The 114,510-nt window shown below is 44.5% G+C and overlaps 1 protein-coding gene and 1 non-coding gene across 2 annotated transcripts; both read left to right on the top strand.

The window, feature by feature from the left end:
• Positions 1 to 1,432: 1,432 nt before the first annotated feature.
• On the top strand, positions 1,433 to 86,040 carry KCNK13 (potassium two pore domain channel subfamily K member 13). The gene is made up of 2 exons (XM_069465214.1): positions 1,433 to 1,766; positions 85,148 to 86,040. The coding sequence occupies exons 1-2, from the start codon at positions 1,433 to 1,435 to the stop codon at positions 86,038 to 86,040; spliced, it is 1,227 nt and encodes a 408-aa protein (XP_069321315.1).
• A 9,000-nt stretch (positions 86,041 to 95,040) lies between these two features.
• On the top strand, positions 95,041 to 95,144 carry LOC138381081 (U6 spliceosomal RNA). Its single transcript, XR_011233025.1, has one exon. It is a non-coding gene; the product is annotated as a U6 spliceosomal RNA (small nuclear RNA).
• The last annotated feature ends 19,366 nt before the right edge of the window (positions 95,145 to 114,510 follow it).

Genomic DNA, 114,510 nt, shown 5'->3' on the forward strand with positions numbered 1-114,510 from the left:
AGTTCGGCCAGGAGGTGGGCGACAGGGTGGAGTCGCCGTCGCCGTCAGCCTCGCGGCTCCACCTGTTGCAGCGTCGGAGCGCGCCTGCCAGAGAAGGCAGAGCTTGGCGCGGACATTTGGTCCCCACGCCGCTCATCAGGGCAGGGCCTGGGTAGAGGGGACAGTCCCTACGGAACGGTGCACAGGGGGCGCTCCCCCGGAAGGTGAGATCTGAGCGCGGCCGCCAGCGCCCCCTACAAGGTGGGGTCTTGGGCTGGGGCCCCGGCGGTTGCTGGAGAGCTTTGGCGCTGGTCTGCAAGAGGTAGGGGAGAGCATTCTGCGTGGAGCCAGTATCCCTGCAAAAACTTTAGAGCGCACCGAGGCAGCCAAGCCGGGGTGGAAGAGATGGAACTCTCCAGGGTCACGGTCTCCCGGCCAAGGGGCCCTTCCAGCCCCGGGTCCTTGGCCGCCTCTCCGGAAGCTGGGCTGGCTAGCCTCGCGAGCTTGGTCTGAGCCCCGCGGACACGTGGGGGCAGAGGACGCCTTAGCGCAGGACCCAGAGGCCAAGGGCGCTCTGGCGTGGGCAAGGCGAGGGAGGCTGCCCGGGGGAGATGCTAACTTCCTTCACTCCCCCATTCCTACCTCCCTTTCTGGTCTCCTCTCTCCAGCTGGTCCGCCCGCCGGATGCAGTGCAGCGTGGGGGCCGGGCAGGAGGTGGGAGTCGGCAGACGCCGCCCGGCACGGTCCCCTCTCTCTCTGCGCCCGCCCTGGACCCGCCCCAGCCTCTCAGCCCTGGCAGCGGGGTCGGTGACTCGGGAGGCCAGAGGCTCGACGCGACACCGCAACTAGGACACACCACCGTGGATCTATCTGGGGAAGCGCCTCCAAAGCCAGCTGACACCCCGCGTCCTAGCCGTCGGCGCCTTGAGAAGTGATGGTCAAGACCGAGACCCCGGGGATCCGCTTACCCGCTGGTCTCCGGGGCTCCCCGACCTTGGCTTCGGGGGAAATTCAAGTCCATTGGAGTTTGTCCTGAAGATACGCCACGCCCCCTCCCCAATCTGAGCCGGGCAGGGCGCTGGGTGGAAACTCATTGCCCGCATCCACGTACCAAGCAGAAGTGGACACTGCGCCTAGTCACTCGGACCTTCAGCGTTAAGGAGAACTCTAAGGCAAGCGCGGGATTGGGGGGAAGGGAGTGGCGGCGACAAAGCGGATTTGAAACCAGTAGTCAAGGCGGACGTGGCGAGCTGGCACCGCCACAGCGGTCCAGGCGGCGGCTCCGGGAGCCGCGCGGCCTGCGGGAACGCCCGGCGGTCATGGGCAAGCTGGCCCAGGGCCGTCCGGGAGCCGGCTGAGGGCCGGGCCGAGCTGCGACCTCCCTGGGGGCGTGGGCGAGAGTCAGTCGGCGCCCTCGGCAGTGGAGCGAGGGGCTGCCTTCGGGGACCAGGCCATGGCCGGCCGGGGTTGCAGCTGGAGCCTGGGCCACCTGAACGAGGACAACGCGCGCTTCCTGCTGCTCGCGGCGCTCATCGTGCTCTACCTGCTGGGTGGCGCCGCTGTCTTCTCGGCGCTGGAGCTGGCGCACGAGCGCCAGGCCAGGCAGCGCTGGGAGGAGCGCCTGGCCAACTTCAGCCGTGGCCACAACCTGAGCCGCGACGAGCTGCGCGGCTTCCTACGCCACTACGAGGAGGCCACCAGGGCCGGCATCCGAGTGGACAACGTCCGCCCGCGTTGGGACTTCACCGGCGCCTTCTACTTCGTGGGCACCGTCGTGTCCACCATAGGTAAGTGTGCCAGCCGGGCTCACTGGCATCCTCTGGAGCCTCCACTGCCCCCGCTGGTTGCCCGTTGGGCAGAACCGACCCTCTCTGCCTTCGGTTCTTCCAGCTCGGCGCCCAGCTCTGCTCCACCGGTGTGAGCTGTTGCCTGATCAACAGGTGGTATTGCCTCCCTGCTACTCTAAATGTGGTCCGTGGACAGGAAGCATCAGCATCACCGGGAGCTAGTTAGAAATGCAATCTCAGTCCCTCCCCAGACCTCCTGAGTCAGAATCTGCATGTTAGCAAAGTCCCTGGGGCATTTGAATGAGCCTTAAAGTGGAGCCGCTCTGCTCTATATTTTCAATCTAATTAAGGAGATAGGGCTTGAGTTCGTGGAACTTTGGGGAGAAAGCTTACGTGTAGGGACAGGAACCTAAAAACATTCACTGCGTTAGTGCTATGCACAAGCCACTGGTCAGAGGGGAAGTGCAAAGTTAAAGACTTTGCCTTTGACTTCAAACTTAGAAAAAATCGGATAGAATCCCAGATTGGAAGTGAGGAGGCAAAAGTACTAATGAGTCCAAAGGATGGAAAGTGTTGCCTACCGTGAAGAACCAGGGAGGAAGTGACCTGTGGGCTGAACCAGTTAGTGTTAGGCACGATTGGGTTTGGGGATTGAAAGTGCACTGCGCGCTGGAGTAGGAGGGAATTGCAGTCAGGTGCCCCACGAGCCGGCTGGAGTGGAGGAAGGAATGTTAGGGCCGGCTGCTGGCTGATGGGATAGAGGCAGACCTTTACTGCCAGACTAAGGAGCTAGAACTTACCTAGAGGCCATTGGGGGCCGTTGAGAGTTTTTGAGCAAGGGTATGACACGGAAAAAGATTGAGGGTCTTTGCACCACAGCCCTAAAGACTGTTCACCCTTGAAGCATAGTAAGTGATAAGAGGGTTGGGGAAGATGCGGTAGAAATTCTGAGAGGAAAAAAGGAGAGTTGGAGCAGGGAGAGGGGTTGAAAGGCTGGGCAGAGAGAGAGGAAGTGGCATCCAAACTGCTAGAGCACCAGGAGCAGCAGAAAAAGGTCAAAGTGCCAACCGCACAGGGTGCGTGTGCTGGGTGCCCTGCAGTTGTGACCTCTGTGCTCTGTAGAAGAGCTTGCCAGTGATGCAGGGTGACAAGACCCGCCTCCTGGAGGCTCCCACATGTGGTTGTATCACGTAGACGTTGTGCTGGGAGAAGGAGCACAAAGTACAGTTGAGATCAGCCTCAGGCCAGATTAGCCAAGGAAGACTTCCCAAGGCTGGTCCAGGAACCCAGGGCTTCACCTGGCAAGCGGGAGGCGAGGCAGAGGGGACCAGCATGCTCAGGGGCACACAGGCTCCATCCGAAGTGCTTTGTGCTAAACTGCCCAGCTGACAATGCCCAGCCCTTCCCAGGTGGCCCTGCCCCTCAGCAGGCCTTGATGTCACCACAATACTGGGTATCTGGCAAGAAAAGCTCTCACAGCAGCCCGGAACCCGTGCCCTGGGGATGGTGGAGGAGGAATGACACCCACCATGGCTCTCTGCTGGACTTTTTTAGCAGCATTCCATAAGTCCTTCATCCCATCACCTCCCATGTCTCCGAAGATAGTTCTAGAATTTCTATGTGAGGGAGTCTTGGGGTGAACAAAGTGATCAGGAGGTGTCACTTTGGAACTTACCTTGAATCTACTGTGTTTACTTAGCAAATATAGGACTTTTACTTATATTGAATGATTATTTGGGATGCTTTTGATGGGAGATTGGAGGGCTGAACCCTTCCCACCATCATCAAAAAAACCACTTCTTGGCTCACAGTGTGGTGTGTGAGGCGTGAGATGTGGTGGCTCATGCTGGTAATCTCAGCACTTTGGAAGGCCGAGGCGGAAGGATCTCTTGAGGCCAAGAGTTTGAGATCAGCCTGAGCAACATAGTGAGACCCCACCTCTACAAAAAATTTGAAAATTAGCTGGGTGTGGCGATACATGTCTGTATTTCCAGCTACTTGGGAGGCTGAGGCAGGAGGATCACTTGAACCCAGGAGTTTGAGTTTGCAGCGAGCTATGATGAGGCCCTGGCAATAAAGCAAGACACTGTCTCAAAAAAACCAACCAAACAACAACAACAACAACAAAAAAAAAAAACCCGCCTCTTGGCACTCCCCATGTACATGGAGGGAAGGAGCAGAATATGCATGTGGTCTGGTGAACGTGGGTACAGTAGGAACTGGGATTGTCACGGGCAGGTGGGTACCTAGGAACACAGGCTTCTGAGATGCAAATAGGACAATGTAGCATGGTAGAGTAGGAACCTGCATTAAAAGTCAGAGTTGGAGCTTTTGGTCCTGCCTCTGTATCTTGAGCAAGTTTCTTAACCACTGTGAGCCCCACCCTTCTCAGCCAAGGTGTCTGCCCAGTGCCCACCTTGGTGTCTGGTGCATCCTAGTGGTTTAATGAATATTAGAATATTAGTCCTGCTTACTGCCCACTCCCACCCCTCAGACAGAGTTCTTGTGAGGGACAATGACCTCATTTAAGTGAACGCATGTTAGAAAGTAAAAAGCAGGCCGGGCGCGGTGGCTCACGCCTGTAATCCTAGCACTCTGGGAGGCCGAGGTGGGCGGATCCTTTGAGCTCAGGAGTTCGAGACCAGCCTGAGCAAGAGCGAGACCCCACCTCTACTAAAAATAGAAAGAAATTATATGGACAGCTAAAAATATATATAGAAAAAAAAAAAATTAGCCGGGCATGGTGGCGCATGCCTGTAGTCCCAGCTACTCGGGAGGCTGAGACACGGGATCGCTTGAGCTCAGGAGTTTGAGGTTGCTGTGAGCTAGGCTGACGCCATGGCACTCACTCTAGCCTGGGTAACAGAGTGAGACTCTGTCTCAAAAAAAAAAAAAAAAAAGAAAAAGAAAGTAAAAAGCATTATATAACTGTGGGCTTACTTTTACTTCCTCATTTCTCACATTTTCTTTTTAAATGTTTCATTAATTGCTGTTGTAATAACAGCACTTGCTACCCTTGATTAGCCACATTAGACACATATTGTGATGATGTGATTATGATGTGATGGTGATGCAGCTTATTGCTGCATGACGTCTGCACTTGGGTCAACACAACTCCATGAGGCAGGTGTGATTATCCCCATTTCATAGATGAGGAAACTAAAGCTTCATGTTTTTTTACAAAATAAAATATAAAAAAGAAAAAATTAAGCCATCTGCACTAATATCACCCAAATTAACCATTGTTAACATTTTGGTCCATTTCTTTCTAGTCTTTTTTTCTGTAGACACCTATATATTAATGCAAATGTGTTTTTAAAAATGAGAGTCATATTCTAGAAGCTATTATATCTTGCATTTTGTATTGTAATATTATATGATGATGTTATTCTTCTAAAAATTGATCCCACCATGCTCTATTCTGCAAAGACTTTGAGGTAGTAGACAGCAAGAAAGTGTATAGTAAAATAATAATAAAATGAAACTAAAACTTCAGAACTAGGGAGAAGAACAGAAATGTGGAAAGCAAGTGGAGCTATGACATTGGTAGAGAGGAGCTTTGTCTTAGTTCGGATTCCCTTAGAAGCAAATCTTGAGCCAAGAATTTGTGTGCAAGCAGTTTATTGGGAGGTGCAAGGGCTACAGGTAGGTGAAAGAGGAAGTGAATCAAGGAAGGGAATTCAGTCAGTCCAGGGTATGCTATCAAGGCAGGTACCATAGTGGGCAACTGGTACTTAATCCCAAATGGAAGCGTGGAAACAATACAGACCTCAGAATTTTCCCAGGCAAGGAAGCTGGGTTATTTATTAACCCACACGTCTCAGTAATTGGTTTAAAGCTGGCTGGGGAGGGTTGGGGAGGCAGCACAGGTATGTAATTCCCAGGTACTTCTGGTCTCATTTTGAGGACAGCCCAAGGATACCCTCTGACAATGATATACACACTGGCCATTCAAAATCAGGCCAATGTTCCCAGAAGTGGTAAAGGGACCCCAAGGAATGTAGGCAGAGAACCAACAATGACTATTCAACCTTTAAATATGGTTGCAAGCTTCATGGCAGACAGACTCATGACCCATGCTAGAATTCTTTTTTTTTTTTTTTAACTGTTATTTGCATTTATTTTATGTTGCATCTATTCCTGTGCCATAAGTTTTTGTTTCTTCAGTTTCTTCTATGACATCTTTTTCTTCTGTGCGACCTCTTCTTCTGGTTTTGGAATAATTTGTTCCTTTTCAGTGAGGACCATCTCGATATGTGTTAGTCCGACCATGAGCTCTAGGACCATCTCAATATGTGTTAGTCCGACCATGAGCTCTGTAAGTTCGGCGCCGCATTTTGGGTGCTTTGTTCACCAGGATATGCTCAATGACCAGAGAATCTACATCTAGACCCTTAACTTTAGCATTACTCTGTGCATTTTTAAGCATGTGCAGCAAAAATTCAGCACTCTTCTTGGGCCACGCACGCTGTGTCCAGCCCCACTGTTTGGTCTGGGCACACCTACCACCTCCACCATTGTAATGTTGGAATGGTACACATTGTTTCTTAAAGTGAAATCTTTCAGATACTTGGTGGCTTTTCATATATGCGTACCCTTGACGGCCTGGGCAGTTTCACAAGTGTTCTTAAAGTGAACACGAAGATGTGAACCTCTTGATTTGCATGATTTTGTGGCGTTTTCGGGGTCAAGTGAATAGTGAACCATTTTCACAGATCACTTCAGGCCACTTTAGGAAAAGAAACCGTCCTAGAATTCTTAATATGAGAAAGGAGGAAACATAAACCTTTCCCCAGTACCTGATTTTCAAAAATATTTCCCCCTTAGGGTTTTGATTTTATGTAGACGATATTGTAGTTGTATAGGACAACAGGTGATATCTAGAAACAATATTTTCCTGGAAAATGCAATTGAGGGTTTCATGCAACTGTTGTCTAATTGAGACCTATGACTTAAAAGTGAAAGCAGAGTGGAAAACAGTTTGGCAGTTTCTCAGAAGGTTAAACATAGAACTAACATATGACCCAGCAATTCCACTCCTAAGCGTATGTCCCCCCAAAAATGAATGCAGGGATTCAAACAGATATTTGTACACCGATGTTCATCGCTGCATTATTCACAATAGCCAAAAGGTGGAAACAACCCAAGTGTCTATCAACAGATGAGCAGATAAACCAAATGTGGTATACGTGCAATGGAATGTTATTCAGCCATAAAAAGGAATGAAATTTTGATATAAGCTACAACATAGACCTTGAAAACAATTGTACTGAGTGAAACAAGCCAGACACAGGAGAACAAATATTATATGATTCCAATTATATATGAGGTACCTAGAATAGGCAAATTCATAGAGACAAATTAAAATAGAGGTTACCAGCAGATGAGGGAAGGAGAGAAGGGGAAGTTATTGTTTAATGGATAGAATTTCAGTTTAGGATGATGAAAAAGTTTTGCCTAAAGATACTGGTGATGGTTACATAGCGTTATGAATATATTTAATGCTATTGAATTTTACACTTATGAATGGTTAAAATAATAAACATGATGGCTGGGTATGGTGGCTCACGCCTGTAATCCTAGCACTTGGGGAGGCTGAGGCAGGAAAATTGCTTGACAGTAGGACTTTGAGACCAGCCTGAACAAGAGCAAGACCCCATCTCTACAAAAAATAGAAAAATTATCCCAGCATGGTGGCACGTGTCTGTAATCCCAGCTACGCAAGGCTGAGGCAAGAGGATCGCTTGAGCCCAGGAGTTTGAGGTTTCAGTGAGCTGTGATGACACCACTGTACTCAGCCTGGGAAACAGAGAGAGACTCTGTCTCAAAAAAAAAGGTAAATATGTTACATGTACTTTACCACAATAAAAAAAAAAGTCAAAGCAGAATATTAAAACACAGTTCAGCAATGCTGACTCTGAAAGGGCTGGTGATCAGATTTGAAACAAGCATAAATTTAAAGTACTCAGAAAAGTAGATTGATGGTGTATCTTGTAAATGATCTTTTGTAAATATCTCCTCTCTCAAACAGGCTTTTGTTAGGAGTCTGTTGGCCAGTGTACTTAATATCTTAGCTTCTGTTCAAAAAGGTGGTTAGGTAATTTGCATACGATATAGTCAGCATAGGCTTAGGTTATGCTGCAGTAAAAAGCTACCCCCAAAACTCACTAGCTTAATACAACAAACGTTTACTTCCTATTTACACCAAGTCCACCGGGGACCCAGGTGACTCTGCAGGGCAGTTGGCTCCTGTGATGCCTCAGCATGTGTGTCCAGGATTGCCCAGGAAGGGGAAGACAGGACTGAGGAGTTGACACCAGCAATTAAATGGCCGCCACCAGGAAGTGGCACACATCCCCTCCACTCACCTGTCATTGGACAAATCAAGTCACATGGCCACACCCAACCTCAAGAGGTTGGGGAAACAGTCCTCCCACGAGCCCAGCAGTGGATAAGACCAGGCATTGGCAAGCAGCACTGACAGCTACCACACATACACTGCACTGCAGTAGAAATTGATGCTAGCGGATTGGAAACATTGGGGAGGTGTAGGATGGGGAAATTAAGCCACACATTTTAATACACAGAATTATATTTCAAAAGGAACTTCAGAATTGCCAAAAGTGAACCCTGAATTTGGCTCCAAGTTTTCTAGTTGTTGAAATTAAGAGGCAAGAATGGCCAGGCGCAGTGGCTCACGCCTGTAATCCTAGCACTCTGGGAGGCCGAGGCGGGCGGATTGTTTGAGCTCAGGAGTTTGAGACCAGCCTGAGCAAGAGTGAGACCCCATCTCTACTAAAAATAGAAAGAAATTATATGGACAGCTAAAAATATATAGAGAAAAATTAGCCGGGCATGGTGGTGCATGCCTGTAGTCCCAGCTACTCGGGAGGCTGAGGCAGGAGGATCGCTTGAGCCCAGGAATTTGAGGTTACTGTGAGCTAGGCTGACGCCACGGCACTCACTCTAGCCCGGGCAACAGAGTGAGACTCTGTCTCAAAAAAAAAGGGCGGGGTGCAAGGACTACTGTCAAATGGTTCCCTTATCCAAGCGGGCTGCTTGGAAGACACCAGTTCTTGTAGAAATAAACATTTCTCCTGTGGCCTGTCACGAAGGGGACAACATAATGTGTCAAGTAAGCCCTTCCACCACATCTCAGCCATGAATATGAAAGAGAGCTGTGTGCTCCTGCACAGCGTGGCTTCCCTCCGTGCAGGAAGCAATTCAGCAAGAGCCGGAGTCCAAAGCGACCTAGGGCAAGGGCACAGCTCCCAATGCCCTGATCCAAGAAGGACATTTGGAATATTCTGTTGGTGGTTCCCAAGCTTAAGTATCCATAAACACTCACCTGACAGACTGTGGAGTGTGTTAAAATGCGGGTGCTTGGGCCCCACTTTCAGAGATTCTGTTGCGGATGTGCATTTTAAGAAAGTTCTCCAGAGGACTGTGATGTGGGCAGTACAGGGAGCACACTCAGAGGACTCTGCATCTTGAGGCGTGTTGACAGGAGTTGGCGTAGGGTTGAAAACTGAGTCCTTGCTATTCAAAGAGCAGTCCCTGAGTCAGCGGTGTCAGCATCACCTAGAAGCTTGTAAGAAATGCAGAGTCTCAGGCCAACCCCAGACCTACAGAATCAGAGTCTGCCCTTTAACAGAACACTCAGGTGAGTCCTGGGCACATTAAAATTTGAGAAGTCTGGCATCTAGAGGGATGTTAATTTGTACTATTGCTGACTAGGGCAGGCCCCGCTCCACTCTCACCCCTGTGCTTTAGAACACAGAGAAACTGGTGGCCAGGCTGCTATGGTGAGGAGATGTGCGCACCTGTTGCCTTGGGGGACCTCCTCGCTGGCTGGAAGTCAAGTCCGCTGATGGCGAGGTCATCAAGCATCATCCAGATGCAGGGATGCGCTGGGCTCAGGCCGAGACGGTGACCCCGGCTCACGCAGATCAGAGACTGCAGACACAGAGCTGCTTAGCCCCGCCTTGCTGGTGTACTGCTCAGGGATGACTAGATTCTCAACAGTAGTTTGTGTTCATTTTAATTAAACAGAAATAATTCTGCTGGCACCTCTTTAGGTCCTGGATATGGCTTGCGTTTAGCACCGGTGCAGCAGTATCCTACCAGGCTCTCCGGGGTTCCGGAGCCTAGCTGGCAGGGATGCCTTTTGGCCTGGTCAGCGTGTAAATCTATGCGGCACGGAACTGAACATTGTTTCGGGAATCTTGTTTTTCCCCACGTGGGAACAAGGCTGAGGAAAGAGCTTTTGAAATCAAATGATATCAGGGTCAAACAAAAAAGTATTGGGAATCTCTATTTTACAATGTAGAGTTACAAACTAACATCAAAGAAGACAAAAGGGCATTCAGAAAAAATAAAAATATCCCATGAATATGTTAATGGATATCACACGTTAATGAATGGCATGTGTGTGTCAAGATTTAAATCATACACAGAATGGGCACTTTATGTGTTACAAACCTTGAAGACAGACAGGGAAGTTATTATTTATTCCATTTTGCAAATAAGGAAACCGAGGTACAGAGAAGCATGAATATCTTACTTAGGACCACACAGCTATAAAGTGACAGAGTCAGAATTAGAACCGAGTTTTGTTTTGTTCAGTGTCCAGTGATAAATACATATTCATTTTAGACAACTGGAAATATATGGGAAAGTATAAAAAAGTAGAAATCACCCATAATTCTACCATCTAACAAGAACTATTAATATTCTGGTGAATCATATTATATTGAACCCAAAATGCTATTTTGTTAATCTTAGGTGCATCATTATTTTATGTACCAGCCAATTAAATCCTGACGTGCTAGCAGTTGTGAGATGCATTCCAATTTCAGAGATATTAAAATGTTGGGGAATGGTGCATCTTAAAATCACCTAAATGTATCGTATCTCCTGCTTTCTGTATAGCCATCATTACATGAGCATATTGTAATTAGGTAAAAATGAATCACCTTATAATTAAAATTTCTTTGATTTATATGAAAGTTGATTGATCTTAAATATTTATTAACAATACTTATAGTTCATCTTCTCTGGATCAACTAGGTAATTTCCCCCCATTTTTTTGTTGGGCAGAGAGGGATATGTTAATCCATGTGTATGTGGCTTTATATTTTAAGGATTTTAGCCCTGTATCTAAGGGCTGAATGTTTGTGTCATAGCACTCATCCTTTGTTTTCTGTTCAATATCTATTATTTAGATAGAGAAATGTTTTTAATTTCTGTTCAGTTTCATATTCCAGTCTTTTTCTTGTGCTATCTTCCATTGTCTTTTTGTTCAGAAAATCTTTTCCCATCGAGATCCCATAAGAATGAAAGCTTTTGTTCATTACTTTTGCAACTACTCTGTTTCCCATCATAGCAGTAGCTTTTAAAGCACTTGAACGTATTATTTCACGTGAAAAATGGCGAGCGCATTTTAAAATGACAGTGATGCATGGTTGTGGGGAAGAGTGGCTGGTAAGAGTTTGCATTCACCAAGGTAGGGTGAGAGGGCCACATCTCTTGAGATGCGTCTTCTAAAATTTCACAGGGAAGCTCAGCCTGTCCATTCTGAGAATCCTGGATTTGTTCATTGTTTCCTACTTGGAAAATTTCAGTATCTTGAAATCAGAACTATGTTACAGGACACCGCTCGCACTCTGCACATTTAGTACTTGTAGATCCTAATCTCAGCATTAGAAAGTCTGGTTAATATTATGAAATATGAAGACTTCCTTTTTTTTATTTCAGCATATTATAGGGGTACAAATGTTTAGGTTACATGTATTGCCTTTGCCCCACCTGAGTCAGAGCTTTAGCATTTCCATCCCCCACACGGTGCACACCACACCCATTAGGTATGAATATACCCGTCCCCTCCTCCCCCCTCCCACCTGCCCGACACCCAGTGAATGTTACTTACTATATGTGCACATAAGTATTGGACTTCCTTTTCTTTTATCCTGAATTCCATTCTGTTTTCTCTTTCCTTCCATGGCTTTCTCTATGGAGAGATGGGTTTGAGATGATGTAACCCAAATAATTCTTGGACTCCTTGGGGTTTGGTCCAAGGGTTGTGTTCTATTCAAAGAAGCATGGTCTGTTAGCCAAAAGTAATGAAAAAATAAATTCAATCTTTACCTGCATATCTAAAGAACCTTAAAGAGCCTCCAATTGATAACACAAAGGAAATTCCCCTCTTCCCTCCTCTGCAGTCTCTCATATCTCAAAGGAGTTCTGGAGCTTCTTAACCCCAACCCCTCCCAAGTTCTCCTGGCCATCAGCCTCTGTCTGTCTGTTCCCCTGGTCTGCTCTCCCCGTACCTCCCTCTGCTCTCTGTTACCAAGATTGACTTAACCTCTGCAGTGTCGTTTAGCTTTCTCTCCGTTATCCTGAATTCTCCTCAGTAAAGGATAGTCCTGGGAGCTGACCCAGCCGGCAACACTCCTCTCCCCTTAGAAGCAAGGAGAGAAGAGCAGGGGAAGATAGCTGCCAGCACATGAGGAGCATGTCAGCAATTACAGGAGGACATCACCACAACTGTGCTATGACTGTTCAATAATTTACCTGCTCCTCCTACTATAGGACATGTATGTTGTTTCTAATTATTTGCCAGTACAACAGCTCTATAGGACATATTTTTAATGCTAACATTTAAATTTTAAATTGTAAATATATATAGGTACTGCCAAATTTTTGAGAATTTGAAAATTTAAATATTCTCTTAACCAATTTGCAAGAATCTTGTTATTCTCACAGCTAACATGTACTGTATTCTTCCCCTTCCTTGGTACTGTACTCAGCGCTCTACATACATAATCTTTCACCTGTGAAGTAGGACTATTATTTTCCCCCATTCTATAGATGAGAAAACTGAAGCATAGAGATTAAATAGCTTGCCCAAGGTCACATAGCTAGTAAGTGGTAGAACTTTGATTCAAACTTTGTTCAGCCATGATTTAAATTTTGGGTTATGGTGGGGAGGCGGGGGAGTAGCCTCTAAGATGGTCAGAATTTCTAGTGGAACCTGAAATAAAACCAAGGGCCCTTGTTCAGTATTTATTTTGGATGTTTTTGTGTTTCATTTGATGTTACTGAGGGATATTTTTTGCAGGCTTTGTAAAAGGAGGCCATCTCAGTATCTCATGCTGGGTTTGAACAGAGTCTTTTCTCCCTTCTGATGTCCTTAGAACCACACCGAGCACCATATCAGATGTAAAGTTCAGGTTGGTTTAGTCAGAATTGATTGAGTCCCTACTACAGGGCCAACCTGACTACGGCAGTTCTCAACCTGGCCCGTGGGTAGAATTCAGGGTGTCTGTAAATTTGAATGGGAAAATAATTTCATCTTTATGTTTACTAACCTCCAGCTAAGCTCTGACTAATCTCGAGGATTTCCTTCCATAATGAATGCAGGTAACACCCAGAGGTAACATGAACAAGGGCCACGGCTTTGTAACCGACAGGAATCACAGATCTGTTCCCCTCCCCTTACAGTCATGGCGGAGACGGTCATCGTTCACCCTCCCCGCTACCTCAAAATCATGGCAGTTATTAGACCTGATCTTGTTATTTCATGATTTAACAACAAATCACACATATCACACATTTGTTTCATAACTGTGCTTTCATGTGGCTGCTTTTATAATCCTGGGCACTTTATTTCATTCATTACAAAAACAACATTACTCTAAGAAGGGATGAATAGGCTTCCTGAGACTACCACAGGCTCCACGTAACATAAGACAGGAACTGAGAACCAGACCGAGGTTCGTTAGGCAAGTTTTGAATGAAGAGAGAAAGGCAACTTGCCATAGCTGCAGTCATCGCCCCTCCTGACAGGGCGTTAATGCACTTGTAGTGGTTTGGAAATGGACTTGAAAGGCTCTTGTTGCTCAATCACTGTGCATAATCTCATCTTCCCCAGATGATTCAGATGATGTCTCAGGATGTTGCAGTTGTTGACGGTCATCATTGGGAGTGAGCATTAGTCAGCCCCTCAGAGCAGTGGGGAAGAAGCCCACATCCACAGATGTCCTATTTATATAGAGAACCCTTTTTATAGCATAGTAGACTTTGCTGAGTTGCATCCCTATTTCTTTACCTCTGTGTTCTCAGCTAGTGATGATGTCCCTTTGACTCTTAGTCCACTGCCAACCCTGTGGTTTCAGCATCACATGTGCACTTGATGTAAATGCTGATTTTGGAATATATAATGCTGGCTCATACTTCTTGTGTAATGTTTAAATTAGAGAAATTGCTACTGACAGGCCTTGGGCCAAAGGTGACATGCTTTATTTGGCCTACAGATGGTGATGAGTTGGTAAATGTTTAACAACCAGCTCAAAAAAAAAGGCCCTGCTTCATAGCATGTGCCTATTTCTGTGGTGTAAATATTCCCACAATGGCTGACTGCAGGCTATGAACATGAAGCCACTGGAGGAAGGTGGGGTAGAGTAGATGTGCATAATCAGCTCTCAGGAGCCTTTTCCAGCCAACCAGCACACTGCTGTGGACCTCAGAGTGTGTGAGAAAATTTAAATGAGTTGTCAACTTTTAAAAATCAGAGTTCACAATCAAAATCTACAATTTTTATTTCCCTTAGAAAAACAGAAAATCTGGCTATGTCAGGCCCACATTCCTCCAGGCCAGCCACTTGCTGAAGAGGAGCTACATATGCTCCCTGTGGGAAGCTCACTGCGCCCCTGTCCCCACCCCCAGGCTGAGTGTCACCTGCCAGGCGTCTCCGAGTTTGACTTCTTTCCTGTCCCCTGGTTCAAGTGCTAAGGTTCCTTTTGTCTCTGAGATAGAAGAGCCAAGTGATCTTATCCCCTGGGTCTTTATCAAAAACCCAAGAAAGAGTTGCAGAGTAGGGCCCCATGTGATATTAATTGTTAAAAATTGCATCCAGCTTGATCATAGGGCAGTCAAGATTTTCCTGATGGGGTGCACGGAGATTTTTATTCCATTCTTGTTAATTTCCCTCTGGTCAGTCCAAATCAGTAGGCAAAAGAACTTTTCCACTTAGGATATTTAATTAATGAAGACTCAAACCAGAAAAGCATGAACTCCATGGCAGGATAAAGGTTTTCCTATGGGAAATTAAGACCCACTGACTGGAAATGGTGAAAAGTGACAAGTTCAGAGGAAACTCAGTACAGTAATTAAAAATGTATCAAGTTCTGTACAGTAGGCAGTCGACGCAGCACAGTCAAAAAAAAAATAGCATCTCAGAGGTCTTGTTGGAGACTGTCCATGTTGATTTTGGATAATGCCCAAATGTCTGGGGGAAGACTGCTCTTAAACCCGGAATGTAGAACACAGGGGACACCAACCCTGCCAGAGTGTTGTGTCATAAATACCTTGTTATTTATGAGCATTAAGGGATCCTTAAGGGTATCAGACATCCTGAAACCCTGTTCTTGGTGGCATGCAGTGCTTCTGCAGATGATTTAGGAATGTGAGGTTTAGAAAAGGGGGTAAGGGGAGAGTCTTGGAGTTACCAATGCTAACGGAGAGGAGGGAGCCCATCAGAAAAGCAGTGGTAGGTATGTTAAGAGTTGCATTATGAACGTACTCAAACGTTAGCAAGAGTGTTGTTCTTTGACAGTGAAATAATTTTTGGAAGGGAGGGCTCCACTGTTAAAGACACTTTTTCTGAACCTTAACCAGGCAAAACATTTTCAATGACTCCTCAGTAAACACATCCGTGTAGTCTGGGAGGGAGCTAGAAACCCGCTGCTAAGTCATATCATCCACTGAGGCTCTTCTAACAATTGATATTAAATGAAGAGAGGAGAGGGACTTTTTTCTTTTCTTTTCTTTTTTTTTTTTTTTCCTGAGACAGAGTCTTGCTGTGTCTCCCAGGCTGGAGAGCAGTGGTGCAATCATAGCCTACTGTAACCTGGAACTCCTGGGCGCAAGTCATCCTCCCTCCTCAGCCTCCCGAGTAGCTGGGGCTGCAGGTACATGCCCCCACTCCTGGCTGGAGAGGGATTTTAATGGATAAATGTCATTTATTGAACACAGATACAGTAAAGGCACAGTTAAAAAGGAGCTACAATACAGAGGTTTGCAGGCAGGGGATGAGGAAATGTGGGAGACAGAGGTCAAGGGAGCATCTTGAAGTAGCAGAAAGACCCGCTGGTGAGTAAGAAGACAGTTGGGATCCAAAGATACAGAAGACTAGTTTTTCAGGATTGTTTTCATTTCTTTCCCTTCAAAGAAGCTTCATGATACTCAGAAAGGGGCGAGGGAAACTAAACACCCACCATTTATTAGGCCCCTGATTTGCACTGGGTGCTCAGCTTCCTCTGGGCATGGGGCACACACTCCAGACAAGGGCCTCCATGACAGTAATTAAATGTGCTGAGCCAGGCACTGTGCTAAGCTCCGATTCAATTGTGTCACCCTGATGAGTCCTCACTACAGCACTCCAAGGTAGGCAGTGACGTCCTCATAGGTGAGGAAACTGAGACAGCAAATTTGCTCCTCACCACACAGCCAGCAGAAGGGGGTGCAGCCCCACCTGGCTCCAAAGCCCATGCTTTCCCTCAATGCTGCACCGCCTTCATAAGCATCAGGTTGTGTTGTGAACTAATTAATTAGTTGAGCATAGTGCTTCCCAAACACGTGGTGTAGAATTGCGTAATTAATTCACAATAATATCAGTGAGCATGGAGTCAGTTCCATTTCCTCTGGGTTTTATTCTTCCTTGATGGTTTTTTGAATAAAAGCCTATTACTATTGCCATGATTTCTCTTTGCCACTTCTGCATTTTAAAAAAAAATTCTAGGGCGAGTCAGAAAGCGGGATGGATGCTTCTGGTGCTATGTTCCGAGGCAGCCCTGGTCCTTCAAGTGTGCCCAGCCTAAATTAGATGTGGTGGAATGTTGCAAAAGGCAGACAGGGCCTGGGGTCGCTTCAGGTTTCCTGTGAGGATGCCCTGTCTCCCATTCACTTGCAGAGAACACTGTGGCTGTCTCAGTTCCATGGGTGCGGGGGGATCACTCCCATCCCTCTTCCCTGAGGACGCTAAGGTCTCCTCGTCCATGGGTGGATGTGTCAAATCCTCATTCATGGAACTCTGGAATACAGTCCCAGATATTTCTTGATTCTGGGATTGCCTTTGATTCCCTTTGTGCTGAGATCAAGTGGCTGTTTCTAACAGGGGTACACAGCAAGATCTCCTAGGAAACTTTTGCGTAGCTGCCCTGAGTGGAGTTTTGATCCAGTGGGTCTGAGGTGGGGCCTTGGTAGCTCTATTTAAAACAAACACCAAAACATCCTTAAGTGATTCTGATTTTTGCTCTTCTTTGAGAGCCAGTGTTATAGTTAACATATCTTCTGCTGCTGTTAATCAGCTGTCCTATTTTTCTCAGATGTATTTGGGTGAGGACCCAAGAAGGGCTTCTCTCTCCTTTCAACAAGTTGGAGCAATTATTCTCAAGCTTGTTCAGATGGTGAGATACCTGAATTCTTAGTCCTCCTTGCAAAATGCAGTGAAATATTGTGATATATTATTCTCTTGTGAAAACTAGGAATAATTTGGCTTGTCTGAGTGCCGTAGTGTTTACAACTAATTGATCACAACCAGTTACAGATTTCTTTGTTCTTTTTCTACTCCCACTGCTTCACTTCACCAGCCAAATAAAAATAAAAATAAATGTGACTATGTTTTCTGTATTGTCTTAGTCAAGGAAGGCCCTTTTGCTTGTAGACATTAGGAACTCACTTGAATTAGTTCAAGGCAAAATGTGGAATGTATTATAAGGATACAGGGGTACCTCATTTTATTGAACTTCACAGATACCATGTTTTTTACAAATTGAAGGTTCGTGGCAACCCTGCATTGAGCACATCTTTTGGTGCCATTTCTCCAACAGCCTGTGCTCACTTTGTCACATTTTGGTAATTCTCACAATGTTTCAGGCTTTTCCATTATTACTTTATCTGTTATGGTGATCGGTGATCAGTGATCTTTGACGTTATCATTGTAATTGTTTTGGGACACCACAAACAGCACCCATATAAGACAGTGAATTTAATCAATAAATGTTTTATGTGTTCTAACTGTTTCTTCTACTGGCCATTCCCAGCCTCTCTCCCTCTCCTCGGGCCTCCCTATTCTCTGAGACACAACAAAATCGACATTATGCCAGTTAGTAACCCCACAGTGGCCTCTAAGTGTTCAAGTGAAAGGGAGAGTGGCAGGTCTCTCATTTAAAATCAAAAGCTAGAAATGATTAAGCTTAGTGAGGAAGGCATGTTGAAAGCAGAGACAGGCCAAAAACTAGGCCTCTTGTGATAAACAACTAACCAAGTTGTGAATGCAAAAGAAAAGTTCTTGAAGGAAACTAAAAGTGCTACTCCAGTGAACACATGAACGATATGAAGGCCAAACAGCCTTATTGCTGATATGGAAACAGTTTGAGTGGTCTGGATAGAAGATTAAACCAGCCACAACATTCCCGCAAGCCAAAGCCTTATCCAGAGCAAGGCTTTAACTCGCTTCAATTCTGTGAAGGCTGAGAGAAGTGAGGAAGCTGCAGAAGAAAAGTTGGAAGCTAGTAGAGGTTGCTTCCTGAGGTTTAAAGAAAAAAGCCAACTCTATAACATAAAAGTGCCAGGTGAAATGGCAAGTGCTGATGTAGAAGCTGCAGCAAGTTATCTGGAAGATCTAGCTAAGATCATTGATGAAGGTGGCTATGCTCAACAGACTTTCAATGTAGATGAGACAGCCTTCTGTTGGAAGAAGATGCCATCTAGGACCTTCATAGCTAAAGAGGAGAAGTCAGTGCCTGGCTTCAAAGCTTCAAAGGACAGGCTGGTCACAGGGGAAGTAGACACATTCAAAGAGAGAAAACCCAAGGGGCATCCTAGCTTTATAACAACCCACTCTTGGGGAACTAGTCCACTCCCTCAAAAATGAATCCAGTCTCACCAAAGCAAGAACTGCTCACTGCTGCAAGAACTGTACCAAGTCGTTCTTGAGGGATCTGCCCCCATGACTCAAATACCTCCCACTAGGCCTCATCTGTCCACCACATTGGGTATGAAATTTCAAAATGAGCTTTGGTGCAGACTCAAACCATAGCCAAGCTATAGCACCAGCCATAAACCGTATTTCCCATCCCTGATTGGAGAATATTCAAAGTTCCATTGAGCTGCAGCAAGCAGAGGGTCACAGTCCCCAGATACGAATGCCTACGCTGCCATTTGTGGTCTAAGCAATCAGATTAAACCACCCACCACACACCCAGTGTACAGTACTGGAAGGAAAATAAGACAATCACAATAAAAATTCCCCTTTAGAAAAAGGAATGGGGTGTAGGAACCCGCATGTATCTTGTTCAGTTATCACCCGTTGGTAAGGAGCACATACAGCGTCCTGAGGGGCAGAGGAAGGTGAAATGGGACTCTCGACGTAGACCTACTCAAACCGACTTGAGCAAATAAGGGGAATTCATCACAAAGATCATATCTCTTTCTCCTTCTCTCTCTCTCGGGGTCCCAGGGCAGAAACTTCCCTCATGGATGAGGGGGCAACTCAATCTCTCTCTGGGCTTCCTGCCCCTGCTTGATGGTTTTCTCTCTACTGCTCATGTGCCAGGCACTAACCTAGGGGTTCTTCACAGCCTTTCAAATAGGAATTCAGAGGACCTGGACATTTCCATGGCAGGTTTTCCAAGTACCACTGGGGCTACACATAATTTTAGGTTGCTCATGGAAAACATTGTACTTTTCTAATGGCTATTGCATTGGCATTTATTCATGTGTTCATTTAATTATTTTTATTTATTTAAATGGCACACAGAAAAATACTGCGCGATTTCTTGGCTCTCATCACTGGTTGGGATGAAGTTAAAGCTTTAAAGTGCTACAATTTATATAACGATATTAAGTCTCTGGCCACCCAGGCTGCAGGTCCACATGGCCACGTCACAGAGCCGGCCCTGTGTGCAAACCATAAAAACCTCCTCATCCAGATTGCGCTGGGAATGGAATCGTTCTCATTAATTGATTCCTCTTGTTATCAAGGAGCACTAGGATCCTACTCCAAATCTTTAGAAAATAAATTTATATTTAACTTTTGAAATTAACGAATAAAAATCACCCATTATCTCACTAATCAGGGTGACTGCTTACATTTCTGTGTGATTCTTTCCAAACACCGTGTGTATGGTTTTAATGTAGTTGGGATGAAATATTTCTAAAATGTGTTAGTCCACTCTGCTTTCTCAGTAAGTAGAGTTTTCTCAGTGCCATTGAACCTGCCTTTGAGGAATGTTCAGGATTCTGCGTTGCCTCCGACATTGTCACGAATGCTGCAGGGGTAGGGGCCTCAGAAATGGAGCTCTCTCCACCCTCACTCAAGTTACCCACTTGGTGCCTGATGTGGTTCGGATGTTTGACCCCTCCAAATCTCACGTTGAAATTCGATCCCCAGTGTTGAATGTGGGGTCTGGTGGGAAGTGTTTGGGTCATGAGGGTGGATCCCTCGCGAATGTGCCCTTCCTGCGATAATGAGTGGGTTCTGGCTTTATTAGTTCACGTGAGAGCCGATTGTTTAATAGAGCCTGGCACCACCTCCTCCCTCTCTTGCTCCCGCTCTCGTCATGTGACACGCCTGCTCCCCCTGCACCTTCCGCCTTAACTGGAAGCTCCCTGAAGCCCTCACCAGAAGCAGAGGGTGGCACGATGTTTCTTGTACAGCCTGCAGCACTGTGAGCCAAACAAACCTCTTTCCTTTATAAATCACCCAGCCTCAGGCATTTTTTTTATAGCAGCACAAAACAGACTAACACAGTGGCTTTCTAAATGCCCTACATAAATCTCTGTTGCACCTTGTTTCTTGTTATTGGCTTCCTTTTTCTGCAAGTTGGGTATAGGAAAAATTAAAAAAAAAAAAAAAATAGGATGTCCGCTGGTTGGGTTCCAGAAAATCGAGGATTGATTTGTCTGTACAGTGAGTTATTAGAAAGATGTTTCTGGTTCAACAACTGGCTTTGTATGTATCAACACGTTTCCCACTTGGGGAAACCAGGGAGAAAAGTGCTGATTGTTTAGGCAAGTTTTGGGGGCCCTGGATGAAGGTCACTGCTCCTGCAGAGCAAAGGATAACAAACCCTGCATGATCGAAGCAGCAGGGCAGTGGTTGGAGAACCTGACCACACAGCGGATAAATGGACAGTAGGTGGGCGTGATGTTTGCAGAATTCTTCAGAAGGGTTTGGAACATCTGCTTTAGGGAGAAAGCGCCAGAGCCACTTTCTTTCTCCAACCAAACAGGTATAATTTTTCCTTCCAGGGGAGGCAAGCAGTATAAACAATCCAAAGAATGTGCATATTTAGCTTTGACATACATACATCATATACATCTCCTTCCCTGGTGGGTCCACACAACGGACTAACCATGCAGCTCTGGATTTTTCTTGAACTGCTTTTCTACTGGAACATCACCCAAGGCTTGGGTTTCTCCTGCCCTTCCCTTCACGACCCAATATTAAAATTAATTTGCATTTCCAATGTTAGGAAGTACCTAAGAGCCAGAATGAAGTTTCTCTGGAGTTAATCCCACTTTTGCGTTACTAGCATAGATAATCTACACCTAGATAATTAGGAATTGGCCCCAGTGAGAAAACTAAAGGAGTTCAAGGCTGCAGTGAACTATGATGATGCCACTGCGCTCTATCCCAGGCAACAGAGCAAGACTCTGTCTCAAAAAAAAAAAAAAAGGAAGTGAGTCCACCCACCCCAGAAAATCCAAAATATAGCCATGGCTACATTTTTGTGACTTGTTTGTCATTGGCCAATTCTCAAACCTCAGCAATGCTGGCCCTAATTAAATCTAATGTGGAAGTAGATTCTGCATAATGAAATTACAATCAATAAGCCATTTTCTGGCTACTACTGGTGACCTCCAGGACAAAAGGCTTTCTTCTATTCGCTGGAGAGAAAATTGCCTGCCTAATAGAAGACAAAGGCCTAATCAGCCCCAAGGATGTTAGGCAGACCTCAACGTGTGAAGCGGTAAATTGAACACAGGAAAACAGTAATTTCAGCAGATTAGTACTGGTTTTTTTTATAGCTTTGATTTGTCCACCTGAATCATTGGAATGATTTTGAAAAACAGTCTGAAGAACTGCCACTTTTACAATTTTACTTGCATCTTGGCATTCGATATTTGAGTCAAGCAGATACTGCCACGTCTTTGCAACTAAGGGGGCTGCAGCGTACATTATAGATGGCATTGCCCCTTACAAGATGCTTCACTCTCCTGTGCCTCAGTTTCTCCATGTGTAACATGGGGGTGATGATAACACCTCAGAGGGTTGTTCTGAGGAGTAAAGCAGGTGACACAGGCAAGGTGTGCAGGCCCATGCCTGCTTTACACTGGGCGCTAAATACATATTCGTTCCTTTCGTTCACTCTGTCTCTGAAATTGCTTCCACACAAACTGGGCAGGAGACTCCATTTTCCCAAAGTCTTGATCAGAAGTCCCGGCACGTCTCTGCCCTGATACCTTACCCTGGACCGGTGTCTCGTCCGCTTAAGGCAAAATTAATACTTAGACAAGGGGGCGGGGGTGTCACATTCAGTAATCTCCCCACTGAGATGGACTCCTCGGGATGAGCAGGTGCCTCGGTAATTGTTGTTCGGGCAGACACACAGCTGTGGTGCAGCACTGGTACTTGTAACAGGCAACATGCAGAAAGCTCACTGGATGTGAGACTCAGCTGGTAGCGCTCGCATTGAGTGGAGCATCTTCATTATGGACGTGAAAACTGAGGCTTAGAAAGGTCTTGTTAGAATCTCGCGTGTGCTGAAATGCCTGGTGGGAAAGGCAGGGTTCAGTCCTGGGTGGTCGGACTCCAGGATCCATCATCTCAACCCCACCCTATGCAGGAACTTTCAGGACGTTGCCTCCTCTCGGCCCCCTTCCCGGTGACTGGGCATCAGTTCCGTGGACTGTGTAGTCTCTCCCGCGTGGCCCTGCGAAATCCCTCCCGCTATCTCTATGCGGGGGAACTGGAGCTTGTCCACACAGCTTCTGACTCAGCCTGACTGTGCTGTCTCAGACGTTGACAGTAACTTTCTATCTCTCCGTGTGGTTGCTGTTTTCCAGTCGAATTGGAGAGCTTTAGTCTAAGGCATCAGACATTAGATTCGTGGGAACTGTATTTTCGTGAACACTCTGGCGACTTTAAGGGCAATCTGGGATATTTTATCCAGGACCTGTTCCCATGAAAAACGATGCACGTATTTTTGGAGACTGAAAAACACATGAAAACTAGAGCATCCTGTCCACCCCAAAGAGAGGTTTTCTTATCCCTCTTTTGGACCAGAGAGATCTATGAAGCACATCCCCTGCTTCTGAAGACTTCGCCTTTTCTTCTTCTGCTCTGCCGAGCTTAGATGAAGCAGGGACCCTGTCTGGACATTTAAGGGCAGCCTCTCGACTCCCCCGTCTCTGTCTCTTTTTTTAGGCAGGAGCCAGCCTCTCTGGTCTGTGTGGCATCAACTCTTTTTCTCTCCTGCTCTTTCTCCTCTTCTGACAACTCACCTCGCTCCTCTAGCCAACTTTCCTTTGTCATCAATTTTTCTCTCCTTTGCTGATGCTCTTCAAGGACACCTTGGAACAGAAGCCTGGCTTGACCCTGCTGCCTTCTCCTGTGCGTGTCTTTTGCCCCTCCCTGCGTTCTTCTTGGGTGTCAGGAACTGAATCATTTCTGGGCTTTCTCTCTGGGCCTTTTCTCCTTTAAAGCAGAAACATTTATTATTTTTATAGACAACTACTTCAAATCCCTTATTATATAGGCCACTCTTTGATGAGTTTCTGGAAACCTCACTGAAAGCACACATTCTCTGAAGATGTTTTTCTCCCTTGGCACAGCAAGCAACCAGATGGCAATAAGACAAATTGTCCTTGTCACAACATGCATTACCATGTTTGGGGACTCTCCTGGTTTGTTTGATAATTGTATCTTTTTTTCTTTCTTTGAAGTCTTTGTGTGATCATCTGAAGAATTCTGCCAGAATTGTCTCACCAGGGTGATGTGCATTCTCGGTTTCTCTCCCGGCCCACGTGTCCTCAAGGGATGGCCAGCTTGAGCCCAAGCGAGGCTCTGCCCTGCCCAGGTTTGGCAAGGATAGCGGGAGAGCCCCGGGGAGTTCCTTTCCTTGTGAGGTGTCATTGTCTTGAACTTGGGAATCACCCACCTTCCAATTCCTTTTTGCTATTTACAAGTTGGGGGTGGGGTGGGTCCGTCCCTAATCCAAGGCATTCAGAACACCGTTTCTCTCATTCACACTGGTCTCCTCTCAGTTCTTCTAATTCTCCAAGCGCCTTCCTGCTCCAGGCCTTTGGTCTTACGTTTTCTTCTCCAGTCTCTTTATGAAACGGGGTCACCATCTTTAGCCTCACCCGAAGACATGAGATCTTCTCTGACCACCTCTGGTGAAGTAGCCCTCCCCTCATTTATTTCCTCTGTAGCGCTTACCTGAAATTGGGGCTTTTAGAGGTAAAAGGGGTCACTTGATCTTCATATACAGGATAAGGCAAGTGGCAGAACAACGAACATTTGAGCAACACAAGTTCCTATGCCGTTTGTGGGGACACTCTGGGTATGTGAATTTAGCACCTCCCACCCCGTGGCTCTGACCCTGCAGTGCTGTCATTGGGGGTGTTACTGTACTCATGGGTTAGAATCCCAGGCTTTGGGTCTTTAGATACAAAATCCATTACCTGCCAAAAATCAAGGAAGTTATTATTTTTCTTGACTTTTTTCTTGAAGACCCTTGCATCCAATTCTAAACAGACAAGGACAGGCAGCAATTTGCGTCCAGGAACAAGGGCTCCATTTATTTTGTAGTTTGTAATTTCTTCATCTCCAAGAAAAAGATCCTGGGTAAGAAATTATAACTGAGAGGCCAGTGAAGGTTTTGTGCTTCCTCGTAAGGCTGCATGATGTTACAAATCATTGTCCAGGCCTTGGCAGGAGCCTTGGCAAGAGCAGGGCAAAGAAGGAGGTTTTCTGGGGAGATAAGAGCTGCCCAGAGGCCCAGGCGGGATGAGCTAGTAGTGCTGGGGGCAGGAGGCCACGTCCTGGTTGGGGTTGAATTCTTGGGTGTCTGCTGTCCTGGTGCTGGTTACCACGTGACTTCGGGCTCTCCACCTCCCTGGGTTTCAATCCTTTGGTAAATGAGGTGATTCCATCAGAATAGTTCGTCTCAGCTCCCATCATACCTATTCACCCACTTTTTATGTCAAAATTTTTATGATACTGTAATATAAAATTTTATCAACAAAATATTCTTTTACTACCCTGAAATAAACTTTTATAGATAAACTAACTGTACATATAATTTCAGGAAGACAGTATACAACCCTAATTGTAAAAAAGAAACAACAGAAAACATTTTATAGCAAAATACTGTGTATGTTAAAACAAATGCTAGGGTCTGACAATGATGAAGTAGTCAGATGTTCGTACCTACACACAGACCGACACAGGTGTGCTATACCACACACCGCGGCATTACTGTCTGTGCGGAGATTGGCTGAGATGGTGAACAGCTCTTGGTTACACTTAAAATAAATGTTGAATCTTCCCTCAATTTATATGGCAGTTGTCTTCCTGGAAATTTCAGTGTATGTTAAAATTATACAAATGATAAAAAGAAAGAATGTGTTTATTTGTAAAACCAGAATTAGGTTCTGGGCTCAGATAAATGCAGACAGGTTTTCTGTATACATGAATAGCCAGTGAGACATTTGGAAGTTGTACAGGATGCAGGATAATTGTTTAATGTGCTGGACACACAGCATCCCTGGCCCCTGCTCACTGAACGCCATTATGACAGCCAAATCACCTGCCAAGCACAAATTTCCCGAATGCGATTGAAAACTCTGTCTTCAGTGAGCCCGGAGGTGTGCTTCTACAACTTGAATGTGCATGAAATTACCTGGGAGACCTTAATAAAATGCATCTGATTCAAAGCTCTGGCGTGGGACCCAAACTTCCGCATTCCGGGTGATGCCACTGCTGCTGGTCTGAGACCACGCTTTGAGTGGAAGGGACTTACGGGAACCACACAGTCAGTGCGGCTCGAGCTAAGTCTGTGCATTCAGGGCCTGCCTCTCTCCAGTGGGGTGTCTTTGAGAACCACATGCTGTTGAATCTCCCGGGTGCTTGTCAAAAATGCACATCCAAATCAGGAACTCCCCGCCTCTGCATCTTAATACTCAATTCCCTGAGTGTTGCCTTAAAACCACTCAATTAAGAAGCCCCAATACGTTTCTAGATGTCTCTGGATCTTGGGGATCTCTGCCAAACAAAGCTCTATTTCTCCATCCATGTGGGTGATGAGCCCAGGGAAAGGATGAGAGACTTATTATTTGCTACTCGAGCCCAATTAGCTTTTATTTCCCAGCTGTGCCCTTTTGTGTGGATTTCGTTGGTTCTAATCTGGAGGAGGGAGAGGGCAGCGTGGAAGACACAGTGAAATGTTCCCTTTTGTTGTCCTGAGACCACGCAGAGAGATGTTGATCTGCACTTCTTTGGAAAAGGTCACGTGGGGGCATCTGGAGAAGGGGCTGAGTCTTTCCACGTCTGGATGCAGGATGTCCCTCTTGTCCCTCGCTGTGGCATCACTGCCCCAGATGGCTTGGTCACGGCAGTAAAACCACTTTCCCAGTTGGCTACTGCAGGGTATTGTAGCTAAACCTTCTAATGTGAACATTTTCACCTAAATAAATAAAGCTGCAGATTTCTTCAGATGCCTTGACTTCTCTAGTAATTTCCTGGCCCCACCCTTTCCATGCAGCTGTCACGAGGGGGTCACTGAGCCACGCTCCAGCCTCTTCAAAGAGAATCCACGCTTACCTTGGAAGTCTAAGGAGCCTAGGCCAGGGGTGGGGGACCTGCAACTTAAGCCCACATGTGGCCTTCTAGGTCCTTAAGTGTGGCCTTTTGACGGAACCCAAATTTTACAGAACAAATCCTTTTATTTTTATTAATATATTTGTGTTCATCTTTTATGTTTTTATTTTATTTTAAAAATGAATGTATTTAAAATACCAAAGAATAAAATAAGTTTCAATGAAATAATCCTCCCAGATTGACCAGCACAGTTATTAAGAGAACATTAGTAAGCCATCAGGGTTAAATTGACGGCTGCTACACTCATGGTTTGATTCTAACTTCCCCCGCCTGACGGTGCCACTACCGCAGGAGGCTGGTTGTCCACAGTTTATGGGGGTCGAGTACACCAGTCTGTTAACAGCTTTGACAGCAGTGCACTGTGTTTCTGTTTGAAGTGGAATTTGTGAATAGTTGCACAGCTCGACAGTATTTTTTAATTCTGTCTGTTTAACAGCCCATCATGTCAAAGAAGACCAAGAAAACACTGAAGGAAGAAAACAGATTTTTTATTTTTTTTTTTTTTTTTTTTTTTTATTTAATTTTACAGAATCAAAGAGTCTAACAGTATATCTTGTTAGATACAGTATGTCCTCATAATGTATACATTATTTCTTGTACAATGATATGAAATAATATGGGAAATATTCATGATAAATTATTAAGTGAACAGTGCAAGTTAAAAACAATAGTTTCATATTTTTTTCCCCACCCCCCCTTTCCCGAGTCAGCACCTTCAAGTGTTACCACTCCCCAAACGGTGCGCAATGCACTCATTGTGTAGGCATACCCCCATCCCCTCCCCCACCCCCCACCTCAGTCTGATGTCCAATTGGTGTCGTTCCCAGATTTGTATTTAGGTGATGATCAGGGAAACCAATTTTCTGGTGAGTACATGTGATGCTTGTTTTTCCATTCTTGGGATACCAGATTTTTTAAATGTGGATTGGGAATTGCAATATCACCTTATTTCTGCTAAAGATAAGATGATTTGCTTGCTTTGTGATACTGCAATATCAACATTAAAGAAATTTAATGCTCGTCAGCATTATAACACTCATAAGGACCACAAATACTTTAAATTAGAGGGAGAGGCACAAAAGGTTGTGTTGCCAAAATTAAAAGATGACAAGCAAAGACAGTTCTTTCAAGCAGCAATAAGACCTGGAAATAATGCCAGTGAAGCAACTTATAAAGTAGCTGATATACTCGAGAAAAAAGGGAAGCCATTCAGTGATATGGAAATTGTACAAGAATGCATTGTTGAAGTTGTAGGATGATCAGATGCTGGTAACATTTCAAAATACAAACAACTGCCTCTTTCAAGGAGAACCATAACTGATCGGCAGCACGAATTAGCCTTCAACTTAACAGAACAACTTCATGCAATACTTCGCAGGGGAAATATATACTGTTCAGTCACTTTGGATGCATCAACTGATACTACTGACTCGGTTCAGGTTTTACACTTCACTCTAGTGAAAACAGAAGATTTTCTTTGCTACGAAGAGTTACTCACTTTGGGCACTTTTGTGAACAGAACACAGGGAATAGATATCTTCAACAACTTTCAGATAAATATCATGAAGTTGGACTGAATTTGGTAAATTTAGTGAGTGTATGTACAGACAGTGCACCTTTTTTGACAGGAAAACATGAAGGGCTTATTGCACAGATTAAAAAAGTATCAACAGATTCAGCTGTTCTCACTTCTTCTTTTCATTGTCTCTTGCATCAGCAAAATCTCTGTGCTAACACTACTATTTTAAGTGATACTTTTCAATAAGTTATAAGTTTTGTTTTGTTTTGAGACAGAGTCTCACTCTGTTCCCCTGGCTGGAGTGCAGTGGCATCAGCCTAGCTCACAGCAACCTCAAACTCCTGGGCTCAAGCAATCCTTCTGCCTCAGCCTCCCAAGTAGCTGGGTCTGTAGGTATGTGCCACCATGCCCAGCTAATTTTTTCTATTTTTAATAGAGACAGGGTCTCACTCTCACTCAGCCTGGTCTCAAACTCCTGACCTCAAGCAATCCTCCCACCTCAGCCTCCCAAAGTGCTAGGATTACAGGTGTGAGCCACCACACCCAGCCTAAGTATTGTTAACTACAGGGTGTCCCCCATGCTACAACCAAATATTCCAATGCTTTCCAACAAAAAGCAGACACAAGAAAGTCATTAAAAGATTAGTTAACTTTAAAACTAACAAATAGTTTTCATCTTTTGAAATTATTAAGTACATAGTTAATTTTTACAAAATAATGTATACTTTTAAGTATATCTAATTGAAGTTTCTTGAATGTGGCCTTATTTGATTACAGCTAAATTAATGCGGCCTTCCAACATGAAAAGGTTTCCCACCCTTGGCCTGGGCTAGTAGTTCAACAGCAAGTCATCCTTGGAGCTGGCCCCACCCTGACCTTGTATCCCAATTCTAGGAACTAGAGCTTCTTCCCTTTGACCAAGCCTCTGACTTAGCCCTGTTTCTGGTCCTTGTGTCTTTGCTTGGTGTTCAGCACAACATCCTATTCTTGTTCTGCTTTGTTCTTTCCTTTTGTTCACAATCCTGCGTGTTCCTGCGCAACTCCAAGGATGCCACTTGTGTTGTGTTCCACAGGCAAGGCAGTGATACTGGTAAGCAGGCATTCAAAAAAAAAAATTAAGTTTTAAAAGTTTTTAAATGACCACCTGACTCATCATCTGTTCTTGCTCTGCCAGTCTGTGGCGTATGGAGTGAGCACAAACATGCAGAAGAACTAGCTGAGCAATCCAATAGATCAATTCTGGATATGTAGCATTCCTAGAATATCTGAGAGCTGCTCAATTCTTCCCTGGTTCAACTAAAAAAATACAAATCATCAATCTCTTATACAAGTCATTGCGACTATTACTGGTACAAATAACTAGCGCAAAAGGAAACACAACAGTTAACACTGTATGTGATAAAAACTTATTACAAACTAAAGTTGGGAAAAGTGGAACAATTGAACTGGAAAAATTAAACATGATAGAAAAAAATGCACACAAAATAAAAGCAACAGAAGGAAAAATGCACATGGTAAAATTGATTTTTTTGAAATCAGTAGAAGAATCAAATCTTGGCAAAATGTGAATATGTAAACTATGACCCAGGAAAATTGATCTTGGTAGAAATGTGATCAAAGAAGACTCAAATTTTCCAAAGCTATGATGGGCAGTATTCATGTAGACAGAAGATAATTGATAAACTGAATATTTTTGGTAAAATATACAAAAAAATCCTGTTGTAAAGAATTTTTTAAATGGGAAAACATAGTAATAGTTTACCTGCACAGAATGGAAAAATTTTTCAAAGAATTAAAGTGGCCTGTAGGCTGGGTGTGATGGCTCACACCTGTAATCCAGGCAGGAGGATTGCTTGAGCTCAGGAGTTTGAGACCAGCCTTAGCAAGAGCGAGACCCATCTCTGCTAAAAATGGAAACATTAGCCAGGCATGGTGGTGCGCACCTAAAGTCCCAGCTACTCAGGAGACTGAGGCATGAGGATTCCTTGAGCCTAAGAATGTGAGGTTGCAGTGAGCTATGATGACACCACTGCATTCTATCCAGGACAACAGAGCAAGACTCTGTCTCAAAAAAATAAATAAAAATAAAGTGGTTTGTAATGGAATTTACTGAGGAAAATATTGTCCCTATGAAATGTCTTGAAATGAAATTCAGATGAAAATATACATCTTCTTATTCATAAAGACAGAACAAAAAATGTGTTTACATTTAAGGAACCAACTGGGTCAAATAAATATTCATAAATGGTGGGGTGCAAATGAAACATGATGAATAAATACTGGGCACCATCTTCGATTGGGTCTTGGAACAGAAAGAGGATGTTGATGGAGAAATTGGTGAAATCCAAAGAAAGCTTGGAGTTCAGTGAATAGTAACATACTCATGTTGGTTTTTTGAGTTTTGACCAACGTTCATGGTAATGTAAGATGTTAGCATAAGGGAAACTGGGTGAGGGGTATGTAGGAACTTTCTGTATTATCTTCGCAATTTTTCTGTAAGTCTAAAGTTATTCCCCAAAACATGGTGGGGTCCAAAAACCCTGGACCAAAGAAAAAAGCAAACCAGAATCCCATGGCAGCTCTTCCTTGAGTACTTGGCTCACTTCCCAGTGGAGCCACTGGTTGTGCCAATTTATTTCCAGTTTCTTTCTAGAGATCATACCTGTTGCTGCACCTGCCCCTCACCAACCTTTTGTGGAATTCTGTGCACTGCCAGCCACCAGCCTCTCCCTACATCTCTCTACTCATATTCCAGACATCGTCCTGTTGCTCATCCCGGCAACCAGGCCTGCTTGGACTTCCCAGGGTGTAGACAGGGGGCTCAAACTTGGCTGCGCATTGGACTCACCTGAGGAGCTTTAACAAACACTGATGCCTGGTTGCCACCCACAGAGATCCTGATTTAAGTGGTCTGGAGCATGGCCTGGGCTTTGAGAGTTTAAAATCCTTCCCAGGTGATTCTAATGTGCCAAGTTTGAGAAATAGGTGTCAACCTAACTATTAAATGTAAATCCTGTTGGTCCTTGAAAAGCCTATTTAAGCCCTGCCTTAATTACAGCATCCCTTCCCCATTCTCAGAACCATGGAGGCCACCCAAGGTCTGACATAGATACCTGCATGTGTATATTGCACCCATTCTCCTTTCATAAATGTGAGTTGGCACCCTGGAGGGAGGGATTTTGTTCCATGCTTCTTTGTCTCTACCACCAGGAGGTGCACGCTCCTGATTCTCTGGACGTTCTTGTGCGTCAGAGTGAGGATTAGATGTCTGGTTTCATTCCTGGAAACAGATGGCCGTGGCTGTCCTGAGGGAGTTCACTGCTACTGGGGACAGCCAGCGCTCACCGTGTGGCAGCCTCACAGTGTGGGTTTCGTCTCCCTCTAGGTGGCCCTTGTCTCTGCATGCAGTCTGGTTCACCTCACCTGCTTTGCAAAGCAGACTTTCAGGTGCCCTCCACATGTGGCCTGGGCAGAGCCCACTCTCTTGTGTGCACTTCAAGCCAAAGTCAGATCAAAATCACTTGACTTCCACCAACCAGTGCAGATTCTGGTGTCCAGGAGGAATTGCTCCTTTGACTATTGGGGCTGGGACCTGGTCTCATTTCAGTTCTTAAATATAAACCAGAAGAGTTGTTGGGTTTTTTTTTTCCTTTTGTTTGTTTGTTTGTTTGTCTATAACAGCAGTAGATGGACCTGTTAACTTAAAAATCACAAGATCTATAAATTTGGGAAGGAGAGGTTTATTTCTTCTAAAGGGTTACAGCCTGCAGGGTGGCCATGCCAACAGGCTGGGAAGCATCGCTTCTGGCAAAGACCAGAGACAGGCACTTCAAAGGGGGTGGGCGCAGGGATTTATGCTAAATGGTTGGCCAAATGTACATACTCAATAGGTTACAGGAGAAGCTATGACTATTCATGAAGGTGGTTCTGCATGGGTACTAGATAAACATGCATGTTACATACAACCCATGTTCAATTTGGGGTGGAGACTTAACATGTAAATATATTACAATTTGGCCCTATACGTCAAAAAGTCTTTTCAGGACAAAAAAGGGCACAGCCTCTATAAAACCCGCCAGGGCTGGGTGCAGTGGCTCACACACTTCGGGAGGCCGAGGCAGGAGAATGGCTTGAGCCCAGGAGTTGGAGGCTGCAGTGAGTCATGATTGTGCCACTGAATTCCAGCCTGGGTGACAGAGCAAGACCTTGTCTAAGGAAAAAAAAAAAAAAAAAAAAGGCAACAAACAAACAGAAAACAGCCAGAATGGGTCCATGGTCCATGGTGGGTGGTCTTGTATCAGGACAACGTTACTGAAATCAGTCTCTTGTCCAATCAAAGCTGTACTTAGGGCTGTGGAGCAGGGGTGGGGGTCAGCGTCTGGCAGTGAAGCTGCAAATTGTTTCAATATTGCTAATCTCAAGGCCAGGACTTGTTTATCTGGGAGAGAAAAAGAAAAACTTGTGGCAGTTAGAACATAGTTCATTCTTCAAGTGTAGGCATGGATAACTTAACCCTTGCCTGGCATGGCCTGTTGATATTATAATTCGTATCTTACTGTTACAAAGAGTCTGTTCTGTCCATCTTATGAGCTCTATTTTCACATGAATTCTGGTCTGTTGCTGTGTCTAAATCACAAAAGGGAGGGAATATAACGAGATGGGTCTGACCTCCCATCCTGTCATGGCTGGGAACTCAGTTTTTCACATTTCTCTGCGGTCCCCTTGGTCTAGAGGGGTCCATTCATTCCACTGGGGGCTTAGAACTTTATTTTTAGTTTACAGACCCTACCCCAGACCTACTGACTCTTAATCTCTGCAGGGCAATTGCTGGGACTTTGAGTTTTAAAAGTTCCTCAGGTGATTGTGAAGGGGGCAGCCCACTGCTCTGGTCACCACCGGGCTCCCCTGGGAACTGTGTCACCATAAAGCTTCAGGGACACTGGCTCAGAACTGGGGGTGCCTCCAGGAGATCTCCTGTGGGATTTACAGAGAAGTCATGCCTGAGCCCCCTTTCTGGAGAGTTGGAGTCGGAAGGTTCCAGGTGGTATTGAACATTTATTTGTGTGTTTTGTTAACTCCCCAGCTGACTGAGATGTGCCGTGCTGATCTGACGCAGGGCTGGGCAGACTTTTTCTGTAAAGGGCCAGCCGGTAAATATTTCAGGCTTGCAGATCGTATGGTCTCTGTTGCAACTGCTCAACTTTGCCATGGTAGAAAGCAGCTGTGGATTAAACAAACGTGCATGGCGCATGGCTGCGTTCCAACACACTTTAGTTACAAAACAGGCAACGGGCCAGTTTAGCTTGTGGGCTATAGTTTGTCCATCTCTGATAAAACCACCTGGGGAAATATCAAATTTTCTTCCATGCCCAGCCCAGTTAAATCAGAATCTCTGTGGGTGGTGCCCGGGCATTGTTATTTATTAAAAGTTCTTCAGGTGATTTTCAATCAGCCTGGATTAAGAACTATTGCTATAATGCACTATCATTGCACAACTCACTCTAAAGAGCCCTGGCTTGCTCTGCTACAATGTTTAACCTGCTCCTGAAAGTTCTTTCTTTGTTTCCTTGAGTGTTTGTTTGCTTGCTTTTTTTCCATTCAGTGGAGGGATTCTAAATATATTGTTCTATGCCTGCCTTCCAAAAAAATTTTTTATTGAGATATGACACATATACAGTCAAGTGTATAAATGGTTAATGTACAGCTTGATGGATTTGGACTTTTATTGTTCACATTCATCTGCACGTGTATGGTATCCATGTAACCACCGCTCAGATCCAAACCCGGAACACTCAGAGGAACCCTTGTTCCCCTTCCCGGTCAATAGCTTCCTGAAGGTTTTTGAAGCTTGCCTTTAAATCTGTCTTCTCTTTGAATACATGTCACTAAGTCACCAAGTATTTGACAACTTGCTTTGGCATTGCGGGGACAAAAGCAAGCATGGAGTGTGGTTGGAATTTTCTGTTGCACATTTAGTTGCTATGACACACTGCACCCTCAAAAAGGAAGCTCCACACAACCCATTTGCCCACGTACATCAGACATTGAGCCCCATCAAGCAGCAAGCAGTCCCTTAGCCTCAGGAAGGAAACAACAGGCCCAAGTGGATGTAGACAGTTTATTACAACACAGGCAGCATGAGCTCCATGTGAGCCTGGGTTCGCCTTGCCCCCCAGGTCCCGGGGAGACAAGAGCATAGCTGGCCCAGGTGAATGCTGCACACCCCAGAGATGTGGCACAACGGGGGAACCCTAAGCTCAGGAAATCCTCAATCTCATGGCAAATGTGCTCAACCTTTCTCCCACAGGGAGATATTACCCTTCTTTTTTATTGAGATGAAATTCACATACATAAATTAACCATTTTAAAGCACAGTAGTCCTCCCCTTATTCGTAGGGGATACATTCCAAAACCCCCAGGGGATGCCTGAGACCTTGGATATCACTGAACTCTGTGTAATACTATGTTTTTCCTACACAAACATACCTGTGATAAAGCTTAATATATAAGTTAGGCACAGGAAGAGATTAACAACAACTAATAATAAAATAGCACAATTATAGAATATGCCAGCATCACTACTCTTGTGCGTTGGGGCCATTGTTAAGTAAAATAAGGGCTACTTGAACACAAGCACCATGATTCTGCAATAGTCAATCTGATAACACATACGGCTACTAAGTGACCAGCAGGCGGGTGGTATATACAGCTGGAAAAAGTGATGATTCACGTCCAGGGCAGGACAGAGTGGGATGGCATGAGATTTCATCATGCTACTCAGAACAGCGCGCAATTTAAAACTTAGGAATTGTTTAATTCTGGAATTTTATTTAATATTTTCAGACCATGGTTGACCGTAAGTAACTGAAACCAGGGAAAGCGAAAGCTAAGGGGAGACTACTGTACACAGTTAAGTGATGTTTAGTACATTCACAATGTTGTACAACCTTTACCTCTATCCAGTTCCAAAACATTTTCATCACCCCAAAAAAGAACCCCAAACCCCTAAACAGTTACTCCTCATTTGCCCTTCCCCTCAGCCCCTGGCAACCACCAATCTGCTTTGTTAGATAGTTTGCATAAATGGGATCATCCCATATGCAACCTTTTGTGTCTGGCTTCTTTTATTAGCATATTCTTGAAGTTCATGCACATTGTAGCATGTGTCAGTGCTTTATAGTTGATGGACATTTGGGTTTTTGCCTTTTGGCTATTATGAATAGTGCTGGTACAAGCATTTGTTTGAGTATTTGTTTTCAATATTTTTGGATATATATCTAGGAGTGGAATTGCTGGGTTATATGATAGTTCCACGTTGAACTTTTTGAAGAACTGCCATGCTGTTTTCCACAACAGCTGCAACATTTTACATCTCCACCAGAAATATACAAGGGTTCCAATTTCTCTGCATCCAGACCAATACTTATTTTCATTTTTTAAAATTATAGCCATCCTCATGGGTGTGAACTGGTATCTCCTTGTGGTTTTAATTTGCATTTTCCTAATAATTAATGATGTTGAGCACCTTTTCATGTGCTTGCTAGCCACTTGTATATCTTCTTTGAAGAAATGTCTATTCAAATCTTTTGCCTATTTTTTAATTAGGTTGTTTGTCTTTTTGCTTTTGAGTTGGATGTGTGTGTGTTGTGCATGTGTCTGCGTCATTCCATGGAAGATGGCCAAGTCATCCGTCTTGGCCAAGAGTTTACTCTGAGTTTCATCTATTCCTTGTTTACCCAAAATAATAATAATTATTAAAAAAAAATACATATATATATAGTTGACCGTTGAACAACATGGGTTTGAACCAGGAAGGTCTACTTCTATGTAAATTTTCTTCAATAAATATATTGGAAAAGTTTTGGAGATTTATGACAATTTGAAAAAACTTGAAGATGAACTGTGTAGCCTAGAAATATTGAAAAAATGAGGAAAAAATAGATATATCATGAATTCATAAAATATATGTAGATACTAGTCTATTTTACCATTTACTACTATAAAATATACACTAATCTGTTATATAAAGTTTATCAAAACTTACACAAACACTTAGAGACCATACATGGCACCATTCACAGTGGAGAGGAATATAAGCAAGTGCAAAGATCAGTATTGTAGCTGCATAAAATTAACTCTAGTGCACACTGTACCTTTGTAATAATTTCATAGCCACCTCCTATTGCTATTGCAGTGAGCTCATGTGTTGCAAGTAACCCTTAAGACACAAGTGTGACACTCATCATCTCCAGGTGAGCAGGTGTCTCTCCAGTAAATTGCATGTTGTAGTAAAAAGTGATCTTTCTTGGTTCTCATGTATTTTTCATCATGTTTAATGCAATACTTGCCTAACACTGTGGCATCCACACCAAGTGCCACTAGTGATGCTATAAGTGCTCCCAAGAAATGGAGAAAAGTCCTGACATTATAACAAAAAGTTGAATTGCTTGATGTGTACCATAGATTGAGGCCTGCAGCTGCAGTTGCCCACCATTTAAGACAGAGGATTCATCTTGTAAACAGATGGCATACACTTATGGTATCAATAAGTACAGTTCAGTACTGTAAATGTATTTTCCCTATGATTTTCTTAATATTTTCTTTTCTATAGCTTACTTTACTATGAGAATACAGTATATAATACATATGACATACAAAATACGTGTTCATCTACTGTTTATATTATTGGTAAGGCTTTTGGTCAACAGTAGGCTATCAGTAAAGTTTTGGGAGAGTCAAAAGTTATTTGAGGATTTTTGATTGCATGGGAGGTCAGCACCCCTAACCCCCACATTATGCATGGGTCAATTATATGTGTGTGACATATATATGTATTATACTCATAAAAGTACCCCATAACAAGCTGTGAGTATGGGTGACTGGAGTCTTTCTTGTTTTTCTGATAGTAGAGTCGGCAGTATCTGCGTTTAGCCTTGTGGCAACTTCTGGTCAGAACTTAGCATTTGGAGCCAGTAAGAGGCCTCTTCTCACCACCAGGCACTCCATGTGGGCAACCAGAGTATGAGGTTGCTGGGCCTAATTAACTGCAAACGCATACCTCAGGCTGGGCAGAATAGGGAAGGGGGTGCACGAGCAGGTGAAAAGGGGAGTCTGGTACGTTTCCTGGTGGTTTTGATGCAGCTGACGTAGCCATTGAGACAGCCTCTTTGTCCAAGGGCCAAGGAAACTTCCCAGCATTGTGGTTCAAGGAAAACCCTTGTCAGGGGCCTGAGAGAGCGCTGGTTTATGCCCCATAAGCAGTTGTCTTCAAAGTTTTTGTTCATTTACCTCCTAAAAGAATTTTGGGAAACTCACACATTTTTAAGTTGACATCTAGAATTTCATCATGAATGTAAACAGTTGGTAAAGATGGATTTTTAGACATATTATAAGTATTATAAGTATTGATATTTCAAACAAAACTATATTTTTCTTTGAAATGTACTCAATGGAATCTAAATGCCACAGCAATTGGATACCTACCAACCACCATCCATTTTAAAACTATGTGAACAAGACTTTAACAGTCAGAAATGTTACATTGTTTCATTTTCTTTTGGAACCTGTGTATTCATTCATTCCATTTCCCCAGAAATTTATACTAATGCAATATATTTTATACTGAAATCTCTCTTTGATCATCCTTCTCCTACAGCAAAAATATATGAATTGAATTTTAAATTTTTTAATTTTCCTGTGGTCATAAGGCTTAGTTTCCTTAAAATTTTCTTCCTGATTGAGTTATTTTTCAATTATTAGTATACAATTGATCAAAACCACATAAATATGTAGCAAATTTGTATAAATAATTATTAAATATAAAAATGAAGTTTTGTTGAAAATTTCTAAATGAGATGAATGGAACTTTATAATTTTTTTTAATTAATGTATCAGCAAATGAATATTACTTACTATTAGAAAGAGTTGGGTTTAGAATAAATTCTATTCCTATTTTTCATTTCAATGTAAGCACCCAAGAAGCCTTGTTTATATAAATAAGAAAGTGGAGGGAAATTTTGTTTAACAACGTTGCTCAATTCTGTGAATGCTTTCTGAGTTAGATGCCAGAAATTACATATGCATGTTGATCAAAAATTATATTTAATGACTATGATAGGCTAAATCATGCCCCCCACCAAAATATATCCACATCCTAATCTCCAGAACCTGTGAATGTTACCCAGTATGTGAAAGGGACCGTGCAGATGTGACCAGGTTAAGGATCCTGAAACAGGGAGCTGACCCTGGCTCATCTGATGAGAGGACCACAGGAAGGGTCAGAGTCAGAAGAAGGTGACGTGATGACAGAAGCAGGGAGAGATTTGAAGATGCTTCACTGCTGGCTCTGAAGGTGGAGGCAGCGCCCATAAGCCAAAGAATATTAGGAATGTAGGTCCAGAACCAAGAAGACAAGGAAAAGCATCCTTTCTTCAGAACCTCCAGAAGGAATTAGCCCTGCTGATACCCCAGCTATAGCTCAGTGAAACTGACTTTGGAGTTCTGACCTCTGGAACTATAAGAGAATCAATTTGTGTTGTTTTGAGCCATAAGTTTGTGATAATTTGTTACAGCATCGGTAGGAATCTAATACAATGACCTGTCCGCCGATGGCTCAATTATGTCCTCCCAGTAAGGAAAGAATTGAAAACCACATGGGGAGTTGCTGGTCAAGGGGCACAAAGTTTCAGCTAGACAGCAGGGTGAGTATAGTCAATAATAATGTATTACATATTTCAAAATAACTATAGGAGTAAATTTCAAATGTATCACCACAAAAAAATGTTAAGATGGGAGATGGCTATGTTAATTAGCTGGATTTAATCATTCTATATGGTATATATATAAACATATATATATATCAAAACATCACATTATACTCCATAAATGCAATACAATTATGTTTTGTCAATTAATGATAATATTAATTTTTAAAATTGATTATTTTTTTTTAAAAAAAAAGAATTGGAAACCATGACCACCATGTCCTTCCTCATTCCAGCCCACAGGGAGCTGGGGTTAGGGTTAGGGGGAAGAGGAGGGCACACATAATCCAGAAGTTGCCACACACTTTTAGTCACATGGCCTCACCTAATTGCAAGGAAACTGGGAAATGTAGTTTTTTCTAAGCAGCCATGTGTCCAATTCTTTCGGGAGGTTCTATTACTATAGGAGGAGGCAGGGATGAATTTAGAAGGAAAGACAGTCTCTGGCTCGGAAAGTCATTGCAGTTGTTGAGGTGGCAGTGGCGCTAGCCGCAGAGAGAAATGGACTAAGTACAGGGTGATTTGGAGTCCGTCGTCACTAGGTCTTGAAGGGTTGGATGTGACAGTGAGGGTGAGGGAGGTGACAAGTCAGCGCCTGGATTTCTGGCTCCCTCCAGAGGTAGAGACTGCTGCAGACGGAAAGAATAATATATGTGCCTTATCAGAATTGCAGGTTTGTGTAAATATTGACTTTCATTGACAGGTTTCTGTTAAATTAATTAAGGAGACTGTTTTGTTAAAGGGAATAGAGTTGCTGAAGCAGCACTTGGCAGCCTCTGTCCTCGGCTCCCTTAAGCACTGTGACTTCCTTAGGATGTGTTTTACACCCACACCAGGAAAACCTTCTGGGGAGGGGCCTCGTTATGCCGCAGCCGTGCCATTAGCTAAATGGTGTTTGATCATTTGCATGCGTTGTAATGGGGTAGCTAATCCCTAAGCAAAATGGGTCTCCTGGGGCCTGTGTCTGTTGTTTATTGCTGGTTGTTTTATATTAACGCTATTTTATTTTCTCCATGATAAATGTAGTATATGCGTATCATAGAAAAAAGTCAGGAACTCCAGAGCAGTAAGAGGAAGGAGAGCACTCGTAGTCCCAGCGTCTAAGGCTCCCACTTCACCAGCACCGTGCTGGATTCCCTTCCAGCCTTTCCTCTGTGCTCTTTTCTTTTTAAACAGGGGCTCACTCTGTTGCCCAGGCTACAGTGCAAGCGATCCTCCTGCCTCAACCTCCTGGGTAGCTGGGACTACAGGCACACACCACCACACCCGGTTGATTTTTGTATTTTTTGTAGAGATGGGGTCTCGTTCTTGCTCAGGCTGGTCTTGAACTCCTGACCTCAAGCAATCCTCCCGCCTCGGCCTACCAGAGTGCCAGGATTACAGGCGTGAGCCACCACTCGGGCCCACAATGTTGTTTTAAAGTTGCAGTCTGAATGACTTTGGGAGCCACTGTTTGGCTGACCACATCAGCATAGTGTGTGTATATCGCAGGCATTCAACTCACCACTATTGAATGAAAGAGCAGAACACTGCAAGCGCAGGCGCATGCCCTGGAGACGCACTTTTCAGCTGCTGCTCAGAGACTGTGCTGACTAGAAGGTATTCTATACATATAAAGTGAATTGTTTGCTGAGCAGAAAGCATGACAGTTAGGATAATGAAGGCGACTCAGGTCTCCCTTTTGTATTCAGTTAAACATGGTTCTGGGTCCTGGGTGCACATGAGAATCACCAAGGAGATTTAAAAAAATAATCTATGCCAGAGCCCTCCACAGACCAATTAAGCGAGAACCTCTGAGGGCTTTGCTGTTTGTTAAAAACTCGCCAGGTGATTCTAAAGTGCAGCTGAGGTTGACCGTCACTGGCTTAGAATAGCCATCTCTCAGAACTGAGGACTTGCGACCTTTCTGATTCTATTTCCTTTGGTTGTGGACTGATTTGTGTTTCCCTAAAATCCCTATGTTGAAGTCCTAACCGCCCAGTATTTCAGAACGTGACTATATTTAGAGATAGGGTTTTAAAAGAGATACTTAAAATGAGGTCATTAGGGTGGGCCCTAATCTGGCTGGTGTCCTTATACAAAGAGGAGCTTAGGACAGAGACACTCACAGAGAGAAGACCATGTGAAGACACAGGGAGACCAGGGCCATCTGCAAGCCAGGGGGAGAGGCCTCAGAGGTGACACCTTGAGACACCTTGATCTCGACTTCCAGCCTTCAGAACTGTAAGAAAATAAATGTCTGCTGGTTAAGCCACCCAGCCTTGGTACTTTGTTACGGCTGCCCCAGCAAACTGACACAGACCTGGAACCTGTGAATAGGGAGAGTATCCCGGATTATCCAGCTGGGCTCAACTTAATCATATGAGGTCTTAAAAGCAGAGAATCAGCCAGGTGCTATTGTTCCTGCCTACAGTCCCAGCTACTCGGGAGGCTGAGGCAGGAGGATCACTTGAGCCCAGAAGTATGAGGCTGCAGTGTGCATGATCACGCTACTGCACTCCAGCCTGGGTGACAGAGCGAGACCCTGTCTCTAAAAAAAAAAAAAGTGGCAGAGAATCTTCCCTAGCAGAGGTCAGAGGAATAAGAGCAGAAGAAATGTGAAGCATGGGATGGACTTTACCCACTGCTGCTGCCCTTGAAGATGGAGAAATGGGGCCCCTGGCCAGGGAACTTGGGCAGCCTCAATAATCGGGAAACTGTGGAGCTGGCAACAGCCTTCCACTGACAGCCAGCAAGGGAACAGGGACCTCAGTCCTGCAACCACAAGGAATTGAATTCTATCGACAGCCTGAACGATCAAGGAAACAGTTCTCCCCAGGGTCTCCAGGGAAGGATACAGCTTGTTTTTAGCTGGTGAGACCCAAATCAAACTTCAGACAACAGAAGTGTGAGATGGTAAATTTATATTGTTTTAAGCCATTAAACTTGTGGTGATTTTTTTATAGCAGCAATAGAAAACTAATACAGCTAAACTCTGAAAAATAAAATAAGACATCCTCCCTGTTGTCATGGAGTTTAGCAACTCAAATTTGCAGAATCTGTAAAAGGAAAAACAAATCAAGTTTTTAGTAACTCAAGTCTTAGGCCAACAAGTTATTGAATTGGGGGCCCCGAGGATTAGGTGATGTGTGAGACCCAAGTTCTGTGCTTTTTGATGGAAGTTCTGGTTAAAAGGAGAATGAGGAACCTGTTAATGTAGATTGAAGGAAAAGGGACATTTCTGTAGTGAAAATATAGAAAAGACTGGTCATCTAGCAAGGACAGGCTTTTTGTCAAGAAAATATTAGTAATGATAACTCCTCAGACTTCAGAGGAATTCCTATCCTTCTCCACCCTCAACCCCAAATCCAATTAATTTTAGAATGAAAGCTCATGGTAAAGTCATGTGCTCCAAGTAAGGAAGTGCTTAAGAAAAACAATGACAGGAGTGTGTCAAAGGAACACAGGAGCCAAATGCAAGAGCTCCCAGTGCTCCAAGCTGTAATGCTTAGAGCAACAACATAAAGTAGTATCAGAATCAGATAGTAACCCAAATATAAAGTAAATATCCCTGAGTCCAGGCGGATTCAAGTAAATGATTCAATAAATAAATGGGAGAGTGGAGACAAATCTGCCCCGAAGCAGAATTCCAGGTAATTGACGTAGGGACTCCATCCTCAAGGAGGTGGAACACTAACTTCCCACTCCTGAGTGTGGTCTGCCCATAGTGACTGCCCCCCAAAGAGTACAGTATGGAAACGGCAAGGGGGTGGTGTCTAATTTTACGGTGAAGAAACCTGCCAAATGCTACTTCATCTAGGAGATCAAGGCTTTAGTATCATGAGTGATAAGTCATGTTGGTAGTGTATACCCTTGATATGGTACGATGAGAGTAGCACTTCCCCTCTCTGGTCCTCCTCCCTCAACCCATCACTCCAGTCTAATCATGAGAAAACATCAGATAAATTGAGGAACATTCTACAAAATACCCAACCAGTACACTGTCAAAACTGTCAAGGTCATCAAACAAGGAAAGTCTAAGAAGATGTCACAGACCCCTGGAGCCTCAGGAGACAAGACAACTAAATGTAACGTAGTATCCTGGATAGGACCCTAGAGCGGAAAAAGGACATTAGGGGAAAAGGAAATCTGAAAAATGAAAAAGAAAATCTGAATTAAGTATGGAGTTTAATAATAATGTATCAATGTTGGTTCATTAATTGTCACAAATGTACCACATTCATGGATGATGTTAATAATAGGGCACAAGGTATAATATTAGAACTCTGTGCTATCTTTACAATTTTTCTGTGATTCTAAAGCTATTATACATTTAAAAGTTTATTTTTAAAAAGTGAAAAAAAATATACCCCTTACCAGAAAAATCATATATGCCTTACAAATGTTTCTTCCATGGTACCCTATATGTTCTGTAGAGTAAGAAGAACCTTTCTGCATTTCCTGAAGGGAATAAGGAAACCTACGTTATGGATCTGGGCCAGCCCCCAGGGCGGTCCTGTTTGGGGCGGGGGACATTGCTCTTCAGGTAGTTTAAAGGCAAAAGTACTCACCATACTTTATTTTTTTGTGCACTGGTTTCTCTGCTTCACGTACAACTCACTCATCGTAGTATAGTAAAGCTATCTAATGTTCCAAGGGTACGTTTCGTTGAACAAAGTACATTCTGTGACCATTCTGAGTGTACTTTTGGGAAATAAGGAAAACTTTGTATTGTAGAAAACAGATGGAGCTTTGGTAGTTGCTCGAGTTGAAGGCAAACCTGGCTTGACTCTGGGCCTGTGGGAATCCAACTCTAGCCTGTGTTAAAAATGGCCATTTAGAATAGCTTTCCACGTTAGAATTGGGAGGCAATTTTAACTCGCTCTGCACATGGAAATAAAAATAGGTGCTTTACCCTCTAGTCCATAGAGGAAGAACAGGAATGGTGTGTCTCATCTTTAACAAGATTGATGGCACAAATATTTAAGTACGTAATGAGATGGTTAAGTACTATAACTTCAAATAAAATTTATTCTTTCGTTCAGGGAAAGTTTTACAATTTTCCAAGCTGCAATTTACTTGCATTCCCAGAGAGGATTCAATTGGTGGTAAAACAATAGTAAAAACACCTATATATATTTTGAGCTGGACTTTCCAGGGGCCTCTGTGTCCAGACCTGGGGCTGCTAGGCCAGGTGCTCCCCTCGGTTCCTCTCCTCACTGCCTTTTAGCTCATCCCCTGTCACTGGCTTCTCGTTTTGTGGCACCTGGTGGGGTCCCAAGTGTCTGGTGAATGAGTAATCCAGACAAGGGTGGTGGCAGAAACAAAGAGCCAGCACTCAGCACATTCCTGTCCTGGAGACGGAGGTTGACAAGGAGGCGGGATAAGGGAATCTCTGTGCATTTCGGTCTCCTTCACCATCCTCTCGGTTTCTCCGTGGCCACCAATGCTTCCAAGCTGGTTCCACTCGGGAGAATTTTCTCGAACATTCTGTCTCTTATAGAATACTTTCCTGAGCATCATTCTCCTCATCAGGCAAGAGATAGTGTGGAACTTGGCAGAATTCATCCCCATTCCCTTTTTTAAACTTCATATTTGATACATACCGAAGAATATGTGCAACGGTGAATCCTACTAATAAAATAAGTGGATACCCATGAACCCACCATCCAACCTGAGGACAGGGTGTCATCAACACTGTCCCATCCCTGTACATACATCTTCCCCACCCAACCCCATCTCTTCCCCTCACACGTAGGGACCACTCCCCTTAACCGTGTGGTTTTCATTCTTCTGGTTTTTAGAAATTTATACTTTTATCCCATAAGCATGTAGCCCTAAGCAATGCATTGTTTCATTCTTGGCTTTCAGATTTACAAAAGAAGCATCATATTGATTGTAGTCAACTGCAACTTTTCTTTTTAGCCTCGATATTATGTTTCTAAGGGTCATCTACATTGTGTGTAGCCTGGAACTGTGTTCATTTATTTTTGCTTCTATATATACACTTTCATAGAAATATTCCACAATTTACTTATTCTTACTCCTGGTTTGGGGCATTGGTGTTTTTCCCCCCAGGTTTTTGTCATTGCAATCAATGCCATAGTGAACATTCTTGGTGGATGTCTCTCTGACGCACATGTGTGAGCATTCTTTAGTGCCGTAGTTCTCAAGTGCGAGAGTGCATCAGAATTCCCTGGAGGGAACACGGATTGCTGGGCCCCATTCCCAGAGCTTCTGATTCAGTAGGACCAGGGCTGGGGCCAGAGATCTTACATTTCTAATGAGTTTCCACTTTGGGAACCACCCTCTTAAGGTAAATACCTAGGAGTGGGATGGCTGGGCTGTAGGGTGTGCACCTGTTCCACATTGTAAGATAATGTCCAATTGTTTTGCTACATAGTAGTAACATTTTATTTTCTCATGGAGAGTATGAAAAGTTCTATTGAGCCCTGTTTCACCAACCTCCTTTATCTTCTTCGTCTCCCTTAGTTGCATTCAATGTGACTAAAACTGTGGGAGGGAAAGGATTATACACTGAGACAAGTATTTTTGACATTTTATTTAAAGAAGATAGGGGAGTTCAACCTGAGAAAGCTAATAAGAAAAATAAATAACAATAAAGAAGATAGGGGCTTTACATAATCTGGGTATATTTCCTTGGGCTTAAGAAGCAGAAGAATTGACTCTAACAGGTTTTCCAAGGAGAGTAAACAGTGAATAATTCACATAACTTTAACAGAACATCTTTTACCTGAGTCGGGGAGAGCCAGATGGTTTACTCAGACAGGTTCATTTCAAGCAGCCAAAACAAAACTGGAGACGGTCCCTAACACGACAGCCGAAACAATCAACAGAGCCGATTTTTGTCTATTCATTCACTGGAGTGAACGTTATTGTTTAATCAAAAGGTACTTCATTTTGTAAAGATGAAGACTCAGGGGAGATGTGATTGCAATTTCATGGTACTGTGGCAGGTAAGATGATCATGGACTGATTTGTCACATGCCAGAACTGGAAGAAGATAGAGAAGGACATTTAAAATAAGTAAGGGGGCACACTGCCCTGTGCAGGAAAGCGTACAATTACTTTGCTCATGAGGTGGCACAGTGGAGCATGGTGGAAAGAGTCTTTTGCCAGCCAGACTTGAGTTTGAATTCCAGCTCCTCTAGCAAAGCCCTAGTGTGAGAACTGGCACATGTTCCTTGGTCTCTCCTGAACCTCAGTTTCTTCATCTGTAAATTTGAATCACTCCTGTCTACCGTGCAGAGCTGTTGAGGTTTACACGAGATAATATATGGAAAGTGCTCGGCACGTGGGAGGGCATTCATTCGGTAAGTGAGATCCTCATGTTGTGCTTGTCCACTTTTCCTCTCTCACTTCTGTCAGCATTCATGTCTACGTTCTGCCTTTCTCACCGTGCACCATTTGAAGTTTGAGCAGCTGTGTGCATGAGCCATAGTTCCGTGGCTCATCTGAACGTATGGATGACAGGAGCTTTATAGACAGGAGATGTTTGACTTGTCCTCCTCCTTGGCCCTGCAAAGAAACAGCAGCAGGAAGAGAGCTGACATTATGGGGTACTGACTCTGTACCAGACGCTCACTCCACGGGCTTGCTCTCGTTTGCACTTCACAAAAAAATCTACCTCTGAGATAGATCCAATTATTACTCTCATTTCATACATGAAAAATCAGGCACAGACCTCAAAAACATTGTTCTGAGTGAAAGAAGCCAGTCCCAAAGACCACACATACGGTATGACTGCATTTATGTGAAACGTTCCCAACAGGCAAATCCATAGAGACGAAGGTAGATCGGTGGTTGCCAGCGGCTGGGAGTTTTGGGGGAAATGGGCAGTCACTGCTAGTGAATGTGAGGTTTCCTTTTGGGGTGCTGAAAAATGTTCTATTGTGGAGATTGTGGAGATGGTTGTGCAACCCTAAAAAACATACCCGAAATAATATTGCTTCTAACTGAATATCCTAAAAAACATTGAATTGTGCACTTGAAATAAGTTAATTGTGTGGCATGTGAGCTATAGCTCAATAAAGCTGATTTAAAAAATCTTATTTGGAACAAAAACAAAACAGGCACAGAGCAGTCAGGGAAACTGCCCAACTTCACAGAGCCGGGATCTGAACCAGGCAGGCTGAAGTCAGAGTCCACACTCCTGGGCTTTCCTCTCCCCTGTGTCTGCCTGAGAAACTCCTACTGCTCCTTCGAGACTCAGCCCAACTCTGCCTCTTCTAAACGGCTTCCCTGATTTCTAGGTGGCCGCCATGGGCCCTCTCTGGGGCCCTGCTGTCCTAAAAACGACTCCACTTCTCACAGTGCGCCGGGAGGCAGGTGCCCGCTTGCTTTCTCAGTGTGACTACGTGTGGCATCTGGAGAGGAGAGATTGGGTCCTTTCCATCCTCTATTCCCAGGGCCAACCGTGTGTCTGGCACCGATTACGTGTGTCAAGTCCTGACCGTGTGGCTGAACTCACGGGGCGCAGGCCAGGCCTCTCCACAAAGCGTCCTTTGGCACTATCATCAAAGAAGATTCCAGAGGGAAATTGCCCCATGGGGAATATTTACGTACAGAGCCGGGTTTGGCAAACGTGACTGATGAGCTCCCCACGCTAATGAGGCCACGGTGGCCAGTGTAATCTCCGTACGGGTCACCCAGCAGTGCTTTCTTTTCTGTGGTTGCCCATTGAACCCCTCGCCCCAGGCAGTCACCTTGTACACCCTCTGCGGTTGATAAGACGGGATATTAGGTCAGAATGTGTGTGATTTGGGAAAAACACATTATTGCCTCTAGAAAAATATCTGCAAGTTCATGCCCAAGTAGTAGATATAAACATCATTCCCTTGTACGCAGAGGTAACACTTCTCGACTTTTCTTCATTTCTCTTAATTGTTGACTGTCTGTCTTTCTTCCCATGATAGATCATTGAATGTAGCCTTAGATTGGTCAGAACCCAGCTGAAATTGGACATAGGTAGGAATTTTTTAAAAAATTAATTCTCCATAAGAAAAACCCAAAGTTTATGAAATGTTGATGTTTGTAGACACTCACACACCCACACAAAGACTGAAGAAAATACATCAAGGTGTTAACAATAACAGCAGCTCACATTGTAAGTATACTCTTTTAGTAAGAGTATCATGTGCTGAGTATTTTACATTATAATCTCATTTAATCCTCATACTATTATCCTATTTTTTGTCTCCCATTTTATTGATGGAGAATTTCTGAATTCTCTACAATGAATATATGTTATCACGAATAACACACATGAAATGTTACTATAAACAAATGTGATTAAAAACAAACCGTAAGAGTCAGGAACCGCTGATAAGAAAGCACTTTCCTCAATGATGAGACTAGCCGACTTGGGAATGGTGGAACTCAGGGTAGCCCACTAATGGTGGCCGTGATCGATTCGAGAGTTTCTACTCTGCCTCCAGGGCTTACTAACATCACCCTACTCACTTTCAAAGTCATCTGTGGATCCCGTACACTGCACGTTGTTAAATCGCAGAGAATGGGGTCTCCTTTCGGGGACTCACACCTCCACACTGCTGACCTAGGGCTTCTAATAAAAACACACCAATCTCTGCCCAAGCCTACAACTGGGACTCATTCAAAAAGAAAACAAAGATAAGGATAAAGTGGGTTTCGTGAAAGAAAACTCTTCGTGTGCTTGATGACTTCTTGGCAAAAGAAAGAGGGGAAGTGCGCCGCCGCCAGGCTTCTCCTTGGGCCGCCTCGCCGTGGCGTGAGCTCAGCGTTTGTCCCCCTGGGAACCAAGGGAAGGGAGGTGCTGAGGTTCACCGACATCTCCGACACTGGCTCAGGGCTGATAAAGGATGCTACATAAGTGATTTTTCAGATTTCCAAAACATAAAGATGTTGAGGTTCCATTGTTTTCCATTTGATGGCCGCTGCCCAGAGTCAGGTCTTGAGAAAACCTTTCCCACCTTCCTTTCCGCATGGTGGGCGATTTCCCGAGCCCCACGGATGGACATCAGAGAGGAGACAGCCTGCAATGTATTCAGTAGGATGTGGGCCCCGCGCCATCGTCGGCCATGGGAACCGTCTGGCCTTGGGGGGAAGTTTGGAGGCCATTTGGCCGGCTTGTCAGCTTCGGGTTGTGCCGGTGGCCTCTTCAAGAAAAGGAAGCTTTTTTGCAACGGGTTTGAGTTTTCATTTCTGGTTGAGTGTAGGGACCTGGCATTGTTCATGGCGTGTTAAAAAAGTTTCTCAAAGACCCTGAAATGACTTATCAGAAGAGTCCACCTTCACCATGACAACCGAGGATGCTGTGAAACCACTTTCTTCCTCCACAGAGGTGAGAACATGCATCCAGCTGTCGTCGCCCCCTGGGCATGAAGGGAACCCGCTCCGCAGGTTCTAGGAGCACCAGGGCATGCCTTGGGCCAGCTGCTGCCCTCACGTGACGTCTGCAAGACACACACACCTGGCCTGGGCAGCAGCACGGTGGACAGACCCACAGAGGGGGTCCAGAGGTAAAAACATGTTATCCAAGAGGGAGGCTGGCTGAGAGTTGTGAAAGTGACCAGAAAGTGAATGCGGGCAGATGGGACAAGCAGAAGGCTGAATGTCAAGGACACGCTGGGCGTGCACACTTCATGTCTCTCGTCTGCTGTTTGTGCGTTTCCTGCAAAATGAAGTCGATGGAGATGAGCCCTGATCTATTTTGCAGGTCTCCCGTGTCCCATCGTGGTCACTTCTAAGTGGGAACAGGCAGCTGGGAGCAGGGAATTTAGTGACTCTCATGGCGAATCAATCCTGAGCCCACGTGAGAAAGCAGACTCCTTGAATAAGGACCTCAGGGAAGACATAACAGAGCCTCGCTCTTGGGGCAGAGACACACACTCATTAATTTGGGTGGGGGAGGCAGTTTAAAAAAAAATCTCAGCAAAACCTGAGCTAAGGTTTCAGTGAAAATAAAATAGTCAACACCAATGACAGTTATTATAATAAAGACAGCACACAGCATCGTGTAACAAAATGGTCCCTTACTCGGCTATTTCTCCAACTAAGTTTGAGCTATTTGAGAACAGGAGTCCTTCATCCCAGGCCTCAGTGTCTGGCTGGAATAGATGCTAAATGAGTGGAGAGTGCTCAGAGACAGAGGGAAGGCACTCGGTCCCCCCGCCCCTCATACCAGGCTGGACTGAGGGGGCCCTCCGGACCTACAGACCTAGCCCGTTTTTAAATGGCACTTGGGACGTGGAAAGGCCACCCCCCAGGAAGGCCTGTAAAGACTCCAGGCAACTTTCATTAGCATCTTCGTGTGTGTTTCTCTGGCTAAGACGAGCAATGAAAGAGAAATAAAAAGAAGAACAAAGCAACGGTCACTAAATTGCAAACCAGGCAGTGAAAGTATAGTTTATAGAAGGCATTGCCCACGGCTCACGGAGCAGTTCAGTGAGAGGTTCTGATTCCTAGTTCTTCATTTTATGTGTGTGCTCATTTAAAAAGAGCCAAAGTAAACACCCAGAAAAGTGATAAACCTTCCCTGCCTTCGTGGCCTTTCGTTTCCTTTCTCCTGGCCACAGTGGGGCTGCTGGCTACTGCGCCCCATTTGCATTTCCTGCGAGTAGCAAGGTACACAATGAACTTGGCAGCCGCCTTCTCTTTCAGCTTTTCTGCCTTGTGGCCCATGCTCCTATTCTTGTTTAAAAATGACACCCTGGGAACAAATGAAAGAAAACTATTAGTTGTAAAGTTATTTCTAAAAATGGAGGAAATAAATGAGTTGTAAAAATGTGAACAATATAATTGACTCCCAGCTGCGTGTTTATCACATTGGAACTTGCAAATGCCAGAATTCATTTTCCCACTCAGTGGTCTGACAAAATGGTAATGAGTTGCTTATACACACGATTGTGCGTTTAAAAAGCCTGGAGCTTCTTATAATTAGAGATTGATTTCACCGTTAGCCTGGCAAGCGGTTTCGCTTTTACTGTGAAGACAGGATCAGTTCTGCCTCTGAAGAGTTGCTGTCATGCGTGGTGGAGGGTGGTTATTCCCGGGCTGTTTATTCAGCCATTTGGCAGCATCTCCTCCTCTGACCTAAGTCATTTTGGGTCATTTTCCTGCTTAGCTGCACCCATAACAGCGAGTAAAATGTGGGGTAAAAGAATCCGAAATGTAAAGCAATTAATTTGACTTTTTACTTACAGCTTTTTATTCCATGCTGTTTTTTTCCAAAATGGAAATAGCTTTATTATTTTCTGCTCATAAAAGCGATAATATGTGCTCATGTAAAAAAACAATTGTAAATAATTCAGAAATATATCAAGTGTAAAGTCCCATTGCAACTCCTACTCCCTCAAAATAAGTACTATTAAGAGATTTCTATCTATCCATCCATATTTCTGTATGGATAAATAAAACATATTATGATTTTTATTTTCTAATGGGATCATATATTGATGGAATTCTGTACCTTATTTTTTCTTTTCACAGAGTGCTGATGTCATGTAGTTGATAAAATGTGACAATGTGCTTAAAGTGTTTAGCCAGCACCTGGCACATAGATAGGGTTCACTAAGTAGTGAGATTTATTCAAATGAGATTTAGGGGTCCTCTTTGGCTTTCATATTTGCATTCTCTATTTACCATAGATAACTGAGAGTATATATAAAATGTCAGAGAACAGAGACTTAAGGAAGGAAGCTAAAAATCCATCCTATAGGGGTTGACATGAGATCTCTGAATCTCAAAAATGCCATCCATGTACAGCTGTGTGATGCGTGCACTGCACAAAGGCCCCCAGCTGAGGAAGCAAGTGAGAGCTAAAACCCATTCACTCCACACCCTGCACCCATGGGGCTTTTTCTTCTCAGAGGGGAGTCTCTTTCTGATTTGCATGCAAATTCCTATACAGCTAGGAGCTCTTTGACAACTAGTAAAGGGTTGCTTCTGGGGTTAATATTCTGTTATATGCCCGAGGAGAAGGGGCAGAGGTTAGAGGCAAGGCCAGAAAGAAACACATCCAGGCAGGCAGTCTCTAGAAGGCAATGGCGGGGCTCCAGGGAAGCTGGCAAGGCCCAGCAAGGCATAGTGTTTGGATCCATTAATCAAGTACAGTGTGGCTCAGAGGACTCTGGAAGGATAAAAACACATGGGACCAGTGTGGCTCAGGCATCACTTGGCACTGGAGATACAGCAGAGAGTGAGACGACAAGGTCCATCCTCTCGTGGAGCTTTCATTCTATTATTAGAACAAGTACTTAAATACATAAAGAGGTAATTTGAGATAGGGGCAAGTGCTCTCAAAACCAAACAAAAACAGATGGAGGCCGGGCGCGGTGGCTCACGCCTGTAATCCTAGCACTCTGGGAGGCCGAGGTGGGCGGATCGTTTGAGCTCAGGAGTTCGAGGCCAGCCTGAGCAAGAGCGAGACCCCATCTCTACTAAAAATAGAAAGAAATTATATGGACAGCTAAAAATATATATAGAAAAAATTAGCCGGGCATGGTGGTGCATGCCTGTAGTCCCAGCTACTCGGGAGGCTGAGACAGGAGGATCCCTTGAGCCCAGGAGTTTGAGGTTGCTGTGAGCTAGGCTGACGCCATGGCACTCACTCTAGCCTGGGCAACAGAGTGAGACTCTGTCTCAAAAAAAAAAAAAAAAAAACAGATGGAGATCTGAGGTCTGGGGAGGTGACATTGAAGTGCAGACTTTCAGTCAACAGTGTGAATGAGGAGGTGGGGAAGAGCGTTCCAGGCAGAGACAATGGCAGATGCCAAGGCCCTGTGGCAGGCCAGTGTAGCCATTGAGCAGCCGGGGAGTGTGATGAAATGAGGTTGGAGATGAGGCAAGATTCAGAGCACGCAGGGCCCTGTGAGCTGTGGTGAGGAGCTAGAGTTCTTTCCTTTCATGCAATGGGTGTCCTTAAAGGATTTCAAGCAAGGGAGTGACAAGATCCAATTTATATTTTTAAATGATCACTCTCATAATGAAAAAGTAACTTAACAATTTACCCTGATGCTGGGAGGAAGCAGTGTTTTAGGTGGGCAAGAGAAGAATTAGGAGCTGGACACAGTGGTTCATGCCTATAATCCCAACATTTTGGGAGGCTGAGGCGGGAGGATCACTTGAGCCCAGGAGTTTGTGACCAGCCTGGGCAACATAGCCAGACCTCATTTATACAAAAAATTAAAAAAAAAATTTAGGTGGGCATGGTGGTGCGCACCTGTAGTCCCAGCTACTTGGGAGGCTGAGGCAGGAAGATCTCTTGAGCCCAGGAATTCAAGGTTACAGCGAGCTATGATCAGGCCACTGCACTCCAGCCTGGGCGGCAGAGCAAGACCCTGACTGTGGGTCAGCCATGCAGATGGGAAGTGGCCAGATTTGAGATGTCAGGGAGCAGGACCCACTGTCTCAGGGGGACTAGGGAAGTTATCATGAGAGAGTGGAGAAGGGTTAAGACAAGCCCCCTGGCTTTGGGGTCCAAGGCTAAAGGATGGTTATAAGAACAAGCAGGAAACCATACCCCAAGAGCGATCACGTAAGGCTGCTTAATTCAATAGTTAGATTGTCCCAGGGCCTGGTCTCGCCTGCAGAGTCAAGGACGTAAGAGACTTGTTCATTTCTTCTAGTCCTTGAAGCCCCACCACCCATCAAGAACATTCTAGTTCTTGAAGGCCCATTGAGAAGCAATGAACTTAAACATTTTAACATCCCATAGCACAAGCAGTGATTTAGTTACCAGAGAGAGACAGGATGGTGCTGTCAATCAGTAAACACTGGCGGAGGGCGGGGCGCCGAGTCATCACCCCTTCCGTACCAGCCCCACTCTCTGAAGAGAAAAATGTGGTCCTAAAACTGGACAAGCACCGAAATAAACTGAAACTCATTTCATTTTAATGTTGTTTCCTTGAAAATCCCACAGGATTCCCTGCAAGATCCTGATGTACCTCCAAATTATCTGGGGAAGATTAATCCTGCCCAGTAGAGTTTGAGGGTTGAGGATTTGGATGGGAATGGAGGATAAATGTGCCAGTGACTTCTATAGGTTTTAGGTTTCGTGATGAGAAATCAATCAGCAAAGGTCATTCTCTCCTTGGGGCAGTGGATTTGTTATGATCATTCCTCTGGCTACTTCTGGCAGAGTTCAGACATTTCCTGGGAAATAAGTAAGTAAATGATGGCAACTTAAAAGCAGCACGTAAGTCCCCCCAAGCTCTCAGCCACCCATCTCTCACATTTGGGAAGGCGTGTCATTTCCCAGCTGACCTTTATAAGCTCCGACCAACAATAAATGAGAGGGAGGGCATCACTCCGCCACCTGCCACCTGCCACCTCCTCCCCTAGACATCATAGCTTCTCCGGGTCAGAACCAAGAGAGCTGGACCTTGCCAGCAGCCCCCTGGGGCTCTCCCTCTGCCTCCTTGTCTCTTCCCCAGGAAGTGACTCTAAGGCTGATCACATTCCTAGGAGTTTTCCCCCAATGCAAACACACACAAGGAAGTAGCATCACACTGCAAGGCTTGATACCATAACCAGAGCTATTTGTTTTAGGCCATAGCTTTTGTTTCTTGCAGCTTTATTGAAAATAATTGACTTACAATAATCCACACACGTTTAAGGTGTGCAGTTTGATGAGTACACGAATGCATACAACCGTATGCATCCTTGAACCCATCTAACCAATTTAGATGAGGAACAATCCGTCATTTCCAAGTATCTTTATGTCTTCTGGCAGTTGACCCCTCCTTCCCCATCTGAGGTAACACCAATCACGCTCTCTGTCACTATGAATCACGTTGCATTTTCCAGAATTGTATATAATTGGAAGTGCATAATTCTGTGTTCTTTTTTTGATTGGCTTCTTTCACTGAGCATAATCATTTTGAGACTTATCTATTTTGTTGTCTGTGTCAATAATTTGTTCCTTTTTTATTGGCTGTCCAATTTTTTAAGCATCATTTTTTAAGATCATTTTTCATTCCCACTTGAATTACCTTGGCACCGTAAGGGAGGAAAAATACATTTTCCCTCTCCGCTCCTAGGTTCTCAAGCTGGCCCTGTAAATTAGACTGAGGAAAGACAGACTAACAAGAGAAAACAAACAGAAGAGTATTATTAGGTTGCACGTGGGAGCCCGCAGTGATGAGTAACTGTCAGGGCTTGCATAGTACCGGAACAAAAGAACAATACAGTTTTAGAGAAGCGAGAAGACAAAAGGAAAAGGACTTTGGGTTTCTAGCTGGGCAGATTGTGGGAAGGTTGATCTATGGGGTATCTAATGGAAGATAAGGGTTAGTTATAAGGTTTGTTATATAGATTCCTCTGGTGCCAATCTCTGGGCTGCTAAAGGTCTAGAATTGTCTTCCATGATTAACTTCTGTCCTTCCTGGTAGAGAGGGGAGAGGGGATACCTTTACAAATTTACATCCTGCCTTTAGGCAGATAGGGGGAGGGCAGAGAGCTTCTCTTAGATCTGCTTCTTCTCAATTGCCTTCAGCTCAGAATAATCCTTATGCCAAAGTGGCATATTTGGGGGTGGCATATTCTGCTACCCTTTATCATGTTTGTAAAAAACCAATTGACCATGTAGGTATGGGTTTCTTTCTTTTGAGTTCCATGGATCTATATGTCTATCTTTACACAAATACCATACTATCTACATTATTGTAGCTATATAATAAGTCTTGAAATCAGGTAGTGTAAGTCTCATTAACAGAAAGACTTCAGGCAAATTAAATGTAACCGAATTTAATTTGGGAATTGGGCAGCTCCTACCTAGAACCAAGACAGGTTCAGTGAGGCCCCAGGGCTGCAACGAGGCTGAATAACATTTATAGACAGAAAAAGGGAAGTGACGTTCAGAAAAGGGAAGTGAGGGACAGAGAAAGAAAACTGGATTGGCCCAGCTTGGCGTTTGCCTTGTGTGAACATGATTCGAACAGCTGGCTGACACTCAACCACTTGTTACAAAGGCGAATCCCTGTTAGGTTTTCAGTTTGTTTAGGCACTAAGTTAGGTTGCAGTTCCTTATGTAGGACTCATACAGAAACTTCTTAAAGCCCAAATTTAGTTTAACAATCTCTAACATTGGTCTTTTTCAAAGTTGCTTTGGCATTCCAGGTTCTTTGCATTTCCATATAATTTTTTTTTTTTTTTTGAAACAAGGTCTTGCTCTGTCACCTGTGCTAGAGTGCCGTGGCGTCAGCCCAGCTCACAACAACCTCAAACTCCTGGGTTCAAGCAATCCTCCTGCCTCGGCCTCCTGAGTAGCTGGAACTATAGGTGTGCACTATCACGCCCAGCTAATTTTTCTATTTTTTGTAGAGACAGAGTCTCACTATATTGCTCAGGCTGGCCTCAAGCAATCCTCCTGTCTCAGCCTCCCAAAGTGCTAGGATTACAGGTGTGAACCAGGATACTAGGTCCATTTTACTTCTTTCTTTACAATCTACCTTTTATCTCTTTGCTTGCCTGATTGCACTAGAACCTCCAGCACAATGCAAAATAGAAATGGTGAGAGCAGACATCCTAGCCTTGTTCCTGATCATAGTGGGAAACGTTGTCTCTCACCATTATAAATAATGTTAGTGGTAGGGATTTTGCATTTACTCTTCTCACAGTGATGGAGTTGCTATTCACTCCTAGTTTGCTGGGACTTGTCATCATGAATAGATGTTGGATTCTGTCAATGATGGTTCTGCATCTACTGACTGATTATGTGTTCTTTATTTGGTCTATTAATATGGTAAATTACATTGATTTTCAAATATTAAACTAATGGAAATTTCCTGGGATAAATTCTCCTTAATTGTGTTATATTATCCTTTTTATATATTGTTGGATTCGATTTGCTAAAATTGTGTTAAGAATTATTGTATCGGCCGGGCACTGCGGCTCACGCCTGTAATCCTAGCACTTTGGGAGGCCAAGGCGGGAGGATCTCTCAAGGTCAGGAGTTCAAAACCAGCCTGAGCAAGAACGAGACCCCGTCTCTACTAAAAATAGAAACAAATTAGTTGGACAACTAAAAATATACAGAAAAAATTAGCCAGGCATGGTGACGCATGCCTGTAGTCCCAGGTACTCGGGAGGCTGAGGCAGTAGGATTGCTTGAGCCCAGGAGTCTGAGGTTGCTGTGAGCTAGGCTGATGCCACGGCACTCTAGCCCAGGTGACAGAGCAAGACCTTGTCTCAAAAAAAAAAAAAAAAGAATTATTGTGTCTAAGTTCATGAGAGATACTAGTGTGCAGTTTTCTTGTTATGTCTTTTTTTTCTTTAGTTAGAGTAATGCTGAACTCAGACTGAAATGGAAAGTATTACTTCCTCTTCTATTTTCTGGAAGTTTGTGTAGAATTGATATTATTGATTTCTTAAATGTTTAATCGTATTCTCCAGTGGAGCCATCTGGGTTTGGAGTTTATGGGAAGATTTTTAACCACTCATGCAATTTCCTTAGGGCTAGCGGACTTCGCACTCTCCATTTCTTCTTGAGTGAGATTTGCTCGTTTGAATCTTTCAAAGAACTGGATTATTTTATCTAACTTGCTGAATTTATTGACTGTAAGTTGTTCATAATATTTCCTTATTATTTTTTAATGTCCTTAGGATCAGTAGCAATGTCCCCTCTCTTGTTCCTGATATTGGAGATTTGTGTTTACTTTCTTTTTTTCCTGATTGGTCTATAAATTTATTAGCTTTATTGATCTGCTCAAAGAACCTGCTTTTGGTTTCATTGATTTTCTCCATTGTTCTCCCTTTTTAATTTTTAAAAATTTCTGCTCTTTTTGTGTTCTTTCTTCTCCAAACTGGACTTAATTTGTACTTGTTTTTCTAGTTTCTTAAGGTGGAAGTGAAGGTTGATTTGAGGCCTTGCCTCTTTTCTAATATAAGCATTTAGTACTGTAAATTCCCTTCTAAGAACTGTTTTAGATACATCTCACAACTTTCAGTTTTCATATGCTGATTTTCAGTCCATTCAAAATACTTTCCAGTTTCTATTTATTTCTTCTTTGATCCATGGGTTATTTAGAAGTATGTTGATTAATTTCTAAATAATTGGAGATTTTATACCTATCTTTCTCATATTATTTTCTAATTTAAGCCCATTTCAGTCCTTAACATACTTTTTATGACTTGAATGCTTTTAAATTTATTGAGTTTTGTTTTATGGCCAACAAGGCTAACAATATTATCTATCTTGATAAAAGTTCCATTGCATTTGAAAAGAATGTGTAGTCTGCTATTGCTGGGTGAGTGTTCTATGAATGTCAATCAGGTCTACTTGGTTGATAGTGCCGTTCAACTCTTCTGCATCGTTATTGATTTTCTGTCTACTTGTTATGTCATTTATTGAGAGACAGTTGTTGAAATATTCAACCGTAATTGTGGATTTGTGCAGTTCTAGCAAGTTTTGCTTCATGTATTTTGGAGCTCTGCCATTAGGAACATAAATATTTGGGATTTCTATGTCCTCTTGATGAATTTGTCCCTTTATCCATTATAGAAGATCTCCTTAGAAATAATCCTCTTCATCCTGTTAATATTCTTTGCTCTAACCTACACCTCATCTTTTATGAATATAACCACTCCAGCTTTCTTTTGGTTAGTGTTAATTTGGAATATCGTTTTTCTTTCTTTTATATGTAATCCCTTTGTGTCTTTATACTTAAAATGGGTTTCTTGTAGGTGGTGTATAGTTGAGTGTTGATTTCTCTTCTGTCTAATCTGACAATAAGTGCCTTCAAATTAGATATTTAAAGATTTTCATTTAATGTAGTCTCGATATAATTGGGTTTAAATCTACCATTTTGCTATTTATTTTTATTTGTTCTATCTATTCTTTGCTCTCTTTTTCTCATTTTCTGCTTTCCTCTGGAATAGTTGAGTATTTTTATGATTCCATTTTTATCCTCTCTGTTGGCTTATTAGTTAAATGCTTTGATGTATTAATTTAATGGTTGCTTAAGGTTTATAATATATACGTTTAACCTATCACAGTCTACATTCCAGCGTTATTATGCTACTTCATATGTAGTATAAGTATCTTAAAATAGTGTATTTCCATTTTTATGTGCTACCTGCTGTTCAATGTCTGCAAACTGTTGTTTTATATGTTTGTACATTGTTTTTAGTTGTTTAAGGCAGGAGGGCAGATCTAGTTCCTGTTATTGCATCATAGTCAGAAGCAGAAGTCCTGAGAGTATTTCAGCTATATCTTTTTGATTTGTAAGTAAATGGTTTTTCATCTCTCTCTTATTGTGGAAAGTATGGGAATTTTCAGAGAATACTAAAGAGAAAATATTACCCATAAGATCATCACCCGAAAATAACCCCTACTAATATTTTATCATACTGAGTCTTTTTTTTTTTTTTTTTTTGCATTTTCACATAATTGAGCCTATATATATTCTTATAATGATGGGGAGGTGCATTTTCTTAAATCGTTTAAAACTTATCACCATCATCACGTTACTGGCTGTCTCCTAGTTCGCCGTCTATTGGCTGTTCACTAACTTATTTCACTATTCTCCAATGTGCAATACTTACGTTGCCGCTATTATTTCCTATTACGAATAATGTTGCATTGGACATCTTTAAAACCATACTCCGGTTTTTTCATTTGTCTAGAGCTGAAAGTATATTTGCAGGATATAAGAGTGACTACCTCTTGGCATTTACACATTGACTGCCCCACTAGGAAAAAAAAATGTTTTCCCTGGAGCCACGGTGTTTTATTAAAACAAAATGATCCTTTTTAATTTGTTATTTTTTCTTTTATTCTGTGTGTGAGTTATATGCAACACAGTCCACATTTTTAGAATTAAATCGTCAATATTAATTGTAACAATAAGAACATCAACAAGTAAGATTTTCACAAACCAACTGCAGGGTTTCGCTTCACAAGGCCCCGGGGTCAAAACCAGCCTGAGTTAAATACAACTCACGTGGCAGTCAATGTGTTAAAAAAAAAAAATCTTCAATTGGACAGACAAAAATGTTTCAATTTACATTTATTTGATGACTAAGTGAAAATTATTTATTTCATAAGTCTCAACATTTGTGTATTCTTTTTGAGAAGTATTTGCACATATCCTTTGCTGTGTTCCTGAACAGTCATGTTTTTCTTAGCAGTTTGTATACACTTAACATTTGAAAGATATTAATACTTTATTTATTGCAGATAAATTTTCTTAGATTGTCACTTGCCTTTTTTTAATGTATAAGGTATTTTAAAATTGATATGTAGTCAGAGCATATTACATTATTTTCCTCTGGGATTTCTTCTATTGTGTTGTGACTTAGAAAGTCTCCCACCCTTACGTCAATGAGATATTTATGTTTGGTTTTCTCTAGTATTTTTAGAGCTTGATATTTTTACATTTAACAATTTGATAGACCTGTGACTTAATTATACGCTGTGAGGTTAGGCTATTCTTGATTCTTTTTAAAAATATCTAATTTTCCCAGCCTCACTGACTGAATAAGCCTTCCTTTCTCTCCTGGTCTGTGAAGCTATTTTTGCCACACCTAAGTCTTAGATTCACAGGGATCTCTTTTGGAGCTGTTATTTGCTTTTATGGATGTGCCTGCCCGTTCTTGCCCTAGTACGACACTATAAATCCCATAAAACACAAATGCCATAAAACACAAAGTATTCAACCAGGGGCCCTTTCTGGGGCACCCTCTATGTTACAGGTGCTGCCCTAAGCCGTGAGGCTGCCGTGAGTGATTTCCCCTCCCTGCACCCACAGGCCTTGCTGCTCGTCTTGTCCAGGACAGGGAGAATAACTATAAATAGACCATCTCACACAGATAGTAAGTGCTGCCACAGTCGGGAAAGGAGAATTAACTGTCAGGACAAGCTGAGCAAGGCTTCACAGAGAAAGGGGTCTTTGAACTAGGTCTTGGATGGGAAGGAGAGGGTAAGGGCAGGCAAGGGATACACGTGCGCAGAGGTGCAGAGTGACGTTGTGCCTTTGGAGACAGAGGTGTGGTGGGAGGGAGCAGGAGATGACAGGGAAGGCCCTGAGGGACCAGATTCCGGCAGGCCCTGGGGCCCTGCTAAGGAATTTCTGTTTATCCCACCGAGCAACAGGGAGCTAATGGAGGTTGTTAGGAAAAGGAGTAATCTAGAAATCATATTTGTTCTACTGAGTATCACCCAACTTATAAGATGCTGGGGAGACGCAAATGAATGAATACACAGTCCTTGCTTTCCAGGAGCTCCCCAGTCAAATACGGGAGGCCAACATTTGCCTTTAATTGCAAATACATTGTAAAAGAGCTAGCACAGTGATGAGTGCAGTTGTGTCTCCCTGAGAGATGAATGAGGTCAGGGAAGGGTTTATATTTAGGTCATTAAATATGAAATGTCTGATTTTGAATAAAAAGTGTAGTTTATAATATCTCAACCAAGAAGCAGTACAATTAATCAAAGTATGGTCCTAAACCATCGACACAGTTTTGCCATCTTGACAGTAGCTTGTTTATGCCAGCAGCAAAGAAGCCTGGAGAGCACATAGCAACGAAATCACAAAAGGCATTTTCCACAGCTTGTTGAGAGTTGCATATTTTCCCTTGCAAGAAGTGGTCCAAAGCCTGGAAGAAGTGGTAGTCAGTTGGTGCAAGGTCTGGTGAATACGGTGGATGTCAGAGAGTTCCAAGTCCAGCTTCTGTAGTTAGAGCAGCATTGTTTGTGCAACATGTGATCAAGCGTTTGTCTTTCAAACCCTTTCCATGTGGGATATTGCATTGGAAAACTTAGGTGGGAATGATTGCAAAATCTGTGCAGCAAGAGCTTAAGTTAGGCTGAGCGTGGTAGCTCACACCTGTCATCCTAGCACTCTGGAAGGCCAGGGCGGGTGGATGGCTCGAGCTCCGGAGTTCAAGACCAGCCTGAGCAAGAGCAAGACCCCATCTCTACTAAAAAATAGAAAGAAATTATATGGACAACTAAAAATACATATAGAAAAAATTAGCCGGGCATGGTGGCGCATGCCTGTAGTCCCAGCTACTCAGGAGGCTGAAGCAGGAGGATTGCTTGAGCCCAGGAGTTTGAGGTTGCTGTGAGCTAGGCTGACGCCACGGCACTCTAGCCCGGGCAACAGAATGAGACTCTGTCTCAAAAAAAAAAAAAAAAAAAAAAAAGAAGAGCATAAGTTAATTAGGCCAGGTATTGTATGTACAACTGAAAAGAACTTGTGCTGAGCTGTGATTCAGGCATCATCCTAGACTCTGGGGAGACAACAGTGAACAAGATGGACAAAAATCTCTGTCCCAGTAGAACTTACATTCTAGTGGGGAGAGACAAGAAGCAAATAAATATGTAAAATATACAGTATATCACCTGGTGATATGTGCCATAGGAAAAAATAATAAAGCAGCAGAGAGGGATAGGACTTCCCAGTTCTCAGTTGGGTGGTTGGGGAAGGCCTCACTGGGATGGTGGCCTTTGAGCAAACACCTGAAGAGGTGAAAGGATGAGCCTTGCAGCTGTGCAGGGGAAATGCAGAGGAAGCGACAGGTACAGGAGTGGGCCTGGGGTAGAGGGGGAGCAGCAAGGCAGCCACGTGACTAAAGAGCGTGAGTGAATGGTGGAGGGACGGGGAGGAAGTTAGAGGTGGAACTGGGGAAGTTCTCTGGGTCAGCTTTGCAGGCTTTTGAAAGAACTTTGGTTTTCACTCCAGGTGAGTGGTGCTCACTGGAAGGTTTGGGCTAAGGGCACTCTGACTTACTTCAGAACAATGGCTCCAGCTGCTGTGGGCTGGACAAAAAGATAGCAGCAAGGAGACTAGTCAGGAGGCTACAACAAGAATCCAGGGGAAAGATTGGCACAGTCGCTCACACCTGTAATCCCAGCACTTTGGGAGGCCAAGACAGGAGAATCGCTTGAGACCTTGAATTCAAGACCAGCCTGGGAGACACAGCAAGATCCTGTCTCTACCAAAAAAAAAAAAAAAAAGAATCCAGGGAAGACAATATCAGGATGGTAGCAGGGAAGGTGTTGAGAAATGGTTGAGTTCTGAATATATTTTGGTAGGTAGAACAAATAGGATTTCTTAATGGATTGGATGTGAGGTGTCAGGAAAAGAGAGGAGTCCAAGATGACTGCTTTGGGCCTGAACAACTAGAAGGAGAAAGTTACTATTTATTGAAATAGGAAAGACTGTGGATGGATCCGGCTGCAGGGGACAGTCAGGAATTCCATTTTGGACCTGTTAATTTAGAGATAACTGTTCTATATCCAAGTGGAAACATAAAATAGGCATCTGGGTATATGAGTCTGGAGTTCAGGGGAAAGGTTTAAACTAGACATAAAATCTGGAAGACACCAGCATATGGATGGTATTTAAAATCATGACACCAGATGAAATCATCAAGGAAATGAATAAAGAATGGAGAAGAGGCCCAAAGATTGAGGTCTGTGGTACCCTAAAAGACAGAAAGATGAAGGAGATCTAGCAGAGGAGACTGAGAAGGAGAAGCCAGTGAGTTAGGAAGAGAACCAGAGGAGACTTATGTCTTGGAAACCAAATGAAAAGAGTGACTCAATGGCCCAAAGGGGAAGGTCCAGGGATGGAGAGGCCATGCCAGGGTATTGCAAGGAGCATCGAATCTATGTGAATACCGAAACCACACAGAATTGTGACAGGAATAGCATTGAAGAGATTGACAACTGTGAGCCAGGGACTAAACTATTCAAGGAGCAGAGAAAAGCACTTGGGGGTCCAAAACAAGGAGAATCAGAGGGTGTATTATATACTTCATTTCACTGAATCTGACCAGTGAAATGGTCCTGTGAGGTTGGTGTTATTATCATCATCCTATTTTGCAGATGAGGAGACTGAGGCATAGGAAAGGCGAAGTATCATCTCCAAGGTCACCTGGCTCATGCATGGCAGAGGCCGGACGTGAGTCCACGCTCTTCACCATGGTACTCTCCTGCCCCACACGCAGGACATCACCCCCTCTCATCTTTCTCCAAGCTGGATCCTTCCAGCCCTGACCATGTGATCTGAGGGCATCTTTCCAGTTAGCTGTATTGGGCTCCAGTCCTGAGGTTGTGCTTTTTCAAGTTGCATAAATGCATGTTTGCATTCTGGATAAACCAGAGTTTATTCTACATGCAAATAAATGTAGCAAACACACTTACTGGAATTCAAGCAGCAAGAAATCTGATAAAATTGGGCACTCCCATCAGTGCTATTTCAAAATAATTTGTGCTCATTTTGATGATTCTGATGTACCACAAGAATCTGAAATGCCATCTGGACCATCAAAGATAGTTTTAAATATAATCTGGCAGAATTTGTGTGATGAGCACAGTTTGATATACTTTGATAACTGCACATTTGTGTCTGTTATCTATTGTAATCCTCAGTTAACCAGAATATCGATAGAACCGAAGCTCATTCTGGATAAACAATCTGCTATTCTCGTGCCGGTCTTTTCCATCCCATTAGAGTTGTCCTGTCTTACTAGTCAGGCACACGTAACCAAGAAAAAAGTTGTTGTCATTTATTTTTGCCAAGGATCAGATGGCACTGGTGAGGTTTCATCCCATTCTCTGGACTGGGCTGAACAAGCCTTCAGGCTGACTGCAGGTCAGAAGGGAGGTGACCACAGCTGGAGCGGACCCATCAGTAGCCTGGAGTGATGGTTGCCCAGAGCACCAGCTGCCTTCTGTGAGCAGCTGTGTGAAGATACTAAGGCTGTGCTGGAAGTATTCCGTCTTCACTGGCATGACATGGCCCCACGGACCACGAGTACACTGTGGGAAATGCCCCCACCAACATGTTCTCCCACCCAGCGTACACCAGAGAAAGAGTTGGGAGAACCAAGGTTATTTATGAGCTGTCTCTGACAGAGAGAGATAGAAAAAAAAGTGGGCTAAGTCAAAGTTCCTAAAAGGCTGGCCAGGAATGGTGGCTCACACCTGTAATCCTAACACCCTGGGAGGCCAAGGAGGGAGGATCGCTTGAGGTCAGGAGTTTGAGACTAGCCTCAGCAAGAGCGAGACCCTGTCTCTACTGAAAATAGAAAGAAATTAACCGGACAACTAAATATAGGAAGAAAAAAAAAATTATCTGGGTGTGGTGGCACATGCCTATAGTCCCAGCTACTCGGAAGGCTGAGGCAGGAGGATCGCTTAAGCCCAGGAGTTTGAGGTTGCTGTGAGCTAGGCTGATGCCACAGCACTCTAGCCTGGGTGACAGAGCGAGACTCTGTCAAAAAAAAAAAAAAGAAAAATTCCTAAAAGGAAGCATTCATGACTTGACCCAGGCCTTGACCTGTAAATGTGGCCAGCGCCAGGCCAGGCAGAGGGGCAGAGAGGTAACACAAGGATGGGCACAGTCCCACTTTTGAAAAATTTACAGTCTTATTTTCATGTTTGTTTTTCTTGGCTCCCAATAACCAGAGAAAAAAATATATAAGAGTCAGGGGAGGCTTCCTGGAACACAGTGTTTGAGGCATGTTGGGTAGGTAGGGTGGAGGAGGGAGAAGGTGTTTTCCTCCCTTCCTGCCCACTTGCCTTCTTTCTTTCCAAATATTTGACAAACATTATCCTCTGCCTGCTCTAAGCTGAGTGCCAAGGATGGAGCAGGATCTCAGACGTCTGGAGGGTGTCTTTCCAGTTGGCTGTATTGGGCTCCAGGCCAGTGCTTGTGCTTTTGCAAATTGCACAAATGCGTATGCATGTGTTTGGAGGTCCCTGTCCTCATACAGCATGTGCTCTCTTGGCAAAGACATGCAAACAGCCTAACAAGCAAGATAACCATAGACTGGGGCAGGTCGTAAAAGGAAGGCCTCCTTAAAACTTGACAATGGAGTTTTTCCAGCTGGGCTGGTGGGGTCAGTGGGCCCCTGGGCTGAAGAATGCACACTTGGGCACTCCGGAACCCCTCAACCAGCACAGCTTGTTCTTAATCCATGTGTGCTGCCATATCAGAATCCCACAGACTGGGCAATTGATAATGACCATAATTTATTGGCTTACAGTTCTGTAGCTGGGAAGTCCAAGATTGAGTGGCTGGCATCTGGCAAGGGCCTTCTTGCTACATCATCCCATAGTGGAAGAGCAAAGAGAGGGTGAGAGAGAGAGTAAGAGATTGAGTTCGCAACCTCAAGCCTTTGTATTAATATAATCCATTCATGAGGGTGGAGCCCTCATGACCTGAACACTTCCCATTAGGCCCGACCTGCCAACGCTGTTGCATTGGGGATTAAGTTTCCAGCACGTGCTTTGCGGGGGACATATTCAAACCATAACAATAGCCTTTCTGCTCTAGTTAGAAATCAGAAATGGGGCCCAGGACTCAGCGCCTGGCCCTCTTCTCTTCCCAGGAGCCTGCAGTTCTCAGGACCTTGAGCACAGCCAGTCAGGTGGATGGCATGGTTCTGTCTGTTACTGCCAACTGGCTCTTGTCAAATGCAAATGCAAAAGCTATCTCAGATGGAGGAGGGCAGGGTTTGATTAAATAAGAAATCTTCCCAAGCGCACAATGGAAGAGCCAGTTCACAAAAAGCATTACTCAGCAAACACTGTGCTAGGCTCCGCAGGTGTCAGCAACACCTGCCCCTTGAAGGGGCTAACTGCTAGGACTCTGAGGCACCCTTCTAGCATTTTACCTGTATTAGGTCATTTAATCCTCATGAAAATCCTGTGACGATGCTACTGTAATTATCCTGTTTTTTAAGTCAAGTGATGCACAGAAGAGATTAAATAATTTGCTTAAAGTTAGGATAATAATCAAAAACTGCTGGGGTTCAGATTCCCCCCGTATCCCTTTCTAGATAGGTGTCCTTGGGTAAGTGACAAGGCTGAGAGCTGAACCCAGATAGCCTGACACTGACTTGGTATTCTTGATCATTGCGTGTGTGTGTGTGTGTGTGTGTGTGTGTGTGTTTATGGAGGGGGCCACAGAAAAACCTCTACTGTTTTTTTTTTGAGACAGAGTCTCACTCTGTTGTCCTGGCTAGAAAGTGCAATGGCGTCATCATAGCTCTCTGCAACCTCATACTCTGGGGCTCAAACAATTCTCTTGCCTCAGCCTTGAGTAGCTGGAACTACAGGTGCGTGCCACCACACCTGGCTAATTTTTCTTTCTTTCTTTTCTTTTTTTTTTTTTTTGGAGAGACAGGGGTCTCATTCTTGCTCAAGCTGGTCTCAAACTCCTGGCTAAGTGATCCTCCTGCCTTGGCCTCCCAAAGTGCTAGGATTACTGGCACAAGCCACTGTGCCTGGCTGTAGCCTCTACTTTTAAGGAAATTAAAACCTAACTGAGAATATAAAGATTTACTCATCAGGAATCCAACTCAGGCCTTCAGACTATAGTAAAGTAAGAATACAATTTAGAAAGAGAAATTACTTTTCTTGTGAGGAAAGCAAAAGAGCAATATGTTCTAAGTGCACTGCCAGGCCTGCAATAGATACCTAGACACTGACAGAACAACCTGGTGCTTCAGATAAATTCACCTGCTTCTGTGGCCTTGAGACCACTTCTGCAAGGTTAAGAGTCCTTCTATTGCACCTACTCTAACCACTCCGTTTTGCTTTTGCAAAGAAACTCATCCAGAAGACTCAAAAGCACAAAGAGCTGATTTTTCATGAACAATTACAAAAAGTTTTGGGTACCTGGTATGTGCTGAGCTCACAGCCTAGGAATGGGGGAGGGTTCATGCACAACCATCACAGTGAGGTCAGGGCCGGGAGGAACAGGAAGGGGATTTAGCAAGGGCCTTGAAGGATGAGTACATATGTTTTGGGTTGGTTTTTTATTTTTGTTTTGGGGCATATAGGGGATGTTGATATTTTTTTTCTAATTAGAAATTTAATACCTTTCTGCTGCTGTATGCCACTAATAATCCATTGTAAAACATATTAAATATTCTTTTTTAGTATATACCCAAAAGACTTAACAGCAGAGACTCAAGCAGATCTTTTTACACCCACGTTCATAGCAGCATTATTCACAACAGCCAAGAGGAGGAAACGACCCAAGTGTACACTGATGGATGAATGGTCAAACAAAATGTGGCACATACATACGAGAGAATGTTATTCAGCCAAAAAAAGGAATGAAATTCTGATACATGGTACAACATGGATGAACCTTGAAAACATCATGCTAAATGAGAGAAGCCAGAGACAAAAGGACAAATATTATGTGATTCTACTTATCTGAGATACTTAGAACAAGCAAATTCATAGAGGGAAAGTAGAATAGAGGTTGCCCAGGGGCTGGGTGGAGGAGGGAGCAGGGAGTTATTGTTTAGTGGGTACGGAGGCTCTGCTTGGGATGACGAAAAAGTTCTGGAAATGGATGGTGATGATGGTTGTGCAACATTGTGAATGTACTTAATGCCACTGAATTGTATACTTAAAATGGTTAAAATGGTACATGTTATGTATATTTTGCCACAATAAAAAGCATCAATAATAAGACAACAAACAACCAAAAAATATCTATGGTGGGAGGAACGATTCCATCTGCAACATCTACCAAAGCTATGAGACAGGAATCGGCATGACAAGATTTGTGCAGAATTCACATGAAGTAATTACAAAACTTGACTAAGGCTCATTTTTAAAGGGTTTCTATAAATGCAGAGAGATACACTGTGTTCCTGGTGGAAAAACTCAATTTGGTAAGAATGTCATTTCTCCACAAATGAATCTCTAAATATAAGGCAACCCCAATCAAAATCTAAATATCTCTTCTGGAACTTAACCAAATGATTCTGAAACTCATCAGGAAAATTGAACATGAAATAAGCAAGGGCAGGTTTGACAAGAAATAGGGAAAAGGGAGAAGAGAGAAGAAGGGCAAAGGGGGAGGGAAGGGTCTTCCCAATATTGAGGAAAGGAGAACTGTTTATGTTTCTGGTACTAGCCCTGTCATAGACAATGGATCAATGGAACAAGATATAAAATCTAGACACAAATAAATATAAGATTTTTGCCTCTGATAAGAGTGACATTTCAAGAGAGTGGAGAAAGAACGGACTATTCAAAAATGGTGCTGAGGAGCCCACGCCTGTGACAAAATTATGTAGAACTAAATACACACTCATACGCCAGCACAGGGCAATCAGAGGGAATAGGAAACAGACCAGTGGGTTGTGTCAGCGTCAATATCCTGGTTGTGATATTACTGGATAGTTTTGCAAAATGTTACCATTGGGGAAAACTGGGTAAAATATAAACAGAATCTCTTTGTGTTATTTCTTTTTCTTAATTTCAAAATATTAAGGGGATACAAATATTTTTGTTACATGGATACCTCTTATAATGCTTAAGGTGGGGCTTTCAGTGTGCCCATCACCAAAATAATGTTCATTATACCCGATTTGTAGGTTGGTAGGTTTTTACTTCTCCCCTCCCCACTTCTTGATTTCCAATGGCCTTTTACTCTCTTTGTGCCCATGTGTGCCTATCAATTAGCTCCCAATTATTAGAGAGTACATGTGGTGTTTGGTTTTCCATTCCTGAGATACTTCACTTAGGATAATAGTCTCAGATCCATCCAAGTTGCTGCAAAAGACATTATTTCATTCCTTTTTATGGTTGAGTAGTACTCCATGGTGTGTGTGTGTGTGTGTGTATACATATATATGTATATATATACACACCACATTTTCTGAATCCACTTATGAATTGATGGGCGCTTAGGTTGATTCCACATCTTTGCCATTGTGAATTGTGCTGCAGTAAACATTCGAGTGCAGGTATCTTTTTGATAAAATGACTTCTTTTCCTTTGGGTAGATACCCAGTAGTAGGATTTCTGGGTCAAATGGTAAGTCTACATTTATTTCTTTGAGGAATCTCCAATCTGTTTTCCATGGAGGTTGTGCTAATTTACAGTCCCTCTCTATATTACTCCTTACAACTGCATGTCAGTCTGCAGTTATCTCAATAGAAATTTCAATTAAAGATGGTGCTGAGAAAAACAAACTATTTTTAAAATGTTAGAGCCCTGCAATTAAAGAAGAATTAAATATTACATTGTTTTTAAAAACTAGAACCAGAAGTGAATACTGGCATATTCCTAGGGTAAGGGAGGACTTTTCCCTTCACGATCCCCAAAGCCAAAAGCCACAGTAGAAGAAATTGATTGATTTGCCTACATGAAAATTAAACTTCAGCATAGCAACGAAATACCTATGCAGAAATGAAAGAGAAATACAAATTGGGAAAAATATTTGCGACATATACAAAAGACAGAGTTAACTTCCTTAGAAATACATGGAGAGCTTTTACAAATCAACAGGAAAAGCAATAGGTACTCTAATAGGAGAATGGGCTAAAGACATAAGTAGACAATACACAAAAGAAGAAATACAAACGGCCAATAATCATGCCAAAAATGTAAGCAAGGAAGCTGAAACTGCTGGAGAAAGAAAGTGCAAATTCTGGAAGAAATATAGTTGAAAGAAGTTGAGAGGTGATGTCTTATTTACTGATAACAATTAACTCAGTGTCAGGCACATAGTAGATAATGTTTGTTGAATGAATGAATGAATGAATGAATACGTAGAAATAAAGGACACAAGGGAAGGAACATTTAAGATGCAGTTAGGAGAGAAAAGTAGAGGCACAGGTACTTTAAGGCAGGTTAGGTCAGTTCTTATTGTGGAGCTTACTTTGCCAGTAAAACTAGAAATGATGTAATCAGAACAAAATCGCTCTGCCTCAACTCCCAAAAGCCTCCAGTGAGAATGGAGAGCTTCCCACTGAGCTGGGAGAACCTCTAAGACGAGTTTAGGCTTTAAACCATTTTCTTCAGTGCCCTTTCTCTGCATCCACAGTTCCTCATTCCTTTTCCTGTTCCCCAGTGGATAACCATGACTTTGCCCTTTCTAGCCACATACTTTAGCCCCAAACCTGACCCCACTGAGCATAAACGGTGTAAGTGACAAGTGCATTGGGTTCAGGGTGAACCTGAGTTCTGGTTTGCACTGGGTGCTTTGTACTTGTTCTTTGAGTCAGCAGTTCCATCTAACTTTACTTTTCCAGTTTTAAAAAGAAACTTACTAAAGACCTTGGCATTTGGGTTAATAACCTAAAGGTCTTGGGAGGTGTTTGTCTTCAACGTTTGTTGCCTCGGTGGAAAAATAAATCCTAATGAATCAGCCCTTCCTTTCCCCATGGCTGGCTAAATACCATTGCGTTATAAAATTTCTGAACAGTTCCTCTGGCAGTTAAATTATTATACTGATCCCCTTTGTGCCACAAACATCACAATACCTGAAAAAAATGGGTCTAAACTGGCTTTGGGCAAAGGAAAGTTACAACTGCTTTCTGGAACTAATAATGTCAAAATTAAGCATTTTTAAGGGAAGGCCTCAAAAGAACCCTCTCAAAGAATAGTTTTTTATTCTATTTTATTTTAGAGACACCGGCCTGGAAGGTGCTTCTAAAGGGACTGAGGTTTGAGTTGTGTATCTCTAAAGACTCTTTTAAAGAAATGGAAAAAAGGGAAGAGGAAAGGGAGGAAGGAAGGAAGGAAGGAAGGAGACTGAAAAAGAAGGAAACAAGGGAGAAAAGGGAAGAAAAACTTAATTTTCTATAGGCACGTTTGGTTCCCTAGAGCTACTTTCATAGCAAACGTGAGGTGTTTGCCAATCATTTTTAGGAAATTCTAGGTAATGCAGTGTACAGCGGTACAGTGGTAAAACAGGAAATTTCCTGAGTTTGTAGGGAAGAGGTCCAGACTGCAGAAGAAAGTATATTATGATATGGTAAATAACACATGTATTTCAAGTCTTACACGATTCTGTCTTGGAGCTTTCTGGGCTGTGCTTCACTCTTGACAAGTAAAACCGCAAAAGGTAAGAGAGCTACCAAGGCTCTGTAGGTCTTTGGCTTTCAAACTGGGTTTCTGGAAGCACGAGGGTCCCACCAAGGGGCCCAAGAAGCTGCTGTGGGAGAGGGAGGGTGCTGAGTGGGGTGGGGCTGGGACCCTTCCCAGACCAAGTAGACTAGCTCAGCCTCATCTGCTTTGCACACTGACACCACCTCTGCTCTGCAGCAAGCGATTCAAAAGGGGCAGGCAGATTCACTGGTACTTTATCCAGAAGCCCATCTGAATAAACATATCATCGTCATAATTCCTCAACATGTCTTGGAGCCAGATTTTCTCTCTCATGTCAAAGAAAAGGCACCTTTCATCAGTTACATGCCCTGCGTTGGTAACATTCTACTTAATTGAACCATTTCTGGTTAGTCTGAGGGAGGGCAATTTAGTTCAAGAGAGAACATAATTATGCCTGCTTGCTTTTAAGGAGCAGTTTCATGATGTAAAAGTTAAGAAGTGCTGGAATTGGGACACCTCCTGGAGATAAGTAAATCACATGATTCTTCCCCTTAAATGAAGGTAAAAACAGAAATAATGACAGCATTTACAGCTTCCAGCATTAATTCCAGCTATCATACTAGCTAAATGTGAAAAAGAGCTTGAGAAAGCATAAAACACAGAGCTAAATGCCCCCGTGCACCAGTGTCTCTTGCGGGGGAAATGAAATTTTCAAAATCCCTCTTTAGGAGATAATGCATTTTGATTCCCATGCGGCCAGTCGTTGTTACTTCTGAGTACAAAAACCACCGTGATTTGTAGTAATGCAAATGCTCTGAAGAATCCTTACTTATCACATGCCAGTTTTCAGCTTTTATAGTTAGAATAGCAGTCATTTCTTTTTCACTTGTAAACTACCTAATGCTGAAGAACATCCCCTGGCTCAGAAGTTACCTGGAAAATAGTTTAATCGGTGCTACATCGATTTCATAATCTTTTGTCAAAGATGCTTTACTGTTAATGGAATGAGAGAGGAGTCATAACCCTAAAAATATCAAATTCCAAAATTATCCTTAACTTTAGGAAGAACTGGTAACTTCTGCATCAACAGCAGTCATTGCTGCAGAACCATAGCTCAGGTGTGGCGTGGAAACTCCGCTTCCCTCTGGCTTACTTGGCACCTTAAGAAATGCTTTAAATCAGCCTGTGCGATCTCTGTTAGTTGAGAAACGTTACAGATAGAACTCTTTTCTGGTAAACTCTATGAATCTACCTGCCTACACCACAGAAGGAGAGTTGCAGATGCCCAAGGTGAATCTTCCGCAGAACCCTGGGAGGTTGGAACAAACAGAAGGAGCTCAGATTCATGCCCTGCACATCCAATCACAGAATATTGGACTCTGAAGGTCCTTAGAGCTTATCCGGGCCACCCTACCTTCATTTTACCAGTGGGACAACCAGAATAAGTTGTGAGCATGACACAGTTAGGTTATTGATATTCTGGACTAGAACCCAGGCCCTAACTAGCCAGCTATGTGACGTTGAGCAAGTTACTTAACCTCTGTGAACTTCAGATTCCTCCAGTGTAAAAGGGGGAAGAATAGCTCCTACCTGGCAAGGCTGGTGTGAGGATGGTGTGAAGCACCATGCACAGGGCCTGGCTCAGACCCAGCGCTCTGTGGGTGTGAACTGTCGCCATGGCTGTCTTCCTCCTCCTCGGGACACTATTCTGACAGTCAAATGGCTTTGTGCTCAGGGACCCAGACAGGTTTAACCTTCATACAACACTCACGAACTAATAGGCCCTAGAGTGACAGAAGAAATTCCTAAAATCAGTCTATTTTCATTGCCTTTCTCACCACTGGGTAGCACAGAAATAAAGACTGCAATGGTCAACTTCCTGAAAGCAGAATGTTTATTGAATTACTTAATTGCCAGTCCTCCTTTGGTCTGTTAAGTCACTGAGCATCCCTGTCTTTAATGGAAAACTCAAGAGCAGTGATTCTCTGGCCCTACAGTCATCATTATCCTTGCAGGGAGCTGGGCTCAGCCCTAGACATGCGGATCCGGTAGGTAGGACTCCGAATCTGCGCTTAAACAGGCTCCTGGGCAGTGTTGACACCAGTGGTTCAGGCACCACGCTAGAGAGACACCACCTGGAACACAGAACTCAGGCCTGTTCACCTACCCAGGCCTCGGCGGGCCACCAAGCGTGTTTAGAATGAGTGACCACCTCAACCCTCGGTCACACTGCTGCATCTCCCGCTCCCTCTTCCAATCCCCATCCCCGGCCAATAATCCAAAACCCCATTTTACAGAAATAAACCGGGACCGCCGCCTGCCTGGTTCATACTGCAGAAGGTGTGCTGGCTGGGAAGTGCCACTTCCTTCTGTGCCTTTGCTTTGTCACCATAGCTAACGTAGGAAGTGGAAAGTTCTTGAGTACTTTGGAAGCCATTTCAGTCCAAAGGAAGACAGGAGCAGCTCCCATTGTGTCTGCCACGAGGCCCCGCAGTCGGCCCAGAACTCTGCACAGAGCTCATGCTGACATCGTGTACCATCGGGGACGTGTCCTGTGTCGTGTATTAATATACAGGAGCAGCAAGGGCCATCTTTGCCTCCAGGCCCCCAGAACTGCATCCTTCACTGGGTTTTGGTGAGGAGGTTGGGGGGCCTTCTTTAGCATCTTCCCCAGGCAGACCCGACTTTCGTTGCCTTCCACAAACCCACCCTGTCTCCCCCCCAGTGCAGTGACCCCGGCTAGTGGACATTTCCACGAGTGGGGCCTGTGGTCCTTGCATTGGAATCACTGTGGCCACTGGTTTAAAATGCAGGTTTTCTGGTCCCACTCGACCTCCTGAATCAGAAGAGCTGGGGGCGAGGCCTGGAAATCGCAGTCCCTAACAAACTCCTGGGGGGATTTTCAGGTGAACTCAAATTTGGTACTTCTGTCCCAGGTGACCTTAGTTTCCTTCTACCTTATTCACCTCTCAGTTCATTTTTATTCTGCAAATAAAAGCATGATCAGACTTCCTGTCCTCCCTGCAGTTTGACAGGAGTTTTCCATCTGTCTTTTATGTCATCTGCAGGTGATTCGGAAAAGGAGTTTACCTGATTTTATACGCCACCTCGTGTGGATTTCCTTCTTGTGTGTTTCTAGTACTTCATTTCCTGGGCCAGGTTTCACGATCCTGGAAGGTAGAAACCGTCTTCTCATTGCTTCCCCTTCCTCTTGCTCTTCGCACAGTGTTCAAAACCTAATCGATCCCGAAACGCTGGCAACGCTTGCCTTCCCTGGCCCTCTCCTCTACAACGGGAAGCAAGATTTCCCGCAGGAAGTCGGCTGCGATTGTGAGCACTTGGGCCCGTGTGTTTAAACATCTGTCTGAGCGTTTTCTTTAGGAGACTCAGAACTTTATTCACAGACATGCTCTGTGGGGTACAGATGACCTCCGCTCCCGCGTGGACACATACCTTTCACACACCTCATACCTCTCCTTGAGTACATGTCCTAAGGTGCTTGCTTGTCCCAGTTTCTCTGGACCTTAAGTTTCCTTTAAGGGACCCTTATCACCACTCTGGCACTCCCAAAAGTTTGGGTTTTTTCTATTACTAACGTGTTACTCTCTGCTCGGGGCCAGTCCAATCTTCCAAACATTTAGCATAAGGAGGAGGTAAGACAAGGTTTTATTAGCATTTATTATAGTAAATACTAGTTTATTTGCCTAATCTTCTCACCTGTCCCTCCAGCTCTTTGCCAGCGAGGTGGGGGAAGAGACAGGGCTGAAGGCCAGCATGGGATGTCACTGAAGGGCTGCTGTACCCCTGCCTGGGAAGGCTCTTCCCTGCCAGACTGAGGCCGCGTGAGCAGTCCTGCTTTACTGTGCACACGAGCCACGGGGCACGTTGGTAGACTGTGAAGGCAACCCCATGGAAGCCAGAGAAGGCTGGTAATTTTCTGGAGGTGTTTGTGAAGAAGGATGAGGCAGGGGGTGTCCCAGTGAAGAGAGGAAGCCCCCTGAACTCTCCAAGTGGGTTCTTGTCTTTGCACAGGAATGAATTCGAGCTCCAGCCAACCAGCACAGAAAGCTTATTGAGAGACAGACAACAGATCCTACCCCATGGACAGAGTAGGGGTCCTCTCCCGAGTAGGAGGGGGTCACCTTATGGGGCAATGGTAATGTTTTTAAATGTTTAAAAGAACCCATATGTGACATTGTCTTGAGGTCAGGCCATAAAGGTCAATCATAAACTTCTGTCACAGAAGGGTAAGCGCAGTTTGGAAGGCAACTGGCTTAGTAATTCATCCATCATCGGTAGTCACGGGCTAGCGACTTGCTGGCAGCTTCCTTGTTCAGGGTGGTTAGGGTCTGATCTCAACCAGAATGGGTACACTCAGGCTCTCTCGACCTTCCTTTCTGCCTCATCCCTACACCAAAAGAGCTATGCCAAAGGAGAGACATTCTCACCTTGATTTTAGTAATTAATAGGGACCACTTTTTTTGATTCGTATAAGGAAAATTATGGTGAACACAACTTGGTGCAGTGTGAAATCCTACGGAGACAAAAGTGTTCTGTGTATTGGCGTAATTCTATCCTGCAGAAGTCAGTGGACAGTATTCTGGGTGGGAAAAGGGTGACTTTAAAAAGTTTTAGAAGGACTTGAAAGAGGATTTTGAGTCATCAACTTGTACCTTTGCTTTAGATTTATAGGTGTGCGGGGTTACTCAAGTGTGGGGTGAGTGGAAATGCTATAGAGTGTGTCAGCCTTCGGTGCCCAACTATAGCCTCCAGTTATGAGGGTCAAAACCTGGTGTGTCAAATTTAAATCCTGGCAGGGTATTAACATGAACATTTTCTGGTGTCATTGTATTGTCTGAGTGGTCACTTACCATAAAACACTTCAGCATAAACAGGTAAGTATGTGTTTGTATATAAGTTCACTCCAGTTTATACCCCAGAGGCAGTTAGCCATCAACGGAAGTGTGTATTCTGGATCCATCCGCAAGAGGTGACTATTCAGCACAGTAAATATTGTCATCAGAATCCGCACATGGGGAGTATTGCCAGGGTAAAAGCGTTAGAAATAATTCTCCATCAGAGGGACGAGTGCTATGCAAGGTGTGAGGTTGGCCAACCAGACTGCAAGACCCACGCCCTTGCAGGGCTGCCGCACAAAACTCGCCCAGCAAAGCCGCCCCCTCCAAGCAGCACTCCAGGCCTAGAGCTTCACTGTTCCTATGTCACCGCGAAATCAATAATAGAAATGGCCAAAATAAGTGAGCAGATCCCAAAGAGGACATCCAAATGACCACAAAACTTATGAAAAGGCACCCAACTTGATGAGACATCAAGGAAATGTGAATTAAACCACGGCACATCCACCAGAATGGTTAACATGAATATTGGCAAGAATATCAAGACTGTAAACTAAAATTTAAACATTAATGAGGAGAGGGCAAATCAATACATCCACTTTTCTGAACATGTTCATGCCCTGTGGGTCATCAGTTCCACTCCTAGGTTTGTGTATTTGAGAGACATGTGGACATCTGTTCACCAAAAGACATACAAAAATGTTTGTAGAAACACCATTCATATAGCCCAACACTGGCAACAGCCCCGATATTTATGGACAGTCAAATGCTCTCCTCCTCCTACCTCTGCAATGTCCTCAGCTGGAGACTGTTCCTAAAGAACAAACAGGTTCAACAACCTGCTTGATTTACAAGTTGAATTCCCATTAAATTCCAAATCCCCTGCAGGCCTCCTCCTGAAGCTCCTTCAAGTCCCTCACCAATCAATTTTCAGTGGAGAATGGGGTGGGGGGCGGTGGGGAGGAGCAGAAGGAGAGGAGGGAGATAGAGGGAAAGAGGTGTCTGCCGGAAAAATCGCAAGGCCCAGAGAGAACATATTTCGTTATCCATTGCTATGTGGTAGACCTCCCCAAATTAGTGACTTAAACAACATCCTTGGCCAGGCGCAGTGGCTCACGCCTGTAATCCTAGCACTCTGGGAGGCCAAGGTGGGAGGATCGCTCAAGGTCAGGAGTTCGAGACCAGCCTGAGCAAGAGTGAGAGCCCCCCCCCCCCCGCAACTCTACTTAAAAAAACAATAGAAAGAAATTAGCTGGACAACTAAAAATACATAGAAGAAATTAGGGCATGGTGGCGCATGCTTGTAGTCCCAGCTACTCGAGAGGCTGAGGCAGAAGGATCGCTTGAGCCCAGGAGTTTGAGGTTGCTGTGAGCTAGGATGATGCCATGGCACTCTAGCCCGGGCAACAGAGTGAGACTCTGTCTCAAAAAAAACAAAAAAACAAAAAAACACCCTTGGACATTTCTCACAATTCTGTGAATTTCCTGGGCTCAGTTGGTGGTTCTTTTGCTCCACTTGGTATCGACTGTTGACCCATTCGACTACATTCACCTGTGAGCTCGACTGTGCTTTACTCCAGGTCTGCAGCTTCATCTGGGAATGGCTGGGAGTGGCTGGGCCTCGCTCTAGCTGGGCAGTCACCCTTCTTACATGGTGTCTAGGGATCCAGAGAGAGGAAGCTGAAGCTGCTGAGCTTCTTACAACCTCAGCCTGGAACTGCTACAGCATTACTCCCACCCTATTCTACTGGTCAGAGCAAGTCTCAAGATCATCCGAGATTCAAGGGGAGAGGAAAGAAGCTTCATCTCTTAATGGGAGGAACAGCAAATGCTTACAGGGATGGGAGCAATTTGTTTGAAATCATCTTAGGAAATTACTTACCTCAGGCAACAAGTGGAGAGGAGAGAAGTCTGCATGGCAGTGGGGGACCTGAATTCAGCCAAGCCTCCACCCCTTGTGAAGATTACCTGGCTTATTGGTGCCTCAGTTTCCCTACCTGTAATGTGAAAAGCTTGGACTTTTCCAAGGCTGTGAAGCCCCTCCCAGCCCTAACAGTTGTGGTCCCATAATCCACATAAATACAGTGTACCCAGTGAGGACCCAGAGCCTCCTCTGACCCTCTAGGTCTTCCGTCACTGAACCCACTTCCCATCCTCTACTTCTCCTGACTCCAAGAATAATCCATGGGGTATGTTCTTGCCTCCTTTTTCTATCCCAGTTGAAGAGAGGGTTGGTTTTTTTTTTTTTCCCACCAAAAAGGGCCTGCAAATTCTTATGTAGTTTCATTCCACACAAAGAGGCTTAAAATTTTAGAATCAAAAAGTTTATGGAAAAGTATCTGCAAGTCAAGCTTTGATTGCTCAGTGTATTAAGAACGCACCGAGGTCTGATTCTTCCGGGCAGGTGTTTGCCGGCAACTTGAGAAGACCTGCCGCAATACTTTCACGTATTTTCTCAGTTTAAAAGTAACGGAAGAAGATATAAAACACTAGAAAACAATTAGATCACCTCTATTATCACCACCTTGAAATAACCTGATTAATAATTGTGCATATTTCCCTTTATGTTGGGTTTTTTTTTCCTCCTGTGTATGTTCATGGCAGACATTGTCATCTCCTCCCCAAAGGGACTCAGGTAAATCCCGACCAGTCTAAGAGGAAATCCTTTCCTCTGGTAGATAATTGGTTTTAGGAGTGGGCCTGTGACTTGGGCTGGTCAGTGGTATATAATGGTAGATAGTGGGATGTAATGGGAATTCTGCCAGAGGGCTTCTAGGAGGAATTCTCTGCTCCTATAAAGACATACACAAGGTAGGAAAACAACATTTTCTGACTCTGGACGCTGAGGTGTAAGGAGGTGATGCCGGTAGCTGTTGGCAGGAAGAGAGTGAACAGACGTGTTGGTGGCCAGAGCTGCAAAGGCAACTTGGTCTTGATCCATACATCATGTTCTAAAGCCACCAAATTAACCATCCCTGGAGCTGCCCGGTCTCTAAACAGCATGTTCCGTGAGATAATATATCCCCTTCATGTTTAAGCCTCCTCTACTTATGATTTGGTGTCACTGGCAGCCAAAAGCATTTTCACTGCTGTGATATATAGAGCTACATAAATATATTTTATAAAGTTTATTCCTTCATCCTACAAATATTTAATGAGGATGCCCCATATGCCAGGCGTGAGTCATTCTGCAGACACACTTTGGCTCTGCTTTTCCCACTTAACGTTTCCTCCAGTCATTAAGAACTCTTTGGATATACAATTTTAATGGCCACATTATTTAATCATTTCTCCATTATCGGATATTTAGGTTGCTACGGACTTTCATTATTAAAAGTAAAGACACGGTGAACATCCATGTGCATTATTAGTCACATTTCTGATAATTTGGGGGATATATTCCTAAAAAAAAAAGAGAAAAAGATATTTTTAAAGCACCTGATACATATTCCCAAACTACTTTCTAGTTTGTGCCAATTTATATGTCCCCATGTGGCATTTGAGAGTTGCTACTGCATATAAGGGCATTCTCATAACACACAATGCTTCCCCCCCCCAATTATTTCTAGAACAAATTCTGATGAAAGTCTACGGGACATATTTACCCAATGAATCAATGGCATACACAATGGGAGAGGAGATTGTTAACGAATAAAAGAGACTTGATGTGTGCCCATATTAGGTTCCTGATTCATACGATCTATAAAAAAATAATTTTGAGAAATTTGAATATGGACTGAGTATTATTTGATGTTAAGGAATTAGTGTTAATTTTATTAGGTATGGTAATGGCATGGGGTTATGTTGGGAAAAATAAAGTCCTTGGCAGTCACAGACGCGTCTTGATTAAGGAATGAAATGGCGTGTCATCTGGGATTTACTTTAAAATACTCCAGCAACTAATTGCGGAAACTGAGAAATGAGGGTTTATTATGCTATTCTCTCTACCTTTGTGTACGTTTGAAAAATATAATGATACAAAGCTTTTAAATCTTTTACCTTAATTGAATTTTTAAAAAGAATATGTAGTTGACAGTGTGTACATAAAAGGCTGGAGATGCAGGCCTGCCCTCTCTTCATGGGCTCAGTGAAGGGCGCCGCTGGGGTTGACTGGGACCTTGGCAGTCCCTGATAGCTTTATTCTTAGCCCCAAGGACAACAGGGAGCCTGGTTTGGTCCCAGAATTTGCCCTAGAGGTTATGGTCACATTAACGCAGGTCTGAAATGGTTGAAGGGAACTAGACCAAAGTAGACTGTGGGCTTCATTGGTCTCCAAGCCAACCTCATGGTCCTTTGTCCTCGATCAGCTCATCTGCTCCCAGAATCAGGGCTTGAACACAAATCAGATGACCTCAGGCTTAAAGCCCAGGGAATAAATTACATATTGAAAAGCACAGCTTATGAAAATCAGCTTCATTTGTGTGCCTATGAAACGTAGAGAGATTGAAATGGATGGGGCATAACAGGTTTTTAAACCAATTTATTAATTATTTGTTGGAAGAGACACACATACATTCAGAAATGTGTGTTCTAGTAAGTGAAAATTATAGGGTTTTAGCTTCTGATGCCAGCTAGTTCCCCCTGGTCTTGGTAGCAGATCTGGCAGCCACTGTGGTCTGGGTGTCTATATAAAGCATAGAACTATGGGCATGTGGTTAATTTCCTTTTCTCAATCCTACTTATGACTTGTACCCCTGGCAGTGGCCTGCATTCAATTAGAATAGTCAGGTGGAAAGAATGCAGGCCCAGGAGACAAGATAATATAGGTTCTAATTCTGGCTTTATGACTTTAGGCAAATTATTTTAGCTTTTGTAGTCATCTTTCAACTGTCAAATGGGACTAGGAGACCAGTACCTCCCAGCTCCCCGACATGGGTATGAGGAGTGCCCATACCCATACAAGCACACTGCCACCAGCAGAGGGAAGGCCTTTGATGATAATGCCTGAGCCCTTTTCCTCCACCAAGAAGGACCCCAGGGTTGTTATTCACCATCCAAGCATCCTCAACGCTCAGTATTGTGGGGTGCAAAAGAGGGAGGCTTTCTATGAAAAGCCTGCGTTATTAGCTCACTCACACACTTTTAAGCTCCGAGAGAAGTAAAAGCCATAGAAACGCCTCCAACTGCAGACGTAAGGAATCCGTCTCCCCTTGCTTCCGTGAACACCACTTATGCCATTTTCTGTTATTTTGGCTGATTAGAGAAATGGCAGTGATCAATCAAATACAGTAACCAAAAGTCATGATTATCTCTTCTTTAAAATAATATTGAGTGCTCTGAAACCAAATAAATAAGACAGAATGGAGAAATTTTAAATCCCTGGAACATGTCACAAAATCACCAGAAGCCTCGTTCATTGGAAAAATCAGCTCGTCAGGCTTGTCGGCTGGCTTCAGCAATGCACCTGAATGTGCCTGAGTCACTCACCCCAAAGCGAGGCTGCATTCAGGACCCTGAAGCACAGATAACTCTGTCATACTTCTGTGTTGGCCCTTGACTCACTGTGGCTTGTTTTGTAGATAGAAGTTTATGTGTCCCAGCCCTGGATGCTGGGGTTATCTTGTGAGGCCATCTTAGTCTGTTTGGGTTGCTATAAAAAAGTACCAGAGACAGGGAATGGGGGGGGGGCAGGGGTACGGGGCTTATCAACAACAGAAATTGATTTCTCACAGTTCTGGAAGCTATTAAATCCAAGATCAAGGCACCAGCAGATTTGGTATCTGGTGAGAGCCCACTTCCTCACAGATGGCATCTTCTTGCTGCGTCTTCCCATGGAGGAAGGGATGAGCAAGCTTTCTTTCGCCTTTTATAAGGGCACTAATCCCATTCATGAGGGGTCCACCCCCACGACTTAGTCACCTCCCAAAGCCCCCATCTTCCGATACCATCATTTTGGGAGTGAGGATCTCAACATATGAATTTTCAGGGACATAAACACTCAGACCATAGCAGTTGCCCAACCACATAGTGCAGGGCCTTGCACTTAATAGGTGCTCAGTAAATTACTGCTATTACCTTGTAGCTGGGAGCTAATGCATAACACTCCTGTTGCTCTGCTTTCCAAGGGCAAAATAACCAAATCACCTCTAGGACAGGAAAGGAATACATGAGAAAGTTCTCTTCTAATTGCTTGTAACTGCTCCCCCGAAACACACACACACACACACACACACACACACCCCTCTTATTGTTTCTGAGCATTCTCCATTTTCATTGACTTTATGCAATTTCTGGAATAGTATCAGGTCAATAAATAGCCCCAAATAAATGTTTCCCCCTTTTTCTGCACATTTCTTGTGGTTAGTTCACTGTGTTCAGTGACTACAGCAGCAATATTCTCTGGTCTTACAGCTATGGGGCCGACACTGACACCTACACTGCCAAGAGTTGCTGAGGGGCTTTAATTTTTAAAACAAGAGATCCCAGAGAAGAGATGACGGTCTGGTTTTCTCTCTATCAGGAAGGGCTCTAATTCTCAATGGAACCACTCCCTGTCCTTCCATCCTTGTTAGCCAAATCATCCTGTCCATTCTACTCTGTCCCATCCAGCTAAGAAGCTAAACTCAGTATCTTCCTCTAGTTTCTTGGTTACATACCATTAATTTCTTACCCAAATGCAGCTCCTCGTGTGTTGAGAAAGGAAAATGGAATTTAGCCGGAAAACTAAGTGGTAACACAGTATGCACATCTGGGTGTTTGGGAAAGGTGGCTCCTTGGCTTGACCTGAGCAGACCAGGAGGTCATGATCCCAGAAGCCCACACATTTCAAGGTCTCATCTGAACACTTCCCAGAGTGCACTGGGAGGCAGCCATTGGCTGAGCTGTAGCAACAAGGAAAGATATCAGCTTGGGGACAAGTGGGGTATTATCAAGGAAAAGGTCTTGTGATGCCAACAATGGGACCCAAGTTAGAAAACTGAACTTGAAAATAAAAAATGGAAAGAGGGAGGTTTGACTTGAATAAGAAACTGAACTGAGGGAGGCATTACAGTATGCATTTTTTTAATGGTGTTTGTATTCAGAGTGACTCTGATGCCGATTCCCTCAAAAAATCAGCTTTCCCATGTTTATTGAATAGAATCCACGTCCCTCCAATGAGAGTGGGCTGACCCTCGTTGCCCCTTAGGGAGAAAGATTGAGTGTATCCCTGCCCTCTTTTTGATTTTTCTTAGTAACATCCATTGTCCTACAATATGTACTCTTAGCAGTGCACCGGTGTGCACAGGTAGAAAGGCTAAGAGGGTAGAAATTGTGAACAGAGGCAAAGGCAAGACAGACATTTTATATTTTATCAAACTATAACATCCAATATCTCTGTTGTTACTCCAAAAGCATGAGGTGTGTGTTTGAAGAATTTCGTTTAAAAGATAAGAAAATCTTGAGCAAATTTCTCTTTTCTACATACGCTGGCACTGGTGTTTCTAGAACATCCCAACTACCACCACATACATACACCCTTCTCCTTCTTTTTTTTTTTTTTTTTTTTTTTTTGAGACAGAGTCTCACTTTGTTGCCCAGGCTAGAGTGAGTGCCGTGGCGTCAGCCTAGCTCACAGCAACCTCAAACTCCTGGGCTCAAGCGATCCTCCTGCCTCAGCCTCCCGAGTAGCTGGGACTACAGGCATGCGCCACTATGCCCGGCTAATTTTTCTATATATATATTTTTAGTTGTCCATATAATTTCTTTCTATTTTTAGTAGAGACGGGGTCTCGCTCTTGCTCAGGCTGGTCTCGAACTCCTGACCTGGAGCGATCCACCTGCCTCGGCCTCCCAGAGTGCTAGGATTACAGGCGTGAGCCACCGCTCCCGGCCACCCTTCTCCTTCTTAACCTTCTCCTTGCCGCCTAACTCCTCTTTAGCTTTCAGCTCTCCCTGCTTAATTGTCCCCAAACCCCAAGTCTGAGATGAGCCCCCTTATTAGCGGCTCCCATGGAACCCCATACTCCAGCATAACACTAATCACACAATACAGTAATCATCTCACTGGACTAGGGCTCCATTAGGACAGGGACCAGATCTGTCTTTTCCACAGTTCTATCCTTAATAAATATTTGTAGAATAAATGAATTCTGATTAGTCTGTATAAACCTTTTCTTTGTATGAGCCTTTGCTTATTTCTCTGAACAAGATCTGTTGATTATGGTTGTTCGGGTTGTGTACTGTATAAGGACATCTAGCAGAGGGTAGAAGGGAGACTGATAGCCGGCCCACAATCTCATCACCAAGCCATTTTTTGTTGGCTGTATCCACTCAGAGGAGGAAGCGCTTTTTTCTGTTTTGTATAATAGCACCATATGGGCTTTCAGCAGCCCAGCTCTTAACACTAGTCTTCAAAAGGCGGTGGGAACTCTTCCTGCTCATTCCCGGAAGGCTAGGAATGAGTGATTTGACGAAAACTGTTTCTTTAGGTCCTTTTCCAGCAGTCAAAGCCAAGACCCAGACCCCAATCACAGCAAAGACACCTCTCACTCTTCTCTCCTCTGCCTTTTGTCTCCTGCAGGATTTGGGATGACGACCCCAGCGACAGTAGGAGGAAAAATCTTTCTGATCTTTTATGGCCTCGTTGGGTGTTCAAGCACCATCTTGTTCTTCAACCTCTTCCTGGAGCGCCTCATCACGGTCATCGCCTACATCATGAAATCGTGCCACCAGCGGCAGCTCCGGCGACGCGGGGCCCTGCCCCAGGACAGCCTCAAGGGCCCGGGGAGGTGCGAGGCGGACAGCCTGGCGGGCTGGAAGCCCTCGGTGTACTACGTCATGCTGATCCTGTGCACGGCCTCGGTCCTCATCTCCTGCTGCGCCTCGGCCATGTACACCCCCATCGAAGGGTGGAGCTACTTCGACTCGCTCTACTTCTGCTTCGTGGCCTTCAGCACCATCGGCTTTGGGGACCTGGTCAGCAGCCAGAACGCCCAGTACGAGCGCCAAGGCCTCTACCGCTTCGCCAACTTCGTCTTCATCCTCATGGGCGTCTGCTGCCTCTACTCCTTGTTCAACGTCATCTCCATCCTCATCAAACAGTCGGTGAACTGGATCCTGCGCAAGATGGACGGCGGGTGCGGCCCCCGATGCAGAAGGAGGTTCCTGCGGTCGCGGCGGAACGTGGTGATGCCGGGCACGGTGCGCAAGCGCGGCGCCGTCTCCATAGAAACGGACGCGGCGGCGGAGAGCGAGGCGGACGCGCGCCGCCTGTCGGGGGAGATGATCTCCGTCAAGGACTTCCTGGCGGCCAACAAGGTGTCGCTGGCCATCCTGCAGAAGCAGCTGTCGGAAACGGCCAACGGCTGCCCCCACCAGACCAGCACGCTGTCCCGGGACGATGAGTTCTCGGGGGGCGTGGGGGCTTTTGCGATAATGAACAACAGGTTGGCAGAGACGAGCGGGGACAGGTAGAAGCAGGAGTGGCTGCTGGACAGGGAGCCCCGGGGAGAGTAGGGGACGGCAGGCTGTCCCCCAAGGACCAGCTCGCTGCACCCAGGCTCGGCTGCTCCTGGGAGCTGCTCCCGGGAGCCCCCGCAAGCCCAGTTTGAGAACTCTGATCTTGGCTCCAACCAACAGCCACCTTCCAGGGCTGGGGGAACCTGAAGCCTCGATGCCTTTCTCCTTCTCTTTGTTCTTTAAGTCGGAACTCAGTCCTTTTTAAATGAATCACAAAAGCAGCCTAAGACGTTGCATTGTTTCTTTACTTTTCTTGTTTCAGAGTTTTAGCTGCCTGGAGAGATAGATTGTACGTAAGCCTTGATTTCCTACCGCTGTGTTCTTCACTTGGAAAAGAAATTCCTGAAGACTCCAGCTTTTCTCTGGAACTCTGAATGGAGAAAAAATATTTGGGAATGTGTCGGGGCTTTCTTTTTTGCTGGGCTTCCTTCAGAGCAGATTTGTCAGTGGTGCCACGAGTACGGGAGATTTCTGTACTCTTTATATGTGCTTCTCTGTTTTTTGTTTTCCCTTTCTTTTTATTTTTAAGATTTTAATGCCTGGCTAAGGTGTCCTAGGGGCCTCAGTGTGATGAGAAACCGAAATTCAGCTTCAGGCCTTTAAACTGCAGCAAGGTGGGGGGGAGGGGGAGTGGGAGAGAGACTCACTTTTGTAACTAAAAAACACAGCTTAATATTTTCTTTTTGCATGGTCACACAGACCGTTTCATTTTTACCAGGGGTTGGGGCCCATTGCAAGGGTAAGACTGACTATTTATTAAAACTGAAAATTTAATAAATCCTCATTTTATTACCTAAGATTCCATGAGTGCTCATTGTGGACGGTGGAGGACAAGCACCTAATTAAACAGGAATTTACTGTGCTCAGAGGAGAAGGACATGGGAAATTGACCTTTAGGGATGTGAGCATCGTCTTGGAGTCTTGACTGGAGAAACATTCTAGGCCAGGTAATAAAATGTGGCCTTTCTTGTCTAATTCATTTCCGTTCTGTCTTCTGGGACTGTAACAAGTCTAGTTATAGAAGCTCCCAAGCAGTTAAAACATCCGTCCTAGGCACAAAGACTGTTGACCTTATTCGGATAGGCAGGAGAGGTCATTCTGGGGGGTGATAGCAGCATGGAAAAGAGACAGCTGTTGTTTTTATAAGGTAAGAGTGGTGCACACGCAGCACTTTCAGAAATGATGTGGAGAGACGGACCCCGTAAAGAAAACAAAGCTCAAAACCTGCGCCTCGTGGAACTGAAACATTCAGCAGAGAACACTAGAGCCGGGATGACATTTAGGAACCACCTCATCGAACCTCCTTGTTTTTGAAACCAGGAGACAGAGGCACACAGAACTGCTCCTTGCCTGAGGTCTTACGGCTGGACGATGTACAGCAGGGGAAGGAACCCAGGTCTCCTGATGGTAGAGTTGTGGTCCCAACTCCAGACAGACTTTGATCCCTCCTTCAACGGGTCCCTCTTCAGGTGAGGTTGCCTTTTCGTCCAGCTGGCAAACCCAGATATTTTCTTTAGGATACCTGAAGTGCCTGATAGTAGAAATCCGGTAAGCAGCCACCCTGGCTTTGAACTTAGGGCTGCATGACTCCAAAGTCAGAGATCTTAAGCTATTTCCTGTATCACTCTTACAGAGGAAGCACACTGGAGCTACTGCAAAACGCTTGTTAGGAATCTGTGACCCCAGAGCTCCTCATGGGCTCTGCTCTGGTGCTGTGGAGATGGGAAAGGTGCCCCGAGGAGATTCTTGATCTCCATATTTCTCATCCAGGGACTGGCATAAAGCAAGACCTTGCATCTCCAACACAGGTCCCTGGAGCCCTTGAAGGCTTGCGAGGAGGCCAAGGAGCATCCGTATACCCAAGGCTCGTCTTCCTTCCTAGAGGGTCAGCTTTACTAAAGAATTTTTGCAGAGAGATGTGTATCAAAACTCGTGCTTTTCTTTAAGTAGGATCCAAAATTGGAACTTTGAAGCTAAATATGAAAACAAAATTTGAGCTTATGATGAACTTTCTGAGGCGCCACCTCAGGGTATCAGAGAATGAGTTTGTTCTCCTCTGGGTTGATGGTTTCCTGCTGGAAACATCTAAGAACCAGTGCGAGGAGAGAAGTGCAGTATGTTGGATGGATGGATGGATGGACAGATGGAGGGATGGTAGTAATGTATGCAGAACAATTTGCAAAACTAGGGATCCTTATTAAGTCTCTCTACAGTTACCTTAAGCATGAAATGATCAACAAGAGAATTTCTAGATAGTCATTAAAAGCTGAGTTCAAAACCTGGAGCCCACAAATCCCCTAATATTGTTATGTATGCACGCACAGCTGTGAAAGGCCCACATATGGGCATACAGGTGCATTTTCCTGGCTAGTGGGAGTCATGGTTTTCATCATGTTTCCAAAGGGGTCCTCATGTCTTCTATAGAATAAGAACATTATTGCTACTTTCTCTTGTCCTTTTTGTCCCCACTCAGCATGTCTCCAGCCCTCCTCACCAGTTCTCTCTATTCTGTCCTCTCTGAACTGTCCCTGTGTAGCCTCCCCCACCAGAAATCATGCCGTGCTACATGCATGGCAGCTTACTGGCCCAGAGGAAAGTGACAGTGTGCAGAAAGCATCAAGCCTGGCCAGACTCCTCAGTTTAGGAGCCCAGAGTCTCTCCAGAGTGGTAAAGGGACTCATTGACATGACATCTAGTTTTTAGGTTTCGTCCATGGTGGGCAGTCTTGATGTTCTCTGTGATGCTATAGACAAACTGGCACTTAACACAGAGGCCTGGAAGCTGAGACACAGAATTTCTCATGTGACCGTCATCCCATACCACTGCGGTCCCCAACGCCCGGGCTATGGCCTGGTATCAGTCCATGGCCTGTTAGGAACCAGGCCACACAGCAGGCGGTGAGCAGTGGGCAGGTGAGTGAGCGAGGGAGCAAAGTTGCATCTGTATTTACAGCCGCTCCCCATCGCTCGCATCACCGCCTAAGCTCCGCCTCCTGTCAGATCAGCGGGGGTCATTAGATTCCATAGGAAGACAAACCTGACTGTAAACTGCCCATAGGAGGGATCTAGTTGCCCGCTCTTTATGAGAATGTAATGCCTGATGATCTGAGATGCCGGTGTGTGGAAAAATTGTCTTCCATGAAACCAGTCCCTGGTGCCAAAAAGGTTGGGGACTGCTGTGTAAGTTTTGCCCTATCTCTGTAGTACCTGAAATAGTATCATTTTAGTATTTTAATCAACTCAGTTTTTAATTAGTTTTGTTTTAAAAAGAAACTTTATCACACTAAAGGGAAGGTTGGTATCACTTGCTATAAATACTCCATGTTTATAGCACTCTATTGAAAATAGAGGAACTATAAAAATAGGTAAAGATAAAACTAAATTCTAGCCGGATCCCATATCCTAGTAAAACCTCCCTCTTTGTTAAAAATGGAGATTAGTCTATGGCCATACCACCCTGAACGTGCCCGATCTCGTCTGATCTCGGAAGCTAAGCAGGGTCAAGCCTGGTTAGTACTTGGATGGGGGGAAAATGGAGATTAGCCAGTGGGGAGGCAGTGAAGACACACTAGCACCGAGCAGAGACATCCTCTGTAATGGAACCAGAAGGCCTGGAAGAGACTTGGAAAGGAAATAACTTTCTCACCTGTGATTTGATAATAATTGCACACCTGAGAGCCCCTAAAATCGTCTCATGTTTCACCCAAGTCATTGGTAGACATCTCATATTTGGAGCAACAACATAAAAGTAACAAAATACGGAAAAATCACAGTTTCTGAAATCAGGCCAGCTACAGGGTGAAGAACTGTTCTTGGCGTCACAATACTTGGGTTTGAACACCAGTCCCAATAGTTCCAATATGGGAGAGGTTGGGCAGGTCTGTTGAGCTCTCTCTGTGCCCCAGGCCCTTTGCATCTCTGACATGGAAGTGGTAACACCATGAGCTCCTTGCAAAGCTGTTGAGAGGATCAAAAGAGGTGATCAATGCTTGGAGAAGGCTTTGGAAACCCTCAGAAACTCCCAGACAGTGGGCACTTATGGTCCACATGCTGGGGCAGAGGGCTGGGGTATATTACATTGAACAGTGGGAGATTTTGTTTTGTTCTTGGACCTGGCACCCAACACTTTCCACACTGTGTTTCAATAATGGTTCTCAATTATTAAATGATGTTACTCTTGGTGATAGTTTTCTACCAAACCAAAGAAACCCCAAAGTCTTTATTTCTTTCCCCTGAGCTGAACCAGCTGAACCACTGACATAGTAAAATGTTTTGAGAAAGCTGTAATAGTATCTTGTATCTTACAAGCATTTTATGTTTTTAAGGCTTATCCATTCATAATTATAATATTTTGACCTTCATAACCACATTGTGAAGTAGGCAGGGCACCTATCTTCAAACTGCCCTTAATCTTTTCTGAAATAAGAGGGACAAGTAATTATTAATATTTTACATGCGGGTTAACTGGGGCTCACATTTACAGTGGGTTGAGAATAAGTTTGAAATTATTTACTTTGGTGTTCTAATGATAATTGTGTATTTCCCCAACTCCTTCTATGTTTATTAATTAAAATTCTTCTGTATAGAAGAGTTTTTCCTTCTCCTCCATTGTTTTTAAATATTAAAGAACTTTCTTTTAACATTTCTCGTAGGGGAGGTTTGCTGGCAATGAATTTGCTCAGTTTTTGTTTGTCTGAGAAAGTCCTTGTTTCTTCTCCATTTTTAAAGGATGTTTTTGATAAATATGAAATTCTGTATTGACAGTTTTTTTATTTTAATTTTAGCACTTAAAGGATGTCATACTATTGTCTTCTAGCACATATGGTTTCTGACGAGAAGTCTACTGTAATTCTTATCTGGTTCCTGTGAATGTCATGTTTCTTTTTTCTCTGGCTGCTGTCAAGATTTTCTCTTTGTCTGTTGCTTTCTTCAGGTTGAATATGCTATGCCTACGCATATGTGGAGGGTATGTGTGTGTGTGCGTGTGTAACATCAAAGTAATAATTGCTACAGGCAAGATCCCCTAATGGATACCAAAATTAATGATGTAAAAGTTTAGGCCAAAAAAAGGATGTCTGCAGTCTCAAAGCATCTCCACCAAAATATTTGGTAATTACAAAGAAAAAAATAATAACTTTACAGTGGAGACTTCTGACAGACACCATGTTGGTCGAGTGAGCAAAGTTAACATCCATAGTCGTACCTGCCAGTATCGTGTGCCACCTGGTGTGATGCGTTGAGCAGGACACTGCATCTCTGTGGTATCCCTCCCAATAACACATAATTTCAATCTAATCATAAAAAAATAACATCAGGCAAATCTCCAACTGAGGGACATTCTACAAAATAACTGACCAGTACTCTTCAAAGTTCTCAAGATCATGAAAGACAAGTAAAGACTGGTGAAGTGTTATAGGTTGGATGAAACTAAGGCAGTGTGATAAATGAGGCTAGGGTCACCACACACCTTAATCATCCGGATATTTCATCAGGATTTGTTTCCCTAAACGGAATTCAACAGTTGCCTGACTCATTCCCTTTGCATGGCATCTGTGATTCTGTCTCAATACAGAGCCCTTGCATTTAGAAAGAAAATCCATTTGATGACCGTAATTATCCAACCTTTGCCTTACCTTATGGCTACCTTAAAATACACCGTTTGCCACTAAGCAATCATGTTTCTACCTATGGCAAGCTGCGGTTTGGGGAGAAACCAAGACCTTTCCTCACAGTTTTTGGGTTTATTTTCCACCAAACCCTCTTCTTCATGCAAGGCCATTCCTATCCCAGGGACTGCAAACATGCTCCAAGTGGGGTGAGCCCGTCTGAGCCCATCTGATGTGCTTGCTGCCCATGGAAACTGGAGAGTTCCAGCAGCAGCTCCTTAGCTGCTGTCACGGGAGTTTGGGGACCCAAGGGACTTCCACTTCCTGGAGAGAGTGAAGAGCATAAATCTTGCTCGGGCGGCCACATCTCAGGTTTAAGACCTACCCCCAGATTGTATAACCCCAGCAGGTTAATTTCCTAGGATCCAAGAAAGAGAATGCATTACGGGTCCTCTGTTGTTCATCGGGAGCTTTTACGAGGCAAAACCCTCTGATTGAAATGGAAACAATTCCGGGCTCAGCAGCACCCTGATTGCATTCCATCCTGTGGAGCTCAGAGCCATTTATGTGGGTCTGTAATTGGATAGACTACCAAACACTCCCCGGATATGTAGCCATCACCCCTCCACTGGTGATAGGATACAAGAGAGAGACATTACTTATAATTTGCTGACACACAAATACATCACAGGTCGGGGGTTGGTGAGAAGGAGCGTAGTTATTTTAACTCTCCCTTGTTGGGAATTAAAATGGATTTTTTTATTATGTTACTGGAGAAAAGTAACATCTGCCTCCAAGTCTAAGTTAAAGGTCATGGAACATCTGAATCACATTTCCTTTCCTTCTCCTTTTCCACCATGAGGACCTTCTAGAAGGTTCTCCATTCTGGGGCCATTCAACACTCCCTTTCCCAAATCTGCTACATGGTCAGATCCAGCTCTGAGGCACATCTTGTCCCTGACGAGGAGGTAACCGAGGTCACTGCTTAGGGGGTTTCTTGCTGCAAAGGCTTCAGAGCCTGGGGCCCCACCTAAGTCCTTCTGAATGAGAATCTCTATGATGGGCCTAGAACTCTGCATTTCTAGGGAGCTTCCAGAGGGTGCGGAGAGGGTGCTGCTGGCCTGCCTCGCTCAGCGTTCTCAGCCGGTTCTGCTTTCGCCCGGGCCTGTTCCTCCCGCTGGGAAAGGTCTCAGTCTGGTTCCCTTTGCCAGAGTGGCCACTGGGACAGTCTGTGCAGGGGCCTGTCCCGCCAGCACCCAGTTCCAAAATACTGTCCCTCCCTCCCTCCCCCATGCACCCAAGTGTCATCTGATTTTTCACCAGGTTGGAAGCTGCCTACATTGTCAACACTAAATGAGAAAGAGTCCCCAGGGTCGGATGGAGCCGGGAGTGTATGGACAGGCTGAGATGAGAAAAAACAGACTGGACTCAGAAATGGAAGCCTGACCTCGATGGGACAGCAGGGCTGATCCGCAGAAAGGAAAGAGGAGGGAGGTGGAGGAGGGCAGTGAGATCAGCAGTCAGGGACGAAGGATGGAGGAGGAGGGGGCAGAGGCAGGGAGAGGGTGGGTCCCCACGTCCTCCAGTGCTGGCCTGGCAGGGTGACGCTGACCACCGGGCCACTGGGGTCTCCACTGGTTGGTCCACCTGACAGAGCACCCTGCTGCCACACTCTTGAGCCCCTGACTCCTAGAAAACTACCTGGGCTGGTGCCATGCTGTCTGGGGACGCAGTCTGCCGGCCTCACAGCATCAGAGATGGCATCTCTGTCTCCGAGAACCTGCCCCAGCTCTGCGGGCTGCATGGCTGCAGCCCAGCTCCTCCGCTGCCCTCGGCTGTGTTGCAGGTGCCAACACGCTCAGCCCCGCCGCCCTTCACTCAAGACAAGGAGGGGTCTGGAGCCAACCCCCAGCCTCAGTCGTCCCTTGTTCTTTAACACTCACGAGGTGCCAAGCGATGGATGTAGTGGAGACACAAAAAAGTCATGAGCAGTCCTGCGCCAGGAAGCCGGAGTGTCGCGAGAGAGGGACGCATCAAACAGAGGACACAGGTGAATGTGGAGCTTCCAGCGCTCACTGGGGCTGGGACAGGAAAAGGTGCGGAACCCAAGTCAGGCGTCTGGTGTCAGGGTGCAGGGACGGTTCCTGCTGGGCTGGCCAGGCGCTCTAGGGACACCTTAGCTTCCCAAACTGGCCATCACTAGACTAGGGACGTGACAGGCCTCCATGGGGTCGGCACGGGCTGGACCAGGTTCCCAGGCTGTCCACAAACCCAGCCCGGGAGAGGAACACGTGAGAGGACCCGACAGTGCAGCCACGAGCTCACGGATGCCCCTCCCCAGGTCAGTCGGATGCCCCGAAACCACCACCACCACCGCCCACCAGCCAGGACGCTGGACAAGGGGCTCAGGACATCCTGAGAAAATCCTTCCCCCGGAGGACAGGTGCAGGGTGGGCTGCGGAGACAGGCTTTGGTTCCAGCTGGCAGGGCTTGAAAAGGCGGCCACCAGTCTCTGAGCTCCAGTTTCCTCAGCTGTGAAAATGAGACCAGCGTCTCCACTTCCCAGCACTGGTGTGGCGGCTGAATGAGCCACCTGGGGAAGACGCTAGCACAGGGCTCAGCCCTGGCGTTGGCCTCCGGTGGGGCCCCGGGGCAGGCAGTCAGCTCCGTGCCGCTCCCTGGCTGGCAGGCCCCCGGGTGCTGCGCTAGGCAGGCACCTTGAGATGCTTCAGGGGGTCCCTGGAGCCGAGGTGGGCCTCTCTGCTCCCCAGGCCCCTGGTAGGAGGCCTGGGACTGGCTGGTCTCCTGCAGGTGGGACCTCTACAGCAGGGCCCAAGTCCCCACACCCTGGGAGAGCTGGCAGAGGGTGAAGAAGTATTGTTGCAGGCAGAGTGGTTGGGGTACTGGGGGCAAGTCTTGGGACTTTCTTACCCAAACATGGTGCTCCCAGAACCAAAGCTCCTTCACTCCTTCCCAGGCTCCGAGGACAGGGGGAGGACCCACGTGGCGGGCCAGGCAAAGGGTCCCCATGGCCCTGCAAGCAGTGCCTGTCGGGTCTTCTCTAGGGGTTTAAGGAGTCTTCCTGCCCCCACCCCCGGGACATGCACACTTGCAACTTCAATATAAAAGCATGTCACCTCTTACCCAGGTGTGGAGACATATACCTGTAGTCCCAGCTACTCTGTAGGCTGAGGCCAGAGGATCACTTGAGCCCAGGAGTTCCAGGCTGTCATGTGCCGTGATTGCTGTGATTGTGTCCGTGAGCAGCCACTGCACTGTACCCTGAGAACACAGTGAGACCCCGTATGTAAAAAAAAAAAAAAAAATGCTACCTCTTAAAAAAGACCCCAGTGCTCACTTTGGCCACACATACAGTAAAATTGGAACAATACAGGGATGAGCATGGCCCCTGGGCAAGGATAACATGAAAATTTGTGAAGCTTCCAAAAGAAAAAAATAAAAGCACCTAAGAGGATCGTCTTATTCTTTCCAGAAAGACGCATTCCACAGGAAGCCGATGGGAAACCCTCATTCATGGTGGGGCCCCACCTCGAGAATCCAGATGGTTGCAAGAGGTGACACGGGATTCTCCAAATTAGGGCGACTCGTCCCTCAGGCACAGCAGGCACCGTGTCTTGGGCTCACAATACTAGTAGGGACTTATAAAATGCTTTAATCCTTTTTAAATCAGAAGAAAATATGAATATAATCTACCCTTGATATTTGTCTTTATACCAATACAATCATAAAATATAATTTTTAATATGTTTTCTAGAGGAAAGGGAACACAAAAATCATACCGCGGCCCTGTTCCAAGTGCAAGTGATTGCAGTTTCACTCTCGGTGACCCCTGGATTAAATGCAGGTCCCTGGGGACCAGAGAGTTCCAGCTCCCCTGGGGTGAACGTTTAGCAGCCAGAGTTCCTAGTAGGAGCGGAAAGACACAGCCAGGGAGCCCCAGGTGCCCGCAGAGGGCGGGGCAAGGAGTGCTTGAAGGCAGAGTCCGAATTGTTGCTGAGGGCTGGACTTGACCTTGAGCACCCTTGTTCTATTAGTTCCACTGGAACCGCCTCCTCATTCCACGCTAATGGGGTTAGCGGTAAATGGTAGAAATGAATGGATAAATAATCGAACAGGTTAGATTAGTTTAAACCAGAAATGAAATCAAATGCACAGAGCCCCAATCTCTGGGGGAAGAGGAAGATGATTGTTAACGGAGTATGGCTGAACACACCCCACTTTCAGGGGGCTCACTGCCTAGGGAGAAAGACGCAGAATTAAATAAATCACAAGCTAATATTACATTAAAGGGACAGTGGAAAAACAGAGGAGGAAAAATTATGCCTTATGCTTCAGAGAGTCAGGGATGACTTCATGAAGAGTTTACATTTACACTGGGTCTTGACGGATGCACAGGAGTTCTCCGGATGAAGGATCAATGTGAGATGGTGAAAGAACGTGGGCTTTGGAGTCAAGCAGACCAAGGCTCCGATCCCAGCCCTAGGCTTTACTCTCCGCGTGACCCGAGACAGGATATTTAACCTGCCTGAGATTCAGTTTCCTTATCTCTAAGGTACCTACCCCGAGGAGGTCTTGGATTAAAGACAGTAATGTACATACAGCACCTAGGTGCTGGCTGGCACCTGACAGGCTTTCTGTAGATAGTAGCCACCAAGGGAGAAGGTGCATTTGAAGCTGAGGGTGTGTACAAAGGCACTGTAGGAGCATGAGTCACAGAAGTTGGGGAGAGGGTGTGCTGGGAGGCAGCTGGTTTGGAATTTCTTCCAGTCCTTGCGTGTCAGCTGCGTGAGTGTGGGTGAGTTTTTTAGCTTCCCCGCAACTGAAAAATGAGGGTAGTAACAGCACAGCCTTGTAGATAAAATGAGTTAATGCAGGTAAAATGTCCAGCACAGAGTGAGCTAGCAGCAAAGGGCAGCTATTATTGCTGCTGTCACCATCACCCTTGTTCTTTTGTCATCATTGGGTAGAGGAAGTGAGGGAGTGGAGCGGAGAACAGACAGATCATACTATATACTATATTAACAGGTTTTATGTTATATACTGATAGGTTTCTGTCTTTGTTGCCTCTCCCCAGTAGAACAGGAGCGCCAGTGAGGGTGGGCTCTCTGTCTCGTCCACTGCTGTGTGCCCAGTGTCTAGCAGAGCGCCTGACACACAGTGCTGTCAGCCCCCATATGCACGGATGCAACCAACCTCAGACAAAAATATTCAGAAAAAAATTCCACAAAATTCCAAAAAGCAGGATTTGAATTTGCCATGCATCAAGTACTACATGGAAGCCATTCGAATGAAGTGTCGTGTGGGCAGCGCATTAGGCATGATAAGTAATCTAGAGACGGCTTAGTGTATGCTGTGCGTAGGTTATATGCAAACACTACACCACTTTATATGAGAGATTTGTGCGTCCTCCAGTATCTGCAGAGGGCCCTGGAACCACTCTCTCATGGGCATTGAGGGACAACTGTATACGCTCCATAAACATGTAGGATGGATGGATGGATATATGGAAGGCAGGAAGGAAGGAGGCAGGCAGGGAGGGAAGGCAGGAAGGAGGGAGGGAGGGTTGGTTGCTTGGTTTGGGAAAAACATTAGGCACATTGCAGGGAAGACCCAGAGCAGGGCTGTGACTACAGCTGAGCTCCTACTACTGCTACTGCTAGAGCTCCGGAGAGGTCTGCGGCAGTGTCCCCGCGAGAGTGGAGCAGGGAGGAGGCAGGCGGGAGGCCTTGCAGGTGGATGGGAGAAGTCGGCATAGGTGGAGGGCACCCCAGCTCCTGAACACAAGTGCAGGCTCGGCTGGACCTTCAAGAGGATCCCGGCCAGCCCTCAGCCGCTGGCCCTGGGGGTCCTGGAATAGTTGTATGATTATCTGCGCTTCAGTCTCCTCATCTGGCACACGGGCATGAGAAGACCTATCCTCCAAATTGTTGCAAGGATCAGACACAAATGATGTGAAGTACTCAGCAGTGCCTAGCACAGCGGGGGCACTCAACAGAGGTGGCTGCTATTATTATTACTATCATTAGTAATGTTAATAAAAAGGCACTTCTTAAATCATTATAATTGCAACTACAGCCCAAAGGAACCACTCAGCTTTTTCCGTCTCAGCTGCAAAGTTCCATCTGGGGCCATGGCCCATGACGATCATCTGTGTGCCATTCTTCTTCCTGGCTCCCAGGGAGCTCCTGGGACACCTGCACACTGGCTCTGTCCCCGTCTCTCTGTCTCTGTTTCTCTCTTCTTCACCCCATCCCCTGTCCTCTCTCTCCTGTCTTTCCTGAGGTTCACCCAACCCCACCCACCACCACTACCCGAAACCTAAAGTGGCCCTCTCCTCCTTCCCTCTTCCCTCAGTCCTCCATGGGGCTTTACATAGAGCCTCAGTGTCCTCATCCATAAAAATAGGCACAACACCAGCCATCTCCTGGGGCTGTGGGAGGATTCGGTGAGATGAAGCAGAGAAATGGCTTAGCCCAGTGCCTGGCACATAGTGAGTGCTCAGTAAAACAGTGGCCATATAATTATTTTCTTACTTCTGTATTTGCACCTCATATCCTTTTCGATTTTTGTTCTCTTAGAGACATGGTCTCTGCGTCACCCAGGCTGGAGTGCAGTGTCTGCTACAGGCACCATCATGGCGCACTGCAGCCTCCAACTCCTGGGCTCAGGGGATCCTCCCGTCTCAGCCTTCCGAGTAGCTGGACTGCAGGCACCTGGCTCATTATTCATTATGAGTTTTTGAGTCAGGGGTTGAGCTCTAGAATGATCTCTGGATAATTCCTGACATGTATTGCAGGGTGAGTTTGGAGAAGGAGCAGAGCAGTGAGGAAGGTACAAAAGGGGGAAGAACGGAGGGGTGCTGCGTGTCCCTGCTCACAGAAACATTTCAAAGGGAACACCTGCTGGCGTTGCTGGTGTTTAAAACAAAACCTGGTTCACACGCCCTCTTCCTTCTCAGGAGACAGAGCCGCCAGAGTCCAGAGGGACGTGCTTCTGCAGGTGGGTCCAGCAGGGACGTTCAGGTAGGTGGGATTGGGTAAGACCCCAGGAAGAAAGAGACCATGGCAAGTGTTAGTGACAGGAGGCGCCCTTACGACATCTGCCCCTCGCCCCAGATGATCCCTCCGAGGCAGGTATAATGGCGGCATTTTACATACAGGTGGGAAAACAGGCCTGGAGAGCTTCATTAACTTGCCAAAGGTCACGCCCTTCCTCCGCCATGCAGCAGGGACTCAAATGCAGCCCCCTCCCCCACCCGGTCCCCAACGTCTCACTGCTCTTTAACCTCTTGACGTCACACAGAACAACACTTGCATCGTGAATAGGGGGCAGGTGGCAGAGCCCCAGACTCCTTGAGGACTTGGATGAGGACATCGGGGCACGTAGGCAAACGGCCTTATGTGGGAACATCTGAGGATGGACAGGAAGACACAGCTCCATACCCGCAGGCGGAGGTCTAATCAGTATGAGGCCTGCAACCGCTCCCTTTGCTAAGGACTGACGACTACTGAGACCTACCACGTGCTGGTACTATGCACGAACTTTCATATACATCTTTTATTTCACGTAATGCTCACAGCAATCGTAAAGGGAACACCTTTTTATTCCCATTTTACAGATGAAAATCTGAGACAGAGAGCTGTCTAAGGCCACACGATCATGAGATGCCCTTCATGTGACCATCCTCTCAATCTCAAATCCCCATGGAGACTCATGGAACACCCTCACTGCTGTCTGGGTCTCACGGTGTGGCAAAGCTCTCCGTGACTACGGTGTCATTTGCAGACCCGGATATAAAGCAGGAAGTCCTTGGGGGGTTGTATCAGTTTGCTTTTGCTACAGTAAGATCACAGAACAAACAATCTCAGCACCTCAGCGGCAAACGCATACAACAGCGAGCACTGATTTCACTCATGAGTGCAGCTGGGGACTGGCTGATCTGGGCTGGGCGCAGCTGGGGTGGCTGAGAGCCAGGTGTCTCTCATCCCCACCTGGATCGTCCCACTGGAGCCAGGTGTCTCTCATCCCCGCTGGAATCAGCGAGCTGCCGGGAACGTTCTCCTCAGGATGGTGGCAGAGGCACAAGCGGGCAGGTAGGAGCGCAAAAGATTAAGCTTCCATCTCATTCTACTAATCCGCACAAGGCACACGGGCCAGACAAAGTCAAGGGCGGGGAAATATAAGCCACCATGGAAATGACTTTGCCATGTGACTGCAAAGGTCACACGCAAAGGTGTGGATTCAGGGCAAGTGGAGACTGTGGTCATTCTCTCTCCCTCTTCCCTTGAACCTGGCAGCGTCTAGGGACACAAATGAAGCCCAGGAAAATCTCAGGTTCTCTCCAGAGGATGAGATTTGCTGACTTCCCACCTCCCCCTCACGAGGGTGTTGCTTTGACTAAACACACTTCACTGGGTTGTGAAAAAATATTAGCTATATTTTTTCTTTACTTCATTGTCTCTGATGATAATATTAAGGATAATATAATTTACAGTTGTCTGGGTTTTAAATATTACAAGGCATGTATTATCTTACTGCTTCTCACGTCAATCCCCAGAAGCACGCAGAGAAGGGAGAGCCCATGATAATGTATAATTAATCACAGCAGCAAGGACAATAGCAGCTGGAACTTCTTCAGCTCGCGCTCTGTCCCAGGCACTGAGTAACACAGCTGACTCATGTAGCACAGTAAATCACTGGGACTCTGGAATAGAATCTGCTTTGGGATCTCAGCAGGTCTGCTTCCCAGCTGTGTGGCCTTGAGCAACTTACTTAACCTCTCTGAATTAACTTCCTAAAGCTGTTGCAACAAGTTACCAAAAACCAGGTGGGTTAAAACAACAGAAATTGATTCTCTGCCAGTTTTGAAAGTTGTGCTGTCAAAACCAGAAGGGGGTTTCGGCCTAAGTCCAGTTGCTTGTTGCACAAAGATCCAATTATTGAGACAACAAGGATCGCAAGGAAGAAAGGAATTTTTTAATACAAAAGATATTGGGAGAAGTTGCCTCCAATCTCTGACTGAAGGAGGGCGTTTAAAGGAGGGTGGCGTCTGTCCAGGGCCCTTCAGAATCTCAGCTCCTTTGTCTGCAGAAAATCCACCATCTCTGGGAAACAACTCAGAAGGTCAAGTAGTTACCTAAGGGAGAGGATTATATAAAAAACAAAACAAAACATATGGGGGTCATTGAAATTAGTTCTTAGAACTGGTTACAGCTAAAAGTCCTCTCTTTGTAGGGACACCTGTCACTCTGGAGTAAGTGCCCACGCCACTTTAATATTAACCCACCAAAGTTAACGAATTAGGTCTGAAATGACCCTATTTCAAATAAAGTCACATTCTGAGGTGTGTGAATTAGGAGGGGAATAACCAAACCAGTACGCTCCCTAAGCGTTTTTTCTTTTCCGTCTATAAAATGGTGGCATTAGTAGGTTCTATATTAGAGGACTGTTGTGAGGATTGGGTAAGATACAGCCAGAAAGCTCTTAGCACAGAGCCTGGTACACTTGTGAACTAAAATAAAATCTTTCGCCCCCTCTGGCTGAAATGACCCCCTCTTGGCCAACGGGACCTCAGAAAAAAGACCCCTAAAGCTGAGTTGCTGGCCAGGAGAAGGGAGGTCACGCAGGTCAGGTGACGCCCCCCTGTATTTTTAGAGATACACTCTGTAACAAAGAGATGCTAAGTCATTAACAGGCCTGAGGCTATCCAAGACAAAACTTAAACCACACCTGCGGGCCATCAATTTACTCAACAGATCACTTGAGTTTCAATGAATGTCCAGTGGCTGGTCTCTCATTAACAGACATCCTTATCTTTTTTTTTTTTTTTTTTTTTTTTGAGACAGAGTCTCACTCTGTTGCCCAGGCTAGAGTGAGTGCCGTGGCGTCAGTCTAGCTCACAGCAACCTCAAACTCCTGGGCTTAAGCGATCCTACTGCCTCAGCCTCCTGAGTAGCTAGGACTACAGGCATGCGCCACCATGCCCGGCTAATTTTTTGTATATATATATTTTAGTTGTCCATATAATTTCTTTCTATTTTTAGTAGAGACGGGGTCTCACTCTTGTTCAGGCTGGTCTTGAACTCCTGACCTCGAGCGATCCACCCGCCTCGGCCTCCCAGAGTGCTAGGATTACAGGCGTGAGCCACCGCGCCCGGCCCAGACATCCTTATCTTAAGTTAAAATATCCCAAGCCTTTAGACAAAGCTTTATTTCTTTAACCAATTACAAATCAAAGAACCTTTAAACCCACCTATAACCCGCTCTTTGAGATGTCCTGCCTTTTTGGGCCAATCCAATGTATACCCTCCACATATTGACTTACAATTTCACGTGTAATTCCTTCCTGTCTCCGTGAATTTATAAAGCCAAACTGTAACGCAGCTATGGCAGGTGCATTATCTCAGGACCTCTGGAGGCCATGCACTCTGGGCCGGTCACACATATTTGGCTCAGAATAAACCTCTTTAAATTATTTTACAGAGTTTGGGCCTTTTTCCGTTAACACACTGAAAGTGCTCATCAAATAGAAGCTGCCGTCATCACTGTCTCCACTTTACAGACGAGGAAATGAGGTCCAGAGAGGGAAAGTTGGCTGTCCTCCCCCACATGGCAGAGCCAGATTTTCTAATTCCTGAGTCAGTATGCCATGCATACAGTAGATGCTCAATAAATGCTCCATGCCAACAACCTGAAATGCAGTGGGCATATACCAGCCATGGAGCCCCGTGGTCACTCAGGGCTGGAATCTGAAGGACTGGGACCCAAACCCTCTCACTGTCAGAGTTTCCTACCCCTCCCCTGGCTCCCTGGCTCTTTAAAACCAGCTCTTAATTCCTCTGCTGTCTGTCTAGGGGGTTGCGGTTGGCATACCTGGGTAACGATGTTTACCATTAATATTGCAAATGGGATTCCATAAATTAGCCAACCTGCTGCTGGCAGCTGCTGGGCTGGAATTCTTTCAGCAGCTGGCTTTTCAGCTGTGAAAATGCCGCAGGGACTTCTGGCTTGCTGCAGTTCCCCGGGGAGTCTGCCCTGTCAAAAAGGCCTTGCCAAGACAGAGAAAGCCAAGTTTTGAACACTCCTGTTAACAAATTGCACCTAATCTTACCTCCACGTGGGCCTCCCTAGGCTCACAGGTGATTTGTCCTGGGAACTGGGGCCCTGCTGGCATGACGTGGGCGAGTTCAAGCAGAGCCTGACCCAGGCGGTTGTGGTAGACAGATCAGTGCAGACGTGGGGCCGCTCAGCTCCTGTCCCAGGACCCACTCGTACAGACCCCCATGATGTCACTTCCATTCTCTGGGAAGCCCCTTGCATTTCCCCCATACACAAGCCACTGAGTCAGACACAGACCCCAGGAAACAGATGCAAAACAGACAGGGTCCCTGAAATCAAGGCTCAGGAAGGGGATTAGGCACACAAACCTCCCTAATTAAGTCGGTGAATGAAAAGACCTTCAGAAAGGAGAGGAGGAGCACAATCTTCTGAGAGGATCAGGAAAAGCTTTATTGACAGGTAGTATCTGAGTGGGTCTTGAAGGTTGAATAGAAGTTCAACAGCTAGTGGCAGAGTTACAAGTATGAGTAACAGCAGGGAGGTGGGAATCCCAGGGCATGTACAAGAAACATTGATTTCAACCAATTTATATTAGGCAAAATAGACGTTAAATCAAAAACTGTAAAAAGAGACAAGGACAGGCGGGGCACGGTGGCTCACGCCTGTAATCCTAGCACTCTGGGAGGCCGAGGTGGGCGGATCGTTTGAGCTCAGGAGTTCGAGACCAGCCTGAGCAAGAGCGAGACCCCATCTCTAGTAAAAATAGAAAGAAATTATATGGACAGCTAAAAATATATATAGAAAAAATTAGCCGGGCATGGTGGCGCATGCCTGTAGTCCCAGCTACTCGGGAGGCTGAGACAGGAGGATCCCTTGAGCTCAGGAGTTTGAGGTTGCTGTGAGCTAGGCTAACGCCATGGCACTCACTCTAGCCTGGGCAACAGAGTGAGACTCTGTCTCAAAAAAAAAAAAAAAAAAGAGACAAGGACATTACATATGATAAAGGGGTCAATTGTTCAAGAGGATGTAGCAATTGTAAATATATATGTGCCCAACATTGGGTATCTAAATAAACAAAGCAAATATTAAAGGATCTGAAGGGAGAGATAGATCTCAATACAGTAATATTAATAGTAAGGGATTTTAAAATACCACTTCCAACAATGGACAGATCCTACAGACAGAAAATTGATGAGGAAACACCAGACCTGAACTACATTTTAGACTAAATGGACCTAACAGATATATGCAGAACATTCTGCCCAACAGCAAGAGCATACACATTCTTCTCAAGGGCATAAAACAAATCTGAACAAGTTTAAGAGGATTGAAATCATATCAGGTGTATTTTCCAATCACAATGGTATGAAACTACAAATCAGTAACATGAAAAATCTTCAAAAATTCACAAATATAGTAAAATGAAACAAGATGCTCCTGAGTAAGCAGTAGGTCAAGGAAGAAGTCAAAAAAGAAATTTAAAAATATCATGAGACAAATGAAAATGGAAATAAAACATACCAGAACATGGGATGCAGCAAAAGCAGTTCCAAGAAGGGAAATTTGTAGAAATAAACACCTATACCAAAAAAGAAGAAAGATCTCAAATAAACAACCTAATGTTTCACCTCAAGTAACTAGCAAAAGAAGAACAAACTAAGCCCAAAGCCAGCAAAAGGAAGGATGTAACAAAGATCAGAGCAGAATAAATGAAATAGAAACTAGAAAAACAATAGAAAAAAAATCAATAAAACTAAGAGTTGGTTTTTTGAAAAGAAACAAAATTGACAAACCCTAATTAATTAGCCTAAATGAGAAAAAAGAGAGAAGATTCAAATAAATCAGATATGAGAGAGGAGACATTACAGCTGATACCACAAAAATACAAAGGAGTATAAGAGATTACTATGAGTAGTTATACACTATTGAATTGGATAACCTAGAAGAAATGGATAAGTTTCTTCTAGACACATACATCCTACCAAGACTGAATTATGAAGAAACAGAAAATCTAAACAGAACAATAACAAGTATGGAGATTAAATCAGTAATAGAAAGTTTCCCATCAAAGAAAGGCTAAGGACCTGATGCCTTCAAGAGTAAATTCTATCAAACATTTAAAGAACTAATTTCAATCCTTTTCAAACGCCTTCAAAGAAATCAAAGAGGAGGAAATACTTCCAAACTCATTCTACAAGGCCAGTATTACCCTGATACCAAAGCCACACAAAGGCATTAGAGAAAAGAAAATTATAGGCCAATATCCTGATCAACAAAGATGTAAAAGTTCTCAGCAAAATACTAGCAAAAAGAATTCAACCGCACATTAAAAGGATCATTCAGCTTGATCAAGTGGGATTTATCCTTGGGATGCAAGGATGGTTTAACATATGGAAATCAATAAATGTGATACATCACATTAACAGAATAAAGAACAAAAACCATATAATTCTCCCTCACTCCCCACCTTCTCCCTCCTCCTATTAAAAAAATACACAATCATCTTATCAGATACAGAAAAAGAATTTGACAAAATTCAACATCCTTCATGATAAAAACTCTCAGCAAATTAGGTATAGAAGGAATAAACCTCAATACAATAAAAACCATATATGACAACACACAGCTATTATCATGCTCAAAGGTGAAAATGTGTTGTTAAACTAATTGGTGGTTTTGGTGGACCTTATCTCTGGTGACAATGGTCTCATGATCCTTGTCTGGACAATTCTGCTGAGCCATCTCTTGTGGCTTAAGCTACTAGAAAACAAATAGCAAAAAACATTTTTCTGTCCCTTTGATTACTAACATCGGGCAGGAATGCAGGTTTTATTTTTTTATTTTTTATTTTTATTTATTTATTTTTTTTGAGACAGAGTCTCACTCTGTTGCCCAGGCTAGAGTGAGTGCCATGGCGTCAGCCTAGCTCACAGCAACCTCAAACTCCTGAGCTCAAGCGATCCTCCTGTCTCAGCCTCCCAAGTGGCTGGGACTACAGGCATGCGCCACCATGCCCGGCTAATTTTTTCTATATATATTTTTAGCTGTCCATATAATTTCTTTCTATTTTTAGTAGAGGTGGGGTCTCGCTCTTGCTCAGGCTGGTCTCGAACTCCTGAGCTCAAACGATCCGCCCAACTCGGCCTCCCAGAGTGCTAGGATTACAGGCGTGAGCCACCGCGCCCGGCCTTATTTTTTTTTTTTTTTTTTGAGACAGAGTCTCGCTTTGTTGCCCGGGCTAGAGTGAGTGCCATGGCATCAGCCTAGCTCACAGCAACCTCAAACTCCTGGACTTAAGCGATCCTACTGCCTCAGCCTCCCGAGTAGCTGGGACTACAGGCATGCGCCACCATGCCCGGCTAATTTTTTGTGTATATATATTTTAGTTGTCCATATAATTTCTTTCTATTTTTAGTAGAGACGGGGTCTCACTCTTGCTCAGGCTGGTCTCGAACTCCTGACCTCGAGCGATCCACCCGCCTCGGCCTCCCAGAGTGCTAGGATTACAGGCGTGAGCCACCGCGCAGGCCAGGAATGCAGGTTTTAATTCCCCAAAAGGGTGGGGGGTTTTAAAGAGACAACTCATAAAATATTTAATTGCCCTTTTTCTGACTTTTACCTCTATTACAGTTGCATGACTTTATACATTTACCAAAACCCATTGGACCATACACTTAACCTGGGTGAATTTTATGGTATATAAATAACACTATAAAGCTAGGTTTTGTTGTTGTTTTTTTTTTTTTTTAAGGCAAGATACTCAAATAGGCACTTCACAGAGGAGGCTATCCAAATAGCTGGTGAGCTTGTGAAAAGATGGTCAACATCATTAGTCATCAGGAGAACGCAAATTATAACCACCATGAGATACCACTACATTCCCCCCAGATTGGCTAAAACCAAAAAGGCAGAAAATACCAAGTGATGGAGAAGACTGGGAGCAACCAGAACTTCTGTACACTGCTGGTGAGAATGTAGGATTGCACAGCTACTTTGGAAAGTACTGTCTACTAAAGCATCTCCAGATAGTGGGGTAAGTGCTCAGAAAGGAAAGGGATGAGGGATTACGGCTGAGGTAAGGATCAGAGACCAGGGCCGGGAAGGAGCTGTCCTGGGGTGGTGGTGGCGTTGAAGAACAAAAACTTTTCCTCAACCCTCTCAGAGTCAGTACCTGGAAACCTGTGAATTAAACTGACAAAAGACAGAGTAATAGTAGAAAAAAAGGCACATCAGCATTAGGGTGGAAAGCCTAGTGGGTGCTCATGGTGCAAGTGGAGAAAGATTTCTCATGCAGAAATTAAGATGTAAAAGTAAAAAGAAAATTTAATTTTATCCTTTAGAAGGACAGAGTGTGTGTGTGTGTGTGTGTGTGTGAGAGAGAGAGAGAGAGAGAGGAGGGTGGGGGGAGAGAGAACAGGGAGACCGTGTGGCATCCCAAAGAAAGAGAGGGGAGGTGCCAGCAGCTAGGCCAAGTGGCTTGCTGCTTTTATGGGGATGAAGAGAAAAATGGTAATTGTTGTGGAGTAATTAGCAGGCAGTCGCCAGAAGCTGATATGTCAAGTTGTCCGTCTTTCTTGTTTCTTCTGTTCCTGGAGATTTGGTTATCTCTGAAATGCAGTCAGGCCTATCACCGGGGATGTGATTTTGCCCCTGAGATATGGTTTTGGGGAGGAAAGGAAGGCCTAGAGTTCACCCCTTGCTGTCTGGTCTGGGACCTTCTTGGGAACACCTTTAGGCTACACAAACAAATTCTAAAGGCTGTGAGCAGGTGAATGTAAAAAGAAAGATTTAGGTTTCCTTTCTTTTGTTCTTTTCCTATGTTTTGTAAAAAGAGTCCCAGCAGGTTGCCTGCCAGCAGAGAGAGAACTCATAGGACTGATCTTTAGCTGTTATTAGAAAATTACAGGATTAGATATTTTTCTGTTATTTCAGCAAGGCCGTTCTAACAGTTAGAGGCTTATACAAGACAACCCCTGGTTTACAATGGTTCGACTTATGACTTTCTGACTTGACAATGGTATGAAAGTGACCAGTAGAAACTGTACTATGAATTTTGAATTTTGATCTTTTCCCTGGAATTTTGATTTTGATCCTTTCCCTGGGCGGTCGATATGCAATACAATACCCTCCCACAATGCTGGACAGCGACAGCAAGCCACAGCTCCCAGGAGCTCCCGAGGGTAAACCACAGGTACTCCGTGGTGCCCGATGATTGTGCCCAAGCGTAGGCTACTGTAAGTGTTCTGAGCACATTCGGGGTAGGCTGGGCTAAGCCGTGCTGTTCCACGATGCAGGGAGCCACCCTGGGGTTTGCTGAACACTCACTGCCATGAGGCAGATTGATTACTTGGAGAAAAAGGCACAAATTTATTTAACGTGTATACATGGGAGCCTTCAGACTGAAAACTCAGCTCCCCAAGGGGGGTTAGAAGCCTATATGCCTTTCTGGTAAAATGGGTTGTAGAAGGGGGGAAAGAGAAATTCTCTTGAGGGGCAGTAAAGGATTACTAGGGAGGATAAGTGGATGGGGAACAAAGATTATTAAATAGTTCTCTTTGGAACTTGAATGAATCTGGGAGACAGAAAATTATCTTCTTAATGAATCTATTCAGTTGTGGTCACATTTCCTTTCTTACAGAGAGGGGAAGAAAAGAACAATTGTTTTCCTAGGTTGTCTGGATTTTAGGCAGATAAAAAAGTTGAAGTTTTTCAACATTTTGGTGAGAGCCCACGGTGTGGGGAAGAGGGGGAAGGTCAGAGAGACTTTGTGGTTTCTTCAATCAGTCCAGCATGTCAAAATGCCATATTTTGGCATTTTGGGGTATTGGTTTCTGAGCCCCAACAGTAGGTTAGGTAAGTTAAATGCATTTTCACCTTATGATATTTTCAATTTACGATGGGTTTATCAGGACCTAAACTCATCATTAAGTTGCATCTGTATACCTAACTTAGTAGGGACATGGAGGGGGGAGAAAAGGCTTCTACGGGAAGAAGAAATAGGTTTCTTTAGGGTTTTTGGGAGAACACACGGGAACTGGGAAAGTTTGTGATTGTTTATGCAGGAGTTAAGTGGTCTTTCCATTTTCTTCATGGCCATAAAACTCCCCAGGAAAGGGGATTTATGGTAAGTTTGCTCTTAGTCTCTCTCCTGGGGGTAGACTCAGCCATGAAGAAGGAATTTCTGGCAGTTTAATTTCCCAAAAGTTGCTGACTTTACTCAGATAAGGGAAGCTCCAAAGACACTTCTTTCTGTACCTGTTGACTCTCAAATGTCTTCCACTGAAAATAATCTTCACACCAATTCTGGGGCAGGGTAGGTCCCCACAGCGTTTTAGCTGAGACCCTAACGTTAAGTAGAAGGGAGCCAGCAGGGATGTCTCCAAGGGAGCCTGTGGTCCCTGCCCCCGGCCTGGCTGAGTCATTGGACACCCGGATGGGAAGTTGTGGAATGCGAACTTTAAGGTGCATCCCAGTCCTAAAACTCTCTGGATTTTCTTGAGACAAAAAGGAGATGAAAATAAAAGCTGGAGCTCAACACTGGACTGAGAGTCAGCATGTCTGAGTGAGACCTGCCTGCCCATCTGCTGTGTGGTCTCAGGCGAGTCATTTAACGTCTCTGAGCCCCAATTTCTCATTTGCAAAATGGAAGTAATACAGTAACCTCAAAGCGTTGTGAGGTCAGATGAGCCCATGTCTAACAAGGCGGGCAGTGGGCACTCGGGAAATGTGCGTGGAATTGGAATGTGAAGTCTAGCTTTAGTTCATGTCTTGGAATCAAGCGTGCAGGGGGAGGGGACTGGAGTCCAGGGACATGCGGTGGTCTGGTTCCAGTCTCTCTCTGGCATGGGTGGGCCAGCCAGGCAGGGCCGACAGAGGGAAGGAGGGTGAGGCAGCCAGTAGGTTCCAGAAGCGGTGCCTGGGGGCCAGGGTTTGAGCACCATAGGGGCCAAATACCAAGCTTCTCGGCCAGAGGGCTCAAGGCCATGGTGAGAAAGAGGGTGGCCAGCCTGGGGAGGGGTGAGCTGGGAGCGTCGCGGGAGAGAGGGCCAGGCCACGTGGGGCGGAGGGGCAGAGACATGGTCCGCGAAGCCCACTTCATCCGCGGGGAGGAACCGGCCGCTGCGCAGTATTTGGTTATGCGGCGCCCTCTGCTGGTGAGTCTCTGAACTGCACGCACCTGCCACAGACACCCGGAAGATCCGCCACCACCGCTAGTTCCCCCTGCACCGAGCGCAGGACACCCACGGACAAACAGGCAGCCTGGGCGCTAGAGCTGGGGTTTGATTCTGGTGGCGGATATCAAACTTCGGGTCATTTTACCCAAACGCTCCATCTGAAAAAGTAAATTATTTAACGAATATATGTAGTGCTTACTACCTGCCAGGCACTGTTTTAATGCCACCTAATTGATTATTCGAAGTCGTTCTATGAGTAGGGCCTATTAGTATACCCATCTTACAGAGGAGGAAACTGACGCGGGGGTCACGCGCTGATGTGCCAGGCAGGTGGCAGGCTGGAGGTCCACCCTGGCAGCCCGGCCTCAGGGTGTGTCGCTTCACCCTCACAGCCCACCGCCCCTCTTTTTCCCTTCCTAATATAACAGCTCTATGGAGGTATAATTTACATACCACACAAACTACGCATTTACAGTGTGCAATTTAGTGGGTTTTAGTACGGCCACAGATGTGTGCAACATCACCACAGTAAATTTTAGAGCATTTTCACACTCAAAAGAAGCCCTATATCGCTTAGCAGTCGCTCTCCACCCCGCCCTCCTATCCCCAGGAAACCCCAGTCTACTTTCTGTCTCTAGGGATTCGCCTAATCTGGACGTTTCTTATGCCTGGAAGCAGATGGCGTGAGATTCTTTGTGACTGGCTTCCTACACTTAACACTGTGTTTTCTAGGTTCATCCATGTTGTGTTTGTATCAACCCTTCCTTCCTTCTAGTCTGTGTACTATTCCATTGCATGGATATATCACTGTGTTTATCGTTCATCCATTGCTGGACAATTGGGTTGTTCATGCTTTTTAGTGATTATGAATAATGCTGCTATGAACTTTCATGTACAAGCTTTGGGGGGACATATGTTTTCACTCCTCTTGGGTGTGTACCTAGGAGTGGAATTGCTGGGTCATGTGATAAATCTATGTTTAACCTTTTGAGGAACTTCCAGACTGTTCCCTCATTATTTTTTTTTTTTTTTTAAAGATGAGAACACCGAGTAAGGCCCAGAGAGGGAGGGGACTCTCCAAGGTCACACAGCAAGGTAAGGAGAGAACCAGAGAGGAAAAAGGAGTCACTTAGTGGTAGAGGTTCATGGCTGATGCAAAGAGCTAGGTTCTAGGCTCTGATCCTCATAGACAGGTTTTCCAACTGCACAAATGCCTGGCGGGAAGATATTTGAGACTTGTGCAGAGTGCAGGGTGATGCTTTATTGTGCAGGGCTGTCGCTCTTGCAGGGCATCCCTGCCCATCCTACCCCCAAATGCCAGTTGACTCCCTCATAATCATCACAGTGAAAAGCTGCTCCACAACTTTCCTAAGTGTCCCATCAGGGTGGTCCCACCCCTTGGAAGCCCAGCTTTAAACACCCGCTGCTTCTCCCAGATTCTCTTCCCGCCTTCCCATCCGCCGCCATCCCTACCAGCCTGGGGAGAAGAGCTTCCTGCTCACTCCACGTGGATTCTATCGAATTCTATCTTACCTATGAAACTCAAGAGCAGAGCCTCCTTGTTCTCTGCTTTGGGCCACCTTCCCATCCCTTCTGGGACAGCCCGGCTGGATGGGAGAGAGCAAAGCATAAAAGGAGATGTGGGAAAGGCAATCTCTGGTTACTAATTAGAGACCATTCTCCCACCATCCACTTCCTGGGGGAAGAACATGAGCAGAGAACAAAGGCTGCCAGCGTGGAGAACACGTGTTCACAGTGTCCTCCAGGAGGCAGGCTTCACCCAGATGGGAACCCGAAAGGCAAGGTGCCTCATGCCTGGGTGCTCAGAGAATGCAGGGGCAGAGGAAGGAGCAGGGACAGGGGAGTAGGGGAAGTCTGAGGGACCAAGAGAGAAAAGGAAAGGTGAGCAAAGAATAAATATGGAGGCTGGCGGCGTCACCGCCTTCCCTGCTACCCCCACAGCCTCTCTTCCTAGAGGCCACCTGTGGTCCCCAAACTTCTTTGGTGGCTCACCCATCATTGTTTATGCATTTAGTTATTTGTGTAAACAAATCCCCATAAGTGTATTTATTTATTATATACACATCCATTATATATCTATTACAATAGAACTCTTCAAATTTGGGCACATAGACCTCTAGAGTTTGGGAATTTATGTCTTGTTCATCAGTTGCCATGTGTTCTTTCCTAAAATTTGATGTGTCTGAGGATAAACTTGCATTCACAAAAGTCTTCTCCCACCTAACAGAAGAAAGCCACCCCCTCACTCACTCAGATCTCACCAAGATGAACCTTAGGCAGGGGGTGAGAGGTGTCTCACACGGAAATGACTTAAAATATTGATTTGGCAAAACCTCCTATAATGACTAAAACCGAAGCACCATAAATGTCTGGGGCTCCACGTTTTATCCAGGGTGTGAAGTTTAGCATTGGGAATGGGGTACCACAGCCCACGTAGTAGGGGACACTAGCAAGGTGGGAGTATGACAAGTTTTGTTTGATGGACTGTCCTCTTTCATAAAATGCATAGACATAAAATGCATCACTCTTGACAGAGTCCCTGGAGAGTAAAGCAAACAAGCCTTGGTAAGACACACCGAGGCTGAAAATAGCTTTTTAAAACGCATTTAAACATGAGCAATTTTTTCAGCTAATCTCAATACTTCCCCCTAGGGCAAAATGCAATTTAGAACAGCAGAAGCAATATTGGTTTGTGACACTCTTCAGAGCAACCACAATGTTTGTTGGGGCTACTCAGCATTTCAAAATGCTTTAGATAAAACAAAAATCCATCGATTAAACCTTAATTTCTTTCAGATTGAGTGCATATTATTCTATGAGGTTGCTAAAACTTATTTTTATCTAGTCATGTGAAACATTTATTCTGATTGTAGTCAATCCTCATTTTCTCTTTAAAAATGTTTTTGTTTTCTACTTCCTATTTTTTAAATTTATATGCCAGAAAAATTAAATTTTAACATTCTTATATTTCTTTCCTCTTCCCTCAAATACACAGAAAATGTTTAATCCTGATGATGTCTTACAAAATTAATGTAATTATTCTCATTTTTACACTTGAATCTTAAGTAATTATTCTCATAGATTAGACATCAAAATTCAAAAATTCACACATATACACATTTACTCAAGAATGCTATACATTTTCTCATAATCCTTACTTCGCATATAACTCATATTTTTACCTACATCATTTTGCCTTATTTAAAATTAAGTAAAGAGAAAAAAATACTAATTTTTCTTGTTTTATAACTTATTGTAAAATGAATATATTATTTTAATTTTATCTTAACTGCTTTTGATCATTTGTCTTATGAGATACACTCCATAATTTATTTCTCAGTCATTTTAAAGATAATATTCCTTAAATTACGTATCAAGAGATTTATGTAATTGACAAATGAAGCCGAGGTGTTTTTTTCTCACAGGAAATAAATCTGATTTGGCTGAATGGCTTGAAGCTGAGCACTGTTTGCCAACTGGATATTTTCCAGAAACAGGATGCTCTGAAACTCTGCCACTCCGTGATCTTGACAAGAATATATTTAAAGGAGCTTATGTGATTAAAAAAACATCTTATAAAAAATAATATAGATATAGTGAAATTAATGATATTAAAATTTTCCCGATCCTTTTTCAGGCTAGCAGTTTAAATTCTGAGTGAAGAAGTAACAGGCTCATGAACAATCCTTGGCAAATCATGGTAAAGCTTTAGCCTTTTGGCTGCATTTCCCAGAAACTGAGAAACTGAATGGCCCCGACGACTGGCGAACAAACTGTTTTGCACGTGCAGTGTTTTCCAAGTCCTTGCAGTGCCACCGAGAGAGACCTAGTTCAATGTACCGTTAGTAACAGATCTTGCTGATCAGTGTGATTTTTAGTTTATGATATGGAAGGATTTAAAAGAATTGAGTGACGAAATTCTTTCCTTTCCTATTTATGTGAACAAGAGTTCTCAGCCCAAACATCTTTAAAAATAACAAGGAAGAATAGAATTGGTGCTGAACCTGGTCTCGTTCTGACAATGTCATATCCATCCCTGGATAGAGAGAGGACGTACGTGTCTGTCGGCTCATTACGAAACACATTTCCAATAAAGGTTTACTCTGTACATCTCAAAAACTAACTTATCACAAACTGTAATACAATATAGCATTTTGACCAATTATGTACTAGTAATAATTGATAATAACTCAAAAGCCAGAAAACACTTTTAGCACATAGTGCCCTAAAAACACAGAAAATAAAACACTTTTTAAAATTCTGAGTTATATATAAATTTTTGCAGAAATGTAGGAGAGGTTGATCAATAAAATATTTTCAATATTTTATTAAATTTTTAATGTCATAAAAATACATGACATTAGGATAAAAGTACGTGTGAGAAGTGGAATGGAAATATTAACTTCAAAGGGAAAAGAGAAGGAAGTGAATATTTCAATGTTAAAGAGCCTGTACATAGTTTTGAATGGATTATATTATTGTATCAAACTATCCTGATAGAGTCCATTGTGTATATATTTAAAATGGCAATACTTAAGGCTTTCT

Source organism: Eulemur rufifrons, chromosome 2, assembly GCF_041146395.1.
Source record: "Eulemur rufifrons isolate Redbay chromosome 2, OSU_ERuf_1, whole genome shotgun sequence".
NCBI lineage: Eukaryota > Metazoa > Chordata > Mammalia > Primates > Lemuridae > Eulemur > Eulemur rufifrons.

Excerpts from the sequence above, each read along its gene's own strand:
- KCNK13 (XM_069465214.1), top strand. The coding sequence starts at position 1,433 with ATGGCCGGCCGGGGTTGCAGCTGGAGCCTGGGCCACCTGAACGAGGAC. Across the intron at positions 1,767-85,147 it reads CACCGTCGTGTCCACCATAG|GATTTGGGATGACGACCCCA; the intron begins GTAAGTGTGCCA and ends TGTCTCCTGCAG.